Raw genomic sequence first — 105,707 nt, forward strand, 5'->3', positions numbered from 1 at the left:
CTCTCCTCTCCTCTCCTCTCCTCTCCTCTCCTCTCCACCATATTTTACAATATTAAAAAGACTAATTGGGCTCCAACAGACATTGGGCCACCAGGACAGCTGAGGCTGGGATGACAATTTGGGTCATCTCCCAGCAGCTGCCTGCCCTCTTTTGTGGCATGAAAAGTCAGAGCTACTAGTCAGTATCTCTATGCTATAAGCTTGAAGTTTTCAAAAGCTGACTAAAAAGCAGAGAAAGTGGGACAGGTGTTGGTAACCTCAACAACCTGGCTACAATAGAGGGGCTGGGGCCCAAAGCAAATCAGCAGCTAAACAGGGAAAATAAACCCATTACTGTCTTGCCTCTCTATTTAATGGAGTCAAAGGGATCTCCTGCAGTCACCTCTACCAACAGGCCATTTCCACAGCACAACACAGGAAGATCTCCTTGGGTTTCCCTTTGCTCCAGGGAAATGTGGAAGTGGTACGTGGCACGTGGGCAGGTGGTGCAAGAGGCTTTGCTGAACTGCCCTGAGAAGGGAACAGGAAGAGCTAGGGAAGCCCTGAATAACCTCAAACGTAAGTGCCCGTGCCCAGGGGCACAGCTTTGTGTGCTGTTGCTCATATGCAGAGGTTTTGCAAAGCTAAGATGCTTGTTTGGTGTGTCAGGTTTAGCAGAAAGCTGTTTTGGATCCCAGAATCACTGTGTCTGTCTCTTGGCTGAGGAGAAGCTGGGAAGGGAGAAACTGGAAGGGATGACTTAGTCCAGATTAAGCTGCAGGAAATATATTTCCCTCTTTCACATTCAAAATCTTACTTCTTTGACTAGAAAGTCTTTACTTCTCTATCTCCTGAATGGAGTAAAATAAAAAAGACAGGAGGATTATTACCTGTCTCTGAAAAAGTGAGGTCTGTATGGGAAACTGATTCATGCAGGGCATTCTTCCTGTGGGGACAGCTAATCTGTGCCACAGGCAGGGTGGTCCAGGAGGGGTCTGTCATGCAGCCTGGGTTGCAGGTTTGAGGCATACACTCTGCATTTGCCATTGCATCATGGTATTATTCATACAAGGCAGTAATCCTCCTTAGAGTACAATTATGCACAGTCTGCTGAGCTCCCAAAACATAATTACCTCTCTATGGGGCTGGGTTATGTTCACAGGCTAAGCCAGGGCATGACTCTGCCTTTCAGAGCCTGGGTGCTACACACTCTGCCAATAACTTTTTTTTTTTCCTGTTCTTTCTTGACAGGTAAATGGGAGGAATGAAAAATAAGCATTTTCTTGACACAGGCATCATCTGTACCAAGATGACTGTGGTGCAGAGCTGAATAATGTGATCTTCTGGCCCTTACAGGCTCAATAAACTGCAAAAAATCTGTCACGTTTTAAAACACACACACAAAAAAAAGGTACCTACATAGATTTCACTGGCCTCATCAAGTTGAGAAATGGGGCTTGGCCTTTTCCAGAGACCTCAGAAAACTTTCACTTTCCAGGGTATGGTGTGCAAAGCACTGTCTACAGGGCCTAAGAAAAGCCTTTTGGTAAATCTCATGGGGGCAATCTAAAAGGTGTATGAAAAATAACAGGGATTCTCATCACTTGTTTTGTGCTAAGTTTTCCTCTCCTGCTGCTTATCTCTGCCCCTGAACTCTGCCCTTTATATTTAGCTACCAAAGGAGTGATATCTGTCAAGTTTCCAAAAGGACACAAGTAATTGTGAAGGGTTTTTGCCAATATCTTCTAATAATTTGTCCCTTTGTGCATACACCATTCTTGGCTATGGGCCAGGAAAACCCCATGTGTTTCCAGGGAGATTTGAGCTCTGCTGAGTGCCATATTTTGCAGTAGGCTCAAAAAGAGTAAATTGCTATGGAACAGTTTAGATACAGGAAAGGCAAATTGCCACACTAACACATTCTCTGTCTCTGAAGGGAGGCAAGGGAAATTTTCATACAGCCTTTCATGAGCTTCCTATTCTGCATCACCGTATAAACCTTTCAGTCAAGAAAATCTTCATGGTGCTGGATCTTAGCTGCTCACCTCTGCTGCTCCTCAGCAGGGAATAGCAGGCTCTGCTGGATTCATCCAGGGCTGTCTTAAGGCCATTTTCTCTGAGCAGATTAGCCAAATGTCTTTCCAGTTGCTTGACTGCTTTGGAGATGCGGATTTGTGGTACCACTATCCCTAGAGATGAGAGAACACCCCGAGCAGGGCTGAGCTGAGGAAGACAGCTACCTCTTGTTACTCAGACTGATTACTTCAGATAATGCAGGGGGCCTCACTTGCTTTAGGGGAGATGACTGTTTTGGCAATTATTAGAGCATGAGTTTTTGCCCTTCCACAAGACTGCTATAGATCAACATCTCATTAACATAATGTTGGACTTTTACATTGCACCTATGCTGGGAGACAAAGGATGCCTGCAGAAGAAAACCCCCCACGTTTTTGCTCTATATAATTTTGTTTCTTTTTTTTCAACCCATATTACAATCTTTATAGTGAAAGATCTAAAATGTTGGTAGTCAAAGTGTGACTTATACAACTGGACTCTGATAATGGAAGTTTTCCCTGCTATTTTTAAGGATTACAATTAAAGGAATGGTTAATTCTATGTTTAAAAAAAAAAAAAAAAAGACCCAAATTTGATCTTCAGGGTATATACTCTGCTAGTAACCACACAATGCTTAATATAAAATTATTCAACTCCTCCCTGCTACTCCCTGCTATTTTAACATAGCCAGTAGAAGTTTGACGCTCCATTACACGCTTCAGCCACAGTGTAAACTCTTGTTATCACAAGTTTTATGTCTGATCCCCCTCCTTTCATTGGATTGACGAGGAACTTTTTCTGCTCCCACCAGAACTACACTAGTCCAGATCAATGAAAAATGCAGTGACAGGTCTCTGTGCTGCTCTGTGTGTTCTTATGCCTCCACCTGGGTGCTAGACAGATGTCCTGCTACCATTGGAGATACTCGAGATGACTTGGAGGGATGCTCCTAGTTCCAGTACTTAAGAGGAAGTAGGATTCCGTTTTGCAAGCCCCAAACAAGAAATATTGGGCTTTTTATTGGGAAAGGGGAGGTATATCAAATTCTTTTGGCATTTCCCCATGTGCCTGGGTGCATGAGAAACTCATAGCCTTCACCATTTTTGCTCTGAAGGAAGATTCTCCAGAAGGTGTTAAGCTCTGCAGGAAGTGAGCACTGCACAGGTGATGCAGCAGCTGCTGGCTCTCCTGATGAAGCATTTCTGTGGTGTTATGCACCTGCATGTTCCCCAGTGCACAGCAGACATGACTGGTCTTCAAGGCCCCCTCCCAAAAGTCAACATGGACATGGTCTCCCAGCCTTGCACATTTCTCCTCCTCCAACCACCATTCCTACAACCTCTCTTCCTCCAGACAACTGAGGCCAAGCTGAGGGCAGGGCAATCTTCAGCTGCTACGTTCCATATAAGGCTGTGTTTAAAAGCTTAAACGTGGTTACAATGAAATAATACTTGGAATGGAAAATTTTCAGGTCTTGAGTTTTAAAAGTTTACAAAGCTCCAACTTTGAAGCTCAACCAAAATGTTTTTTTGGGGTTTTTTTTAGTTTTTGCTTCAGAAATATCTTTTGAGCAGTCCTGACAGCTTTCAGAAACAAAAGAGCCTTCCAAGAGAATTTTAAAGGTTTTTTCAAAAACACTTTTGCCTTTGTATTTGAGAGAGGCTTTGGCAGCACTATGAAACAACATTGCATCTCTTTGCTCCCTCTTCTCTTTGTCAATCATCTGAATTTACAATGCATTTAGAGTTTGTCACATAAAATACTGGAGACCTTAAAATGATTCCTTCTAAACTGGTAATTTTTGTACGGAAAATCTTGCAGTGAGGCTATGTGAAATGGACTCAAACAAATGAATAACTTGAAGAATGACGAAATTCCAAATGTAAATGTGTTAAAGAGCAAGCACTTTCTCTATTGTTGCTTCTACAACAGGCTTTTTGTTCTTTTACTAGGAAGAATACAACAGGTAGGCATTCTGAAAGAAACTGCTGCTGGGCAATTCCACACGGGTTTTTCAAAAATGTTTTTTTGCTGTAAAGAATCTGATAGAAACACCCATGTGAAAACAAGAACAGAATTCCTGAATGTTTTTTGTTTGGAGACAATATCAATGATAGTAACTGCACAGACTAATTTGGAATGCACAATTATGTATGTATGAGAAGGCCAAAAGAGGCAATGCAATCTTAATGCAAGTGGTGTATTAGTAATTTACAATATATTGCTTAGAAAGCCTATTTTACAGCCCAGTAAGGAAAACACACCTCTTCCAGCAACAGGTCAGTCCTTCCTTGTTTGCTTTCCTTCCTGTAAGTAGGAACATTTCTCCAGCAAACCTGTAGAAAATAGAAGTGTGGTTCAGCTAGCCAAGCACAGGCCTATTGTGACTTCATATGTATTATAAAGCAAAGATTAACTTTCTGCCTTTATTAATCTACAAAGTCTTTATCAAGTATACATTTAGCAGAACATTAAAGTCCTTTACAACATAAAATGATTAATGGAGAAATTACAGTTAACTAGCTCTATGAAGCAAACTTTCAAGATACAACATGGAAAATGTAATAACTAAGAATACACACCCTCAAACCAGCAATATGTTAATATTTCTGTTAATGTTTCTGTTGTGTTTACAGATATTCCTACAATTTTGAACAGTTTTGTGTTACACTATTTGTTTGTTGAATGCACAGTGTATTAATTATATGGCCATATAATTATTGAGTACAATTATGTGCACAAAATTAATAAAACACATGAAAAAATTTTCACATTCTGTTAGTGATTAGTAAGATAAAATAAGCATATTGCACCAAAAGATGTATATTTGCCAAATAAAAAGATATAAATTAATGTGACCAGAATTTCCTTTACTGCATGCTCACAGTAAGAAAACAGGAAATATACTGAGACAAGCACTCTAGGGTGGGATTCATCTGGTTGCATGTAGGTGCAAGCAAATTACATTCTTTTGATTGTGTGAAAAAATTGAAAAAAATTATTAAAAATAAATCATATCTGGGATATGATTGATCCTTTTTAAAGATAGTCATCTAAGAAATAAACATCTAAAATAGATCGTATTGATTTCACCCTAAAAATGCTTACTCTTAACAGTAGATGGAATTTGTCTCAAACATATATATTGATTAAGTAAGATGATTCTTGCCCTTTTAAAGCTTGTGTATTGCTGAAGAATAGGAAGGATGAAGTCCTGCCTTCCTTGAAGTCAAAGGCAAAAATCCTTTCATTTTATTAAAGCAAATATTTCACCCAAAATTAATAAAACCACATCAATAAACCCTTAATCACTACTACTTCTTTTCCTACTACTCATCTTAACTAAAGAAAAAATCTTCATACTTTCTTCAGAAGTGTTTTAGGATCAATACATGTATTTATATTCTCTCTTTCTTAGGAATCTGCATCTTGGTTTTTTCCTGAACTTAATTCTTGAAGCCTGATGACTTTTTGTTATCATGCTGAAAGACTCACTATAATAGGGCCAGCAGGTTCACATTAGTTGTCTTCTGGGAGGGGAGAAGGGGAAGACAGGAATAAGATTTGTAAAAAAAATAAATTAATATATTAATATATAAACAAATAATAAATAAATAAATAATTTCTGTCATCTCCACTGAAGCCCATACTCTGCACTGGTTACTGCTGATTTATTAGATATCTGCAGAAAGTATTGCAATGCAGGACTAAATACATATTTTCTGGGATATTTCTTTTGAACCCCAGATTGGGGTATGCAGGAAGGATTGGGTCCTCACTTCTCTAGGGCTGGCTGGCCTCAGTCAACCACCTTGAGTACATAACATTCAACCCTGTATCTCCTCCACAACCTTTATTTTCCATAGCCAAGTAAAAATATTACTCTTCCAAGCTCATAATGTGAGGAATGCATTGCAGCCCAACAGACAAGTAGGTTTTGGCATGAACTCGTTTTGCAGACTCAGATGTGACTGAGACAGAGAAACACTGTAGATCAACACTGTCCCACACCTGTATTTTGGTGTGTACACGGTGAACCTTCCAAGTAGCCTTTAATGCTGTCTGGGGCAGCTTTGCTGTGGTGGAAAATACTATTAATGGTTACTGGTGACCAGCTAGGCTATCACAGAACAAAGGGAAGCTCAGCCCAGCTGTCCTGTGTTTCTCCAGCTTGTTCTTTCCCTTGCAGACCCCAGCTAGGCAAAAAAGTGAAGAAGGATTTGCAGGGAGGAGTGCTACCTTTTATTAAATGGTTGGATGTATGTGTCTCAGTTTTGTCTAAGCCACAGCGTTTAAGGCTGTATGTGCCAAATTTCAGTATCATCTTTATTGCAGAAGACACAATTTTTCTTATGAAAATAACCTATTTTCCCAACAAACCTTACAATTTCAGAACAGCATTAATCAGCAAGAGGTAAGAGCAAGTGTCATTTAGCAAGAATGCTTTTTCAAACAACCTCAGAATCATTATAGTTATTAAGTGACAAATCAGAAACATTACTTGCAAGGAACCCTTGAGTACTGGGAACAGGCAGGAGTGAGCTGGTTACTGATCCTTCTGTTTCTGCTGCAGAGTGAAATCAGTTCTTAGAGAAGCAAACTGAGTGGCTTTCCAGGAGAGTGAGACACAAAAGGCATCACCAAGACCAGATAATTAGTGTCCCAATATGCAGAATTACTGCCACCATTAATCAGCACCCATTGCTTTTAATTATCACTGGGCTTAAACAGGATTCCCAAACAATGTCCCATTAAATGATTTTTCTGATTAAGCACATCCCAATTAAGTAGATTGCACTGTTTGGCACTTGAAAAATGGCACCATTTACGTACAAATCGAATACAGACAGAGTGCTTATCAGATCCCCATTAAGGAATCACTTGCTGACATCAGAATATTCTGCTACTGGCACCCTGCAGTGAAATATATATAAAAAAAGAGAATGATCTGACTAGGATATTAAAGATGAGACAAAGCGGACTGTGTTTTTATTTCTCTTGTCCCCTGCTATGGAACAGGATAATTTGCAAGGAGTTGGTATTCAGGGAGCCATTTGTGGCTTCTTCAGCTGATGAAACAGAGATTGAAAGCACTAGATAATCACTCAGAGATGAGCTTGTAGTGCAGTGCACTTGAATTTTTACTTTTGATTGTTTAGTTTTAGGTATTTAGTAACACTTTATCAGAAACTTGCAAATAAGTTGAAGATGCTTCTTAAAATATTTATCATAGCTTCCTTCTTCTGCCTTTCTAACAGATACTTTTAAAATGGCTGTAAACTGTTAACCTGCTATTATTTTCATATTACATTAATAATGGCTATAATAGGAGGTAGTAAGCTTTTCCCCTAAAAGAAGTGCATTATCTATATATATAATCTATATATATATCTATATATCTATATATAGATATATATAGATATATATCCATATATATAGCTATGCGGCTAATTATATCAGTGAAGAAATAATTAAAATGAAAGTTGACCCATTTCCTAGATTTCTACATGTATCTTATTGAGATTACCATTCAAAGTACTATTTAATTCTTTGGGTTTTTGAATTGCTGGACAACCTATACTGTTAATGTTTTGCTGTGTTGTGGTTTATTTTCTTTGGGAAATTCTCTAACAGATGTGTTTTTAATTAATTTTGGCTGTGGTCAATAGATTTGGAAAGACAGTAATGCCACAGTTCTGTGCAGATGTATCAGAGGGAGCTTTTGATACAGAGTGCATTTGGCATTTTCTAAGGGGAGAATATTTGCACATATGTAAAATCGAGAGTTTTAGCAAATCCTCTGCAAGCTGCTGGTGCGTGTGTCTTCAAAAGTAGGAAACTGAGGGCATGACTGAATTTGGGCTCCCAGAGTGATATTTATATGGGAAACAAACAGAATAGCCCCTTGTTTTTTGGTTTTTTTTTGTTTTGTTTGTTTTTTGTTGTTTTTGTTTTATTTTTGTTTTATTTTTGTGTTTTTTGTTTTTGGTTTTTTGGTTTTTTGGTTTTTTGCCCTGATTCTTCTTTGGCTTCTTCTTGTCAAAAGATGTAGATAAATACATTTTTTAATTCTCTATTCAGCCGTTTTCTTATCTGCCCCATCATAGTGCAAACCACTGCTGTCTAATAACTCTGTGCTTTGGAAGAGAAAAACCTTGCACAACCTAGAATGGAGTCCACCAGAAACTTTTAAAATGTCAAGTGAAAAAAAAAATAATGAACATCACTTCTTGGAATTCTCAAATGCAGATCAAGTCTGTTTCTTTAAATTATTCCTTTTATATACCTTTGCCACTCCAGTGATTTTGGAAAGATATCTAATGGTTGAGGAAATGGGAGCAGAATGTAGAAGAAGAGGCAGAAATTAGGCAAATTTTATAGATCACATTGTACCCTCAAAACTTTCCAGTTTTTTATAGACTTGAAAGATTAAGATGGTTTGAGAAACAATTGGGATTTTAAACTAAATTTTCTAGTCTATCAAACCTTCTGATCTGTAGCCATCATATCTTGAAAACATCATAATTGGAACTTAAGATCACAGGGCCTGACTTTGCCCTTCCAGCATGAAATATACAGTGCAGACAGTGAATCTGTCACTGTGTAAAACTAGACAAATTTAAGATATTGACAGAGTACTAACATAACGGATTTGAAGTCATATGCAAAATATCTGCTTTTTGATTTATGGTTGCTATGGTAATGTACAGTATATTCTTGGCCAGAGTCAAGTGGCATGGCATGCAATGCAGTGTGGTGGTGTACCAGAAACTTGGAAATATTTCTAAATCTAGAAACAATATGAAGACTTATCAAACCATGGTAATAGCTATCACAGAATCAGAGAATTAAACAGATTGGAAAAGATCTCTGATGATCAGTTAGGTCATAGGTCAATGATCCTATTAGGTCATTGACCTATGACCTAACTCACCACGGTGCTGAGTGCTGCACCCAGTCTTTTCTTAAACACCTCCAGGGGTAACTCCACCACCTCCATGGGCAGCCCAGTCACCCTTTCTGTGAAGAATTTCTTCTTGATGTCCAGCCTAATCCTCCCCTGGCACAGCTCAAGACTGTGTCCTCTTGTCCTGTTGCTGGTTGCCAGGGAGGAGAGGCCAACCCCCACCTGGATACAGCCTCCTTTCAGGTGGTTGTAAAGAGTGAGAAGGTCCCCTTGGAGCCTCCTCCTCTCCAGGCTGAACAACCCCAGCTTCCTCAGCCACTCCTCACAGGACATCCATTCCGTATTCTTCATCAGCTTCACTGCCCTCCTCTGGACACATTTCAGCACGTGCAGAACCTTCTCATACTGTCCATAACACCTCAGTACTCGTAACAATTGCTGAAAATTAATCTGCCTGTATGAAAGCATTTTACTGCTGTTGGGTTTTAATGTCACAGTTCTTATATTAAAAACTTAAAATGCATTCACAACTTTTTGCCTATTCTTTGACCTTGAACAGCTTATCAAAAATTCTAGAGTTTCAATAGGAACCATAAAAGCTCAAATATCTCTCAAATCCATGTTCCGCCTGTGCAAGACCCACTCAATATTAGTTATTACAATGTTTGAATGGTGTGAAACAGAGTTAATAGCCATTATCCAGGTTTGATTTAAATATCTTAGAAATTTGCTATGAATTCTAAGAAGAACAATTTAATACCAGCTAAAATACCCTAGGAAAGCTCCAAAAGAGAAGAAAACTACTCTGACAAAGCAATTATATTGGCCTTATTCTAACACACTGTGATTTTAAAACTAGCAATGAACCAAATCTAATTTTTCTCCCAGAAGCTATCATTATTTATCAAACCTGTTTTGTGAACCATTTCAAAGATCAGACCAGTAAACAATAAAAGACTCTTCATTCTTAGGTAGCACAGAGTAGAACAACAGATGTCCTACAATTCAGCTTTTTGGCAGAAAAATTCCACCAAACCAGTATTTCTTTTAAGACTAAGTTTTGATTAGCTATTTATTCAAGAAGATTGGGATTTTTTGCTTTTTCTGCAGTTGAAAATCTGCTGAGAAAGAAAAAGTATGGGAAAATGTAAAACTCTAATGCTGATATATTGCCAAAAATGTATGTTCTGAGTCTTCTATTAATTACTTTACAAAATCAACATATTATGTATGATATACCTCTCTTGCACTTGTTTCTCCTCTAAGAAGCAAAATCCTCTCTCTTTTATCTTAGCGATAAAAGCCATTGTTTCTCCTAAAGAATGCTATTTTTTGGTATATAGTGGTGTCACAGAAAAATATGGAGAATATCAATAAAGGAAAATGCATGCAGTTCAATATAAAAGGTGGGAAGTGCCTCTTAGTTATTAAAAATAAAAATAGATCTCACAGAACAGGGGATTTTATTAACAGTACATTTATAACAAAGCATATCTCAGACTTCCTGTCAAGGCTGCAAACCACCCATGATCTTGTTTAATTCCCACTCACATCAGCAAAAAGAAATCCTGGTGCTTTGCAGGTTAGTGTCTGGTGGAACGTCTCCTTATGTATCTGCTTTGATATCACAATCACAGAATTGCTGGGGCTGGAAGGCACTTCTGGAGATCCTCTAGTCCAATCCCCCGATGAAAGAGTCAGCTAAAGCCAGTTACCCAAGGTTATATTCTGTCAGGATTTGAACATTTCCAGGAATGGCTGATCCACTGGGCAACTCTGGGAAATATGCTCCAGATGTTTGATCACTCTTCACAGTAAACCAGATTGTTCTTATTTTTAAATTCAGTTTCATCTATTTAGTATCTAACAAATGCCCAAACAAAAGTCCTGCTAGTAATTATTGTTAGGTACACAGGACAGTAAAACATGATGTAAAAATGCATAATAGAAAAGATTCACTGCTTGACAAAAAGCTAATTTACAGCTAATATATAGATTTAAAAGTAATCTCTTAAATAGCGAATTTAAAATGTGCTGCATGGTTTCTTATTCTCTTTCTGTAAAGGAAAATGCCAGTCTTTTTCATTTCTATTCACTACTCATGAAGAATTGAAAATACCAATAAATGCCATGGAAACAACTGTGAGATCTCCATGGTGATATTGGTTGTAACTACACTGACTATTCTGCAGCCTTCAGCCTGTGTACTGGGGCTGCACATCTTGGTCCCAGCCTGCACTGGCCCCAGGGGTATTTAGTATGCACCATCTCTGGGTCTTTTACAAGGGAAAAGAGGTTTGAAGAACTATGGTGTGCTCTATTAACAAGACAAGAGGAAGTGGCCTCAAGATGCACCAGGGGGTATTTGGATTGGCTATTAGGAAACATCTCCTCACTTAAAGTGTAGTCAAGCATTGGAACAGGCTGCCCAGGGAAGTGGTGGAATCACCACATCTGGAAGTGTTCAAAAGGCGTGTGAATGTGACCTAGGGATTTGGTTTGAAGGTGAATATGGTGGTACTGCATTAATGGTTGTGAATCAATGATCCTAGGTGTCTTTTCCAGCCTCAGTTATTCTGTGATTCTATGATTAAATCTCTTTATGAGACACTGACTGTGACACTGGGACAGATCCCATTATGCCCAGACAACTTTTTGTCTCACAGTTTAACCACAGCCATAGAAGCCCATTTTGCAAGACAAAGCCAAGTAATAAGCTTCTTCTAAAGACTGTCAGTAATCGTGATAACAAACAAGCCAAGAGCCAACCTCTTGCTGGAAAAGGGGGCTGAATGACAATTTCCTTTCTCTGCATTCACACCAGAAGAAGAAGGGTCTACATTGCTCAGACCCTCTTTGCAGAGCTGATGTCACCTGAAGTGACATATCACTCAGTCTGTAATGAGTGATATGCCTACGCAACATGGGCTGAAAGGCATTTAATAAACCATTCAACAAGTAGCAAACCATATCAATGGATCATCAAGAAAGACATAATACTGCACAGAATCAGAAGACACTGAAATTTCCTTCCCTTTTCCCTTTTTGCAGCATGAACTAGGAGCACACAATACAGGACTTGTTATATTTTAAAAGGTAATGCAGCCACATGTCCTCGAATTTTCAAGGGGCAATTAGGAGAAGCCTAAGCCAGAAATACTCGAAAAGTCATTCAGGAAAGTTGTAAAGGAAGACAACTATTAAAAATGAGAGAACTTAGATGTTACTTCTCCCATTTTCTCCTTTTCAGACTTCTTTTAGGACAATAATAAATCTCTAATAACCTTAAATATAGATTTTTTTTTTTCAATCATACATCCTCAGACAAAGAGGGATTCCATCTAGAGCAGTAATAGCTCTCTGTCACAAAATCAGGTTTGTTAAGAGAAAATGCAGCCCACCTCCTGTCTTATTTTAACCTGGGAGTTTTAGACTTAACATTTGCACTTTTGTTCTGACCTACAATGTTCTAAATGAATGTTCTGACCTAAAAGTACTAAATGAGAAATGTCTGTTTGGGTAGAGACAGCTTCCATCTTAGGGCACTGCTCTAAGAATATGGCACTGGAAGGACCCTCTTTAATATCACACTGAGTCAGCACTGGCCATGCAGTAGATAATGCTTTCATAAAGTAATCACCTAGCTTTGTCCCACGAATTACTTGTCTCATTTACTCCTTTACCTCTAGCTGGAATCTTGATCTAGAACAGCACTGACCTAGTGGTAGGAGATGTACTATTTCCAGCCTGAATTTATTCAGAGCCAGTTACTGTGCTTAAAGAGCTTTTCTTCTTCCCAGGGGGAAACTTATCCAGTGATCTTTGTTCCCTTATTTACTCAGATATTATTCACAGAGGAAATGATCTCTCCTCCAAGCCTCCCCTGGCTGGCTTTAATAACCGAGGTCTTTCTGTTACTTCTTCTTTGCTTTCTTCTATCAATCTCACTAGAAATTACTGAAATTACAGTTCATAAATGACAACAATCGGCATTTGATAGTTTCTTTAAAGCAAAATTGGAATGTGTGTGACAGTGGTTAAGATCTATTGAATGAGAGACCAGAGTCCTTGTGATTTCCTCTAATGGAGGAAGAGAATTTATGTATATTTTTTTAATACATCTATACTATTTTTTAATGAAAAATTGTTCCTGGAATTCTGCCTGACCCAAATGCTTCTTTGTAGGTGACCGCATTATGGTCTCAGGGATGAGAACAAGAAAAACTCTCAGAAGATAAAACTGCATCCTGTATCAGGTAAAAGTTACAAAGCTGTAGGAGGGAGTTTCAAAAATACATCTGCTGGCTTTCATTTAAAGGCTGCACCTCGGTGTCCCTGCCTAAGGTAAGGGGCCCACCCTGAAGTAATATCGAGGGGAAAAACCTGTAAGAAGGAGTTCTTTAACCATGGGAGTTAAGAGGGAACATTATTATTATTATTATTATTATTATTATTATTATTATTATTATTATTATTATTAACAACAATAATAATGATAACAATAATAGTGATAGGATTATGATGATGATGATGATAATAATAATAATAATAATAATAATAATAATAATAATAATAATAATAATAATAATAATAGAGATTCCCACTGCACAGACCACCAGTGAGTGCTCCAGTTGCTGTTGCATCTATATCAGAGATGTGAAATTAAAGTTTTGTTTTTACTTTAGTGAGGAAGAAAAAGGATAATTTTTCCTTGGAACTATAGTTTAAAGGGCATTGTAACACTGCTCAGTTTGCTGGTGTCCAGTTGAAAAAACAGGATCACTTCTAGAGGCTGCGGTGTAGCTCTGCAGCCACATGACTTCCATGGGAATTGTGATCACCAACAGAAAGGCATTATGCACTTTTCTCTGCTCATGAATTTTTGGACTGTTTTAATTTGTCCTGTTCTGCTTTTATATTCTTTTAATAAATCTGAAGGCCTTTCATCACTAATGCAGCACTAGACAAAACAAGTGGGGAGGATTATATGGAATTTGATCAGCAGCAACAAAAAGCCAATTTAACTGGGGGGTTATTGCTCTGCTTGTGATGTTTTAACTTTTGTGAGAGGCAGAGGCTTAGTTTACACTGGGATTTCCTGCATGATTTACAAAGCAGGACTGAAACCCCTCACATCCATTCTGATAGATCTCTCCCTTCATCCATCAGTGCTGACAGCGCTAATCTGTGAAGAATTAGTGAGCTAGAAGTTCAAGTCAGCTCTTCTCTTCATCTGGCTATAGCACTATTCATGGAAACTGCATATAAAAGGTACCAATAAATGTCAGTGTGCAATGGAAACAGAAATGATTGATTGTACATTTTTGCATGAGAAAGTGTTTTATAACAAAAAGACCGATTATCAAATCATTGACATAAAAATGGTAATGGAGACAATGGAGTCTTCTGTGAAGAACTTGATTTTTGCTAGATAAATTGTTTCTGTTCTCTTTTCAAAAGGCATAATTTGATCAGAATTAAGTAGTACCACTGACATTGCACCATAGTGTCTATCTACAAGTCAGCTTCTAGTTTCATGTGAGACACCTGACTTCTCAGTGGACTAAATGCATAGATAGTGTGGAGCTGGGCAGGATCATCTAATTCATAAATGATGTGGTTTAGTGGCACAGCACAGAGGAAGTCACACTGACTTTAAAGACCCCAAATGCCTGTGATTGGCTCCTGTCTGATTGAACCTGGGAATATCTGCTGCCTCCAGCTGACCATTTTCAAAGGCCGCTAACTGATGTAGCTATTGAAGCCATGAGATGGAATTGATGTTCACAGTTCAAAGTCAAGACATATAAATCTTTGGTCTTTCCATGAAGAACAGCAGCGTATTTTCTCAGCAGGAAAACATATGAGGTACAGCTACCGTACTGCTACAGAAGAGATCAGAAACACAGGCTTTACTTCTCCCCCTCCAGGGTTGCAAAATATGTAGACTGAAGAAAAGAGACTTTTCCAGGAGCAAAAAGGCCAATAGTTCCTCACAGTTTGTGTCCTCCTGCAGTCTTCTGGAAAAACAGTAACAGAGTCACAACAAAATAATGAAGGTGCTGACTAGACCTCACAGCCATACAACATTTTCCCAATAAATTAGTTGACTAATACAACTGAGAGATGAGAGATAAAATAACTGAAGGCAGCAGTTATTAGGGAATCCAGTTTGACAGTTCTCCTTTTCTCATTCTTAAAGTACCCTTTTAGGCTTCTAAGGACATTTATTACCATTTGCACTCTAGAGCCTGTCCTAAGGCAAGCCAGGCTAACCCTAGGCTGGGGCAAGTAGAGTGCTTGCTCTGGGGTACTGAATTTTATAGGAGAGTCCCTAAAATTTCTTGGTTGCATTTCAGCCAACATCTCCTCCTCTACAGGCTTGTGCTTTTTCTTTCTTTTCTGTGAAAAGTGGTACCAAGCAGAATGGGTTTGACTTTTATAAGAGGTCAGTGCAGGCTTCTCCTCCAGACACTCTTCAAAACCCCATCAGGAATAGAGATAGAAGAAATTGTACCTGAATGCAATTTAAATGCAGTTTAAAGAGTTCAGATCTTGACAAGGAGAAATACTTCACAATGCCATAGAGCTCCTGCAATGCAGGGCAGGTGGTCACGACAATTTCTTTGGGGTGGTTATAGAAAAATACTTAAGCATGTCTCGTATATTGGGCTGTGCTTGGGCTTGCAGGGTCTGGCAATCTCTTGTTGTAGCACCAAATTTCACACATATCCCTTGGAGGAAGTGAATTAATTCAGGTTGAAAGAGTCACTTGGGACTTCTGCTGTGAACAGCTGCTTTCTTGTTCCCTCCAGTTGAACCTTGAATTATATCTTGAATTGCTGTAAGATTTTGGCTATCTGGAAGATCGTAACACTTGAGTACTCATTTTCAGTCTCCTGCAAATGAGAAACCATTATTTCATGATGGAATAGAATGAGTGAAGAAAAATAAGTGTCAAAAGAGTGCTGAAAATAAGCTTGAGAAAAGCAGATGCATTTCACATGAAGAAAGGCTGTGTGGGTTGGAGGTCCTTGAAAGACTGGAGAGAGATTTTAGATGATATTCAATAGGTTTGTCATATTTCCCTTTTGATGCAAGATACATCACAAGCCCCAGAAAACTGTCCTAAAGGCAATAGGACAAGCCTTTCTTTTTCCTACAAATCCCAACTAGGAACAAGGAAGAAGATGGGAAATCATTATCTACTGAGAGAAAATGATGTGACCAGCATATCCCAAGGCAATGCTCACATATCAAAAGAAGAGAAGTCTTTAATGTGTTCACATATTGACCGCCACTGTAAGGAGAAGCTCAAAGCAGACGGTGTCAGAGAGTAGCACTTTTCTGCAATGTGTCTTGAGTGTGTGCCTAGATAGTTTAGGTTGCAGGGAAAAGAGGATTTCTGGCTGCCTGAGACAATGAAAGGTAGAAAAAGGCCTCCTCTTTCTTAGAAATTAATATAGAGTTTGATTTAGGCTTTATTCTTGTAATGGCTTCAAAAACTATATTTAAATATATGATGGGAATTGGTGTGAGATAAGAGAAAGAAATGCAATAGAATATATTTGTAATGTAACTTAAAGTTAGTCCCATAAGAATTACTGTGCTTTTTCAGCTCAGCTTGGAAAGATTATTTGTGAACATGATGATTCCAAATTTAGCAATTAGTAGAGCTGTGTATACGCAAATGCATAGTCATACATTGTGCTACCCAACACACAGCTCCTATTTCACAGGCCAACAGTTTGAGATCTGCAGCAATGATTTTATTTATCATAATTTTGAAATCAGGGCCCGAAAAATGTAATTTGCATTCTCTTATTTGGGTCCCATAGGAACAGCAAAGATTCTTTTAAGCATTTGTCTTTTAAGCTGTAAGCAGTAAGTAGGGGTTAGTTTTACTGGATTGTAAGGCAACATCAAAAAGTTGGATAGAAAGGTTATATAGAAAGCATCAAGACAAATCATGACAGGGAAGCTAGTCTGTCATATTTCCTTCAGTCATAAGAGCTATGAGAAAATGGGATGAAAAGACATTTTTGCTGCAATCAAAATCTTTAGGGGAAAAGGGTACTGTAAAACATTACTGCCTTGGAGAAATACATAAACTACAGTAATGCCTTAAAAAACAACTCATGTCAATTCCCTCATCTCTCTGCAACTTAAATCAAAATTCCCAAGTGGCCAAACTGTATTGGCTCATAAGTTGGGAATATCCTTGTCACCTAAGGATAATTTGCAGAATGTCCATACAAGCTTTTCTGCTGCAATTTATTTCATTTGGTAGTAATACACAGAATTTCCCTACATTTACAGAGCATGATCATATCTCTTAGGTGACTATGTCACCAACAGTGTCTCTGGCTTGTTCTTAATCAGCACCAAAGCCAGAATTTATTTATTTAAGAATAATACTATGCACAGAAAAAAAAAAAAAATCATGTTTTTACTAATGTTGACAATAAAGCTTTCTGAATAGTAAATGAAGGTGTTATGAACACACAACTGCTGTTCAAAGGGGCTGCCCAGTCTTCAACTGATCCCATGTGAATGAAGGTTTATGGTGAGAAACATTTCTTACCTAATGTTCTATATTATTTCTTGAAACAAATTACTGGCACATTTCAGCAGTACTTCCTTCTGGGAAAGCGTTCCTAGAATTTTTATACAACATCTAATTTATTTCATTCATGCAAATTCTCAAAGGTGTCATGGAAAATCTGAAGAAACACTTCTTACATCACCATAGTTTCAGAACAGGATATTATTGGCAATTTTTTATTTCATGTGCAGCCACAAAGCTGCCAAAATAAAGTGTATGTCTTTAAACTTTATCCATTGTCCAGCACCACTTTCTATTCAGGTTGTTTCTTTTTTTTCTTACATTTTTTTTCATTGAAAAATTGACATAGGTAACCTGTAAAGCAAACAAGAGAAAGCACTCCTGCTTACATAGCAAATATTCACGTGTCATATTTGCTATTTTAACTTCTAGTCTTTGGAATCATATTTCTCTCTCTCCACATACAACAGACATACACACATGCAATACATATAAGCGAAACCAGAATTTTCTTTGAATTGTCCTTCTCTCTCTCTCTCTCTCTCTCTCTCTCTATATATATATGTATAGGCATGCATATGTATAAAATAATAATTTATATGTATGTTCAAGATCAGAAGTGGATTTATTTTTTTTTGCCAAATTCCTTGTGATCTAAGCTTAAGTGCTTTAATTTCTAAAAATAGATTCTGGAGGAGTCACAATGTAATTATACAGGCTTGTAGTAGGAAATACAGCCTGAGATCTATAAGTTACCCTTCCACCTTAAATGGAAATTTTGAGAGAGAAAACTGCCATTTCAAGTAAAGTAACAAACTGTTGGTGTTATTTCTTATGAAGGAAGATACATTTATTGAGTAGCTATACTTAAATGATGACAAGGAACGAGAGCTGGCACAATCTGTCAAGAGAACTTTAAAAATCCGAGTCAATTTAATTAGAATGAGCTATGGCATGGTGCTATAATTTTCTGGTCTTTCAGTGTGTCAGCAGATAAGTTTTGCACTGAAGTTCTCTGGTATTTGTACAACAAGAAAATCATTCTGGAATATAGTGTTTATGTCTACACAAGCTTAAGTAAAATACCCTGGAGAACTATTGAACGCTTACAACTATGTCACTCATAACAGGACTCGCTTGTTTTCTTTTATTGTACAATAAATTTAGAGCCACTGGAGAGTGGATTCTCTGGCTTGCTCAGTTTGGAGGTTTTCATGACGTCTTGATTAGATGAGCTCCTTTAGGTCCCAAGTAATCAGAGAACACTTATACTACACCCTGAAGAAGTCAACTACTTAGGACTCAGATAAGGAACAATGTGGTGCATTTGCAGACTGCCCTGTAACAGGTTTTCCAAGAGTCATATTGGAACATTTTGAAATATAGTTGAAGCAAGAACTTTTGGTTGGGACTGTATTGTTCTTTCTCCAGGGTACTTGTGCACTTAATTTAGAATGGGAATCCAGAATACAGTGAACTGTAAATAATGATTAGCTGGAGATATGTTGCCAGTGAGAAGGCTTGATGCTACTTATATTTACAGAATTAAAATTAAAAATTGAGGTTTATAGACAAAATAGATACTATTTACATGAATAACTTAAACAGCATGATTGCTTAAGTTGATATAAAGGTTAAGGTCTTCTGCAATAATGGTAGACTACAAGGGAAAAAATAGACCTACAAAAATTTCTACTGTGAATGTGGAACAGATCTTTCCATATTTTTATTTGATTGATTAATTTACAATTTCAGCTAAGACCTGACTCTACAGAAGTTTGTGAGACCTTTAATTTTGATTTTGCTGGCTCCTCATTGGGCAAGAACCACTGAAAGTCATTGCTCTGAAGGACAAGAGGGAACGAAAAAATAAGTGCTTCCCAGTCAAGTTTGAGACTTTCAAAATTTGCTTTTGAGGAGTATTTAATATACCTCTATTACTTTGAAACAAGAAATTCTTAAATTGCAGACCTGAAAAATACTGACATGGCACCCTTTGTACAACTTTGAAAGAATTTGTACCTTCAGAAAGGTTAGTCCTTCTTCTGTGTTAGGTCTACAAAGCTAGGGAGACAGCTTAATGATATTTATCATTAAGAAATATGCCCAGAAGGTGTAACTTATTTGTCATTCAAAGCAAAGGGAGAAAGTCTAGACATCAGATTTCTTGACAGTTGAAATATTGTACTATTAGCAACATCTAAATAAATAATACATGCTGTGGAAATTATATTAGCAAGGGACTATTGGAAACATTTCAAACTGAGGTGGTTGTGGAAGAAATGAAAACATTACAGAAATTATAAAAAGGGAAAAGCAGTAACTAAAGGTGGAGTATTGAAAGTAAACAGAGCCTTTATATATCCAAGCCAACCCTTTCTGTGCTCAAAGCATCCGCATTTATGGAAAGGACCATACATTTAAGTAGTTCTTGATTTTACCAGATGGGCAACTGAGGCAAGGAGAATGTTTCTGTGAGCTTTCCCTTCAGATGTATGTGTATACATAAATTCTGTGTCTACGTCAACATTTCACAATTTGAATTCCATTTTCTGGCAAGTCTATTATCCGCAATTAATTGCACTGGTTAATGGTCAATTCCACATACTCCTGATAAATTTCACTGTCACTCCATAACTGCTCCTCTCATTGTAAATGACATGATATTTCACTGTGAAACTGTGAATTTTAAGGAGGCTTTTCTTCCCATTTTATTGAACTCTTATTTTCATCTTTAATAGTGCCGTAGGTGAATACTACAGACAGTTTCTCCTTCAGTCCAGCCTGCAGACAAAAGCAATACAACAATCCTCTGCAGACAGTGCTTAGAGTAACCTCATGAGATGAATGAGGATCTCAGTTGGCAAAGAAACCAAATTACAGCTCATCTCAGGAACTAAAGTAGCAGATGCCAGTGGGGCAAAGTGATAATTGTGATATAATTGCAATAGTGAAGGATAAATTAATCTATTTCATTTCAAGTGATGGGAAGACTTTACTTTTTGTATCTACAAACAAATATACACAGAATTCAGTCAGAGGCAGGAGTGAAAAAAGAAAATATATTGTTAGAAGGCAATTGCATTTACAAATGTTTCACAGATAGGGTCTAATTTAGTGACTAAAGTAAATTTTTATCACAGATTTGCAAATTTGGCCAGGAAATGTCTGACTTATAAGTCTGTATTCAGCCATAACAATGCATTTGCTGTGAAATTAATTGCATTAAAAAACCCCAAATCCTTCTTTAAAGTAGGATGGGATAAATGTCATAAGAGACCATACTCTCTAAGGCAGCGATCAGTTATCAGTGGAAAAAATTACTTTTACTGAAGTATCTTAAGTCAGTCTTGAAAAAGGGGGGAAAGCACACTAATTAAGCTTTCACTAATATTTCTGAATCTGTTTGCTTGCTCAGATCAATGCTATTAGGTTCTTAAAACCTAATGAAGTAATTTGACGTGTTTAGAAAAAAAATCAATCAGAAAATACCTTAACATGATATATTTTTCTTTAATGTAAATGACAAAAGGACAACCTTCAAGTTTAAATAGCCACATTTTTGGCTAATTACACCAGTCATCACCATGACCCAGTGAAGTCAGCACTATGAGAAACAGGGTGGTAAAACAAAATATGTCCTTCAAAACATCCTTCATGCCAGAACTGAAAGTGGCTGTCATTCATTATTAGTAGCCAACCACTGGAAGAACTGGTGTCCATTCCCAGAGAGTACTTTTCTGTATCAGTAAATATTGATGTGCTGTGCTGGTGGGATGTGTCTCTCTGTTTCTCTGCTGTTCCCAGCAGACAAAAGCGTGGTGACCCTGGAGAATCCATGATTGAGTGTGTGAGAGCCTGAAGAGCAGCAGGTCATGCACCAGTTTCCCCTCATACTGTGACAGCCATAGCCAGACAAAGGTTGTGAAAAGAGAATTTAAGGGGGAAAGGAAATCGGAAAAAGCAGGAGGGAGAGAGAGACATCTAGGAATGAAAACAGAGAGGGTTCAGGGTATGGGAACTTGGACGAGGACTGTGCAACAAAGAAGGGGAAGAGAACATCAAAACATGGGAAAGGAGAGGAAAAAATGAACTTATAGATGTAAAAAGAATAGTACAAGAAGAGTGTGAGAGGTAAAATTTGAAACAATAAAATTTTTGCTGAATTTATCTTGAAAATTTATTAGGTATTAGTTTACCTGCCAACTATAAAATACAGACAAAAGGGTAAAAGACAGAGGGACCACAAGGAAATGAACACTACCTGACATTACAGTAACAGATGGGAGGAAGAAAGAGGAAGTAAAAAATATCTTCAGGACTGGTATCTTGGTTCAGAAATAGGCAGGAGAGATTCCTACAGGCAGGAAAGGCTCCTTTTAGCTTTAGATGTGATCCACACTGACCACATACCATAATTCACTACTCCTCATAAATCAAGCTAAGACAAATTCCTCTTTAGTACCTGAAGACAGCACTGCCTTCAAGGCTCAACAGTGTTTAGTTGCCCATCTGCTGATGAAACAAGCCTTGACACCTTTTACATAGAGTCCCTTCAATGTCAGTTGCGTCTCCAACACCTGTCAGCATTTTTAAAGGGCTGGCTAAAACATAAATCTGCCTACACAGAGTTATACCTCATGTTTAGAGCAGTTTTCCTGTTGGTAACTCTGAAAATGAAAAGTAGGGCCTGTCATACACGTATGTACAACCAGAACTAGAGCTCTTACTCTCACAATGTTTTGGTTTTTCCTTTGCCATTCTAGAAAACCTATTTTTGCTGTTACCGGTATCTGTCCTCGTTCCCTTCAATCTGTTTAATCATTTCATTACCATTCTGGGTATTTGACACCTGGTGAATTTGTCAGCAAAATATAGTGGTCCATTAATTTTAAATTGTCTACCAGAAACCTGCAGAAGAAAACAATTTACCTATGTTTGAAGTAATCAATTATATTAGTATCACAATCATTGTAATATAGCATTACAATTGCTCTTTACCTCCACAACTCACCAACCATGGAGCCAAAACAGGTAACCCTCAAACCTCAGACATTTTTTGGGTTATAATTGGTATTTCCACTCCAACGGGGGCATCAAATATTTTAAAAAAGGTGAGAAGACCCTTCACCACTCACAGAAGTGGACCCTGAACTACATCTGAATGCTGGTCAAAATAGGCTATTTAACAATTTAATTACAAGCTCTTCAGCTTCTTTAAGAATTGCATTCCAGCTTTTTATACTAAGTCTTTTCCCTATTGTGTAGATTCTACATTTGTGAAAACATCTATTTCCTTGATGAGGTTGTATTAAGATACAAAGTCAAGATATCACAGAAAGAGCCAAACAGGTCATCAAAAGTGTGTGTAGTGGTGGACATCTAGGCATATGGATTAATAAAAATATTTGTTGGGACACACAAGAGCCAAAGTGATTCGGGAATCATGTATTTAGGAGGTTAAATGTCTTATGGATTTAGGTCTAAAAATTCTGTCAATATTAGCAACAGCCTGGATGAATCCTTATTTTCCCATAGCCTGTATCTGTGAGATGCTGAGGGCTGCTTATCCTGACTTTAGTAAGGGCTGTGTATTCTGGGCATGCCCCAGGACCAGACCTGCAATAATTTGACTCTAACTGCACAATAGATTCTGTACTCGCAGCTGTCTGATCCCTCTAATATGTCCATTCCTTTCTCTGTTCCCAGGAAAAGTCTGTAAGAAAATTAGAGATACAGATAATGGCAAAGCAATTTAAGTGAAAAGAGCAAAAGTGTAAGGACCTTTTCACCAGATGAACAGGGCTCAAGTTAGACAGCTACTGTCTTTCACTGGCTGGTGTGTACACTCAGCCTTCCCATTCTTTACCTCGTTCATATGAACATATCTCAAAGCACAGACAGTATGCCATGGCATTTAAAAATAGCCTATTTACCCAAAATGTCAACACCTGAATGGAATCCTGTGCCCATTCCAAAAGACCCAGCTGACACAGGGGCATCTGCCAGCACGAGGGAACTTAAAGAATTGGCATTTTAACTTTACATCTTGCAAGAGTTTGCTAAATGCCATCACTCATTGGAATGGGCCTACTGACCTCTCTGGACCACCCACCTGAATAAAGAGTTAGGACTGCACACCTTTTAGAAAAACCTAGCAGCCCTGAACTTTGCATACTCTTTTAATAATGTTTTACTGGGAAAGAGTAAAAACTTTCAGAATAACCAGAAATATCTCTACTCTCTCCCCATTCCCATTTTATCTCATTTTTCTTTATAAAGGCAGAGTGTTTCGTTTCCTTGAAATTATTCTCTTTAGAACTGTAGCACATTTCTTGGGAAATAAAAAAAATAAGGTTAGCTAAAGGAATAGCAATTTGTCTGTGGTGTTTCAGCAAATGTGGCAGTTTTCTCCTGTGCCACTGGTTTATTTCAGTTATGGGAATACAACCAACCAATAAGTTTCTGAAGCATGAGTGAAAAAAAAAGCCCATAAAACAAAATCCATCTGTAAGCACAGAATCAATCAGTATTGCTGTAGTCAAAAAGAAAGATTTTTCTCATAGTTAAAAAAAGTGTGTCAGATTATTACAGACACAGAAGCTAAGTGTGCTAAAGGCAAAATCCAAGATCAGTGGAAATATTTCCATGGGAATTTAACACATACTGTGAAAAAACCCCTTTGAATTAAAAGGATTAACACTAGATGAAATTCAGGGACCTACATAATGCTGTCACGTTAATGAATGAGACGGATCCTTTCAGCTGTTGTGCTGAAGGCTGATGATAACTGTGATGAGCTATCACCTCTTGTGAGCAACCACAAATCATATGGTGGTTTCATAGGTCATCTAGACCCATTCTGTCTCTGAACTGAGATGTACAACTTCATATGCTTAGGTAGTGTAAGACTGAGGATGGGTAGCCGCTAAATGTCTCTGCCATTAGGCTGGGAAGGAATTTCATTGTAAAAAGGTATTTGCCTTACTAAAGGCGCTTTCCTTGAGTCTAAAACACTAAAGGTGTGAGATCCAGCTGCCTAAACAGAGGTTTCTTTCATCATGTGAAGCGCTTTGCTGTGTGATCTGGGATCTTCCCTACAGGTGATTGACCTGTCTTCTTCTTCCCATTTCATCCTTCTCACATGCAGTGTCCTCTACAGGAGTGGCTCCAAGCCCTCTTTCAAAAAACATAGTGCAGGTGACACCTAGATGAAATTAATAAATACCCAAGAAAAAAATTTCTGTAGCCACACTAAACATGGTTTAGCTACTGGTTTTGGTTTTTGCTTTTGGTTTTTGTTTCGGTTTTGGTTTTTTTTTATTCTCTCTTCCATCTCTAAGTTGTCTAATTAATCTGCAATCTGTCACTACTGTAAACATGATTATGAGGATAATTACTATCAATTGTGTACTGGCTCTTTGTTGATACATAATGTGTCAGTGACCTGAATTAGTTAAAATTTCTCAAAAAGGAAAGGTATTTTTATTATGAAATTTCAGTAGAGCTATTGAAGGTGGAAAAAACTTTCCTTACCTTACTCTAATCTCCTTCTGAGGCCCTTAGGAATAAACAAAAAAGGACAAACTATTGACTTCATTGGGAAATGTCACAATTAACATTCAACTAGAATTTTTATAAGTAAGGACTAGGCTTTTCTCATGTCCTGCACTGCAATGATGATTTCCAAGACTGAGTATCTGGAAGTAAGGTGTCAAGAGGATGGACCCAGGCTCTTCTTGGCAGTGTGAAACAATAAGGCAAGCAGCAATGGACGGAAACTGATGCATAGGAAGTTCCATCTTTACATGAGGAAAACCTTCTTTACTATTCAAGTGATTGAGCACTGGGAGAGGTTGCCCAGAGAGGCTATGAAGTCTCCCTCATTGGAGATATTCAAGAACAGTCTGGGCACAATTCCTGTGCAATGTGCTTTAGGAGGTGCTTGAACAGTAAAGCTGGGCCAGATGACCACTGTCGTCCATTCAAACCTTGCCCATTCTGTTCCGTGACCAAACATTTGGAGTGTGCTGTTGGTGGGACAGCCTTCATATCTGGACAATAAAGAAAAGAAAGTCATGAGCCCTACCTCTATTTCATAACAGGTTCTGAACAGGTCTGGATGTCTCTCATAGCAAGGCAATCCCAATGTTCAGGAAACCAGATTTTTCCTCTGAAAGAATTAATCTCGCACTGTTTTATTCAAATGTTTCCTAGAAATACCTTGATGTTCCACAAAAGGTTGAAAAAATGGCGATCCCTAAAAGTAACGCTGTCTATTAATACACTATGATGTAATAGCCAGAGCCATATCCTTGATCAGCTTTCTCATTTGCAAATTGACATCATGTTCAAGCTGGGTGCAAATTGCTAAAGAGTGTTGATACTTATATTGAGTGCAAGGTAGCAAAGAATCTAGTCCAGTCTGCTTCAGGTAAAAGACACATAATAATAAAACTGAAAATGACTCTATATGTCTTGAAATCAAACAATTTTTGTTATATAACCAACAGTGTACTGAAAACAGCATTGCAATCAATCATGGTAACTGATATTCCTAAAGTTTTGCTCACATGGGTAATCCTCCAACATTTCCACCGTTGTGTTAAAACTGATGGGATGGTTTAGCTGAGCAAAATCTGGCAGGAACAGGCCTCTGGTTTTCATTTGGATTTTCTCCTGGGATGAAAATACAAGCAAGAAACAAAAAAAAACTCATTAAAAAACATTAATTCTTTTGGGTTTACAGTCAGTGCTGCTTAAAATGTCTTGCATTGGCTTGCTGAACAGCTTGATGCTTCCATAACAACTGTATAATAACAAGTAAGTGCATCTAAAACTGATGTGTTACATACATAAAGATGAAATAATTAATAGCTGTTGGGTCTTGTATCTTTTTTTTCTTCCTTTCTTCAAAATCTCTTCATCTACTTTCTTTTGAAGCACATTCAATTACCCCATTGGGCAATAAACACTGGAGAAATACATTCAAGATGCATTCTGTGTTAAGAAAATTACTTTTGTAAATACAGAATCTAGTAAAGACTTACTAAATTCAAGATAAAATAATTTTATAACACTGGATTTTGATCTCTTTAAACAGGTTATTAGAGAGGAACATGTTGTATCATCTGATAAATAATACTTGATCTTATGACCAAGTTAATGTTTTGACCCACCAAGGTCTGTTACAAAGTGGTTACAGCAGTTGTGCCAACAACTTCTCTGACTCCAAAGTTTAAAGATCAATCATAGGAACCCCTCATGGTCATTCTTAATAGCAGACTACTCTTTTCCTTGCAGGGAGTACACAAAAAGTTTGGTCAGTGATGGCAGAATTGTGCATCTCAGTTTAGAGGTGTCTTGATGCAGCTGTTATTTGAGAGCTGCCTCCCCTTGGGCTGAGTCACCCAATTCTACACTCTTATTTTCAGCAAGACCTCCACACATTAGCCACTGCTGACACTAGAGCAGCATGCCTGTTGTTTGTTCGATATTCTCCATCAGCACCAAGACCCATTTTGGCTGATACCTATAGGGAGGGTGTGGAAATGCCACAGGCTTAAGAGGCCAGCTTCCTACATGGACACTTTCCATACTACTGCACTGAATCCTAAAAAAAGCTAAGCTTTTAGTTTCTTAGGTTTCCCGTAACTTGTGCACTGCTTTTTCATTTTCTATGGCACTTTTTTCCCCCTCCTTCACATTCCCGGGCACATACTGGTTTTTGGTTACTTCTCCAGCTAAATGAAATTCTGCAGCACGTGAGTTCCCTGCCCAAGGCCAGCACAGCCCTTTCTCATCGCCATTTTCAAGTTCAGTGTTGCCTTCAACTCTTGTGTCAGTTCAGTCCTTTGGGTACATCTTTAGGGGCACTTAAAATCTGGAGTCAATAACATACATGCACACACACAGCCAGTAGCATGGAAAAATTAATTTGCTGGTAATGCTGTTTAAAGCCATCTAGTTTTCCCAGGCTTCAGACAGCCTGATGACTTGTCTTGCTCAAATTATGAAGGCTACCTCTCTTTTCTTGCTGGTCACAGAGCCCAGCACAGAGGAGTCCAACCCCTGGTGCAATAACCTTCTCAAAGCAACAACTTCTATATGTCAGCCAGAATTCATAAATTGCATGTAGCTTGATTACCACAATCATCACATTTCATGCCCCTTTAGGCTGATATTCTGAAGGAAGGTGCAGATGCACAATGTTCTGTGTCACATCTGCTGCAGCAGATTCTGTGCTCCACCACAGGTCTTGGCCACAGCACCCTTGTGCAGTACAAAAGGCAGTATAAACACATCCAGACCACATAGGCTGCTGCAGGCAGGCATTTTCTCCTTTCCTGTGTGGCTGGTCATCCTGAATCAAAATCCTGCCCTTTCTTTCCTCAGTGGGCTCACTGTGAAAAATGTTAAGCAGAAGATTTAGACTCTGGAATTTGAATTTGGCTTTCTGAAATCCTTACTTTAGGTCTTGTTGCACGTCTGGAGGTGCTGACCACCCAGGAGTTCCAGCCATATTCCTTCTTATGCTCACCTAGTAGCACAGGGTATTATTACTTCTTCGGTTCTCTGGGCTTATATAGAGTAAGAGGTAAGTCTCAAGAATAAATTACATTTAAAAACTACAACATATTCAATTATGTTTCTGTGGATTTATCATTGTTTTCTAAATGTTCTTATTACCTGATCTTTCTATGCTTTTTGTTCCTCTGTGGACTCATATCTGGCAAAAACAGCAGCCCTACATGTGTATTCTTTGAGCTTAAATATAAACTCATAGTTAAGTGCATAGCAACACAGTGAATTTAAACCAAATCTTTGCAAAAATGTCTAGAGCATGCACAGGCAGTGTTGGGGGAATTAGCTGAAAACAACAGGAGCAAACTGATTCAGCAGTATGTTGTTCCTCTGTTACACTTGTCTCAAGTTCACAGATGCTCCACTGGTGTAAACTGCACTAACTCCATTTTTACTATTTTTAGCTAAAGGTCTACTCCAAATATTTTGGCTGCAGTGCATAATTTTTTTATATAAGGAACAACTTCACACTATTTTACCTAGGACAAAGTAAGAAATAAAAGAGGACATTTCCTACAATGCCTTATTTGTGTAGCTAGGATAATCTCAAGTCTTCTCAGGCTTTCAAGGTTTTCAGACACCAAGTAGAATGTATTTAGATTTGTACATATTCAGAAATCAAAACCCCCTCAAGTACTAATGGCTTAATTTATATTTCATAGAATAAGAAATGTTACAGTAGGATTTTCTGAGCTGAGTAAACCTTTATCAGCTGTTCTTATGCTTTTGGTATTCTTTGTTCTCATTTCTCTCCCTCAGGGATACAATAAAAATAGCTAACTTTCATTTTCTTCCCCAGTTTTTGCATCCACTGCTTCTGTTTGACTTTCATCTGACAATCCAGCTTCCATGGTAGCCAGAGTAGGATTTTGATTCCTGCTACCTCTTTTTCTAGAGGTTGCTGATTATACTTTCTCCCTTGCCGTAGGTGTCATCAGATGGCCTCATGCCACCACTGGCCAACAATACAAGGCTTGGTCCAAAGGCAAAGGCTTCTCTTCCACTGGGGCAACAAGTGGAATGACAGGGTGCAACTACTGCTCCAGTGGTGCTGAGACAGAGTCTGACTCCCTCTCACCTCCTCCTTGTATTCTCTCCCCTGGGCTCCCTGCAGTGTGTCAGCATGCAGAGACAGAGCAGGTAAGCAGTTATGGCCCAGAAAAGTTTTTTATGCCTGAGGAGGAAGTGAGAAGTCACAGAAAATTAGCAGAAAGCAGCCTGGACTTATGTCCTGCAAGAAATTCAGCCTGGGATGTCAGATTACTTACAGGAAATTTAGTTGTGTTTTGCCTAAAAAGAGTAGTTGTTGTTTGATATTGATCAAATACAATTGTTGTTGTGTTTTGATCTTGTCTATGTTGTCTCATATTTTTAACCATCATTTCCTCAGCGAGGTTACATTCATGTTGGATGTACATCTTTCTGTGTCTGAGGACATGACTGTGTTTCTGGGCACAAGGACAAATCCAGGCAGCATCAGGGCAGGACTCCTCTTCTTCCATGCTCTATTTTCTGCCCAGGGATGGGGATCTGGACAGCGGCACGGCCTAAGTGGTGATTACCTCTGCCTCCAAGCACAACCCCTGCATGAACATGCCAATTACCCTTCCACACTACACGTGCTCTGCTCTCCTGGGTTTACTCACCTCCATCGGGATGGTGTGGTGGGCAATGCTCTGTGCATAATCCAGGTCTTTGTGCTGTTTTCATGTGCATTTAGGCTCAGGCTGAAGTGAGGACTTCTATCCGTTTTCCCTTTTCATGTTATCTTTTCCCCTTCTTCATGCTGTTAACCCCATTATCTTTGACAAGACCTGAGTTAATCAGTAGCCCTTCACATAAAAGGGTCTACAATGCAATCCTGTTTTTCCTTTCTCTAGGAGATTAAAAAAATAACAATTAGAAGATTGTCAATTTTTTCTTTTCTCTCTGATAATCTAAAGGAATATCCCTGGTACGATTCAAATCTGGTTTTTTTTGTAGAGGTGCTTAATTTTCTGATGTTGCAGTACATTGTTCCTTGCTGATTAAACCTGCTTATGACAATGTTTAATGTAAAACCAATCTTAAAGGAATCTGTGATTGTGGAGAGTTGCAATGCAGTACACAACCTTAGAGGTCTGCTCCTGTATGATGTTTGATAAGCTGTGCTCTCTATTGCTGAAAAGAAAATCTGTCACCCTCTGCTCCTCCCTTACCCAGTCCTGTGCTGTCACTCTGTTTTGCTTGGGGTAAACCCATTCTGATCACTACTACAAAGACCTATCATCTACTTTTATATGCTGGGTGAATTTTCTGCATTTTGAATGTGTTGAACCTCTTGTGCACCCAGATGAGAGCTGACTCTGGCTCAAGATATGCCACAAAAAATCGCAGCTGGGATGAGGAGCTCGGAGGGGATAATTAGACTGTCCCCTTTGACAGAGGCAAGCTCATAATTAATCTCATATTGCATCATGAAACCATGCACAATTAGGCACTCCCAGACACTTCAGTGATTGCCCCACAGTTATGGCACTCAGATCTGGAAGACACCAGCACAATAACACATTTCAGCTCTTTCAAGGCAAATGGTGCAATCCTGTTTTGAAGGCTTTTTTTCCTGTCACGCTTATTTGATTCTTCTTCGTCAAGCACAGCAGCAGCACACACACACGTGCTTGTTAGCCTCCACCACTGCCATCCAGAGTCAGGAGAAGGAAAGAAACCCCTGTGGATCACTTAGGGGTTACTGGATGAGCACCTTGATGGGGATGGAGGGGCAGCCTAAACAGACCTGCTGCCAGATCAGTTAACTGGAGTGCTGGTGTGAATGCTCTAATTGCTGGGATGGAAATTTTCCGATACATTCAAAATGCAGAGAGTGAGAGAGAAAGCCATGCTCCCTGACAGATCAAAACAGCTAAAATCTTGCTGGAAAAACACTGGACTCAGCAGCAACCACTTTTACACCCACCTCACTTATTTCCTCGTATTTCACAGAGATGTTCTGCTAGCTGTCACTTTCCCAGGACAAGTCTGCCCCTGGTATTAGTTTCCTAAAGTCCTTATTTTCTAATTCTCAGGTATTTAAATATGCTACACAATGGCAATTGCTATGCAAACTGCTTTTTTGTTTCCTCACTTTCAATAGGTGGTGAGGGTCATTAAAACTCCATAAATGTAAATAAAAGCATGAAAGTGCCATTTAAGGTTATTTTAAGTTACAACCAGTTGGGTTGCCCTAACTCAGCTTTGTGTCTTTGTAACAGACACCAGCAGTTTGCTGAGGGTTTATCCCTTGTTGAACTTCACCTCTTTCAATCTTCGAGGGTACAAAATGTAGGGATAGAAACCCAGAGGGCACTACAGTGAGTGAGACTGAGCTTCTGCATGGATCTGCCTAGCACCTTCCTTACTATGAACACCCCAAAAAAACCCTCAATCGAACATCATTTCAACTCAATAGTTCAGATCTTATTGAAGAAAACAGAAAAAACAATTACAAGGGTTTTATAAAGAGTTTTCTCCTCAGCTCATCCTGGATTACAAAACATTATGTAATCCTAATTAGTTAATAAACATTACTGTGAATTACCTTTCTCTTCAGCTGACACAAGCAATGCATTATTACTGATACACAATTCCAAAGAATTGTCACTTGCTGTCAACTTCTTCCTTTTAAGGAGAAACAGTCTCCCCAGAATAATGAATTCAAAATTCCAGTGGCCTAGAAACCTTGAGGGTTTTGCAGCTTGACCTTGAGGTTTGGGTTCTGTAATGACATTGCAGAAGTTCCTGCTGATTCTATGTAACTTTATAAAAGACACACATCAGTATTCACAGGTGCAAAATCTCTGAGCTAGAATCTCTCTCAGATAGAATTTGCAGGTTTTTTTACATGTTATACTAGACTTAACAACACTACCTTGATTAATATTGTGTTGCAGATCATAGTTAGTATTGATGTAAAACATTGAAATTAGGTTTACCTGGATGTAAATGAGAACAGAGTATAAGCTTTATCATAGAAATTTCACTCCTCCCTTTCATGAATTTTCCATGAATCAAAGAATTGACTCCTTTAATCAACGGGGTAAAATCTTGCACCTGTGACATTAAGATGTATATGCTTAATTCTGGCAATCCAGCACATGCAAAAATCACTGTCTGAAAGGCAGGCTGTGTCTTTTCACTGTAAAATGATTAGAGTTTTGTGAGAAAGGGGATAGTTATGTCTTCAGAAATCAGTTTTATTTAAGCTAGTGTGGTGTCACTCATGAAGCAGAGGTTGCATGCATGCATGATTTATGTGCTTCCATATATCAGATCATTCATTGTAAAACTGATATTGATTCTCCTGTATTAGTAATACTGACACTGGGATAATTCTGACATCATTATAAAGCATGCACTAATAGCTCCATCCTTAGTGAAACCCTTCTGCTCAATCAATCATGGAAAGAGTTAGAAGAAGAAGAGACGGGGGAAAAAACGTTATTAGGACTTGCTAGAACCAGTCAGTGCCCAGTCCACATTGACTGCCAAAGGATACCCAGGACAATACCACATGCTGCATTAGGTAAGTCTATTATTTTCAGACAGTAAGCAAGACACCAGTGTGTGAAACTTGAACTTGATACTGATGGAGAGCAGAATCCATGCAAGAAATAAAACAAACTGTTGTATCACCCTCATCCTCCAGTATATTAAATGAACATTTTAGTCCAGAGGTGTATTTCAAGCAAAATGCTGCACATCTCAGAGGAAATGAGAGGTGTTTCTTTAAGAACCTGCTTCTACTGGAGGTCAATGGCTTTAGTATTACTCATTAAAAATTAAGAATAGTTATTGACAATCAAACTGCAGAAATTGGTTTATGTCAAAGAAGAATGGCAAATAGATACATGTATCAGGGAAAGAAGCCTGGAGGAAACATTCTTTGCACAATAAAATTAGATTCACAGGTCACAGATGATTTGTTAGTTCTTTCCAAGTTGTAGAGCTGTAATTTATGGAAGAGTTCTTCCAGATCCTTTACTTGCGCTACAAAAAGGAATCATTTTACTAAAGTGTAAGTTGCATGTACTCACTAGTGACAGCCCACAGATCTGACTGAATTAATATAACCCCCTAAGAACAGAGCCTTCCTATCATTCTGAAGGTAAGAGGTGTTTTTGTGTTTTTTCAGCTCTGTTTCCATTCTTCTTTGTGAAGCTTCTTTTTAGCAAGCCCAGATGGAGGAATAGCTAAAGGGCTGCGTAGTTTGTTTTTAATGCAGAAAGATCTCAGATGTCAGCTATTCAGGTTGCCCTCATGAAGTAAACACACTGCCACTGCCTACTTGTAATTTCTAGAAACAAGCTTTTCAAAACCTGCAGCTTCAGCTAGTACAGCTCACAAGGAGGGGAAGCTCTGCCCACAGCAGATACCTGCAGCTCTTGCCCAAGCCATGCTCTGTCCTGCTGGAGGAGCACAGACATGCCAGCTGTGGGAGTGTAGTGAGGGGCCTCAGACCCTGGAGGTCCTGCAGTCAGGGTGTTTGTGAGGGGAGACAGGGTACTGACAGGAACCCCCAGTAGTACTGGCAAAACACCTCTGACCCTGGGAGAAGTTCTCTGGCATTTTGAGCATGGCAGCTTGTCAATCTCCTGACTAACCTCTCCAGAGGATGAATAGAGAGATGAAGTGTGTATTTTGTGAGGGTGAACTTCCACAGCAAATAAGCAACTGGTGGGATGTTGCAATGTATGGGCTATAGGCCACCAATAGTCCCTGCTTTTTATACCAAGACAAACAAGGTCTTGAAAGTCATGGCTGCCTCTATGTCACTAGTGACTCCACATGCCTTTGTGGCCATCTGCTTTGGGGCTCCTTTAGGAGCTAGAGGTGGCAGACAGTGTTGGTCTGCAGTTTAAACACAAGCCTGTATTTACCACCTGCTGCCTAACCCACTCTGAGCAGGAGGGAGGAAGGAGCAACAAAGGACAGAAATTTCCAGCCTCTCATCTTCTTCTGCTACTGAGACAAGTCTAAGCCTTGGAAGAAGCTTCTCTCTGTACACTTCATATTTTATGATTTCCTAATAAAATTACTGGGCCCTAAAATTATTTGTCTTCGATTAGAAGTAATTAAATATTAAGTACATGTTTTGGAGAGTAACAACCAGGGAGCTGTGCTTGAAAACATCCCCTGCAAAATGTTAGCAGGCTGAACAAGGCTTTCATGGAACATTGCAGAAGACTAACATGTTTTAGATAGAACTAGCAATAAGGCAACTCTCAGTTGTGACTAATATTTTTTTAAATATGCTTCTGTCATTTATTTTCTCTTCCCATTTCCATCCTTGTTGCAAGGTCCCCTTATGCCCCCGAATGCTGATACCAGCTAACAGTCCTTAAAGTCATTGTCACACTGGGGCTCTGCCAAGCTGGCTCCCTGGTGCTCCCTGTGAAGCTCATGGGGACAAAGTCAGATTCATACATCCTGCTTATTTTTTTTTAATTTTTCACTCTTATTTTTCATCTGCTTTATGGATGACCCTGTGGTTGTTGGAGTTGTACCAAGATCTGGACAAAGCCACTGCCTTCTGGGGTTTGAGGCTGCTGGGAAATTGAAGGAAATGTATGATTTTAATGTATGATAAGCCCCGCAGTTGTTACATTTGCTATTGTGTTGTGCACGTGTGTAGGTGAGTGTATGGGTGATCATGTGGGAGAAAAAGAGATGGATTGACGGTAGGAAATATTCCAGAACTCTTCCTTCTTTTACTTAGGAAGAGGATATATTTTATCTCATTTTTATCAAAGGTGACATCAGAAGTAATGACAGGATAAATAATTTTAAGGCTTCAAAGAACAAGGATTCTAAAAAATAGGATTCTGAAGAATTGTAAAGAAAGGATCTGACTTGGAGATTAAGCTTTTAAAATCCTTCAGATCCCTTTGCCAAATGCAATAATATTCCATTATAAAGCCTTCTATGAATTTACATGTAGTATTGCATTTTTCCTTTAATAATATATTCAGGTACAAAAAGGCAGTGATATGTATTTACTAAACTGTTACCTTTCCAGCTAGTGAATCGCTTAGCCTGGATGCTTTCTTTCATAAATACAGTCATTAAATGCATGAAATTATTGATCTAAACTGCTTTCCTGGGAGACTGTTCCTTATAAAGAGCAAAGTCAGGTCTCTTTTTGACTGCAAACTAGGCTAGATTTCATAATAAAACTTTCATCATAAAAAAGAAAAAATGAAACTCTGATCAACAATAACCTCTCTATGATACATCAATGACTAAATCTCTGAGAGAACTGGCTTTAATTTTTCTTACAGTGAAAGAGAGTAGGAAGGATGCAATTTTTTGCAAGGGACTCCTTTTTGAAGAGATCATGCTGAAAAGGCTGCTGAAGGGATCTCTTGCTGCTACAATTTGTAGAAAGGAGCTCTCATAATTATAGTCAGAGTTTATTGTGCCTCTCCCTGTCTCCCCCCTCTTCCCACTCCCCCCACCCCCCTCCCCGTGTGTGTGTATGCAGGGAGCTAGAGAAAGCTGGCAGCACTACCTGAATAGCTACTGAAAGAGTGAGACTTCTCAGCTCCTGCTTCATTACTGGCTAGCAGCTATTCCAGCGTGTGCGAGCTCCTAACTGCTTCCTCCCATCGCAAAGCCCTTGGTAAGTCCCCTTAGCTGGCAGAGCTGCGGATTAACTCAGCAAAAGGCAGGAGGGGGGTGGCAGGGAGCTCTGGGGACACTCAGAACCCGTGTGCAGCTTAAGATCTGGTAGATTTCAAGGATTTTCTGTAATAAATGTGTAAAATCTTCTGTGGATTGCTGGGATGCGAAGGCAATCATGAGGAATGTTTTGCGTGCTCAAGAGCAATGCTAAGTACATTCAGGAATGCCTGAAACAGAACAGAATTTTTCTACAGAAGATAAGATTAGTAAATGCTTCTCAGAACTGCAAGAAAAGTGGTTGTGTGTTGCTTTGTTTTGTTTACCCCTATCATTCTTCTCTTGTTGTCTTTTCCTCCCCATCACGTCTTGATTTTGTTGAATATGTTAATACGCTCAGAAAGAGGAAACTGTATCTTCCTGCAGACTGATGGCATTTGAAATGTAGAACTTTTATCAGAAGAGAGATGAGAGCTGAAGCTAAAAAGGAGATAGATAACATGTACTTTTTATTTGCATTTATATTCTTGTGCATGTCTCTGTGTTGATTGTACAGACTTGCTATGCTCACAAAAAGTTCAAAAAGCTGGGAGATGCACATTTACTGCTCAAGATGCTGATGTTTGCACTTGTATCACATGTTTTATTAGTCATCCACATGAAAAGTGGCACTCTTCAGGTAGGTCCTTTCAGAACATGCAGCAAAAAGCATTCCCAGACACTCTTCTTCTTTGCCTTGATCCTATGAGTCAAGTTCATTGAACTCCACAGAAAATTATAGAGGTCACTGGAGAGGTCAGGTCACAACTCTCCTTGCCCTGGCTGAGCAGTAGCATTTGAAACAAGAGGCTGAAGTAATGCTGGTATCTGAGGGTCCCAGTACCTTGGACCTGGCTGTGTTTTGATTTGAAATTAGGATGAGTTAAGCAGGGACAGGCCGAGGTTTCCGTCTGGCAGTACAGAGCATTACCAGAATGACTGCTCTGAACTGAGCCCACAGCTACTCCCCTGATGGAGAAATCCAATCTAGGAGAGATGACAGCCTGACTAGCTGGGCATGGGGCCACTGGCTCATTTGTTACTGTCTGTCCAGTCCATACCTCTGTTGGCTACAGCTGTCTGTCGGATCATACACAGGTGACACAGCTGTATTAATAACTGCGGGGGTTAGCTGCTCCTTGTATTTAGAAAACATTTACCCGTGATGTGAAACTGCTGCTCAGTGTCCCTAGACATCATTTCCTTTGCTACTGAGCAAACATGATAGCTCAAAGGATTAGATTTTAGGTCTGCAGTGGTGTCTTTCCAGTTTGTATGAGTAAATTTACATCTCTTCTACAGGTCAAAAGAGTGATATTGACATATTTTTTGCTTTTCAAAAGACTTCAGTGCTTATTAAGGGACAACTTTCAAGCAAATATTAAAACAGAGATTAGCCAAGCACAGAATAGATATTGTTTCCTGAAACTCAGTCATTTTATGTTGTGGTGACAGGGGAATCATGGTAAGGGGTGTGAAGGACTAGGGGATTGATAAGTGAGTTTATGTAACATGTAGCAGTGGAAATTGCAAGTAGCAGTATGCCTCATGTTCCAGGTTGTCAACATTAGTTCATCAATAAATTACAATGTTGTCAAAATTGCTTCATTATCTGGGATGCTTAGTACAGTAAGCATAATATTGGAATGCAATATAGAGAATAATAATTTCCAGGGGAGAAAAAATGTGACAAGCAAAGAAGATGTTTGGGGGGCTGTTGTTGGGGCTCTTATGTATTTTCATCCATTAACTACATAAGTCTTTGCTGGAATCCTCTTGAGTACAACTGAGTATTTTCTTTTCTAAGTTTGTTTTGCTTTCAACATCAGCTTGGATGTATGAAAAAGGAGAAACAAGTCAATGAGAAGAATACCAGTCTGAAGAGGAGCAGGAACATGTAGCTCTCCAGCTCAGTACCACATCCTTGTATCAAATTCAGCCATGACCACACTCATTTTAGTAAGTGAACTCTGCTGTCATCTGTTTGCTATCAGCATGGCAGGATGTTATCAAAACATCTTAATATCAGGTCAGGATGGTAGAGAAATGCCAGGGATATTTCACCAGAGGCCAGATGCCATGACCTTTCTGCCTATTGGAAGTTTGCTCTGTGAGGATGATGCAACTCAGCACAAGAAAAAAAACAACAAAACAACTAGGAAAGCATCTTTGCTGATAGGCAAAATCTGTGTTTATCATGGGCAGTGTATGCTCTGCAGAGCCTGACCCATGTCACAAGAAATCTGCCTCCCCTCCCTTCTCACAGAATTGTGGGAAGGCAGGGACTATTTATAGAAGGGACTATTTCCTGTAGAAGGGGCTACCTGTCTCACACCCTTCCTGTGGCTGTGCACCCACACATCCACACAGGAGCAGATACCCTGGTGAGTGGTGGCCAGGAGATGTGCCTGTGCTTGGGCTGATCTGACTGTGTCAGCCTGCAGTCAGTGCGTGTCACCAGGCGGTGGCTGACTCCGTCCTCCCCAGCAGCCCTAAGGGAGTTGTTTCTAGAGGATGACCAGGCATGGTCCTAAGATCTTGCTGACAAAAAAATCTTCTGACCCTGCCGGTACGAGCCAGGGAGATCTAAACATACCTTCAAGCCAACCTGAGTTTTCATCAGAAATTCTCTCTGTTACTTCTCTGACTGGAAATGAGCTCTCCTCCGTGCCCCCCCATTCAAGATTACAAATTCATGAAGCAGAAAATGCCAGACACTCAAGCACTGGCAGAGTTCTTTTAAATTATATTTCTGGTTTATCATCCTTTTATATGTCAAAATTTTTTATTTCCCCTATCTATTTTTATATATAGCAAAATGTATCAATCCAGGCATTTCAATAGCCATCACTAAAGCATAAAGATCTATATATCCTTGTCGACTGAACAAACAGGGATTTTCAAAGAGTATTCTCTGTGCCAGCACTGCCTTTTGTTTGCATTAGTTGACTACAGTTCTGCTTATAAGAATTGCAAAACCAAACCAAGAAAGCAGAGACTGGTGTAATCCATGGTTTATCATCCTAAAAGCCCTCACTCTTGTACTCAGACATCTTCCTTCTTTCCCTTTTTCCTGGGAAATTTCTGTGGTTATGACTTAGACCAAAGCTCTTTGAAACAGGCATCCCATCTCCACTCATTGCACACCTTTATGTCTATCAGGCTACGTGGAAACATGAAATATTAAGCACAGCTGGAGTACTCAGAATGTGTAAAAGCCTAATGCAATCTCCTCATCATAACTGCTCCTTTTTGCATAACTCCTTGCACCTTGGCAGGGTCAAAAGGAGAGAAAACTATTCAAAAATACTTGTATTTGCCTTTTAGATTCTGGCCCCAGAGAAACAATCGAAAATCCAAACAACTGCTGCCTTCTTCTGGTACAGGGAAGTGGGAAGGGTGAAAGGACCTTGAAAAGCCATAATCTTGAAGTTATGAGGGGAATTATGAAGGGACAACAAGGAGATTTTTCAGTGTGGCAATCTCGTGATTAGAATGAAATACAAATTGCTTTTGTCATTGCTAGGAAAAGAGTGCAAGTGGCATTTAGTAATATATGAATTCCCCAGTAATTGGTGCCCTGTAATATAAATTAGATTAGAGGCAGTTTACCAAGTCCCAGTACAGCAAGTTTTCCTCTTACTATTCTCTCAAAGGAAGATAATCTATAATGTATATTTTAGAAGACAACTGTAGCAAAGGGAAGCTACCATCCTAAAGGAAAAAAAAAAAAATAAAAATAACTTCAATAGGACATTGCAGTCAAAATTCCTTGCTAGTTTGAAGAATGTATCCAGAAATAATACTGAGTTTGAGTGTTTCCTTTACTGCATTTCTGTGTTAACTCTGCTAAATAATTAAAGAAAGGAAGAAAAGCAGAACAGATAACTAGGTAATAACAAGCATAATCACATCCCATTCCTTTAAACCTGGAGCTGGGTTCTTTGACTTGCAATTGGTGGATTTTTTCACTGAGAATCTGAGGCAGGATACGTTCCTAGCACTACAACAGATGCTATTAAAGCAGCTTCTTTTCATTATGAAAACAAAGCTGAAGCACTATAACATATGTTGTGTTGATTCATGTCTCAGAAAACATAATTCCATGGAGATATATTTTATAAATGCAATAAGAAAGCAGCTGATTCATTGGAAAAATGCATTTGACTGCAGCATTAGCCACTTGCATTTTGTACTTGAAAAACACTCAAATGCACTGTGTTTTAATAAATTGCCAAAACACCTAAGAATTTTTATTCAAATGCAACACTATTCCTTTCTTTTCACAAATGTCTTAAATGATGCTACTGGAAAATAGAAAACATTGGTAAACCATTCCTTTTTTGGGAATCTGACCCTGATGTTCAGTTGCTAGTGTTCAGACCTTCAGACTGGATGCCTCCTCCTCTGCAAAAGAGAGATAATACTTCTACCTCCCCTTCCACCTATGCACCCTTCATCTGCCTTCTGTGCTTATGCAGCATACTGAGGACAGAGGCTGTGCCTTATATATGCACAATCCGTACACAGGCAGCACCTACACATCCCTGCCTGCAGCCTTTAAGTGCTCCTGTGAAAGAGTTTTCCCCACATACCACTGACTGATATTGTCAGTGTTGGCCTCAGACAGCTGGATGGTGCCAGTGGTACTGGGGAGGATTTCCCCCAGAGTACCAAGCTCTGAGGCACCTGCAGGCTCCAGATGCTTTCCAGGACTGGTGCAGCGGTCTCAGAAAACTTCTGTTCCCCTATCTACTGTTGATCCTCTCAATGAATACTACAATCTCTTCATACAAGTGTTTGAAGAAAAGACTCAGCATACCATTTCTGGAACCAGTGTCTGGGAATGTATGTGGCAATTATATCAAGAATACTGAGAAATACCAATTTCTTTGGCAGTTCTATCAGCTGCACACAACTGACTGCAGTGTTTGTTTCTGACAGCTGACTCGATAAGGTGAATCTGTGGTGAGCTGACAAGTGCCCTAACAAGATATATTCTGGCAGAATTTTCTTTCTGTCCAGAAACCCACTCACATCACTGACAGCTGGCACCTTCAGCATACAACAAACAAAACAATAGTCCACAATACTGCTGTGTTTGCATCCCAAACCAAAGTTGATGCATTTGACTGGAACTGGCTGTGTGAAACAGGAGTAGATTTTGGTGTACTGGTTACTCTTATCTTCCTATTTAGTACATTTCATATTAAAATATATTTTGTTTCAACAAAATTTAGAGGGTGTACTGTGTCCCCTCTAAAGAGCCAGAAACTGTCTCTCAGCTGAAGTAAAAACGTTCAGTGAACTGATCTATGATTAATTTCATCCACCCCGGGGGAATTAAACCTGGTTATAGGGACACAACAGGGTAAACAAGGGCTGTTTCAGGGTACAGGAAGCCTGTACAGAGCAGCTGTTCTACATCCTTGCTTCTCTCATTCTCCACTGGGAACACTGAGGGGAGAATACAAGTTACAATAGCTCAATACAGGACAGGGAGAAGAGTAAAAATATTAGTCTGAAAAAAAACAACAGAGAAACTTTACTGAAAATTATTTTTTTTTATGCTGAGAAAAACAGAATAAAACTGATCACCTCTCTAGCTCAACTAGAAGCTTGATTTATGATGACAATCTTGAAATGAAAACTCAAATAGTTGGATGCAAAAAGGTCTCCTTTAGTTAGTTCTAACGGAATTGTTGTAAAATGCCTCGAGATAAATCCAGATCCCTCCATCTCATAACTCTTATTGTTTTTTAAATACATTCAATCAAAGGATAAAGTGACTCAAGCCAAGGGTCAGCACAGAACAAAAATTCCCAAGAGGTTTTTTCCAAGCTGCTGTCTTCTTGCTAGAGATTCAAACAGCTCCCTAGAGCTTACTATTAGAGCAAGCACCCTGACTCTGGCACATTACAAAACACTCACACCTTTTCCCTACATACAGGAAATCTAGCAGTCCCATTTGTTGAAATTGCTGCTTCAGTCCTCTTTTGGGGGCATGTCTGGTGTCAAGTTGCTTCCTGTTGCAGAGTCCAAATGTCCCTGTTGAGTGCTTCTGAGATCAGATCCCAGGAGGCAGCAGTTCTTGCCTCCAAGGTTGATGAAGCTTCAGGGAAATAATTATAACTCGTCAGTCTCCTTTCCCTATGCTTTGAGACAGCAAATTTCCTTTTCTCTTGAGTGACACAGTATAATTGGCAACTTTTACAGCATTAAACAAAGCTATTTGATGGTGAAAATGCTTGGCAACAGAAGAGAGCTTATTTATTGATTGAACGTCCCAGAGACGTTACCTGATGTTGCTAAAGCTTTTAGGATCAGTATTTTTGTGTTAGCAAATTAAGAACATAGCTTTAGAAATTGTAAGTAGATGCAATGTTATATTTAAAAATGACCATTTTATTTCTTTATGAGAATGGTGTACAAAGCAGGCAAACATTTATTTGTTATGCTCATTGGGAAGCACCACTGAAATATGTTTTCCAAGGCACTGTAGATGCAATACAGATAAAATATACTGACTTACTTTCACCAAAGAACCCCTTTGAATTTCCCAAGCATATTTTTCTGGCTCAATATCCCTCTGCCAGGTGTGTTTGAGGAAAAAATTAAGGACCATCATATTTCCAGATAATGTATCTTAAGAGCTGATCTCGTAATGCAAAGGTCAGATGAAATCAAAATACTGTTTACAGCAGTGTTCTTTCTTTTTAGCTCTCAAGTTATTAAAGGCATTTAGACTGAATTAATTAAAAAAAAAAAAAAAGAAGGAAACTGTTCTTGACTAGCTTAAGGAGTAACATGTGGCATGTAATTTGGATTGCTGAGTGATTTAGACAAGTAAGCTGCATTACTCATCCATCTCATTTAAGATATGTAGATTTTGTAATCTTCCATCTGGATTTTCAGACAAACTTTGAGTTGTTTCTTGGTGGTTTGAAGAAGGCTGGAGAAGATGGCTCATCTTAGAATGAACAAAGGGTGAAAGCTGTCCAACTGGAAAAAAGAGCATATGACAGAAAGCAAAGCTGGTTCCAGCAATACATTTTCAGTGTATTTTAAATATATTTTAAAATATTTTCAGTGTCAGAATGATTGTTTTACTTTGTTTTCCACAGTAAAATCCCTCTGCATTTAGTGCAGGATCCATTTAGGACCAGAGTGGCACATTGGTATCCAGCACTCATAAGCATTGTCCACTCCTGTTGTTCTAGATACAATATCATCATATGAACACATCCTAGATCATGGAAAAGCAAACAAAAAAAAGCTTCTACTCTTGGGGTGGGGAGAAGGAGGGAAGAGGGGAAGTGTTTTTAAGGGAATTTAAGAAGAAAAACAATACTACCTTTAACTGCAGTGCCAGCACCATTCATTTAAATATGGAATACAGATAATGCCCTGTTGCTTGCAAAACTAATGCTACTAGTAATTCAAATCCCTGTGTTTCCATTCATTCAGTAGTGAAATGGAGGCTATTTACAAGCACTCACTATCCATTAGGCAATGGAGGCCAATATGTCTAACCAACCAATCAACTAAGAAAACATTAGATCTTATCTCAGTAGAGGTGAGAAAAAACTTTCTATGATAATGCTAACAGTGTTTGAACAATTATGAAATGAAATAATGAAAGAAATGAAATGAAATGAAATGAAATGAAATGAAATGAAATGAAATGAAATGAAATGAAATGAAATGAAATGAGGGACTGAAAAAAACCCAACCCAAATCAAACAAAATCAGAGAACCCTAACGTTCTTCAAAAAGATATTTACAAACTCCAGGAGCAAATACATCTAAGGTATTTGAGCCATGCTTGCGTGAAATTTATTAGAGGGAAAGGACCAAAGTCTGATTTGTTAATTTTGGCTTTGGAAAACAGCTGCAAAAAATCCTTAGCTAAAACAATCTTGGGGAATATATGTTCCACAGAGATAAAAAGAAGTGCCACAAAGACCATTTCTCTCCACCTGCCTCAAAAGAAGAGTAAATAGGAATAACAGTAAATAGGAGTGGCAGCTTCTTGAAGCTCACTTTTTCCCTTGACAAATTTCTCTGGCAGCAGATGCCCAGAAAGGTTCATTGAAGCATCCTGATAGACCTCATAGGAAGGCTAGGAATACCTGCTACTTGAAGATGGAACTTGGTGTGGGATAATCTAGACAGATTATCATGACAGGTGCCTAGAAGGAAATCTAGGCACCTGTCATGATCATTAAAAGCTCCATGGTAGGTACAGTTCAATAAAGCTCCACAATTGCTTTATAACTCAAAGGATCAAGGGGACAAGCTTGAGCACTAAAATGAAATAAACCAAAATAAAAATAATGAGGTACTTTTGGTTCTAGTTGCTTGCTTGGCAGACTGGTTCGCAGTGAGCTGAGATGAGCTTTGTGTAGTTGAACCACCAGCCTGATGTCTTGCCAAGTCCTGGGTACTGTCTTAAACACATCAAGCACCTGTAGGCTGCTGAAGCCAGAGAGTCTGGGTGAAGTGAAGTGAAGGCTGGGTGTGTGGGACTGCACACTCATGCCAAGAGCCAGGGGCAGTGCCTCACTGAGGCTCCAGTCACTTCACAGGAGAAGAGGACTGGCCCAGACAGCAAGGATGCTAACACATGCTGCTAGGCCAGAAGACCTCAGTTCTGTGAGACATCTATCTAAGCCATGGGGATGCTGAAGGAAACATCAAACTACACCTCTTTTCCTTGATTTTAGTTTTTCCATTTTTCTTATTGCCTTAAGGAGGATCTGAAGTACCATGTGTTCCCCAGGGGTGGTGTTGGGGTCCCACTCCATATTCAGGCACCCTTTTGAGGCAGCAGAATCTGGGAGTTCCATGAAGCCAAGAACACCCTGTAGGGCAAAGCAAGTGGCAATTGGTCTCTGTCTCCCACCTTCCCCAGTGGGGTTGGGCAGTGTGGGTAAAACAAGGCACTGCTTTTCACAGGCTGGGGTTTGCATTAAGCGTGAGGTGAGAGCTGTGACATTAGCTTACATGACAGATATTCCTCCAGAGACTCAGAAACCAAGATGTTTGGTACCAGTGAGAGTACCAGGCCTGCTGAAGCACACAGAAGTTTGCCCTGGAGAGGGTGTGAAATGAAGGTGATGGAGGTGATTTTGCTTGCCATGCCTGCCCTGAGCCATCAGATTGCAATACAAGTCAAAACATGCATTTCTTAGGGCCAGGCAACTAGGGATAACTCTGAACTAAAGGAGATTGAGTTTTTGTAGAAAGCATGCAAACTGTATATATGAAAAAGTGGTATGGTGGAGTTAGCACTACTGTTGTTTAACAAAGAGCTTGCAAACAGAAACCACTTTTCTTTGTGCTTGGTGTCATTTTGGTGTACAGTGCCTGGAGTCCAGGCTGCAGCAAGGCAGGGCCAGAAGAAAGAAGAGAGACTTTACTCACAGCACAGTTTCTCAACCCAAGCGGTTCATAAATCGGTGGCTCTCTACATGCAATAAACACTAACATACCAGAACAAATTCAAAGCTCTTATTCCACAGATCCAGAGCAACCAAACAAAAATAATGAGTTACCAGTGTGAACATAGGGTAATTTGTGTTTGACTTGGTCCCAAAATCATGCTGTGAGATTCTTAACCTGACAGCATCAGCTGTGATTTTTTATTGAGAAGATTTATGAAAGTGAGGATCTGGCAATTAACAGAAGCAAGATTGTTGACTATGCTGCATTGTTTAGACATTGTAGAAAATTATATACACACCATGTGAAAAAAAATAAATATGCTGGTAGTGGCTAGAGGGCACTCAGAAGATGTTACCATTAAGGTGGTTTCCATGAAATTTTCAGTTTTGGGGCTGATGTTTTCATTCCTAGGGAGATACAAGCTTTAAATAAACACAGAAGAATGAGATGCAGAAAGCAGAAGTGTGAAGCAGCTCCATGCATAAGAGTTTAGGCATTTCACTTGCACTTTAATTTATTACAGTTGCCTTGTGTTTTTGTAGAGTACGCCCCCCCTTTTATATAGGAAGTAGTGTGTTTGAAAACACCAAGTTGCATGATGCCTTGCATATTTACAAAAGTAAGTCTTTTTTAACATATTTAGATAGGATAGTTTGACTAGTATTCAATTTTTGGTGCAAAACCTTGCAGGCAAGGTTTTCAAAAACAGAAATCCCAACACAGCCTTCTGAGGCACATCTATATTGGGTCTATATAAGTAAAAGTACTAAATTCTAAATATGGCTTTCTAGGTTTAGCCATAAGGTGCAATAGTGAGTTGCTGAAAGTAACGTAGCCACATTAGGAGGGTATGTTCACCTCATGGAGACTTTCTGGACAGCACCATGCTGCTGCCAGGATCCATGCTGGCCTAGATAACATCACAGAGCCCTGTGTTATGCCATGCAAATGCATCCCAAAAGAACTCTGGTTGAAAATGTGACAATCCAAGTTAGCAGATCATGTTCGGCTTTACCATTTGTGTTTCAGGACAGTCACATTTCTTATTGCCCTGAATTTGGCTGGGACAGAGTTGCTTTAATCTGTAGTGGCTGGTACAGTGCTGTGTTTTGTATTCAATATGAGGATAATGCTGATAACACACTGATGTTTTCACAGTTGTTAAGTAGTGCTTACCCTTAATCAAGGATTTTTCAGCGTCTCATGTTCTGTCAATGAGGAGCTGCACAAAAAGCCAGGAGAGAGCATAGCTTGTACTGCTGACCCAAACTGGCCAAAGGAGTATTTCATATCATAGAACATCCTGTCCAGTACCTGAACTGGGGGAATTACCCAGAAGGAGCCAATATCTGCTTGGGGATGGGGTGGATATTAGTCAGTGGATGGTGAGCAATTGTACTGTGCATCGCTTTTGTCCCTTGGGCCCTGTTATTCTTTCTCTCTTTCCTCATAATTACAATTATAATATTATTAACATGTTTATAATTATAATTATATTTTGTTTCAATTATTAAGTTATTTTTATCTCATCCCATGAGGTTTACCTTTCTGTTCCAGTTCTCCTCCCCTCTGGGGGCAGGTAGGAGTTTGTGTGAGAGAGCAGTAATGTGCTGCTTTGTTGCCGGCTGGGATTAAACCACGACACTTACTCTAGCTACAGTGGAAATTTAGGACACACAAGTGTTTTGTTCTTCAAGGCTTGGCTCATAAGGCTACTTTTGACAAGCTGTGACACTGTTAATGCCCATGGAAGTGCTTAAGATATGAGTAACAGCTAGTAGGAATAGTATGGATAATAGTTAACTGCAGAAGCAGCACCCTCTTTATTTAGTCCCTTGTCTAGGCTATTTTTGAACAACTGCTGTTTATTATCATTATTGGGTTAATAAACTAACTTTCTTTGTTCTCTTTCCAAAAAAAACCAGAGTAAATCAGGTCTGACATTTGAAGCAATGTATTTACAGCAGCACTGAGCATGTCTCTGGAGCGTGGCTGTAACAAAAACCAGAGAACAGCAAAAGCTCTGGTTATGTTTGTCACTCAGGGGAACAGGAGAGCAGGATGGCTTCCTCATCATTCTATTTTTCCTGCTTTTTTTTTTTTTTTGTAGAACCATTTTGAAATGGTATATTAAAACAGGTTGCTCTTCTTTCAGATTTAGGCCTAAGGAATTTCACATGGAGGTATTAATAACTGAATATTGCATCCACATTGCATGTGTTTTGTCCCTGTCTCCCCAGGAAGGGACGAAGCACCAGTTGTCACTGCTTCATTAATTGTTCAATTTCTCCCAGTGGTAGAGGGACAAAATTCTAAATTCCAGCTGGCAGAGTTTGCAGGGGTGTATAATTTATGAGCCGTGAGAAACTGGAAAGATAACTACTATCAGTATGAGCATAAGAAAAACATCCAGCTTGCAATCTCTGCCACACAGCATAGCTGCCCATGCTTAGTTATCACACTGCACATATTTTTTACTTTCCCAAAACCTAATTCTCGAGGTTTTGTTGCTTTGATTGTTATTTGCTTTTTAAGGACTACATTATTTTTATTTATTTTTTTTTTAGGCTGGAAGGCTTCTCAAGGGAAAGAGGGACAGTCTGGAGAAAACAAGATTGAAAAGGTATAAAAGAAAAATTATATCTTTCCAAAACCATATCAACACTATTGAATATTGTGGAGGGTGGAGGATATGTAAAAGCAGAGGTAGGATTCTCACTTGACAGCTCCTTACCAGAAATGGAAAAGATCTGAAGAAAGGCAGGCAGGCAGCCTTTCACAAACAAGAGGAAAGGAAAGCAGAAATGTAGGGATTGTGGGTACACAGAAATATTGTCATTAGTTTTTAACTTTTCTAACCAAGCTATCTGCATTACTAGCAATATCACCAGAACACAAGCCAGGTATCTACAGATTGGCATTGATCTACATATGTTTAGTGATATCTGAACCATTGTGCAAGAGCAGATTGGATAATATAGAATATTACAGAAATATAAATACATAGCAAATAGAAATACATAAATACTTCAGGATTTAAAATAATTTCTAATCCATATGTATCCTCCTTCCTTCTGCCAGTCAGTTCTGCTTCCTCCCCTCCAGCAGACTTTCACCCTAGTGTCACACCACCCTGAAAAGATTTCACTTCACTTTTAGCCACATCTCTTGCCCTAAGTTAATTCTAGTTCTCTAACTTCACTTACTATCTCCTTCAGAAAATCAGGAATTCCAGCCCGCTCCTAAAGGAAACCAGCCTTGGGTTCTGTACAGCTTGGCCAGATATGAACACAGATAACATTAGTTTCTTAGTTATGTTATATGCTTCCAATAGCTTTCTTAAATAAGAAGCATCTGGCTTAAACAGCACAAAGCACTGGTGCCAGCATTGCTAGGAGGGCTTTGGCAGAAACTGTGGTCTCTGTTCTAGGAGGCGTCGTGGGCTGCAGACAAGAATTCATGTTGTCATGTAAAGAGCTCTAGCTTGGCACACAGACTGTTTGTGCAATTCTCTGTTACATACTTTCATTTATGCAGAACCTTTTCCTGGGGTTGAAGAACTGAGCAAAAGATGAAGCAGACTTCAACTCAGCATCTCTAGTGTGTGTAGATAACTGAGGGGTGAAACCTTCACCTGTGCAGCTGCATGTCCTCTGAGCTAACTTCACCCAAGATGATCCCCTTCCCAAATAAATGTGGGCTGGCTGGGAGAAAATGCTGCTGAGGGGCCCACAGGGCCAGAGTTTAGGGTAGACCTCACTCACCATCTTCAGAGCTGAAGCACTCTCACAGACAATGAAGATTTAATTCCATCTCCACCACCTCTTGTGGAATAATATGAAAATTCATTTAGCCTGACTTAATACATTTTTTATGTGTTTCTGAATTTCATCCTTAAGTGAGAATAATGTTCATGAGTCTTTCCTGTTAAAACTATATACATATCTCTAACACATAAAATATGCACTCAGAAGGGAGTCTGATGCTAGATTTGTTAGACTATCAGTCCTGCTGGAACTGTTTCTAATTGGTGTGACAGGCTTAGGTTTCTAGATTGTAGTCCATGCATTATTCCTCTGTACTGTGCTGGAGCAGCAGGCAGGGTGGTAGCACACAGAATTTTTTATCAGGACGAATATAATCAAGTCTTGAAGTGAAAAGTGAAAGAAAGGAAAATAAATATCCAATAGAGCAATATGGACTGAGATTGTTATTTACGGAAAAGATATGAGAGTTTACATATGAGAAAGCATGAAAGAAAAAATTATCTTTTCCCAAGGCAAGTAATAGTTTTAGCTGATCTGCTGTCAGAAAATGTTTCCTAAACTAGTTATATTTAAAGCACCTCTGAAATGGTAAACTTCAAGCAATCAAGGAAATTTATTAGTTAATTTACCTTGATTAGCATGGTACTTTTTGAAAAGTGCTAATAAATTTTAACTTCTAGTAAACTTGCAACACCATGTAAATTGTTAGTACAGTCTTAAACTGCTGATCAGTTCTGAACATCTAAATCAGTGTGCATTTTTATACTATTCTCCTTCAGTCATTGCCTGGAATGTCTTTCTTAACCTTGAACTGTGATAGAAGAATTTCTGTGTAAAATAGGGAAAAAGATGCCACACTTCAGGATTGCAGTTGTTAGTTAAAATACGAATTTATAAGAGATACGAAGAGAAAAAATGCTTTTAGTAAGTAAGGTGCTCATAAGATGACTTTTTTTTCCCATCCAAAGGCATTCTTACATGTTAGGATAAAATGTTCTTTAAGCATACAGTGCAAACTGCTGGGTATGTTACAGTAATAGGTTTACTGAAAAGTTGTAGCCAAAAAAAATTCTTACTTTGCAATCCTCATGTTTTGTAAGCATAGAAATATCCAAAGAACACCATGAAATAATTGATAGTACAACCACACATGAGTTTTCTATGCACCTCTTTCATTTTCCATGTTGTCACAAATAAGCTGATCATAGATCTTTAGGAGTATAACTCTGCCTGAAAATGATGAATTTGCAAATGTTAGAGGATAGACACTTTTTAGCAACGAAATCTAGTCATCAGCCATCTGGAGCTTCTTCCACTTAGACATATATTAGAAGAATAGAGACCTGCTGTCTTCTGTAAAGAAAAGTCCCACTCCTAAATTCATTGATACATTCTGTTGTACTGTACCTACACATACTTTTTTCCTCTGTTTCTTAAAAAAAACCTATAAAACAAACTAGCAGAAGGCAGACCATCACAGATACTGATTTGGCAAAAAAAATAAAATCCTTTATACTGGAAAGAAAAAGTCGCAAGATAGACCAAGTTCTGTGATAAAAATGCCAAACAGCCTGGTGCAACGTGCAACAAGCAGCAGAGCAGTGCTGGCTTCCCTCAAAAGACACTGGTGCATGACAATATCTTCTGATTTATGAAGCAGCAAATTAAGTAGGGACACAAGTGGTTGGACAGTGGTTCCCAATCTTCCCCAAATGGCACCCAGTAAGGAATAAACTGTGTTAAAACTGATTGTAGTTATATAGTTGCCTACACTGGTATATACATTTTCCTGTTCTTCCTAGACAGCCCATGGAAAAATTCAGAATATCCTTTCTAGGCTATATCACTTGTTTTCAGGAGCAACCCTCATTTGACTGCATGTAAAGCCCATAAATTCACCTCACATAGGAGCTTTTACTTATGTGATGTGCAGACTTCTCCCCTCAACGGTCCAGTTTTGCTTGAGCACCATTTGGATCCTTGCTTGGATCTGTTTTGGCTTGTGGCCCTGCATGTCAATGCTGCACATCTGGGGCCTGAGTACTGGGGAACTTTTCCCAGATATTCCCGTTGCTCCCAGCTGTGGTGTCCCAGTAAAGCATGTTAAATTCCATTTCCTCACACACTGGTTCATATGTGACCTTCCTGACACGAATTAATCTAGGGCCTCTGGCCTGCCTTTCTCTTGGTTCTGCTGTTCCTATATGCACACATGATTTTTCCAGTATTCTTACTCAACAAATAAGTTCCTATTAATTTTTGTTGTGCTGGTCAGGGCTGAGATGTCTGCCACTGTGCCACTTCTATTTACTGGAGACATACACAGCCCAAGAAAATGCAAACTGAAAAGCTTTCTTCTGATGCTGTTTTTGTGCTCTTTTCCTTCCAGTCATGTGTTATTTTTCTTCTGCAGTCTGGATTCCTCAGGTTAAGCTCCATTGTAGCTTGAACAGCAGAAGGCATAAGAATTTGTGGACCCTTCACACTCGTCAAAACACAAAAGAAATTGTGTGTCCTTCATTTGTTAAAAGTAATGAGATTTTCAACTTCCCAGACATTGATAAAGGCTGAGAAAATATAGTTTAGAAAACAATGTGTCTGTGTCCCAGAATAATCATCATTAGGAGAACTCAGTGGTTTGTCAGTAACTGGTATAGTGGATGTGCAAAAAATATTGGTAATCCAAAATATTAGAATGCTGTTAGTAAACATTTGATGGTCAGAAAGTGAAAGTAAACATGCTAATAAGTTTTTCTGCAAAGGATGATACACTCCTGTCAGACAAATGGCAGGGCTCATTGATGTTTCAAGACCCAAAAGAACAATGGTGAAGGCATCCACACAGTCTCAGTGGTGACGCTAATGGCTCAAAATGTTACAGCAGGATGTTCCATTTGGTGAGAAAAATTAGGTGGAATCAGACAGGTCTTCGATGTGATCCCATGCATTTCACTCACCAAGGCCAGTTTCCTTCAGAAAAATCAGAGGTAGTGCACACCGAAATATGACCAAATTCCCAAGATTTTCTTGTCTACCATTCAGTCCAAAGTGCCTCCTCTTCAGGCCATGCTCTCAGTGTCTGCCGCGGCTGTCGTCTCGTGCATCCTTCCAATTTCTCATTGCCTCCTACCATTAACATGCAAAATTGTCACCAGCCAAAATCAGCTCATGCACCACAGGCCTTGCACACCCCTTCATTTTGGATAGTTGTTGAATGCCTACATAGCAAGTGAAGGTCACCTTTCTTCATAGAGAGTGCCTGGGTTTCATGCTTAGCTTAAGCCAAGGACATTAGCTTCTTCGTCTCATTCCATTTCAGTGGGTAGGTGGGATTCATCTTGCTTGTGTCTCAGCTCAGAACACCTTTAGGCTGCAAATCATCTGAGTATTCAGATGTCTAAATTGGGATGAAATGACTTATAGGCTAAAATTTTTACCATGGGAATCTTGAGTATAGTAGACACAAACAGCTGTGGTGTAAGGGTGTGAATTTGGCCAGAATATCTTGTTCAGTGACAATGTGAGGAGACTGCCTCACATGGAGGTAAAACACAGAGGTAGCACAGGGTAATCCAGGCTATAGGGAGGCCATCTGCTCTAAGGAAACACTGAACTTTGAAGATAGACCATCACTGTTATGCCAAGCAATTGTAGGCCTGAAGAGGTGCCCTGAAAGCTGATAAATGTGGGTTCTGTCAGGAAATGGATGTGTGGAGAAATGCATGCCTGGGCCAAGCACTGACTCCTGAAATGTTGTGATCTGCTCTTGGACAGTGATTATGAGACACACTGCATTCACTTCTCTCAACAGCATGATGAGAATCACATTCAATGATGTAAAATTAAATCCAAGTTAATCATCATTAGGCTATTGGTCATGGGAACAAAAATATAAGATATAAGCATTGTGTGTATTTGAAAGACGGAATAGAGGAAAAGAAAATGGAAGTGAGAAATTAAACTGAACTGAGGAAGGTTGAAAAAGGAGAGTTACAGTTTACAGAAGACTGAATGGGAGAAGAGAAGACAGGAATTCAAGGAAATGGACAGTAAAGTAGCAAGAAGGCACAACCAATATAAAAATTGTCATACCTAATCTGTTCCACTGCCTTAGACACACCTGGCATCCTGTTCTTGCTAGAAACTAGGATTAGGTGTGTCAGAGGATGGTGCATGAAATCTGTCTATTGAAAATCTGTGATGTAATCAGCCTATCAAGGAAGACTCTTCTAAAAAGAGATTACTTGAAGTCTTGAAATAGATGAAAACTAAGGTGCAAATAAAAATATAAGGTGGAGATAATTGAGGGAGTGAGGAAAAGAACAAACTGGAATATAAAAGGAGCCCAGAAGATCATAATTTATTTTCTCCTGTTGCTGTCCTCAAGAGATGATCCAGTTCAAAGTCTTCATGATTGGCTCCTGTGCAATATGCAGAAGAGCACATTACCTTTTATGAGAAAATTTTGTATAGTTTTCTGTGGTGCTTTTAAATGTTGAAGAATGTCCAAGTTACTAGGTTTGGTTCTTCTTGTAATTTGAATTTTTAAAACAAAGCTAGGTCTTTTTGAACCTAAATGACTCTATGATTCACTCCTTAATCCTCAAAAGATTTTTTGAAAAATTGCCCCTGTCCTTTCCTTATATCTTCTCTACTTATTAAAGCTAATCTGAAACACATTTGCTTGACTATACTGAAGTTTTTCATTGCCCTTTAAAGCTCTTATTTCAAATCCGTAATTTGCACAATTTATATTACATACTTACACTGGTATCTTCTGTCAGGGCAGGAAACTTTCTTGACTGGTATGCACTCTGTATAGACAGCTATCAAGCAACCTCACCATGAGCAGCACTTGTCCCAGGGCAGCTCCAGAAGGAGTCTTAGCTCAAGCAACCCAAATCTTCCTTAACAGTTTTTCATAGGGAGGGAGCCTGTTCAGGCTACACCTCTCCAGAGAGCAAAGCAGATGCTGCACTTCATGCTTACTTAGCCAGCACTGCTCATGGTACCTGAAATACAATACCTGGGGCTCAGAGAGACCACAGGAACAGCATTATTCAAGTCTTTTTACCTTAGCAATTCAAAACAATGCAAAACACAGCAGCCCCTGAAGAGTAATTTCTTCCAGATGAGTTCCTCTCATGATGGCCCTAGCACCAGGATATAAGAAGTGACAACCAGACCAGGCCTTATGCACCTCTGCATGCCAGATATTTCTTGAGCAGGAGGGGGACTGGGGATGAGAAGCTGCTAACAGCATCCAGCTTGTGCAGAGAGAAGGGAACACATTTGAATGGTTTAGTACAAATACATCAGCTCCTGGTAGGATATTGAAACTGATCAGTGGGCCCTGTGATCAGCATATCAGAGCTGACTGATGTGCCAGTGGTGTCAGCCTGTTGTCAGGAGTAATTTTTTTTAGTTGTTTATGGTTGTCACTTCAGCTGGAGATTAAGTATCAGACCTACTAAATTTGCAGCATTGTTATCTTGCTGTGGACATAAGCTTTGAAACATGCCTTGGACACAAACTCTTACTATACTGGAGGATATAGCTCCTGTATATATCCTATATGGCCCAGATTGCTTCAGTTTCTACACTGTAATTTGCTTATCCTTTAGTACAAACTTCATTTTCAGGGAAGTAACTGGAATACCATCATATCAAGGAATCCTTTTCAAGAAAACATGCATTTTCCTTGCATTCAAAGAAACAAAACTCTTTAAAGACAAAGAGAAAAAGAGTTAGAAAAATTTCCCATGTTACTATAGCAGACTGCCCCTTTACATTGTTGATTTAAATGGCATTCCTCTTTTCATATTGTGTTAGTGTTTCAGTTTCTGCCCCTCCCTGAATTTAGCTTCTGGGATTTTGCCATTTATAATCCAGTGTTCTGCTTCTCTGTTCCTAGTCTCGTGTTGCTTACTTTGCCCAAGCCTGTAAAACCAGATGTCCATCTTGCCATGACAAATTTGATCAGGGTCAGCAGGATAAAAAGTCTGAGAGAGAAATTATAAAGCAAAACAAATGGACAAAGATGTGAACATAGTTTCTCCTCAAGCACAGCCAAGTCAGGTCTAGGCTCAGTCTATGTTTAAGGCATAACTACTATTGTTTGGGCTTTGGGGAGAGAAGTGAAGTAGTACTGGAGGAATTTGAATATGCTGTACAGAAAACACACTTGTCACGCACCTGATAGATCCCCTCATCACATGAATGTCTGAAAGTAATAGATTGCTTTTTCTCTGAAATTCAGATTAGAAATTCTTGGCAAATGAAATAAAGGAATGACTTCTAAAAATAGTCAATTTGTTTTTTCTTTGATAAACAAAGTTATGTGGACCCAAATTAATAGCAATGTGTTTCATATTTTCAGTTCTCGTCAACTGATACCTTTATTCATAGGACACAAAAAATTAAAGTGCAAGAGTAGCATTTTTCAGAGGATGAAAAAAAGGGGATGGTGTTTCTAGAAAACAAGTTTGTTCTTTGTACAAAGAAGTGGAAGAGCTGGGGGACAGAATGAAGGACAGAATGAACCGACTCTTTTCCTCCTAAAGCAAGTTGTGAACATTTGTGTCTGGTTTAAGGCAAACACTAGCCTCTCATGAACTGGAGAAGAAAGGTGCTTTTGTGGAACAGGTGATAAGCCAGAACAAAATCCCCCTGAGGCAGTCCTTGACAGGTTTCCTGTGTGATACTGAACATGTCGCTTTGAGATCATCCCAGCTGCCTTTAGTCTCACAAAGTTAGTCTCCTTTAAACTACTTAAAAGGAGAGATATGGGCTTGTCCACTAAGTAATTAATTCCACTGATCTGAGAAACCTCCTAAAGTCAGGCTGATCTGCCCAGCAGACAATTTGGCAGCTGCAGCCTGGCGTCTGGCCACCCCCTCTGCGCTCTGTCTGCTCCGGCGGGCAGTGGTCCAGCGCTCCATCCTGCCTGGGACAGGGCGAGCTGCTCAGGCTGGCAGCTCCCCAGGACAGGCTCTGTCTCCTGCAGCCTGCTCACACAGTGTGGGGGTGACAGTGCCCTGGATGTGCTGTGAGACTGCTCAGCAATTCTGTAGTAATAAGTGAGTAATAGCAGCAGAGTGTTGATTCAGGCTTAGCAAAACTCAAGTTTTATGGCAGGAGGCATCTCAGTGCAGAGAACTACAGAGTGTGAACAGCCATTTTAACAGTTCATCCTCTGTTGTTTTGTGTCTCAGCTTCTGACATTTACAAATCCAGTGATAATAAAATGAGGAAAACTGGCCCCACCAAGTGAAATTTGCATTGCCCTCTGTCTTTCTTACATTTCATGGTTGGAAGCTCAGTGTAATGAATCTGAAAAGGTAAGGCTTTCCAGATCTGTTATGTTGGTTTCTCTGATAATCCTGATAGCACCCATGGAAGTGCACCAGGAGCACAATGTGACTGAGCACATCCAGAGGGCTTTCGTGGTTTGTCCAATCACACTGAAAAGTCCCACAGGAGTGGTTTAATTAACCAGAAATGTATCTTTTAATTTAATCACTTCTGCTCCCCACACACACTTTACCCCTGCTGCTGAACCTTGTGGGTGTTCAAGCCAGGAAAAATTGGTTTGAGACAAGGGGTGTATTCCCAGGAGTGTGGATAACCCACAGAACTCCATCTGAAGGACAGTGGTCAGTGGAGGCTGCCACTTGTCATCTGTATTCTTGTACTTTGAGCCACACAGACATTTCCAGCTTGTCACAGGAGCAGAGAAATCCCTCCTCACAGTGAACACGGTGGTGGTGGTCTCAGCCAACGTCGCTCAGCAGCTGGGCTGAGAGGGGAGCACTGGCACAGCACTGAGTGGTAAAGGCTCACCTGGCAAGTGGAGTGGACAGAGCGCTCCTGCTTGAGAGAACATCTCCAAGGACACCAAGGTGATGCTCAGAACACAGCCTTAGCCTCTGCCCAGTCTTCCTGTGTGTCCTTAGGTAAAGTTCACTCTATATCCCTACCTGCAAATGAGGATGACATCATTTTCTTTCTTCCTTTCCTGCCTCTGTTCTCTGTCTGCCTCAGTGGCCCATCCTCCTGTCATGGTGCAGTGCAGCATTGGTGGGGTCACTGCTGAAATGGACAGAATTCTGGTTTGGTGCAGCCCTTGTGATTTGACCTGACTGGTTCCATACTTCCAGGGGACAGAATCACCAAAACCCTATTCCCATCTCTGCTACAGGCTGATGGAGCAAGTGCAGCTCTCTTTCTTATCTGACACAGATTACAAGCCAGGTGGCTTTGGCAGCCTCAGCCTAATCCCTCATGGGATCTCCTCTCAGGAAAGTCACAATAGCACACAGTTTGGATCTATCTGTATTAATGGTACTCGACACTTAGAAAACCCAAGGCACCAGAGCAGCAGCAGGTTTTCAGATCAGGCTACTCCAGTGGCATACTGAGGGGAAATTCTCCCTGCTTCTCTATGCCTAATTCTTATTAGTGTTGCCCCTTTTCACAGGCAAAACTGAGGCACACAAACTGGGCTGAGAAGTGTTTGCCACTATCAGAGAGGAAGATTTCTGATCCAAATCATTGTTCTTGAGCTGGCCTTGAAATTTTGAAACCCTTCTCATATAAGTTGACGTTCACCCCATTTATTTCCTGCCTCTATTCTTAAAGAAATTAAATTTTACAGAAATAAGCACATTGAGAATGGATGCACGTTTCATTTACTCTAATTATGCACAGTGAAAAGTTTCCATTTCAACAAACCTCATTGATATTCTGCTGTGAACTTGACTGGGGGAAAAAAAAGCACTAAAGGAGATTTTACCAGTCAATTAACTTTAACTAAAAAAAAAGCCTTTTGTGGATTTAAGAATATTTCATTCTTCACTTTAATTTCCTTCCTCTCTTGCTGCAACTGCTGTAATGATAAAACACCTCCCTAGATCACCCTGAGATTCTGCAGGGGTTGTAGTACCTAATACTCTGATACAGAACCTGGTGTTATTTTATGGATTAATTCCAAATAGCAGGATATCGTGTGTCAATATTACACTGGGCTTTGTGATATATGTGAACAGGCTACCTCTTAGGCCTTTGGGAGAAATACTCATTTCTCTCACATATGTGGTTAAATCTTTCAATATTTCATGACCTCTGTCACTAATGCACTTAGACTCTATATGATCTTTACAAACAGTGTTCAGAAAACTTACATATACCAGGATTTAATAGATCTGAGAGCAAGCTCAAGAATCATAATGAGAAACACTGAATAATTTATTAGAAAGTATGGAAAACCTCAAAGAGAAAATGAGAAAATGTTTTACTCACAAACCATATGAACATGGTCCTCTTAGAGGTAAAAACTTAAATTCTGCTAAGATTTTCTTTATCACTATCAGTAATACATAAATTGAAAATAATAAAATTATATTTTTGCAAGTGTTAGTATCCTTGCTTCCTTCTCAAACAAGGAAGAAAACAGTCTGAACTAAGCCTACTGTAGTAATTGTCTGTGCCATGGCAAATATAGTGTTGTCATCATTTTCTGCTTTCCCAAATATGAAAAATTCTTGATTTAAAGTTTTTAATTTGTATGAGTGGCTTAAAGAGGATAAACACTAATAGTATTTTATTGCTTAAGAGCCTAAACATTAGAAATACAAAATTAAAATGACATCAGAAAACATGGTAATCACTGTAAAATAGAGAGAAAAATGCAATGATTTGAACTTGGTCCTGTATATATAATCATCATCCTCTGAATTTTTTTATCTGCAGTCCTGATTAAGAAACTGGGTAGAAGTTCCCTCAAAATATATGACAAAGACATGTCCCTGAATTGTGCAAGTAAAAATCTGAGATGAGCTTGGGAGACTTAATAATATGAGTAGATATTCATCTTGGTTCCTTTGAGCTACAGTATGCTGTTAGACTCCTCTTTCTGTTCAGCACAGGCTCAAGGCAGCCTCCCCCATGTGCTCTGAGCCAGCAGTGAGTTCACACCATCCTCACCTGCACACCATCCTCATCATCCTGCAGCAAGCAGAACTTTATGGTGTGTTCCATGCTGAATTTGAATACTTTCATCTGCATTCCTATGTGTCTGTGTTGTCACAATGCTAATTTTTTTACAAGTTTCACTGGTTAATAACTGTTTTTATTTATTTTTTTTAATGTCTTCTTTTTCCTTCTGTTTCTGATATAGGGTAGCAACTGATGCCTTCCAACCCTGGTATCCCAATATTAGATAAGATGATCTGGTACATCAGCCAAGGCTTCCCTGACAGCCAGCTTTAGACCTGGGTTGTTTTATGATTATACCTTTCTTGCAGGAATACAAGTTGCCCAAAATCCCCACAGCACCAACTTTTCCTTCACCATGCCACTGACTCCAAGGAGGCATCTAGATAGATTTTGCTGCAGATTTCAGAGGTCAATATTGCAGTATTCAAAGCATGAGCCTTGCAAACTCAGAAAAGTTATGTTTACATGCTTTACAAAGGGGACACTACTATCTAGTCTTGCCCTGACTCCAGAATTGTTTCTCAGCCATCCCCTTTTTCTGATACTATTACCAAAATAGAGCCAATAAATTTACACAGATTTACTAACTTGAAGTTATTGGAAGGGTTTAGGGGAAATTTTGAAATTGTATCATATTGATATTGCTTTTGGGCTTTTGGGTTTTTTAATTTTTTTTGTGCTGGATTGCAATAATACAGTACTGTAAATTGGCACTAATACTTACTGATGCAGCTACTAAAATATTCCACACTAAATTCCATATGAATTTGTCATTATCATTCCCCTCACATCCACCAAAGGATGGAGATAGTCCTTGGCCATCCTTTTGTTACTGATGTGTTTGGTAATGAATGAGAAAAAGTGTTAAGAAACGGGTGTGGCAAAGTTTAAAAAAGCAACAGAATAAATACTGCAAGATCAACTGATGGAAAACCTTAAATGAAATAGGGAAAGCCAGTATAGCCAAGGGTAGGAAAGGAGACATATTTTAAGAATCTCTGCACTATTTCTTTGTGCCAAACAAAGAACCACCCTGCTGTTCTGGGTGTTGCATAGAAAAGTGTGGCATTTGAAGCAAAAGGAGAAGTTTCATATGGTAAAGCTGTGTGACATTTGTCAGCTAAAATTTTTTGAGGGCCAGAAATGCAGATCTGGTTTTTTTGAAAGTTTTAATCAATTCATTTTCATTGAAATCCTCTTTTCCACTGAAAGAAAATAAGAGGAAAAATACATGTTCTGTTGTGACATTTTCCAAGTGAAATAATTCAACTTTTCAATCATGATTTTCAATTTGAATTTCCCTTTCTCTTCTCTCTTTTTGGGAGGAGAAAGGGAAGTGCATATTTCAAAATTATTGCAGCTGAAAATAGATGTTTCAAATAAAGTTGAATACATTATTTTAATAATTGAAAAAGTAAATGAGAAACTGTATTCAACTCTGCACACTTTTTCAACACAAATTTGGTTTTGATTTTTTTCTGAGTTTATTTTTATTTCTCTCTGGAACCTCCAACAACACTGTCAAGCAGACCGTATATTAATGTACTACAAAATGCTCTTGGAACAGAACTCCAGGGATTTGGTGTGAACTTTATGCATATGGTAAACAAGAGCGAACAAAAACACTCATAATGACAATGCCCCAAATTATTTTGACTCCATAGTCACTGTAACCTAATAACATGGTTAGAATTAAAGAAAAGATCCAGTTTTGCTGCACCTCATGAATAGCAGCACAAATCACTTGCTGCCATGCAACTAAGTATTTTTCCTTGTGTTTCATTCCTGCAAAAGGGACAAATGAGTCCCTGGAATTCATGAGATACTTTTTCTTTCTCAGATGAGAAATATAATTTTATGATTGTGACCATGTTGTGTACAAAGTGGAAAGCTTGCCAGCTTTGTAACATGAGATCAGTCATCCAAGAAGTATCTCAAGTCCTGAATATGAGCAAAGAATAATTATAGCAACATATTGTGCTCTGCAACAGTGAGGGTGTGTCAGAATTTCAGTGTAAAATCTGTGAACCAAATCCTCATGACATCACTGAGGAGCTCGATGCTTTTGTCCTCAATGAAGTGCTGTCTCTGAATTTTATATCTTTGACTTCATTGATCAGAAGTTAAGGAGTGATTTTCAGATTCAGACCTTTGTGCTTATTACTTATTCTGAACTTCAGTTAAGTGATTTTTTTTGAAGTATCATATGAAGAAGAATACATTGGTCTCTAGCCACACATCGCTGCTACTGAAAAAAAAATTATTTTGGATTCACACAGGTTTCCTTGGCCTTATTAGATGGGCCGTTCCAGGAAAGAAGTGCCAGCAGGATTTATTCTGTAATTTAGAACACTAATTTATTTGTAGCACATGCTAGTAGCCCTAAGAAGAAATAAAAACCAAACCAAATGAACAGAAAATATCACCTGTCAAAAAAAATAAAGAAAGAGACAATCAAAAAAGTGTAGACATGATTGAAATGAAAAGAGAAGATAGGTGAGAGAACTTGGAAGGCAGGGAGTGGAAAGAATTAGCAACAAACTAACAAAAATAATTGTAAAATATTTTTTAAATACAGAAGATGAAGTTAATTGCACCTGAGTGTCCTGCCTCTGAGTATGTCCAGAGCCCAACATATGAAATAGAGGAGCAGGGCAAGCAAAACGATGCTTTGCACCAGCACTCCCTTGACTCCCAGACACTTGAGGCCGTAGGACTTCTGGATTGAGTCACACTTTGTGTTTGACCATATCCCTCAATGGATTTCTGCTCCAGGTATATTTTCCCTTTGAAACCATGCAAACCTTTGGAGTCTGAAAAAAACTCTTTCAAGAAGAATCCCATATTAACCACCCCTATTTAATGAACTTTTTGCTTATTTTGAGCTCTTTTCCCATTGACTTCATTGAATGTCCCTAATACAGGAGTGTAAAGAGTTGGAAGTAATGGGTGACAATCCCTCTTTACTTGTGTCATGTTATTTCATGCCATCAGAGACTGAAACTCAGATTTTAGTTTTCAAGTATGTAGGTGTTTACTGTGAATTAAGTACTTTTCAATACACTGAAAGTTTGCAAATCTGGTGAGGTCTTAGAGCACCTATGGACTTCTCAGGAGCATGGGTACTCTGCATGTTGGAAAAATTTGGCTTGTGGTAGCATGTGAAGGTGTCTAATCCATAATGCCAACAATTTTTTACAAGACCATTGTAGGGTAGATTCTGGATGAATTCTATAGAACAATGTGAAATCATGGTTGTGTGTAAATATGTTCACCAATAACGCGTTGTAGAATCAATAGATCCCAGTGTTAACATAATCCTATATAATAACAATGGATTTTATATGATTGTAAGTACAATAGAAAACCTAAAGGAGGGAGAGCTGAAAGATCAGTTAAACAACACACCCCAAGAAATTAAAATAATAAAGGGTTTGATTTTTTTATCCACATAAACTGGGAAAATTCAGAGTTAAACCTGCATTTCCTTTCTTAAGTCATCCTATTTCTCTTCTGAATGTCAGAAGTCTTTCAAAATTCATAGCTTAACTTGCAATTACTGCCTTATACTTCATTCAGCCAGGTAAATTAATAACAGCACCATAGAGAGGTTTACCTATGTGTAGAGATCAAGTCAAACCTTTGGCAGCACTCTAACACAAGTTTCCAGGGGTTTTTGACATGCAACTAATTATCTTGTGAGGACAGATGACAGTACAGCCATGTAAATTGACATTTCCTAGAGAATGGCAGAGTTCTGAATGAAGAGTTATCTTTTGACTTGATACAATTGTTGTTTTTTTTCTTTTTCTTTTTCTCTTTTTTTTTTTTTCTTCTCAAGCTATTGACCTCTCCTTACAATCTCACCCAAGGTCCTACTGCAGGTTCCAACTTTTGGAGAGCTCTTGTCTGATAGGATCTTTGCTGTCCAGAATTTAAGGAGGAGATTCAGCCAGGACATAATTATATTATAAGAATTTTCACTGAGAAATGTTCCTGGCAAACGTACTGACCCCAAAGGACAGTGTTGTGTTTTCAGGCCTGTAAAAGGACACCAAAATGAGTTCAGTAGAATAAATCCTATTTCCATAGGTGATGGAAGATGATCCTTGAGATTCCACAGGGACTGCTCTTGGCTCTCCAAGCATGTGTTGGTTTTGGTTGCTTTGGCTATAAGCAAACTTTATACTCCCAGAGCCTAGTAAAATCAAAGGAGATAAGTACTTCCAGAAAATGATGTAAATGGAAAAAGACATGACTATAATAATAGGAAAAAATGGGAAAAGAAAAAAGTTTAGAGAAGAAAATAGCAAGTGATTGGTGATAGGGTGAACAGAAAGAGCTATGGAGCTATGTGAGGTATGAGCAGGAAAGAAGGAGGGCAGATTAAACCAGAAATTGTGGATCAGGGAGAAAAAAGTCATGGAGGACAGAACAGGAAATTATTCAAAATAGCATGTGGGAAAGTAAAAGTAACAAGAGAAGTCCTTATATAAGGTAAGTTTACTTGAGAAGAGCTGATAAACAATAGAAATCTTTTGAGACTGGAGACATGCAATTACCAAGACCTTCAAAAGGCAGGTACTTTGCATCTTTGGATAAAAAAAATGCTTTGATGTTGAAAACCTGTGTTAGAAATTACGCTTTTTTGCTTTAAAATTTCATTTTGAAACTACAGGATATTATCCATAAAACCATGTATTTCCTTAACTGTCAGAACAAAATACAAGCACAAGGCTACACAGACCAAGAAGTGCAGTACAGAGCAATCCAGTGTTCCATAGTAGTTTTTGTGGGTAATTTCTTTTATTTACCTCAGTGAGATTAGCTGTCTGTGAAAATGTTTATCTTCATTAAAATGCAGATATATTCACCACTACAGTTAGTAGAGAAGTAGCCCATAAACGAGAAGTAGCCCATAAACATATATGCATGCAGCCATGCATAAACTTTATAAATTCACTGGTAAATATTTGCTGGAGCTGTCAAATTACTGTTCAAACCTGTTACATTTGGCATTTCCATATCTAAGTTTTGGAACACTCAGATATCTGCTTGCTTGGTGATGATGGATTAATTAGCTCCTCAGAGAGTCAAAACAAAAAAAAAAATAGGAAGGCAGGAAGGCAGGAAGGCAGGAAGGCAGGAAGGCAGGAAGGCAGGCAGGAAGGAAGGAAGGAAGGCAGGAAGGCAGGCAGGCAGGAAGGAAGGAAGGAAGGAAGGAAGGAAGGAAGGAAGGAAGGAAGGCAGGAAGGAAGGAAGGAAGGAAAAGAAACAAGAATTTGATTTAGTTGCTAGCAACAACTAAGCTATTAAAGGTAGACAATGAATTTTCAGTAATTAGATTAACTGTATTCTGTGTGTTGAATCCATGAGGGAGAAGACATTACAGGGCATAGCTGAATAAATATTGCACACTCTTGATGTGAGGACACCCTTAAATTTTTATTTCCTCCTAATATAGCATACTTTCTCATCTCCATATTAGGTGTGATATTTTTAATTACTGTAAGTCTTAGAAAAACATAGTAGACTAGTCTTAGATATCACTAGAATAAACCAATAATGGGTTTTGTTTACCTACAGAAATAAGGATACTCTTGAACTGTGTTTATAATTTGATATATGGAATCCACTCTCCCTGTCCAAAAGACAACAATGATAAGATACATCTTTTGGGTTTGTTTTTTTATTTGTTGCAGCAATCAGAGTGTGAGGCAGGGATTTAATTTTGTTTGTGTTGGTGTTGTTATTAAAACAGCAGGATTACTTATGAGATGCTAAAGTACATCAAACTATTGCTATGGAACACTATTTTAGGAGACAGAAATTAGGAGGTGACATTTAGAAAAGCATTTCTCAATGTCACTCTTAGCTGGATGTCAAGAATTGAAAAGGAACTTGGCATTATTTCCTTGATATGTGACTAGTGACAAGAGCTGCTGAAGCTGGTTCTTGTTTACAAACGTGTATTTGCACATAGCAGCTTTGCTAAAAACATTTTGTGATTTGGAATTATGATGACAGTTGAAGCACAAAGGTAGAATCCAGGTCTTCTCCAAAAACTAAGCATTTACTTGGAGGTTTTCACAAAGGTACAGAGAGAGCTGAGTCTTTAAAATACTGCTCTAAATCTTCAGGGTTCTTACCATGGTTTTCTAGGTCCATCCCCATTGAGATTAAATTCCCCTGTAGAACTGCAGGGGCTTTTGTCTCTGCTCCCTTTGCCTTGTCTTTACTTCTGCTGTCAGTGTAAGAGTCTGCAGCTCTTTTTTATCTTGTGATGCTTCTAGGTCTCTATTCCATGCCAACACTTAGAATGCTAAGCACTGATGATATCATAAAAAATCAACATCTTATTCTACCCATAACTCCACACTTAGAGAAGTGAGAGTTAAAGAATTATTTCAGATCTGACTTGAAGCATAATGTTAGCTTCCATTTGGAAGAGTGGCTTTTCCATTTCTTACATATATTTATGGATGAGTAAATGCCTAAATGAAGATGACTACAGATCACTTACATCCCTTGAGTGGCAGAGGTCCCTATCAGTGTGGTCTTAGTAGAAACTTGAGACACTGCAGAAGCTTTTTTTTTTTATATATTTTCTCCCAAAGAATGGGTAAAATTACAGTGCAGGATATCTTGAATGGAATAAATTTTAACAACATACTTTACCCAAGGGGAGATCAAAAATTAAGGAAAGTATTGCTCCCCAAGAAGAGAGACCAAATGAATGTACTCATTTGTTAAGTATGTTCCCAGAACCTGAGGACCAACCTGAGGAAAGATAATAAGCCTGTACACTCATATCTATTCAGGTGGAATGGAGAACAGGGCTTTCTTTGTACTAACATGCAGGTACCAAGGCATCATTTGGGATTTTGAACAAAAAAAAAAATGCAGTACATGCTGCTTTCTGCACAAATCAGCTGTCAAGATCTGAAATTTTGTCTCCAAGTATCCCTTGACACTACAGTAAAGAATGATCCCTATGAAGACAGCTTGATGAACAATATGATTCAGCAAAACCTGATGACAAGAAGTGAAAAGAAATTATCCTCATTGGCACTGAATTAAATAAATTAGTCCTCTTGTAGGTCTTATGGAAATTATAAGCCTTGATCTCTATTGCTGATATAGGTAAGATTGGTTTTTTTGACATCTTAAAATCGATTATTACATAATTTCAATAATTTCAAATAAATAAACACAAGAAATAAATTACTTTATTAACTGCTGATCTAAGCATGAGTCTGATTTTTCTTTCACTTCAGTGAACAGAGATCAGACATAGCTCAGCATGCTCATTTCCAGGAGGGAGCATGAGGACTGATAAGACAGATGCAGTGAAAAGGAAGGATTGATGGGACCTAGAGGAACAGCAATATGCAGTCTATGTAGATTTTCTGTAACATGACTAGAGAAGGAATTTATATATTCAGATTTATATATTTAGAGACTCATTAAGTTTCAGAACAGGCAATCCCTTCAGTGTACTTAGAGAGGCAATGTGACCTTTCCATTCTTGATTAATATTCTTCTGTTTACACGTAGAATAACAGCATTAATCCCTTCAGCTCTCTTCTTTCTGTGTATAATGTGTTTTACATGAGCTACTTCCTTATCAGGGTGTTCGGGGTTATCAAACTACCAAAAAATAATATTCCTCTGATTAGATTGAGATAATCTAAAAGTTTATATACCACCTCTTCTCTAACTAACCAGCTGTTTTTCTTTATCTGCCTTATATCTATGTCTATGTCTATATCTATATCTAATCTATATCTAATCTATATCTATATCTATATCTATATCTATATCTATATCTATCTATATCTATATCTATATCTATATCTATATATCTATATCTATATCTATATATCTATATCTATATCTATATCTATATCTATATATCTATATCTATATCTATATCTATATCTATATCTATATCTATATCTATATATCTATATCTATATCTATATAACTAATTGGAAATACATCAAAGTATTTACCAATAATTTAACCAATAATTTTCATTTTTCAATTCATTCTGACTTCTTGTTGGACAGAAACTTTCTCCAGCAATGATTCTGTGTTTGTTTTTAGGTTTGTTGGTATGAATTGTACTGGAATCAACCTACACTTGGCTACTTCAGAGCCATTCTCATTTGTCATTTCACTCAGATCTTAATGAACTCATCTGTTTTACGTTTCCTACCACTGTCCACATCAAGCTTGCTTTAGAGGGGCTGCCTTCAATCCACTCATCAGACAGTTTATCTACATATGTCTTTACTTTTGCCAGAATAATGTATGACTGGGAAGATGTTTGAAGCCAAAGAATGGTCATGGTAGGTGAAAGAAACCAAAAGATTGAGTGAGCTCAGGCCCACAGTCAGAATCAGTATCCTGGAGAGAGAAGCTGAAAAGCCTGGCTGATGCTGAACAGCCAAAATAGGTGTCTTGGCCTCCAGTAACCTGGTGGTGAGAGGAAGGCCTCCAGTAGATGCTGGGAAAGGACAAAAGGTTATGGGAAGATACCAGTGCATAAAGCATCACCATACAAGCAAGAGACATTAGACCAGGATTAAATGGAGGGGCTACAAGAGGAAGATTTTTTGAATATGTTAGAGAAACAAAAGTATATTTTGGTCATTGTCAGAGGTTGACCTGGTTGGCCCAGGTGTTCACTAAAGCTGCTCTGTCCCTCCCCTCCTCAGCTGGACAAGAGAAAGAAAACAAAACAAAAGGCTTTTGCGTCAAGGTAATGAAAGGAGAGCTCACTCAACAGTTATAATGGAAAACAGATTTGTGGAATCCAGTTTAATTAATTACTAATATCAAAGTAGTATTAATTTAATTAATTAATAATATCAAAGTAGTATAATAAGAAGTAAAGCCAAATCTTAAAAACACCATCCCCTCACCCCTCACTTCTTTCCAGGCTTAATTTTATTAAAAATTCTCTATCTCTTCCTGCCAAGAGGTACTGGGGGACAGGAAATGTGGGCTGCAGTAACTTCATCATGTTATTTCTGCCAGTCCTTCCTCCCCAGAGGAAGGACTCTTCACACTCTTGTGCTCCAGTGTGGGGTCCCTTCCATGGGAGACAGTCCTCCAATGTGTGTTCTTCCCAGCAGCTGCAGTTCTTCACAAGCTGCTCCAGCATGGGTCCTTTTCCAAGGGGTGAAGTCTTTCAGGAGCAGCCTGCTCCAGTGAGTGTTCCCCACAGAGACTGCAGCGTGGGGTCCTCTCTCTAGGCATCCACAGGTCCTGCCAGAGGCCTGCTCCTGCTCCCATGTGAGCTTCCCACAGGGTCACAGCCTCTTTCAGGCAACCACCAGCTCCAGCACAGGGTCCCCCAGGGGCTGCATGTGAATCTCTGCTCCACTGTGGATCTCCTGGACTGCAGGGGCACCGCTGCCTCACCATGGGCTGCACCACGGGCTGCAGGGGAATCTCTGCTCTGCTGCCTGGAGCACCTCCTGCCCTTCCTTCTGTCCTTCCTCACTGACCTCACTGTCTGCAGGGCTGCTGCTCTCACATGTTCTCTCTCCTCTCTCTGGCTGCTATTGTTGCTGCACAGTGACTTTCCCACTGGTTAAATTTGTTGTCCCAGAGGTGCCAACACTGTCATTGATGAGCTTGGCCTTGGCCAGCGGTGGATCCATCTGTGAGCCAGCTGGCATTTGCTCTGCCGGACATGAAAGAAGCTTTTGGCAGCTTCTCACAGAAGCCACCCCTATAGTTCCCCCTGTTGCCAAAACGAAGCCATGTGAACCCAGTACAATCATGCAATCTGAGTTAAGTGGTGAGAAAAGTGAGCAGCTATCAGCTGTTATGGTTGAAGTAATTTGTTTTAGTTATTTAATATATTGACAACACAAATTTCTGATCACTCATTTGGGTACTAAGGAAAGAAAAAAAGACCCAAAAAACACAGACACTTAGAGCACTTCTCATTCCACCTCCTCAAATTCTCCTATTTTCACCACAGGTTGTACTCTGTCTCAGCTCTACATGTGAGGCATAGGGGATTTGTTGTTGTGGGCATGATGATTTCTGTCTGTGATGTGCTTTGGGGTTTTTTTATCTGCTGATATCTGCTTCTTGCTGACTTTCCTCTGCTGCTCTTTGCTTTGGGGCGTCCCAGCAGCAGCATGGTCACCTGTGGCTGCAGTGTCTTTGCTGGTGTCCCTGCTGTGGCGTTGTCAGTCCTGGGGCTTCTCCCACATTGGCACACCTCCAGTCCCAACTGTGCCCAGCTCAGACTTGAGAATAACCCTGAGCCGGTCCTTGGGCACAGCCTGGAGGGATGCAGTCTGCAGATCCTGGCTGTGTCCCAGCAAGCTCAGTTGGAGGCGTTGCACTCTACCAGTGTTGTCTCGAGCTGCTCTGCTGCCTCCTTGTCTCTGCACCACTCTCCTCTGCGCCATGCAAGCACGCCCAGGCTTGTAAAAGCCTGTCAGAATAACCCTCTTAATCCTCAGAGGAAGGATTTAATTAAGTTATTCTACTCTGGCATACATGCTGCATGTTGGACTGCGTGTTGGATGACCTCATCGATGGCTTATGAGTGTCAGTGTTTTACTGAAGCATATTAACATTTCATTGAGAAAACCACATTAAACAAAGCAGCAGGCACAAATACAGAATCAGTTGGCTGTATGGTAAAAAGGTTTATCAATGTAATTATAAATAGTTCCTCCTACTGTTGCAGCTCTGTAGAACTGTATAGATTAGGAGCAACCATATCTGGAGATGAGTTTGTGGCAAAGTATTGAGGTGACATCTATTACTGAATAACATGGAATGCTGTCAAGATAAACTGACACATCATTGTTCTTAAAAAAAAAAAAGAGAAAAAGAAAACTAAAAAAAGAAAGCAAAGAAAAAAGAAATGTTTTGCTATGCAACTTAGATATTTGCTGGTCCACAGAATGATCAGACATAATAATATCCCCTGTAGATCCTTTAAAATCCTTGCATATAAAGATTTATTTTTTTTAATGCAGCTGAATGTGTTGACAGGATTAATTTGCAATTTCACATTGTTTTCCTGACACAGATCTGTATATAGAAGGGCTAAAAGCCACTGAGTCATTAACTGGAGTACTGCGGTCACAAAATTTGTGATTTTTTCCCTAAACCTTAATGGAAACACTTGCAAAATATAATTATACTTAATCCATGTTCTGATAACCTACATGGTGCAATGGTATATTTTTCCACACAAGAAAGAAAACAATTTAAAAGTGTTTTTTGAGTCCTGCATCCTGAGAATGTGCAGGCTGTGGTCCATTTGGCAATGTGGCAATGGCTGGGCCCCTCCATGCTTACAAAGCAAGGACTCTACTTTTTGCTTGGGCCCTGTCGTGTCCTGATCATTTCTTTGCCTCATATAAAGCACAGTGACAACCAGCAGAATTCTGCAGGTTTTGAAAAGCCTTTGTGCACATGTTTTGGAGGGTAAAACAAACAACCTCCAATAACACCACTCCTAAATCTTTAATTTTTGCAATCTTTTGTGTGGATGTCAGCCCTAAGCCTACAAAACAGGAATAAATGATTCATTTACAGGAAAGCAAAACAATGCCTGAATTTTGTCAGCTCAGGTGAAAGTAGCACAGTCCACAGACATATGCTCTATTCCATTACCTGTAAAGAGAGCACTGATTTAAATTTTTTCTGCTTTGAAAACCACAACATGAGAAATGATAAGTTTCCATTTTATTTTTATTAATTGTATACACACAAGGAAGCTGATAGGGTAAGATTGACTTTAATTGAGCCATAAATTTAGCATTGAGAAATGCCATCCATTTAGCTGGACAGTTCTGTGATGAAATACATTTCTAAAGCAAAGATTGCTGGCAGAGTGACTAAGATAACAAATGATAAGTGCTTTATACCTATAGCTACAAAGAGGTAGTCCTTGATAAAAAGTGGGTAACTTCTTAAAGAGCTACCAAAATTATTTTCCCTTGATTTTGCACCACAATAAACTTTTTCATTAAAATACTGTTTATAGGTTACTCCTTTTATTTGATAAAAGCTTGTAGAAGATACATTCTGAAATCTAAAATACTGGCTATCCTATCATTGTTTGATGTGCCACTAACCCTCTGCTCCACAGGAAAATCCTTTTACATTAATCTGAATAAATAAAACTCTTCATATCTGTACACACATGAAAAGGTAAGCTCACGGACGCTCACATACATGTCTCCAGCTATTGTACTGTTGTATTGTTATCAAAGTCAATAAAGCTTGAACCATTTACACCAGACAAGGATCTGCTTCAAAGTGTGTATAAACCCATCTGGAAGCAAATCTCAACAAGAGTTATAACAAGTCTTAAAGGAGACTGTGAAAAGTGTAATTAATCCCCATGTATTTCTGTTATTTTTTCCCCATACTGAACTTCATGAAGAAAACATTTTTATTCCAAAATCTCTTTGGGCAGCTATAAGAGGATGATTTTTATATCAGAAGGATAAAAGTTGTCCCATGTGGATAAATGTGGATTTTTAATTTTCAGCCATATAATCAAAATCTTATTCCTGAATTAATCCTTTTTTTCTAACTACTTAAATCAATCTCATCAGTCAGATGCCTGAGTGTCTTTTTAAGTCAGATAGTTCTGTTTCCCTTTAGAAAGGAGATGATTTGGCTTTGGGATGGAGAAAATGTAAATGGTCTTGTGAGAATGAATGTCAGAAAATAAAATGGTTATAATTAAATGTGAAAACAGTGCAATGACTGGCCTGGCTTCAACTGTCCTGGATCTATGAATGTCTTTGCCTTCTACAGACATAATTATTTTTCTTATTTATCACAGTTACATTTTTGTTCATGCAATAAAGATCTTAGAGGTGCTGATAGCAAGCAAATACGGTAATTAACCACATAGAGAGGTCCTAATCAGTGGTGACTTTTCTTGTGTAGAATGATGCACATAACAGAAATATTTTAATTTATCTCCACACAGCATGACAGAGATATTTGTAGTTGTGTCTTCCTACTTCCTTTGAAGGCATTCACTTACCATGTGGATCAGCAGAGGGAAACAACAGTGCTGAAACAGAATCACCTGGATCCTCCCTTCAGTTCCCATCCAAATGGAGACATATAGGGCTGCTATTTCTAGTGATTCCTGATATTCCAACTAGCAGGGAAAAAAACCCAGATTCTTAAATATATATATATATATATATATATTAAGGAACAACTTGTAAGTTTTTTACTTAAACTTGTAAGTTTAAGTATTTGCAACATAACCATTCATAATATGTCTGAAAGGAAAAGAATGCAGTGTTTTGAGCAGGAGTCAAGTATATGGTTCAATCAGTATTTTAGGTCTTAATGTCTGAGTCCTTATTTTGAGTCCATAACAATAATTTTCTTTCTTTTATCAACACTTTATTTGAAGCCCATAAAAAACAAAGTTGTCTGAAGTGACAAAAGCTTTATCCCTATGAAAACAGAAAAGAATGATGGTCTGGTTCAGGTGACAGAGAGCTAGAATAGAACCAAGGTGCTTCACTGCTAAAGGGATACCACCTCATGTGATAATAAGTGATCTTCATTCCAGAAAAACTGTCCAAAAATTGACTATTGATTTTTGGTTTTGTTTCTTTAGGAAAAATAACTCTTAGAGGTATCAGAAACTTCTCTCATTATTATGACAACTTCTTTGGAATTTACCTAGGTTTACATTTAGATAGAAACCAAAAAACAGAGCTCCCAAAATAAAAGCTGTAGTGTGTTGGAGATTTTGATGGAAACAAAACCAATAACTTATTGTTAGTCTTTAAAAAAATGTAACAGAAAAATATTAAGTACATGTCCACCATAGCTCTCTCTCTCTGGAGTTAAACTCTCACTCTTTCTGGAATTAAACCTCAAAAAACAACAAAACCCCCCAACAAACAAACAAGCAAAAAACCCAAAAACCTACCAAAAAGTCCCAAACAAACCAACCAAAAAACTGCAAAAAAAACCCCTACTGAACCCATAAAATCTCCATGTCTCGGATTCAATTAAAATACAAATAACATTGGAGACTTTATCTTATTCATTATCCATCCTGAGCAACATGGTTTAGGAACTGGATTTGTATAAATGCCAGGAGGCACTCACCAGCACAAACATTCTGCTCACATAAGATGCACACAGACCCAGCACTGTGGTTTACTCCTGACACCTAGAATAATAGCTCACATCTTCTGCCAGAGATGAATGACTGCAAATGAGTGTTTAAGACACTCAACTTCATCATTGATTCCATAAGCTTTTTTTGCCACTCAGTCTGCTCCGCCAAACTCAAACTGCTCTCAAATTCCTGCCCCTTTTCATTTTGTTTTGTAACAGAAATGCATCATCCAGTGTATGCTTTTGAATTTATAAAATACACAATAGATAGTCAGGTTTTCAGCACTGGAATAACTCTGGGGAGTTCTGAAACACTAACATTTCTACAGTAGTACAACATGCTGTGGATTTGGAAACGTTACCATTTTATTTTCTTTTGCAATCATAATATTAGTCAAAATCAGCAACACACTAATAGAGGCAATTATAAGAGTGATTAAAAAGGTGAGTCTAGGAGATGGATAGCAAGATGTGACCTCCTGGTAACAAGAAGCACATTCTGCTTGTCATTTGGCGTTTGTCCATCACTATAATGTCTTGGACTTCAATAGTATTTAAATTTTCCAAATCTTTCCCCCTCCACCTCAGCAGCATGTCCTTCTGTTTTTTTTCACCAGCTGGGTTGGGAGCACATTTAGGGATGTGTGTGTTTGCTGTCCAGATGACAAAATGGTGTGTGTTACATCTCTCAGCACAGAAGTAGTGTCAGCAATCTAAGGAAAAGAGATCTCCTGTCCTCCTATACTTCCTTTAGTGTCTCTCTTTCTCCTGTAGCACTGACAGGCAGGTGTGAATGTGACACATGACTCTAGTGCAGGTGGGATAGCTTTGGCAGGTGGCCAGTAGCTTTCCTTCTTCATGTCTTTATGAAAGTGTTTGGCTTTCTTGTCTAATTTATTTCTTCTTTCTGCCTCTGAGTTGGTGGCCCTGCAAAGTGCAGGAGTTTTGTTATATTTCTTCCCACTTATTACATGTTTTTTTTCTGCTTGTGGAACCAATATAGGAATCAGGGGGCTTGTAGACTCTGTAAATCACATTACCATGTCCTTTTACTTATTGCAAGCTCAATCATTTCTTCACAGGCTACACAAATATGTCTAAAATCTAATTTACAGTACTAAGGTAGGGACACCTCCATTTTAAAGCATCTTTTCTGAATAATCTCCCATGAACAGATAAGGTTTATGAAGCTGTGTATGGAAAGGGGAACTGTAATGACCATAGATGTGTAAGCTCTTTTCTTACTCCTCAATTCAGTATTCTACCTGGCTATGTTTCTCTTCAGCAACTGTTCCTTCTTTATTCTTTCTATACTTGTTTCATAGTTTATAAGTCCATCCTTTTCTTCTTGGGCCTCATCCTACTGTTCTGCTGTGCTGCAAAAAAAGAACTCAATGTGAATTGGGCAGCTTTCACTCAGAAAGTGGAAGAAAAGTTGGACCTAGAAAAATTAATATAAATAGTCTTAGAAATTATTATTTCCAATGGTTTTAATAATTTGTCCTGTTGCTGCCTGCTAAGTGGAATGAAAATGGTGGAAGTTCACAGGTATTTTGACAGAACAGGATGCTGAGGTTGTAAGAATACACATACTTCTGAAAACATGCAAAGCATGACATGTTGAAATCTTTCCCAATTTTGTCAAAACTTCCCTGACTGTGCCAAGGCCAGACTTCCACCCTAAATATCAGAATACTGCTTTGAAATTATGAGCACTGGACCATCCCTTACCAATCTCTATAAATTCTGGGAGTTCTTAGAGGTACCACTTGTAGTGAATAGGGAGTACACTTGTTTTCAGTCAAAGTGCAATTCTCAAAAGAAAGGTTTTTGGCATTATTATTATTCTTTTCTAGTTTTAAATGAGTGAAAATTTTTACATTACAGCCTAGCTAACAGAATATTTACAGCATGCATTTCTGGAGGTAGAATTTCAGGTTGGACTTGAGTTTGCTCTGACTTATGGGAGGATTTTTTCTGATTGCTGCATGTTGAAGATTTGAAACTTGGCATCCAAGGCCTGTCATTTTCTTTATGAATATTAATTCATAATTAGTTCCCAGTCTCTGCTATTTACAAAAGACAGTTTTAGTTTATTTTACTCCTTAAGCCTTTTTCCCCTCCAGCTGGAAAAATCCAAACTGCCTGGATAACTAATTTTCAACAAGATTTTCTTTTCCTTTTTATTATAAGAAGATAAATGGTCATCTATGTTTCTTGGGCATTCTCTGGTCTTATACAAGCTTTCAATCTACAGATTCTAGAAAAGGCCTGCAATGGAATGATTAAAGCAAATTCCAGATGGTGTCTGTACACATGACAAATATACTTACATGTCTTTATTTCAGCTATTATCCCAAACAGCACAAGGGATAGAAAATCTCTGCACTAATGGGCAACTTTCAAAGCTTCTCACAGCAGGATTGTCTTGGCAGGGGAAAGGTCATGGTAATGGGTTTTGACAAAGAGTTCCTGAGAGTCTCTCTCTTCTTTCAAAAGTCTGGATTTTCCTTTCATCTTGTATCACTGTTCAAATACACTAATGATCATTGCTGTCCTGAAAAAAATCCTGAATAGGAGATGTGTCCAAATGAAGTAGTTATCATTCATTCAATTTCATGACACAGCAAATTCTGCAAACCAGAGGAGCTGATAAATTCATTGTGCACAGCTAGTCAGGAAATGAAATTGCTGTTTCCTTGCAAATGATGACAATTCCATGAGGAAAATGAGATTCATAATAAGAAAGGCACTAAAAATATCACTTCTGCCCTAAAATGAAAATAGTCTGAAAGCATACGTATGGAATCAAAACATTTTAATTTGGTAGAGTTCAGAAGTTATTATTTGAATTAAATACTTACAGATGTTTCAGTTCCTTATTTCATGAAAACTTTAAATGTAAACAAAAACATGAACACATGAATGGCATTGAAAATAAAGTCTAAACACATAATATACAACACATAGAAAGTAAATAGTATGTACACATAAATACATAGTTATATACACTGTGCCAGTCATTGTACTTTCTGAAATGATGTCTTTAAACTGACACTCATGACACTGTTTTTTTAATATTACCATAGAACTGTAGAATCATAGAACGGTTTGGGTTGGAAAGGACCTTAAAGATCATCTAGTTCCAGCTCTGTTGCATAGCCAGACATGTCCCTCTACACCAGGCTGCTCATCCAACATGCCCTTGAACAGTTCCAGGGACGTGGAATCCACAGCTTCCCTGAGAAACCTGTCTCAGTGCCTCACCACCTTCACAATACAGAATTTGTTCCTTGAAATTTAATCTAAATCTACACTCTTTCAATTTAAAATCGTTGTCTTGTAAAAATGTCCCTTCACTTTTTTTCTTTTATGTCCTCTTTATGTACTGGAAAGTGCTCTAAGGTCTCCCTGGAACCGTCTTTTCTCCAGGCAAAACAACCCCAACTTACTTATTCAATCTGTCTTCATAGGACAGGTGCTCCATCCCTCTAATCATGATCTTCATGGCCCTCATCTGGGCAGGTCCATGTCTTTTCTGTGCTGACAGAAAAGCCTGTCCCAGAGCTGGACACAGTATTCCAGGCAGGGAGAGAGGATCACAGAATCACAGAATGAGTAAGATTGAAAGGGACCATGGTGGATCATCTGGTCCAGCCTCCCTGCTCAAGCAGGGTCATCTCAGAGCACATTGCACAGAATTGCATCCAGATGGTTCTTGAGTATCTCCAGTGAGGGAGACTCTCCAGTCTCTCTGGGTAGTCTCTCTCTTCCAGTGCACAGTTACCTGAACACCAAAGTTCTTCATGTTCAGGTGGAACTTCCTGTGCATCAGTTTCTACCTGTTGCCTCTTGACTCATTCCCTGTCACCACTGAGAAGAGCTTGGTTCCATCCTCTTGACACCCTTCCTTCAGATATTTATAGATATTAATGAAGCCCCCTCTCATTTGTCTCTTCTTGAGTCTGGACCGTCTTGGTTCCCTCAACCTTTCCTCCTAAAAGAGATGATATCCCATCCCCTTATAATTTTTGTCACCCTCTGCTGAACCTGCTCCAGGAACTCCATCTCTCTCTTGCACTAAGGAGCCCAGAAGTGGGCAGATGTGCCATCACTCCAGATGTGACCTCAAAAGGCTGAGCCAAGGGTCTGGATCACCTTCCTCGACTTGTTGGCAATGCTCTTCCTAATGCTCCCCAGGACAACATTGGCCTTCTTGGGCCCAGGGCAAACTGCTGGCTCATGGACAGTTTTTTGTCCACCAGGACCCCCAGGTCCTCCTCATCGGAGCTACTTCCCAGCAGGTCAGTCCTGTCTGTAGGTGTGATTAATCCTCTCCAGGTGCAGGACCTTCCACTTCCCTTTGTTGAATTTCAGGCAGTTCTCTGCCCATCTCTCCAACCTGTCAAGGTCCTTCTGAAGAGCAACACAGCACTCTGGTGGACCAGCCACTCCTCCCAGCTTTGTGTTGTCAAATAATTCCCTTGACCTTCTGACCATTCATTTGATGCAGCCTGAGATGCAGTTGGCTTTCTGGGCTGTAAGAGTGCATTGCTGGGCCATATTCAGTTTTTCATCCACCAGTACACTTAAATCCTTTTCTCCAGTGGCATACTGCTGGGTATGAATAAATGAGCTGGAAACTGATGAAAGGGTTTCAGACTCAGACTAAATGGTGTAGCACAACTCAGGGGCATTGCAATCACTGCTCTTTCCCTTCCATAACTGGGAAACCACATGCAAACAGACAGCCTCGGCTTCCAGTCTTACTTACAGCCCAAAACTGCTCCTATGGCTTTACCAAATATCCAACAGCCTGGACAGTCAAGGGACAGTACTTTGTCCTCTGCTTCCATTGTTTTTAGCTTGCTCTTGCAAATGTGGTCACAGATGCCTTCCAGGAGAGAAAGGCCTAAGTCTCCATCCTGAGGATTTGATTTTGGAAAGAAGAAACATATCTTGCAGCAGAAAACCTGGGGAAAAATAGATTAAATCCCTCTAGAGGAGACATGTGGAAGGCCAGTGAAGCCTCAAGGCCTGATCTGAGCTTATTCATGTGACTCAGGAAAAATATTAATGAAATTCTTTGGATTGATTTGTCAATAAAGAAGTGTGAGATAGCCACAGACAGCACCCGGACAGGGATACAGAATCAAATTCCCAGCCAAAACACTGGAAGGCAAAAAATAGCCTTCAGAGTACCTGCATATTCATAAATCTTTCAGACTTTAAGTCAACCTCTGTAAAATTTAGTCCTTCAGCAATGTTTAGTCATGGAGCAATCTTACTCTTTTCAGACCATAAGGCTATCTATTAAAGCTACATTGTAATAATATATACATCAATTTTTAACATACCCATTATCACACGTATACAGCACTCAACCAGTGGTGATATATGCCTCCCACTGCTGCTGTCAATCAGTAATGACAAGTGCCCTTGCTTTACTCCTCAGGTTTATAGCATAGCAACCTTACTGAATAACTCCTGTTGATGATGGGAGGGAAGAATGCACCAGCTGTATCCCATCTGATGGAAACTCTTATAGTAGTGCTGACCTGACATTATCAAAACTTCTGTAATTTTTCAAAGCAGCAGCCTTTTTTATTTCTTGAACAAGATCAGAATTGATTCAAGCATAGACACTGCGTAAGTCCCAAATGTATGTAGATATGCTAGCACTGTAGATTTTCTTAAAAAAATCCTACAGGAGTTCAATTAACCTGAATGTGCTTTTAGGGTTGATTTTTACAGTAGAACTCATAAGGTATTCAGTGATGGATCAGATTTACACTTATAATAGTTTGTATGGAAATCAACACGTGATTAATGATCACAAAGTGCAAAACTTCTGTTAATACAGCATTATGACTGAAAGAGCATGGGTAGAAATATCACTCTTCATTTCTACATCATTTCATTTCATTATCTTTTCTTTCACTTGCATTCACAACTGGGTTTCCTCCTCACTTGCAGCAGCATGTCTCTGGTTTGGTCCAGTGATGGGACTGTCCGAAATGGATATACAACAGGGATAGATATCCTTGCCACGTTTTTTTCCCAGGTAGTTAATTGCTGACATCAGAGTATTTGTCCATATGCAGAAACTGTTGTGGAAAGGGAAGCTTGCCCAGCTGACAAAGAGAGCAGATAAGCACATTTTGACAGAATATGAAAATATTGCTGGTACATGTTTATCTGGTGGAACATATTTCTTATATGGCACAGCTGATGTAAATCAAGTAGCTGGTATAAATAGAAGGATAAAATGAAAAAAAAAAGGATAAAATAGAAAGATGAAGAAAACAGAAATTAGAAATGCTAAGAAATGGGTCTGGGATCATATTTTATGTCCTCTTAAATGAATGTTATACTTAAATACTAGCATTCAAATTCTTTTCTTCTCCTTTCCTCATTTAAGACCTTTAAGATCCAAACCTGAGAGCACAGTTACTTTCAAGTCTGAGTACAGCCATAGGTACTTTAGCCTAGAACCATTCAACAAGATGATATTTCCTCTCTCTCTCAAAACTACATGGATTTGTTGGTCCTTAAAGTTACAGGTGGGAGGAACCTGGCCAATGTGTTTAAAACAGACTCCTGTGAATCACTCCAAGGCTGGAGAACATATGTTGTGCAGAATTTTGCTTTTTTATTTTGAAGCAGAGGACATTCAGCACCTAAGGGAAGGAGCTACTTTGAAAACACAGCAGTGGGTCACATATACTTTATACTCATCCACACCAATATTTATTAGAGTTCTTCCTCACCTTAAGAATTCCCCTGTGTGAGTTTAGTAAGTTGTGACTATACTTCTAACAGTTATGTTTCTTTGATATTTATTGTCCTTTCAAAAATAATTTTTAAATAGATGTTAATACAGTAGTTCGATTTTTGTGTCAATTATTATTGCAATGTAACCCTGCTGAAATAGAAAGCTGCTCCAGTGGAGTCAGAGAATTGAAGGTGACCTGCTGGAAAAGCATTGCTTCCTAGAGTTTAGAGAGCATCCAGGCTGGTGGTACAAGCATAAAACCACACAAGTGTCTGCACAGAACTAATGCAACAGACAGAGGGAATTTCTAGTACAGCGCAGTAGTAAAGACATTTTGAAATGTGGAGAAATGGAGAATGTAGCTGAGAGAGAAAGAGATCTTCCCAGTGGTGTACTAGCAATCAGAGACATGTCAGAAAAACATAGCTGCCACAGGTTCAGTTTGTAACCAACAGCTTAGGCAGAAACATTGATGGGGAAGAAGAGAGCATTTTCCAGACCGCTGCAACCATTAGGCTTCATCTTGAAGAAAAAATAGTTCAAAGAGTTTATCTGAGTCTTCTAGTTTAGTCTGAACCTATATTCCTGGGGGTGGGGGAGGGTAGGGAGAAGAGGGAAGAAAAAAATTTATCTTAATTTTAGATTCTCGGGTCTTTGTCAACAATTGCTTGGTTGTCTCAGACTGTTCATCTTCACCATTGAAATGTGCACCCTGCTTGTGCTCTGAGTTTGTGGAACTTCAGCTTGCAGCCTTTGGCTCCTGTTACTCCACCTTCTGCTAGGTTGCAATCAAGCCTTCTTAAAGCTTCTTTTTTGAGAAATGAAATAGATTTTTTCCCTGTCATGTTTCGCTCCACAGGACAATTTCCAATTATTTGATCATGCTGGCTGTCTTCTCTAACAACTACTGTTTCTGCCTTTGAATTCCAAGTCTTGCAACCACCTGAAATGTACTACAAAGCCATTTCCCCACTATTGTTCAAAACAGCAATAATAAAGCCTCTCTGCTTCCACTCCACATCCCCCAGTTTACACAGTCTTCAGTCCAAATCACCTTTGCTTCCTGTGTTGTTCTAAGACCTCAACCTGACTGCCAACCAAATCTTTTCTATAGTTCCTATCCCCAGAAGCAAAACCTGTATACACCCTTTAAAAGGTATTTAATATTTTGTCTTAGATGTACCATTTCCACTTCTGCTGTGATTAGAGAGATCCTGGTACATTTTCTCATCATAGTTAGGGACATTTGTTTTACTTCAATAAGCAGAAGTTCTTACGAGCCATGACAAATTAATTTTCTGGGCTCTCTAGTTTTTTTGGGGGGAAAAGAAGGTCACAGAGGCAGCCAAGCCCCCCACAAAAGTCAAGAGTGGAGCATTTTAATCACACAGTGAATTCAACTTTTCAATTATATATGGTAAAGAGGAACATTCTTCTGAAAAGGTTTGGGAAAGTGACTGCAAATTTGTTATCTCCTTCCTCATCTCCCTCCTCCCCCATCACCCAGATTCTATTTAAACTCCAGACTCAGACTGGAGTATTTAAACTCTGAGTCACCAGACTCAGAGCTCTGGTCTATTCCAGAGACTGCTGTTGACTAATGTCAGACTAATGTTGAGACTGATTAAACTGGATTCCATAGCCTATGATAGCAAAGGACTTCCAAACTTCCTAACCTCACCCCACCCCCCAAAACAACAACAACAACCACCCCACAAAAACACCCCACAAAAACAATCAGTCAAAAAACCACAAAACAAGCCAGAAGGTTGATTATACTTTGAATATTAATAATTTCCTCCCCCATTCTGTATGTTTTTGTCTTCGAAAGCAAAAAAAATCTCTGTGTGTATATGTGTGTGGGATGTAATAATTTTTTTTATTAAATGCCATTATCTGGTAGATCAACTCCATCTCTTGTATCAGCACCTGATGAGCAACCAGGCTCACAGGCCACAATCGTTCCTTCAGCTTTCCAGGGGTTCTGTAAACCCTCTCTCCTTGGAAGGAGATTTTGGACCTATTTGTATTCCTTAACAGATTATGGAAGACAGAACAAAATTTGAAAGGGTGTATTTAAGTCATGCTGAGGAACACTGACCGAAACATTTAAAGTGGTGCTATTTTCCTGTCCACCCAGGATATTTTTTTCTCCTGCTCGAGGAAGTCACATGCTCCTTACTGAAGAGAACACAGGGCTCTTTCTCAGTAAGAGAGCACCAAAATTGTGTTAACAGCAGTTAACTGCCTTGATTTAACCCATCTGGAGATTTCATCCAGTATTACAGGTCTGAGTATTTCCATTTCACTGAGAGTGGGTGTATGTTTGTATTTGGGCACGTGGACATCCATTAGAGTGTATAGATGTGTACAGGTGTGTGTGTCCATGCTAGCAGCACAAAAGTAAGTAGGGTGAAATATGTTGCAATCATACCTGGATAACTGAACTAGCTAAATAGATTTCCTTCAAACTTATGTCCCCAAATTATATATGAGCAAAAACCACAAGTACTGAAACTGCATAAAGCTAATTTAGAGAAAGTTATAAGCTACTGCAAATTAGAGGCATTGAAGGACAGTAGCTCTTCTGTGAGAGAAGTTCAATTGCACCTGGTTTGGCATTGAATTTTTCAGGGAGAAATTATCCTTAGAACTGACTTCAAATATTAAGAAAAGAAAAAAAAAAGAAGTGCACAAATGCTGATAAAAATTGAATTGAGAAAGAACATCAATAATGTAGATTCTAATAATTTTAAATGTAGAATCTGTCAAGAATGCATCTGGGAAGAATATTAACTAGAAGCCACATTTACAAGGATGGCCTTTAATCATGAATTGCATTGAATCAATTAGTGTTATATTTAACTACATATTTGTAAATCCAGAGGCAATTTTGGTTCACGGATTGCACCCCATGAATAAGATGCCTTCATCTTTATTTTATATATTTGAAATACAGCAGAATCATCATGTGTCTTGAGGTCTGGTGCTTTTTCTTAACACACCAGCTTCTGAATACAGTGATTTATTTTAAAAATTGTACTGAATATTAATTATAATCCATGAATTGTAAGCACTACTGATGTTTCTTCATAAAAAAAAATGCTATAAAGGAAAATTTGTTTGATCATTTTCTGCTTCTCTTATTTTGTTAGCCCTACTGTTGCCAAAACACAGTTTTGTTATTTTTATTTTGACTGATTATGAATGTGTGTTAATAATCCATGATAATAATAATGCAGCAGACAAGACAAGAAATATGTTGTTGTTTCAGCATTGCTTTTAAATAGTGAAATAGCCTAGTGTGTGAAACTGCAGTGCTGGGACACTGTAGGACTGGGGATAGAGCACATTACATGTGTGTACTTCTTTGACCCAAGGTTTATGGATGTCTGTGCAAACTTTTACACTGATTCTGCTGAATTTTGATTCATGCTAGAATCATTGCTAGTAAAGGTCTAGCCTCAGATCTTTCAGAACTCATGAGGGAATGTGATTTATAGAACACATAAAGAACAGCCACAATTCAAGGCTTCCTGCCCTGTCGTCCGACCTTCCACAGCTAATGATGGAAAAAGACAGAGCAAAACAGAGCTGTAAACAGTGAGTCCTGAGCATGCAGTTCTTCTCTGTGATCTCTGTTTGCATGGTTTCCTCTCCATGAGTGGCTCTTATTTATCCACATACAGTAAAACAGCTTTCATAAAATATGTCCCCTTGAATACCAAAAAGAAAACCTCTTTGCATCAGGTTCCAGATATTCTCTCAACATAATGATCTCCATGATCTACCCACACCTCCAAGATGAATGTCAGTTATAGATACCATTATTCAACTGCACATCACTGATCTTTATCAGCAAAGTGCATAATTTACACCCAAGTCTCTTTTGTGTTTATTGGGCTGGTACACAACCTGTCACTCAGTCCTGAAGCTTCTCCTTTTCCCCTTGTGTTTTCAGTTTCCCATTGCCTTTCCATTTTAAACTTCTAATTAATTACAGAACAGTCCAGGCATGGTGGAAAACAGAATGAAATCTTGGGCTACTGGTGCAGGCAGAGTGGATAGCAACTGTTAGACATCACTCTTGGAGTTTGGCTATTATCAGATTTTATGAATAACAAGTTTGAGAAAGCATCAACAAATACCATACAGGAAAACTAGTTGAGGTTGCATGCACACTTGAGTTAAACAGAAATGAAATATCTGAGCCCACGGGGCTACTAATGATTAGAAGAGCTAGGAAGACATAGCATAAAAATTCAAATGGAAAGTACATATTTGCCATAATAAATAAACATTCTGATTTCCCAATGGTTTGGAAAGATGCCTTTTGCAGGTCATTTACCTTTATATTAACATCCTTCAGATTTGCTATGGTCATTGATTGTTTTAAGATTTCCCTGGATGTTTTTAGGCATGTTGATATCTCAGTTGAAATTGTTAGTCAGTACCTAATGCTAAGCACAACAGAGTATTTCTTACATAAAACCCTTTGAAAATAGCTTTTATAAAGTGTTGGAGTTAATAGGCTCTTCTGATTAATATTAAATTACAAGAGCAATTAATAAAAATCTTCTCTACAAAGCAAAACCATGTAATGTCAAATTCACAGTATATGCCCAAGACTTCCACAAATTATGTTGGCTTTTCAACCTTCTATGCCTTTTATGTTCCCATTTCCACACTGGACTCCTTGGTATATGCTTCGTCATAAATCCCTTTTAAGAGTGGTCCCCCAAAATAAAGATGGAAAAATCACCCAAAGGAGCCATGTTTTCTGGGGGAAAATATCTGGTACCTTGGCTTTCCCTCTTCCTGTTTCATCCTGCCAAAGACTCCTAAAAAAGTCAAAAGGACACAGTGAGTGTTTCTGCAAAGTCTGTGAGTACCACTTTGTGTGACTAGTTTCCATCTTGTACTCAGACAATTGATAGAACAGATACTTGAGATACTTGCTCATTTCCTTTTTTTATTTTTTTCCTTTTGGTATATCTGTCTGACCACAGCTCTGTATGTTCTGTAGTCTTCCAAAATCAAGGGAAGAGCAGGTTTCATGAAGCAGCTACCTCATAAGGTCTAGAGGTAAATTTGTGTTCCAATAGGGTAAGAAGAGGACATTATGTTTCAGGGGTAATGATAAAAATTTCTCTGTTTCTTCTGTTGAGGATGGAAAGACAAATGTAAAGTTGAAATAAAACTGGAACTACCATGTCCCAGGTGAAATGCATTCATTTATGCCATTTTGTTTGTTTTATGTGTTCAACCAGTAAATTACACGGGGGAGAATTGTCTTCTCAAAAGTTGACATGGGCCAGAAGGCTCCCTTTCATCTGCATGTCACGCTGGTTTCAGACCCATGGTGTCTATCTTTAACTGCTCTTTGCAGCTGGCCTGGTGTATGAGGGAAATGAAAATGGAGAAATCTGGGCTTCAGAAGTTCAGTACACCAGATCCAGTCTGGAATATCTTCTCTGACATCATCAAAAGACTGTTTTTCAAGCAGTAGAGACCTTGAGAGCTTCCCTTGATGCCCCATTGTCTGTGCTTATCAATGAATAAATGCACTAGAATTACTTCTCTGTGGGTCATGTATGTCTGTATGGGAGGAAGATTAAGGGGAAGGAAAAATGAGGCTATATTTGCAAACATCTGTGAAAAACAAAATAGCTTTTTTTGTAGCCTTGATTTTACTATTTCACATTCTTTATATATATTTTGATATTTCACTCTTTTACTTTCTATAAGGCAGTGCTGTCTACTTGTGGTAGAAAAGATCTCATGCTCTATAAGGCTATAGCACAGCTTAGGCTTATTTGTTAAAATGAGTCAATTCCTGTCTAAGACAAGCCCTTTTTCCTGTGCTCAAACTTGTTAGCATTTAGCAGGGAAGGGGAAAATGTCAGCTAGACACTAATAGCCTTCATTAGCAATTAATTATAAGTAATAGTTATGAATCTAAATCAGCATCAGAAACTAATGAACTCATCCGTGTCACGAATGAAAATGACTAATGAATATCGTCTGTACATTGCTAAACAATGAAAAGTAACTACGACTTATCAAGCAAAAGAAAGGATACTGTGAGATCCTGGGTCTGACTCTGCTCCCACTGAAGTTAATCAAGGGGCTCCTAATTCCCTTCTGGAAGATGAAGTGTGTCAGTGCCTTTTGTTACTGAAGAAAGAGATGATTTTTTTATAGCTTTGAGACAGCCTTTTGTGTCAGCTAAAAGACAAAGAGAGGGGTATTTACTGAGGGAATGCTGACAAAGTGTTGAGCTCAGGCTATCAGAAATGTCTAAGAGGTTTAGATGCTGGACTCTAGACACTTCATTTTAGATACCATTAAAGGAGCATTACAGAGAAAAAAGAGTGAAACATCCACCTAATCAATAAGCTGTCAATGCTTCGGGAACCAACTAAGGGATATCTGTAAAAGAATAAGGCCCACTATTTGAGAAAACAAGCACTAGTTGTTTACATGGCTCTTTCTATAGCTTTTAATAGTATTAATTTCAATTTATTGTTTCTAACTGACAAATTTTTAAACAGATTGTATAATAATAGCACAGTTAATTACCAATGCTTTGGTACCATGGCACATCTCAGGATATAGAAGCAGAAAGAAAAAAATTTCTCCTTCTAACATTGCAGCAATTAGCAAATTAGGTACCATCTTATTCCTGCAGGGATTGTGAGGGAAGAAGTGTGGCCTAGGGAATTAACATTCTCCTTCTACTTTCGAGGGGGTGCAAGTGTTTTTTCTTTCATGTTTCTATAATTTACCATTTCATGCAGTTGCAGTTTGCAGGCATACAGAGAGTAGTGGCAAATCCCAGTTGTGGCTTAGTATTTTATGCCTGGTCTGTTGTTGTGAAGATACCATATGAAAGATCAGGCCTTGTAGGGAACAAATGCACAGCTGTCCTCAGTGTTGTAAAATTATTGTGTTTTCACAGGGTTAATCTTAGAGACTGTCTTAAGGTTTTATCATGGAGCTGGAAGATAACATAGTGGGAGAAGTGTCATTTGGTGGCATTTTTAAAGACTATTCATCTGCCCTGATCTCATCTAATTGCAAAAGTGCAACCAGAACTCTGCTGTACCTTGCTCCAGGACCAACAGGAGCAAACCAGAATAAGTCAGCTTACATTCACTGATCAATAGTGGTTTGCACTGGCCCCAGAATAGAGTTTAAACGGCCCTTGTTTTCAGCTGAAAACACATAAGAAGCACAGCACTAACTACAGGTTGAAATAGAGGTAGGAATGGCAGGTGCTGAGGCAGTTTTGTACTTATTCAATCCTTTTGCTCTGAGATAAATACCTTTTTTTGGGACATAATCACTTTTGACTGACGTTACATTTTCAATTCTATTTGAACTTCAGAAGCACTCACTCTGAGCTGGTGGAATTCTAGTCAGGTTCAGCTTCATTCCTGCTTTTCCTTTCTGTGTCAGAATCCCCAGCCTTGGAAGTTTTATCTTTTGCAAAGGCAAAAGGGGTCTTCCAGGCATGCAGACTTCAGTCTTTCCCAGTTCTGTTCCTGGATTATTGGGATGTTCTCCCTAGTCATGATTTTAATGGGAAATAAAATGACCCTGAGATTTCATGATACCAAGGTCAGTCAAAGACTGAGGGAAACCAAAAGAAAAGAATGTGCATTTGCTTTTAAGTAAAAACCCACCACTGCAAAGAGACAAATGCAAATGTAGAATGGTGGAAGCTTTGCAAACAAACTCAGAAAGTTTGTACTGCTGACAAGAATGACATGAAGGAAAGCATGGCAGTGATAATGCACCCTCTGCTTCAACTGTACAAACACTATATACTTGGACTATGAATAGTGTGACACTCCTCTGTCTTTTGTAAAACAGAAACTCATAAACTCACAAAGTTTCAGTCTGGCCCACCTCCTGAAGTGACTGATCTCCTGTTATGCATCATGTTCAAGCATCCCTTGGCTTGTCCTGTCAATCTCTCCATCACTTTCTCTTTATTTCCTGGCATCCTTGTATAAAGGAAAAAGCTGCTCTTGAATATTATTGCAGTGTTACTGCAGGATCTTGAGCTTCCACAGAGCAAGTCTCTTCCTCTTTGTTCTATCCTCCACAACTCCAACAGTTAATGCTTCCCAGAAGGTTTTCTGCCCTCTTGTTCTCACTCCTCCTGGTTTTTAGGAGACCTGATCCACACTGATCTATCAAAAAAAAACCCAAAAACAAACAACAACAAAACAAAACAAAAAATCAACTTCCAAATTTCATCTGAAGTAGTCATACTCTTTTATTTTTGTTTGCTCTGCAGCATATTTTGAGTTTATGCTTTAAGGGAAGTCTATTAACCACAGCTGTTTTGTTTTCATTGGCTTTTTTTTGCTTTAATTCCAATTATTTGCTTAGTTGGCATTTTAATAGTCAGCAATTTTTTTTTGGAGGGAGTCCTAATACTGAATTTATTGTAAAATGTGGGGTGGGAATAATGAAATACTTTGAGATTGCAAACATACATAGTTTTCTATATATTTTGCATCAGGTAATTTCTGCAATTTTCCTAGGGAAAAAAATAGTAATTTCTGCATCAAGGACACTAATTCAGAATTTTGAAGCAGAAACACATTTATGAAGGACACAAGGCTCTTAAGTAGCCAACCCCTTCCCAAGGCAAATCAGCCTAGTGAAAACCTAACGCTTACTTTATATCTCAAGATAATCCACTGATCACTGTGGATTTTTGATTCTATTCTGTGTTACAGATAGAATATAGTGTATAAATTTCACTTAAATACAGATGAAAAAAAAGACCTGACATTGAAAAGAGTGTCTGCTCTTAAGCCTGTATGGGAAGCACAGAAGGATCAGGTTCCTTTAAAGACACTGCAAACTTTTGTGAGGCTCAACAAAGCCAAGTGCCAGATCCTCTATGTGGGTCACCACAGCCCTGTGCACTGCTACAGGCTGCTGGAAAAGGCCCTGGGGGTGCTGGTTTGACAGCAGCTGAACATGAGGCAGCAGTGCCCAGGTGCCCAAGGAGGCCAACGGCACCTGGCCTGTATCAGCAATAGTGTGGCCAGCAGGACCAGGGCAGTGATTGCCCCCTGTACTCAGCACTGGGGAGGCCACACCTGAAATCCTGAGTTTGGTTTTGGTCCTTCACTACAATACGGACATTGTGGGGCTGAAGCCTTTCCAGAGAAGGGCAACAGAGCTGGGGAAGGGTCAGGAGCACAAATCTTATGAGGAGTGGCTGAAGGAGTAGGGTTGTTCAGCCTGGAGAAAAGGAGGCTCAGAGGGGACATTATTGCTGTCTACAACTCACTGAAGGGATGTTGTAGCCAAGTAGGGGTTGGCCTCTTCTTACAAATGTCAAACATTAAGACAAGAGGAAATGGCCTCTAGTTACATCAGAGGAGCTTTAGATTGCCTATTAGGAAACATTTATTCACTAAGAGCATTGTCGATCACTGATTGGGCTGCCCAGGGAAGCGGTGTGTTCACCACCCCAGGAGGTATTTAAAAGCTATGGATTAAAAGCACTTGGGGACATGGTGTAATGCTGGCCTTGGCAGTGCTGGGTTAATGGTTGGGTCTGATGATCTTGAAGGTCTTTTCCAACTTAAACAATCCTACGATTCTATGGTGTTCTTGAAAGACTAAGTTCCTTTTTCCTGGGCATTCCAGTCACAGGGATTCTTTTACATTTCTCTGGGATCAGTAACATTTTAAAATCTTTACTGTGGCTTTTAGCATGCTGGAGGCATATTAATAACTCATAATATTTTCCTACCCATCTGTAAGTTTTGAATTGAAGAGGCAGACTTAATTTCCTAAATGTACCAAGAATAGAAAGTTTGGATGGTTTCTTTTTGCCTTCACAAGCTCAACACCTTTTTTGTTTCATACAAAATATGAGGAACTAATTTCACAGAATTAACTTGAAAATCCTTTTCTGAATAATTCATTCTGGAACATCTGGCTGACTCATAGAGATTTTGATGCTGCAAGAAGTTTCCAAGCTGAAATTGCACTGAACATATCTGCATTTCCTTTGATTGTTTATATGATGGACAGGTTTCACACTGGTTTGTGCAAACATAGTAGCTGTGCAAATGAAATTTACTCAGAATGTGCCTAATGCTGTGTGAATTACAAGTCTTCTTCTACTAAAAACTTGTTTTTTGCTGTCATTGAACTCAGGGAGGAAGGAATAATTTTGTTCTTATGACTAAGGCTGCTAACTTGACTTCCCATTACCCATATTTTGGCCATTTGCAAACCTTTTTTTAACATTTACTTGATTTAAAATGTTTATTTATAATCTGATACAGCACAAGCATTTTGCAATTCTTGTGCAGAAGCAAAATAAATTTATGGTTCGAGTTAATTAAGCAGAGAAAAATAAGCAATATCAAAAATACTGTTTGATGCAATTTTATAAGCAAATTAATTTACTCTATGAAGAGGTATCTCCCCAGATCCACGTTCTGAAGTTGTGTTATGTAATCTTTAAAGATGCTTACAGTGAAGCACCCAAATCAGTTTTACTACTGACTTTTGAAATCTCACTCATTTCTTGATGTCATCTCCCAGCTGCAAATCAGTGCATTCTGCACCCAGAGTTCAGCTCCCGGATTCACCACTCTGCCCCAATCATATACAACATCCAGCTGTTCATGGCACTGCAGGAGTTACAGTTCCAGCCCATTAAAGCCCTATCATGTGAAGTACATGAGGCATGAAGGTGAGACTTAGTGTATATTAACATTGGCTTTTTAATTCCCCTCATCAATTAATTGTTACTGGCTGCCGTATCAGCTTCTGTGTACCACGTTTGTTACAGACACCATGGGCTAGAGCGAGGTGCACACAGAGACATGGCTTGTAAACTGGTTTAAGGGTGCTCTGGTAAAGAACTTCTGTGTGCAGACAGCTGAGCAGCAGATAGAAGGACTCAAGTGCCCTGTGCAGTCCGGGCTGGGCTGCACAAAGCTGTTGGGAATGCGAGGGATGGCCAGCAGGAGCTTCTGATTTTCTCCTACCTTAAGCGACCCACAGGCCAGGCAGCATGCAGGATCTTACGCCAAACCTAGCTGGACCCACATAACTCCTTCCTCCTTCCTCCTGACCTCCAGAGGTGCCCACTCTGCCTGCTCATCACCCTGTGCAAGGGCAGAGACTGAGCCTGGATACCTCTGCTTTTCACAACAATCCCCATTACCGAGTTGGTGTAATTAACAACTGTGTTAGCTCTTGACTAAGCCATCAGATCCAGCCTCTGCAAATTCCTTTCCTGGAGTAAGCTCTGCCTGTCAGCCAGAGTGAACAAAAGGGAATCTCTTCAACAGGCCAGATGACAGGACTAAACTGAGTGCCTGTGGCTGAGGAGAAGTGAATTAAATTGACTACAAGAATGATTATAGAGGCTTGAAAATAAAGACTTTCATTAGAGCTATGACAATTTCCTTTTTTGCAATTACAAAGTGCAGCAGCTCAATACTGAATCTAACTTAGTAAGACACTCCCACATTGAAAAACTGAAACCTTGAAAAGGCCAGAGTTTGCCACAGGGATGCTGGGCAAGGTAGAGAGTGGGAGAAGTCTTTAGCAACTAGCCAGAAGGTTAAGCAACACATGGGATGCAGTAGCAGCTGCTTCTTCTTCCCTATTGAGTGAAGAAAAATAGAATCCAGCCTGTAGCAAACATATCCTGCCCTTCTGAGTGGCTGTGTGTTCTTCTGAAACACTAGCTGTAACACAAAAATTAAAATCTCAGGCTGGAAAATAGACACCAGCAAATGTTTTGGTTTGTGAGAAGTTGCATAAATATGTTTATAAAGAGAATTAGGTCATAAGAGATGCAGCCTATAAAACTTCAGAAGCCCTATTAGAGAAGTCATTGTGCAAAGAAGCGCTACCTAGACTTCAGAAAATGATCATAAAATTGCAAAGATCCTCATTAAACTGAAATACTGTCCCAGTAAAGAGCTTTTTATATCAGACATGCTTTTAAGAGTGCTGATAAACACTGAAAGGAAGAAGCTGCAGGAAGAAGGGTTTGAAGTAAATGCGATTCAAGTGCTACCTATTACTGTTATAAAATTTGACAAGTTTGCACAAGACACATAAAATGACCCAACTTCACAGCAGCTCGAAAGAATTATCTTAGACTGAGGCTAACAAGAAATAACCTGAGCACCACTGATAATACAAAAGGCATTGGGATTATGGAGATTAAATAGTTCCATGTGATAGAATTTTTTGCTAGAAAGAAAGATTGTCACAATAGGTGACATAAAATCATACAGGGTCATCAATGTGGCACAAAATGCACACGGGATGTTGAAAAGAGCAGACCTCACTTTGTCTGCTGCTGGTCACAGAAAGCAGAAGCCTGTCCAGGCACAGGCAATAATGCTGGAGACAATGTACCAAAGGGTGGAATCTACAGTACACTCAGGAAAAACATGTCAGAGGGCCAGCAGCTCCATGTTTAATTCCTGATTGCCCCAAGGCCATGATGGCACAGTCTGAATTAAAAAGACTTTGCATCTTGAATACAGGAATCCATGGTAAGGGAACCTAACAACATGCTTATCTTTTTTTTTTTTTTGCTGAGCTAATCAGTTTCAGAAATGAACAGGAAAAGAAAAAAATCTTTACCTTTAGATCTTGAGCTAAATAAAGTAAAGGTAAGCAGACCTGAAATCATGGCAGAAGAGCCCTATGCCAGGCAGCGGGAATAAAGGATATGAATGATGAGCACTCATGTATTAGATGTAGATGAGTCTTGGATAATAAACCTTTTTGTAAAAACACTGTTGCATTGGCATTAAGGCTATGGTTTACCTTTTTCTTTTCCATTTTCTGATCTTTTGACATGGAAATATTTGCTCTGGTGTAAGGCAACTTCTGTATGATTTTACCTATGCCTATTATAGAAAAAAACCAACCATTTCTGTTATGCTGCTACACACACACTTTCTGTTACTAACCAAGTCCCTGATCATCATTGCAGATATTCATATTCTTTTTAATTCATTTTGAGGACTTAAAATCTTATTTTTATCCTCCTTTTTAGTTATATTAGGTATTTTAGGTTGGGCAAACTCAAAGAGAATCCTTAATCAACTCCTGTGTGAGGCACCACAGCATTTGTGAATTCTGTTTTGCAGCAAAAGTACAAGAATCCCTAATCAGGTTAATAAGGTGCTAGAGACAGAGAAAATATCTCTAAAAACAACAAAGTTTCTCCCCCAAGGATAATCATGCCAGAACTTTCAAGCAAGCAGTCACAATGATGGATAACACTGCTCAAGGAATTGGAAGTGCTTTCAGTGCTACCTAAATAACTATTTTCAAGCATTGATATGTATTGTATTGGTAAAAGTTAAGCGGCTGTGTAGACAAGGATCTGACAAGGATCTAGAGTGCAGAGCAGCCTGAATATGCAATCCTCATTATATTTGATTTTAAGATTTTGGTATGTGATATATTTTGCCTACTGTTTCAATACTGTAGCTCAAAATGTCTCCTCTGCTTCCCCCCATCCTAGAAAGAAGGAACATACAAAAAAAAAATTAAATAATTAGCAGTTCTATTATCATTACCACAGATACGAGTGTTTATCAGGAAATTACTGGAGTTTGTCAAAAATAACTTTTGGAATATCACTGCAGCTGCTCTTGTGAGACAAACTACATTCCAAGTGCAAATTAGATTTGGAGAAACCTGTCATGGAGTAGAGAACAAGTCAGGTCATTCAGTGTCACTTTATATATTTATTTTATAGTAATATTTGACAGCACTCAGACCATTACATTATTTTGGTAAGTGTATTGGAAAAAATCCCAATTCATTTAAAATTAATTTCATTAGTCACCTTTTCTCTTTTGGTTTTGAAAATATATGGTGTCTGAACTATTTTAAAGTGCTATATAACCTCATTACATTTTTTCTGATTACTACCATCTCCTTTACTATTGGGCTGCCAGGATCTCATTAAGAACACTGGCACCATTGTAACTTTAGTGGATTTCATTACAGAATAAGTTCAAAGTTTGTGCTACTGCTATGAAAAACACTTGAAACAAACAGAAATATGAGGAATTAATTGATTTAGAAATCTCAATAAACTTACAAGTCAGATGACTTTATTAATTCTTGTTCATTAGATCTGATTCGTATTATTCACTTAAATGAAAAAAACTTCCCTACATTCTTGGCTTCATTATCCCATTTATTCACATCCTGTGATTTGACATTCCTTTTTGACAGGATAAACCTTTTGAGATTTACTAGATTTTCTATATTGATGTCCATGTCTCTTACTCATGTAATTATACCTATTGTATAACTCCGCAGCCAGTCCCAGTGGCTCAGGTGTCAAGTGGTCACCTTCAGTGCCCCTTGCCTGACATTTGAGAACAGCAGCATGTCATTTGTCATTCCCTCAACTCCCCCTTTCCAAGGCCCTTCTAAAATTCTTCAAATCTGTTTCTAGTCTTGACTAATTAAAAATACTTTGTGTCCTCTGCAAATGTCATCACCTCAGGGTCCTGGTGCTTAGGGAAGAGTCAGCTTATAGGTCTATGTTTCTCCTAAGCATCCACTCCTGGCCACTATTGAAACATCAGGCCAAAAATACTTCTGCCCAACAAGTGCAGTTATTCTTACAGTCACCATTGTCACCACTATCCTTGGTCATCAGTTGTTTCACCACATAAAGTAGGTGAGACCCTGAGAGTGTGTGCACAAAAAAGGCTGCTTGGTAATGTAAATGGGGAAGCTGTGATTCAGCAGAAGCTGCTTGTGTGAGCAAATGCATAGAAAACACAGAACCATCTCACCAAAACTCGTAATGAGCTTAGGCCATGCTCAGGAAATCATGTTTACTGAATTTGATCTCCAAAGCAAAACTGAGAATATGTGAAGGGGTATTCAAAAATAGGTAGAATACACCCACCATGAAAAAATGTCAGTGTCTCACAATTCCAGTTTAGGCAATATTTTGGTTACAATACTACCAAGCAGACTGATTGTCGGAGAAATATATTCTTTGCAGAGCTGTTCAGGTTGTATCTGGAAAAAAAATAAGGGGCAAGAAATATTTTGATGATTTGATTTTGAGTGGAGAAACTACATCTGAACTATATTCTATCCATGCAATCTTGTTTTTGCATTTCTGTCTGTGCTATCTGCAGGTGATCTTCCGAAAATCAAGGGGATTACTATATTCTAGTAGTTATAGAGGTATTCTGAGCTTTGTGAATTAAACTATTCCTCACTCATAAGTAACTAATGTTAGCTATGTATGAAACCTTTACTCTTCATTGATCTATCATATTAACGACTATGAATTAACATTCCACAAAGAATTCTCATCCAATTATTATTCAATTTATCTATAAAACCTTATGCAATTCTTTGCTTACAAATGTAATTGTTCTGTTGAGGTTCCAGATCCAAATTATCTGCAGTTTTTACCAGAAGGTGGTGGAAATAAAATATTCCACACATTGCCTTCCAGGAAGAGCTGAAGACATTCATGCTAACAATAATCTTGGCTCGCATTAATCATGATAGATATCAGAAAGAGCACTGTGGTAATGGAAAATGAAGAAACACACTAGATAATTCCCTGCTTAGAGGGTTATTTCTCTAAACTAAGAGTGTACATTTTGAAGATTTATTAAAAATGTGTCTTTGAATCTTGAAAAATGGATAATTAGATTGTTCTGGTGCTAGGCATAAAATAGTAATTAATACTTTTACTAAAGCTTGTGCATTTATTTTTTAAAACACTATTTGTGTTACATACTGCTTTATTGCAGTTGTGATAAATAACATAAATTTATATGAATGGCAGCCTTACCTTGCAAACCAAATCTGTTATCTGCAACTGTCCCGTTTTAATAAATCGTGCCCTTTATTTTTTCAAAGCTCCACTACATATTTATAACTGTCATCATTCACCTAAATTAACAATTCTTTCTGACCTCCTGTGGAATGTATGTGTTTTCCCAGATTCTTTTGTCAGATAGGTGCTCACTTCTACGTACAGTGTCATATTTGTGTAAAAGCTGTCTGCAGCAAATAATGAGTTCTTGAGGGTAAGAAGGCAGTGAAGTTCAACTTTGATTTACAAAGACTGATCAGGTATTTCTACTTTTTTGATAGCAACTTTGATAATATTTATAGTTTAGCTGTGTTGTCATTTGCTTCTCCTACAATTGTCACAGAAAATATAACTTTATCTTTCAGAGAAATACTGCTGTCTGGAACACCTCTGTGTACCCCTGGGACACCAGCCTGTGTGCTGGATTTCTTCTTCTTACCCTCTGTCTGGGACAAATTTTGAAAGTTCAGTGATCTGCTGCTGAGGAGTGGCACCTATCAACTGAGCTGTTCTTGGGAGGTCTTTTTGTGGCAGCACTAGAGCTATTTCTCCTCTTCTAATGGACATCACCAAATTTTCCTTTTGTGCTTTTCCATTTGGATGGTGGATGTTGTCTAGCCAGGTACTCCTCATCTTGATCCCCTGAATTCAGAACCTGTCAAAACATAATCCCCATCAGTGCAGAGGAGGGAAAACACAGGAACTTTGCCCAGGAAGGTCTATTTCTGATAGCTATTAGAACAACACCAAATGATGTGCTATTTTCATTTAAAACTTGGCATTTTTAAAGCTCTTTGCTGCTACATTTCAGGTTCCATTTTAGTACTTTCTTCATAAGGAAGCATAGAGTAGGCATAAAAACTTTTTAAGATAGTGTAGGAAAGTAACTGAAGTTCCTACATTGCACTGTTGTCCATTTTATTCTGCTGACTGGTGCTCCTTTAGGTATGATCATCTTTGTTTTAATCCCTTCAGATGTATCCCTGTGAAATAGCCATATGCCACATTTTCATGTCGTTTCCACTATTTCCATGATCCTGTTTTTCACCTTTCTCTTTTAGCTTGAATGTAGACCTACTCACTTTCTCTATTTCTTTGACATCATCACAAGAATTTCCTGTAAGCAAAATTGTTTGCCCTAGAAGACCAAATGCAAAATTTCAAATGGAAATTATAAGCCTCCAGCCTGCTTCTCTGTAGTTTGCTCACTAACCAGTGAGCTTGTACCATTTTGGATACCATTTTGAGACAAATCCATCTTTTTGCTTCAGGTTAAGGAAAGAATTGTCAAACTACAGAAACACTGTGAGCAAAAGAACTTGCACTGAACGGTTGCCTCTAACTTTCATCCATACTCTCCCTGTTGGATGTGCATTCCTGGTGTCTAGTAGTGGTGGGATAACTCACTGGGAGTTTGTGCTCTGTCTCTGACAATAGTAGGAACTCAATATGTTTGACAATTCTATCTTTCTGCCCATTAAATTGAAATTAGTCAATATATTCTAAAGTTATATGTCCAGCTCACAGACACAAAAGAACACAGGCAGCATAGCAGGATAAATCTAATTTCCTTAAAAAGACAGGGTAAAATCCTTTTAGTTATCCATTCCTCTTCCTCTTGAACAAATTCAATTTCTTTCTCTTATTCCCCCTTACTGTAAAACAGCAGCTAACTTCTTGCTACAGGTCTTTGAACATTCAGCTGTACATGCACCAGAAAACCTCTGTGAAATGCTAACTACTTTTAGTGACAGTTTTTTTCAGATATTATAGAAAAAAAGGCTAGATTAGGCTAGACAGGCAGTTCTTTGGGTTTTTTTTTTTGAGATGATTATAGGATAAGCAGTGTTTTCAAATTATTACCCATACCCTTTCTCTCTAAACCCTAAACTCTTTAAACTGTACATAGCTATGACCCTTCATGTGACCTCTCAGAGTATAAAACCTATTGTTTTCTTTATGCATTTTTTTTTTTATCTTAGCACATTATTTGTTGCAAACATTATTCATCATGCCTCTGCTTTCAAGCATATCACCCATTCAAAATCCCCCAGAATATTTTTTCTATATCACAACTCATGAATAACAGTATTTTCCCCTTTTGACACACCAACACCTGAAAACAATGAAAATCATTTTCCAGTATGTGAAAAGAGCTGCATAAACTCACCATTTTGTATTTAATTAAAATTATAGACAGACAAGTAGTAGTTTTTTTATATTTTTCTGCATGATTTTACATAGTGGTTAAACTCGATTTTTTATTATTTTCTCTGAGGTCAGGTTCTAGTTACCTTTCAAAGGGTTGATGGCATGTTGACTTGCCAGGACACAGAGGAGCAGGGTAAGTGGGTGGCTGTGTAACCCTGCTGCCCTCTTACTAAGACCACAGTGTAGTGAATAGGAAACACAGTGGAATTTTTCAGTGTGAAAAACCTGCTGGTGAAAGTGTTCTGCCAGACTACAGCTGAGTCTGACGAACAGACGCAGTCTAACAGACTGCAGGGCTACTTGTTAGAGGGGCAACTTGCTTTGTTGTCTCCTCCAGACTTGAAAAATAACACTGGAAAGAATGGAGTCTCCCAGGATCCTGGCTGCAAAACCAAGGAGTGGGTGCTGGCCTCTGGATCAGTTTTATCAGGATTTTCAAACCTTCCTGTATTTTCCACAAAGTCCCCTAAATATGGACATTGTTCTTGCCAGTCTTGTTGGCTTTGGTGATGTTTGGCCTGTAAAAAGTGTTCCATGGAGAAACATTAAAACAAGCAAAATGTATGTAATTTCCTGATAGTAAACCAGAGCTTTTTTGTATTTCTTTAGCTTTAACACTGTGATAGTCTTTGATCAATTATCTCATTTCTTTTCCCTTTTGCAAGAGTAACATTCATCTATTTCATTGTCAAAGTTTATGATAAGATAGGAAAAGGCAGTGCTAATGAATTGCTTACAACAAAAGTAATACTACTGAAATCATTAGCAACAAAAGTACTTTGTGATTGGAGGCACTTCTGGAAAATTACTATTAGATTCTCTTTACTGCAGGCCAGCTAGGAAAATGTCAGACTTCTCATTTCAAATATCTGATGTAGTTATGTGCATTTTCTTCCTTCTGAAGGTTCATCCTTATGTGAATATTTGTACTTACTGTCCTTCAGAGTGGCTAGCACAGAGTTTCCAGTTTTGCAGCTTTACATAAAAGTACAGCTAGGATTTAAGATGTGCCATATTTGCCAAAATCCGATAGTACTTTCCCATAAATGTATGAAATAAAACACTTCCTGAGCTGGCTGTCTAGTATGTGTGTGCCATCATGCTATTTATGTTACTGCGCTCCTGATAACGAATACATAAGCATATGGTTTTTTTCAGATAAGAATCAAGTTGATAAATATTTATCTGACTTCTTTCATGTTTAGGCTGGAAATCACTCAAGTAAAGAAAAGCAAAGCAAAGCAAAGTTGAATTTTGTGCATATGGTGCCACTCCTTGCCTATTCAGCCCCTCCCCTGTTGAGGACAAGGGCTGGAGATGAAGTTATGACAATGCTTTGGAGCTCTGGTCTTTGGCTGATATTACTATAGCAAAAATAGAGACATAGATATCAATTCTGCCCAATATAGATGTGCAGCTGGTGGCCTTGTCTGCTGGCCACAACAGCAGCAGTGTCTGGCCATAGACTACAAAGATGGTAAGAATAAAATGAAGAAAGCACATGAGAAATCAAGTGCAAAATCCTAGAGATCATAGAGCGGGAGAATGGTGAGAAAACCAATAAATGTTTCAATCACACCAGGAGCAAGAGGTCACTAAGAGGTTTAGAAATGTTCTTTGAGAAGGAGCAAGCAATTTATTGACACAAAAAATATTTTCTAGGTAGCACACTATCTCCAAAAATTGGTCCTTTTATCTATGAAGTGGGATGGGAAGAAGTCAGAAACAGTCAAACATATTCTTGCAAGGATGAAAAGGGAGGAAAGTAAAAATTCAAGATCTGCAAAAGAAGGGATTAAATATATATCAATTCCAAGAAAATCTAGTGTACAATAAAAAATTAAGTATGATAGGAAATTAGTCACATCAGTTGGATGTGAAAGTATTTTTTTGGTATGTAAACCATGCATTTGGAGTCTGAAGACCAAGAGCATGAAAAGAAGTACCATCTTTTAATTTCATCATCCAGTGTATTCAGTGTTCTATGACTGTAAGCAAACTCTTCCTCGCTGACATGCTATGCTAAACAAGATCCTATAGCCTCCATTCTACATAATCAACAGCCTGCTTTTTATGAAATATGATGTTTCTGTTCAAATGAAGGATGCTGAGTGATTGACAGATGCTGAATGCTTTACTTCCACATTTAATGTCATCTTTAATACCATCAGATCTGTGTGCATGTGCATGTTGTGTTCTTATGTGGGTGCATGTGTCTTGGCAGTACCATAAGGAGCTGGAAAAATTCTGTTTGGAAACAGAAGATGCTCAACAGTAACCAGATAGTCTAAACCATCAGTGAATATGTGGGATCCCTCCTCTGCCTGATTTGGTCCACAGATTTGGATATAGGCTTCCTATCTCCCACATGAGTGTCCTGGGCTATTAGTTCTGCTGTTGTAGACCTTTTTCATTCCACGCTGATAGAGGTTGTATTCAACATTTATTATATCTGCACAAAAGAGAAAAAGGTCTTGAAACTTCACACTGTCAGCACGTACCAATAATGTGCCAAAGGGTCCAGGTTCATTCCAGTGTGTTTTAGTATGTGTGCACAGTGGCTTGTCTTCAATGTGCTCAGAGCCATAAACAAACAGAGTGGATCACTATTTCTAGCAGAGATGTGAAAGACTGGAGCATCCCAGAGAAGCAGTTAATACCTGCCTCTCTCAGCTCCCACAGCCATGTTGTCACACAAGATCAATCTGAGGCACCTCTTGCTTTGCATGGAACCCCTGCTGGTGACCTGAAAGATCTCTGGCAGCAGTTTAGTGAAGAAGCTGCACTTTCCAGCCTCTGAACTCAACAGGAACCATAGTCACAAGGAGTTTGTATTCACAGTTGTATGTAAGCAAGAGTTTCTTTGCATTGTGTGCCTACACCCTACATATTTTGGCATTTCTGGGACGTTTTTGCAGAATGGTAGGCATCTGATGTTACATCTCTGTTCTCTGCACCTTTGGTATGTGCATCCTTTGATATCTATAACTGTCTGAAAATGAAGGATTTTCTCCTCTACTGACAATGCAACAAATCCTGGTGCAGCAATTACTCCTCCCTGTGTGTGCATGAGGTGCTCACTCATGCTCAGTGATGTTACCCTCGGTACTCAGTGAAAAGTTATGCTTGGTACTCACTGCAAGGAACATGGCACACAAAGAAGAGAGAAGGTACTGAAAGCAATCTCAGGGAAAGGCAGCTTTGTCAGATCAAGGCAAAGTGGGGGCTAAAAATATTGGAATGGGCAGAACACACACACAGATGGGAAAATGCAAGTACCTCTAGACCAAGGAAAGGTATGTGTTATAAATTTGACAGATAAATCCTCACCTAGCAGAGTGTGCCTTGATAATGAAAAGGAAATATACAGTTAATTGTGAATCACAGCAGTCATGTCCCACTTTAGTTTCAACTATTAAAGATGGACGAGTTAATTACCACCTAGTTATCTAACAGAAAGATTCACCATATAAAATACCCTTGTGGAAAACAAAGTCAGCATGGTTTCACCTCCTGTTCTTAATGCAGAAGAATCAGAGAATTGTAAGCTTGTTATGTGATCAGTAACTGCCAGAGTGGAATAAAAATACAGTCAGAAAACATGACTATATACCCCAAAGGTTTCCATGAAAACATCTCACACAAAACTACAAGGAAAAAATATTCAGAGGTTTTTTTGAGTAGGAGACAATTTTCCAAAAATTACTGCAGGAATATTGCTCATGGAATAATAGAAATTCAGCAAAAAATATGTTTTTCACAAATTTCACTCCTTACTTCATCTCCATTGATTGCATAAATATGGTCTAAAATGGCAGCACCATTACTTGGTGTCCAGGTGCTCTCACAGGGGCCACCACAACCCAGGGATCACCGAGCAGTTGAAGGCAGGCACAGACTCAGCATCCCTGAGCCACCTTTGAGTCCAGGCCTGATGTTGATACCTATGTTACACTGCCACTCGTGCTGGTTCCCAGCCCTCAGACACTAGGGGCCAAATAGCTGGGTAATAGATTAATAATTTCACCTCTCTGATTGCTATGATGAGGGAGCTTAAGGCTGGTGCAGGTTTGATTGGACCAGACACCCTAAACCCACCTTGAAGAGGAACGACTTTGTTAGCTCAGCTCCTGTGCTGGGATAAATGGTTAAGTCTCCACTGATGTCAGGGAGATTCAGCCATTGGCACCAGATAAACAGCTGGATTGCTGAGAGCACACCCCTGTGCTCTAACAAGCAGCTTTGCAGCAGCAGCTGCACAGAGATCCAGAAACAGCCTTCCACAGCCTGGGCAGAGGACTTGGAGTTAAGTTCATCTCAGTGGGAAGTATTCCTTTGCATATCTTCTGGTACACATGAAAGAGCATAGCTACCTGTTGTTTTGTGGAGTGAGCATGAAGAGAACTCTATACTGCAAACAGAAGGTGTGAGCATCATTCCCTTTGAAGATGAAACCAGAACTATAGACTCTAGGAGCAAAAGTGTCAGGAGCATCATTAGTAACTTTCCTGTTTCTTCAGCACACAGTTGAAAGGCTGCTGTCATGGCAATTCTAAAATATCTCCTTTGAAATTATTTTAGATACCTTTTTTGCACTTAACCTTATGGTTTTCCATCTACCTTTTTTTTTTTCTTTTCAGCTCAATTTGTGTAGCATTCCCTTTATTTTAATTCCTTATATTTATTTCCTAATATTTAATTTTGTAACACTGAACTGGGTTTGGTTTTACAAAGCAAAATCCAAAGGTATGAGAACGATAAGAGTGAGATGACTGGATAGATAGGCAGGCAGGCAGACAGACACTGAGATTTTCTATCCTTATAGCTTAGCAAATCAAACCCTGGTTAACTTGTCTTATTTATCTCATACTGCTTGTACCTCCTGGTCAAGAGAGTAAACTTTTTATCCTATTTGCTTTGAAGGTGACATCACAGAGCAGTCTGAACATCAGAAATAGAACTGTACCCTAGCAGATGCCAGCTGAGTAAAATCTTGGGCCATTTTGCACAAAACAAAGTAAAAATGTTGATATTTTAAAACACAGTGGAACTGATCAAGGATGTAGGATTCTGAGTACTAAATGTTCTGGACTCGGGCCTATTTGTGTATTAGTAGGAAATGTAGGCAGCCAAGAAGCAATCTGATTCTGTTCATTACAAGGAAAAACTTCTGTTTGCAGGTATTCTCATGATAGGAAAAGGCAGAGACATGCTTTTGAAACCACCACATTGTTGTCTCAGGTATGGGGGAGGGTGTGTGGGGAACAGGAGATATTTCTTGTAACCAGTGGTGCTTTTATTGAATACATGATGTACATTCTAAATGGCTTCAATTATCTGTATGTCAGCAGTAATAAAGTATTTCTTTAGCACTTAATACAAGAGGTTCTTTGTATGTTTAAATCAGAATGATTTCTGGAAAATATTTCATGGGTAGGTAAATGTATAAAATCATGCATCTCCCTGTGAATTATTTTAGTCCAGGGGTGGGTAGCACAGAAACTTGCAGGAAAGCCCTACTCTTCCATCCCTGCCTCTCCACGACTCTGGCTTTTTTCCTGGCTTCTCTGCAGTCTGAGAGCAGTGGGTGATGCTGAAGGAGACAGGACAGAGGCCAAAACGGGTTCCACTTTGCTAATGCTGTGGCAGAACCCATTTCATCATGGGAGAAATCTGGGCTGACCTCCTGCTGCTCTCAGTTGCACCTGCACAGAGGAGGGAGCTGGGCTCAGCCTCTCTCATACACACACATAAAGCTTCATGGAATGGAGATGGGGAGCACCTTGCTCTCGTTACAAATCCCCCTTCCAACCTATTTTTTAATGACCAGCAGAACCCTCCTTCCTCTTCTACGGAAGAAGTTCGCCTTCCTGCAGGAACACCTTCCATCACAAGAGAATATTTGATTACACCTCCACCCTGGGCCTAACAAGCAAATAAGGAAATAGTGACAAAAAGACTAAAAAGTACTAGGTCATGCAGCTAGGGCATCTGTTGACCACGGAAATTAGGACTGAAGGGCAGACGTTTGCCACTTCAGCAGAGCTCTGCCAGAAAAATAAACCAAATGACCTGTGTTTCATAACAACAATAGTAATAAAAGTCATGGCAAGGAATTCAATTTCTAGCTGTGCAGAGCCAGACCTAAGCTCCCTGAAGCCATGGCAATGCCTCCACCAATACAGCTGCCTTTGAGTCTCCTCTAGAAGAAGCAGGAGAGAAAAAAGAGCAGAGATTGCCTCTGATGATCAGGAAAGGACATGTGGGGCAAGGGCAGGATTGCAGTCTGCCCAGTCACTTCTGCCTAGAGGAACCCACTCCTGTGTGTATCTGGAGACGAAAACCAGCATGGAAAAATTAGGCACAGTGACATTAGAGGTCCTTCATGACTCCTCTATCCCAGCTTCAGCCTAAGAACCAGCTTCCCCATGGCTGTGTGGCTCCATGCAGGAGTCCCCATCTTCCTGGGCTCAGAATGGACTGTGAATGCAGGGGTCCAGTGTGGTTTTTAATGAGAAGTATAAAAGGGTGGGGTTTTTTACATTTACTACAGCATTTTGTTTTTCTAAATTCGTAGTCCTGTAGGTTTCATGTTAGAAGAGATGAGGAAAAAACTAAATGAGTAATGCAGCTTTTAATACAAGCATCTGGTCCTGCAGACATGCTGAGTGGGAGAAGGATTTTTCCATTTTAAATAAAGCAATGATTATAAAAACATGACAGGAGTGTGTCTTCACATGGGAAAGCCTGTCACCTTTATTATTTCTGCTGGCAGCAGTGACTAGATGTACTTTCTGAAATATAAGCCTTTCAATCACAGACAGAGCATTGAAGTATTTCTCTCATGAAATGCAAGTAGAAAGCCAGAGGTAGATGCAGATTGCATTGGGAGAGGCTGTTAAAATAATCACTCATTTCAACCTTTATTGCTTGTCACAGCAACACACCTTGGGCCAGGCCCTTCCTGTACAGAGAGAGGCTGTGATCTTTCAGAGCAAAGGAGATTACTTCTTTTTATGGATAAGTACTTAACTAAAGCCTTCAATAGGCTATGTTTTGTGCCTTTGAAAGTGATCCTTTTATTTAACATTTTTTGCATCCAGAGTTCCTTGCTGATATATCATTATTTAAGGTGTGTGAGAAAACCTCTTTACTTTCTTCACTCAATTTCCCTTTCAATTAGAATGGCACAAAGTCCTCACCCTGGTCTACTGGAAAGAAGAAAACTTTTCAAGTGAGGATAAACAACACAAACCCCAAACAAAAAACCAAACATACAAAACCAGGAAAAAGAACATCCATTTGACCCAGAAATGATTGCTGAGATATTGCAGGGATAGTGAAGGAGGCAGAGAAATTGTAATATTCCCAAAAGAAAAACAGCTGGGGAATGAGGAGAGGCATGATTCCACCCATGCCATAGTCCCACAAGATATCCAGGGTGCAGAGAACACAGTAATGCTACTGTCAAATCTGGAAGTTGATCAGCTCAATTTGACCAAATAATTTGCAATAACTTCACTCAATAGCAAAAATTAGCTTCTGGTGGTTCAGATCAGGTATCATTGTGAAAGGGGGTCACACTGATCCTCTGCAGCTCCGAGAAAGGAGAAAGGGAAGGGAAGGTGCGGGAAGGTGCGGGAAGGTGCGGGAAGGTGCGGGAAGGGAAGGTG

At 38.9% G+C, this 105,707-nt stretch overlaps 1 long non-coding RNA gene across 1 annotated transcript; it reads left to right on the forward strand.

Annotated features, from left to right (window-relative positions):
* Positions 1–35,518: 35,518 nt before the first annotated feature.
* On the forward strand, positions 35,519–103,378 carry LOC107201048. Its single transcript, XR_001519993.3, has 3 exons — positions 35,519–35,748; positions 47,801–47,856; positions 96,189–103,378. It is a non-coding gene; the product is annotated as an uncharacterized LOC107201048 (long non-coding RNA).
* Positions 103,379–105,707: the final 2,329 nt, after the last annotated feature.

The sequence above is a fragment of the Parus major genome, chromosome 1 (assembly GCF_001522545.3).
Source record: "Parus major isolate Abel chromosome 1, Parus_major1.1, whole genome shotgun sequence".
Lineage (NCBI taxonomy): Eukaryota > Metazoa > Chordata > Aves > Passeriformes > Paridae > Parus > Parus major.